The 113,751-nt window shown below is 41.8% G+C and overlaps 4 protein-coding genes and 2 long non-coding RNA genes across 13 annotated transcripts in view; 3 read left to right on the top strand and 3 right to left on the bottom strand.

Moving 5' to 3' along the window:
- Window positions 1-15,766: 15,766 nt before the first annotated feature.
- Window positions 15,767-17,478, bottom strand: LOC133141337 (uncharacterized). Its single transcript, XR_009710078.1, has 3 exons — window positions 17,346-17,478; window positions 16,693-16,819; window positions 15,767-16,493 (listed from the first exon to the last, which is right to left on the bottom strand). It is a non-coding gene; the product is annotated as an uncharacterized LOC133141337 (long non-coding RNA).
- Window positions 17,479-19,711: 2,233 nt separating this feature from the next.
- LOC133141307 (uncharacterized) lies at window positions 19,712-21,162 on the bottom strand. The gene is made up of 3 exons (XR_009710074.1): window positions 21,086-21,162; window positions 20,906-20,983; window positions 19,712-19,771 (listed from the first exon to the last, which is right to left on the bottom strand). It is a non-coding gene; the product is annotated as an uncharacterized LOC133141307 (long non-coding RNA).
- A 7,816-nt stretch (window positions 21,163-28,978) lies between these two features.
- LOC133140216 (protein RUFY3-like) lies at window positions 28,979-51,375 on the top strand. Of its 4 annotated transcripts, none has more exons than XM_061259896.1 (18): window positions 28,979-29,465; window positions 38,219-38,392; window positions 39,850-39,967; window positions 40,126-40,227; window positions 40,840-40,963; window positions 41,483-41,547; window positions 41,656-41,721; window positions 41,842-41,911; window positions 42,463-42,555; window positions 43,050-43,133; window positions 43,592-43,759; window positions 44,200-44,297; window positions 46,413-46,532; window positions 47,378-47,513; window positions 47,918-47,991; window positions 48,096-48,120; window positions 48,699-48,776; window positions 49,679-51,375. In XM_061259896.1, the coding sequence occupies exons 1-18, from the start codon at window positions 29,198-29,200 to the stop codon at window positions 49,820-49,822; spliced, it is 2,007 nt and encodes a 668-aa protein (XP_061115880.1). In that variant the 5' UTR covers window positions 28,979-29,197; the 3' UTR covers window positions 49,823-51,375. The 4 variants fall into 4 exon arrangements, with proteins under 4 accessions (XP_061115880.1, XP_061115882.1, XP_061115883.1 ...); XM_061259897.1 differs by lacking the exon at window positions 28,979-29,465 and adding an exon at window positions 33,349-33,687; XM_061259898.1 differs by lacking the exons at window positions 46,413-46,532; window positions 47,378-47,513; window positions 47,918-47,991; ... (1 more) ...; window positions 48,699-48,776; window positions 49,679-51,375 and adding an exon at window positions 44,923-46,186.
- A 5,374-nt stretch (window positions 51,376-56,749) lies between these two features.
- On the bottom strand, window positions 56,750-71,665 carry LOC133140679 (uncharacterized). 5 transcript variants are annotated; one of them, XM_061260798.1, is made up of 22 exons: window positions 71,200-71,664; window positions 70,942-71,089; window positions 70,532-70,687; window positions 70,190-70,327; window positions 69,285-69,423; window positions 68,306-68,424; window positions 67,938-68,038; window positions 67,243-67,384; window positions 66,806-66,961; window positions 66,263-66,400; window positions 65,268-65,406; window positions 64,569-64,687; window positions 63,933-64,033; window positions 63,232-63,379; window positions 62,794-62,949; window positions 62,251-62,388; window positions 61,250-61,388; window positions 60,560-60,669; window positions 60,019-60,092; window positions 59,507-59,642; window positions 59,158-59,224; window positions 56,750-58,808 (listed from the first exon to the last, which is right to left on the bottom strand). In XM_061260798.1, exons 1-22 carry the CDS (start codon window positions 71,446-71,448, stop codon window positions 58,805-58,807), a joined length of 2,817 nt encoding a protein of 938 aa, XP_061116782.1. In that variant the 5' UTR covers window positions 71,449-71,664; the 3' UTR covers window positions 56,750-58,804. The 5 variants fall into 5 exon arrangements, with proteins under 5 accessions (XP_061116782.1, XP_061116784.1, XP_061116783.1 ...); XM_061260800.1 differs by having other exon boundaries at window positions 60,019-60,089; XM_061260799.1 differs by having other exon boundaries at window positions 67,938-68,035.
- A 514-nt stretch (window positions 71,666-72,179) lies between these two features.
- LOC133140553 (MOB kinase activator 1B) lies at window positions 72,180-88,405 on the top strand. Its single transcript, XM_061260571.1, has 6 exons — window positions 72,180-72,330; window positions 78,091-78,257; window positions 83,789-83,882; window positions 84,372-84,505; window positions 84,883-85,046; window positions 85,391-88,405. The coding sequence occupies exons 1-6, from the start codon at window positions 72,317-72,319 to the stop codon at window positions 85,466-85,468; spliced, it is 651 nt and encodes a 216-aa protein (XP_061116555.1). The 5' UTR covers window positions 72,180-72,316; the 3' UTR covers window positions 85,469-88,405.
- Window positions 88,406-102,254: 13,849 nt separating this feature from the next.
- The window catches only part of slc4a4a (solute carrier family 4 member 4a), an 82,309-nt gene continuing 70,812 nt past the window's right edge, over window positions 102,255-113,751 (top strand). The window contains exons 1-2 of the mRNA XM_061261848.1: window positions 102,255-102,367; window positions 113,194-113,267. Coding sequence (XP_061117832.1) covers window positions 102,348-102,367; window positions 113,194-113,267 — 94 coding nt within the window. The 5' untranslated portion in view covers window positions 102,255-102,347. The remainder of the gene's footprint in view (window positions 102,368-113,193; window positions 113,268-113,751) is intronic.

Genomic DNA, 113,751 nt, shown 5'->3' with positions numbered 1-113,751 from the left:
CATCCACATCACAGGCAATGTTTTCCCCGGCCAAGCAGCGGAAGGTATCTCCTGGCGTGACATATCCAACCTGGGAATGCAGGAAGCAGATAATGTGCTTCAATCTTGCTTAAATTGTATAGGGGCTTGGTACATGAGTGTAGTAGCATGTGAGTAGCATCGCTGACTCCCCTAAACGAGTTCACAAATGAATATCGGAGAACAGAGTGTCACGTCACATTCAAAACAAGGATATATGCAATGTATCACAACGTTACCACAATAACATTGTATATTGGCCTCACTCAGGTTGTACATGTCATGACTCACTATTCCCCCCTATTCTCCTAATGTGGCATTGGCATTAATGATTACTAAATGTGCTGTAATTGTCATAATATAGATATATACTTTTTTTTATGAAAGTGAATTGTCTTCTATCTGCTTTATGACATTTTAATGAAATCAATTTCAAACGTTTTCATTAGTTTGAAATTGGGGTCATATCTCACCCCAGTTGGTCATAATATGCTAAATATGTTGGCCACTTGAGGGCTAACAAAAACTTATATTTCTTTCATTTATTAAAGACACATTTGTAGGAGAGTTCATGGAGCAACAGTTGCTGACGTGGCTTTTTTGTGAGATATTTGAAAATGAACACACAACCGGGTCACTTTTGACCTACATATATGGATCCAAGGGTCAATCACCTTTTTAGGAGATTAAAAAAAAATTCTATTCAGCCTATAGAAATGAAGGAAATGGAGGGGTAATGACACAGGACAAAATGGAAACCACACAAGCCACTGAATAGGGAACCGCAACAATGTATTTTCAAATTCTGTCAACTAAGGTTCCTTTTCTAGTGAAAGGGATCGGAGATTTTCCATTTCCTGACCAAAAACTGCACCTTTCCATGTAAGCCCATGCACCCACGCATGCATGCCCATACGGTTGACGCCTTGCATGACTGCCAATCGCCGTTGGTGTGTGAGTGCGTGTATGAATGGGTGAATGAGAAGGATCACTTGTACAGCGCTTTAGAAAAAAAGTTCATTCCAACTTATGCTGAGTGTAAACCAGATAAGCATATTAATTGTGCTTTTTTATTTTATTTTATATATATATATATATATATATATATAGACAGATAGGGTGGTTTGAGTATCTCAGAAACTGATCTCCTGAGATTTTCATGCAAATAACTACACAATAGTGGTATGCAGAAGAGCATCTCTTAACACACAACACATCATAACACTAAGTGGATAGGCTACAGCAGTAGAAGTCTAAAAAAATAAGTGGAATAAATACATAATAAAGTGCTCGGTGAGTGTATATTCTAAAATATATGGTAGCTATATATGGTTGCTGGCTAAAGGTAGCTATGGAGCAAGCTAGTTACAATTGAGGTAAGTCTTCACGTTTTTGGACATGTTCTTGGGGCATGCTTGCTGAGAGAGCTCTTTCCACAGTGGGGAGACACACTGATCCCACACACCCACATCACATCATATTGCATCTACATTCCTCCCACGTGCTTAGTGTAAACTATCAGATTGAGAAAAACAGACTTTTCCCTTATTACAGTAGAGTCTAAAGGTTTCCATTCATTACAGAATTGGCATTCAGACTTACTTCATTACTGTTCCACTGTGTTCCACTGTGGTTTAACTGTGGTGCTTTTCCACACTAATATATCTATATATATATTTTTTTTTTTAATGTTCCACATTGGATGTTTTGAGCATTTGCTGTGGATGGAGAGGACACTATAACATGTGCATTTGTTAGACTCATTCAAGCTTTTCTGTTATTGAAAGGTGGGTAAAAGACAACAAATGCACAAAATAACTGTGTACCAGTACATTTGTTTTGCATAACTGCTGTCTGATTAGTATGGAGACATTAGTGTCTGTGGACATTAGTTGGCATTGGCAGTTGGCATCCCCACTTCCATATTACAGTTTTATGGTGATGTGGCACGTATTATACCGGTGTAATACAGTATATTATATTATAGCAGTGCATGTGAAGGTCATCAGACAAGCTTTTTAAGCTCAATTATTGTTATGTTCATACATAATATTCCTTTGTAAATCACTGTTCAGACATTTTAAATTATTTGTTCATATGTTATGATTCCATGCCTTCAAATATTGATTTATATTTCCAATATGGCCTTAAGAAATACAGTATGTTTGGTTAGGATGAAAGGGTTAATTTATTGTAACTGTGAAAAGCACAACTTTTATATAGCTTTTTATGCAACCATGATATGTGACTGCTTGCCTCAAACTTCGAGAACCACCTGGTAGTGTCAATTATATTGGCCAAGCATGATTCATTTTTGTTCACACAGATGACTGATAGCCAATTTTATTTGCATCATTGCATGAATTTCTCCCTCAACAATTAGGATTCAAAAGTGTGAACCTGCTAGTCAGCAAAAGAGGAAGACAGAAAAAAACACACATCTGCAGACTCTGGGGGAAAAACACTCATTTTAATAGCTGTTAAATTCCTTCAAATTTGTTTTACTCATCAAAGCACGAGCCATCTGACCATACTCATGCAAATAACATAAAATGCATTTCTGCAAGACACATAAGGGCAACTGAAAATTACATGATATTTCATAAAAAGAGATAATGTGTGTCCCCAAAAACTCAGAGATGAAATGCACAATGTTAATACTGTACCAACCAAGTTTTGGGGAATCGATTTGAAATTAACTAAATTAAAATGTTAGGTAATATTCGGCACAGTCCGTTGATTGGTTAATTCATTACATTACATTACATTACATTATTGGCATTTGGCAGACGCTCTTATCCAGAGTGACGTACAACAAAGTGCATACCCATAACCAGGGATAAGTTCGCTGAAAGACCCTAGAGGTAAGTACAATTTCAACTGCTACCTGTACAACAAAGATAAGGACAAGGGCCATTTTTTTTTTTTTTTTTTTTGAACAAACAAACAAACAAACAGAGCAAAAGTCACCAAAGTTAACTATCCAAACACTGCTTACCTAGCCAACTAAAAATACCGATACACAAAGCAAGTCATAGAGACAACAATTAAGGTTCACAGGGAGGTAGGGAGGGATGGGGAGAGGTGCTGCTTGAATCCTGAGCTTGAATCAGTGGTGACGCTGGGGTTTGATGGGACCCTCTGGGCTGTGACCCATTCTTTATCTGCTAAGGGAAAACACCAACATTTTGGGAAATATACCTTTTTTCCGACTTGCCCAAAATGTTTGTGCATTCACTGGCTCGGTTTCCATGTTAGCATACTGTGTTAGCTTAGCATAAAGACTTGAAGCCTATCGGAGTCAGTAGCCTACCTCCTTCAAAGTGAAGAAATACAGTACAAGATGTATTCCTGATTTAACAAAATCCAGCCCAACAAAACCTGCATCGCTGCTGAAAAAGAACTGGAGCAGTACTCCTCTCATCTTACGTTTTGGCGCCCTCAGCTGTCAGAATGCAGTCAATACAGTTGGCACACTACCTGACTCAGGGTGATTCTGGATCCAGGACACAACAGATGAAATGCTGATACCTTTGGTAATAGCCAAATCCAGAATATGTTTCTGAGTGTGTGTGTTGGCCCTTTCACATGTTGCGACAGATCAAAATCAAATCATCAATCATCAAATCATCAATAAAGGGTTCATTAGCTGAATAGTTCTTGGAACAATCTACGTATGCGTATATTACAGTCACCAGTGATGGCAGAGAGTAGTTCAGTAGAGTCATCAAAGAAAACGGGGATTTCGGAGGCCTGTATATATGTAATTAGTTGTAAAATTTGAGGCGTAACTTTCAGCACAGTACAGATTAACTGCAATCACCTAGTGATCTGCTTGCATTGGAATGCATTGTTACTTTTAACAAATCAAGTTTCAACAAGCCTTAAATGTTGTTGGTATGTAGCAATAAGAACATTAACTAAAACAATTTGTTAGGAAGAGATCTGATATGAAGAAGAACAAGCTGTATAGTGTAAAATAGTACCCCTAGCCAGCAATATATATAATATACATCATACACAAATACACATAAAATTGTATCACTTGCAATTGGATTTTATTTCTAGCCAAAATCACAGCATTTTACCTTTCAAGGTACATCTAGGAAATCATTTCTGAGAATGCCATGTGCCAACCCGTGTGGCTAAGTTGCTCACGTTTTGCCCACGGTGTAATGCTCATTATTTTGTTCATCAACAGGCTGCAACATGAGCAGGTGGTGTTGGGGGGTTGGGTGCCTGCGGACTGTAGTCTGTAGTGCTCCAGTGCAGGTGTCAGGCGGTCCTGCCTTGCACTTAAAAAGCTGGACTGTTGGTATCTTCTGCTGAAATCTTCTGCTGGGTTTTGCCTAATGGGCGGGTTTATATCAGTCATATCCTGGTTATCATTGTTCTGCCCAAGCATGTTGTCACCTGCATACGGTCTCAGAAATAAAGGTATGAAAAGTACCTTAAAAGGTACGCATACTTGTCGCTGGGGCGGTGCACAAATATAGAATTAATTTGTGCCCTTTTTTGCTTGGAAAACATACTCGCTGTATCCAAAGAGAACATGACTGCACTTTCAGGGAACATGCGAGAAATGAGATTGTTGAAGAAGGAAAATGTCCCTCCCCTGTAGGCGTACTGCAGAGAGAAGCTGAGGAGGGGAGAGTGTTTGGGGGTCGATCTGCTGAGGTTCAGCCTCCCAGTGAGCATGTTTAGCCCTTTAGCCGACTCTATAATTACCATGGTGACTGTGCTGATGCCAGGCCAGGATTGAGCTGTGTGTGTAGCCATTGCCAACAAACATTCAGCGCAGCTGTTCCAACGGCAAAACGTGATCAGAACTGACACAGAATCAACCCAGTATGGGATTTTTGGACCGTGTTCTAGACCATTCTCTTCAGTGTCATGTTCCACGTTGCTGTGGTGTGTTCCCTCTGTTTTTCCCTCCTTTTTTACTCTGCAGGTGGGCATTAACCATTCCATTCACTCTCCCTCCTGTCAATCATCATCATTGTCCTGGTCTCGCCACTACCAATCACATCCCTCCTCTGCAAGATGAAATATAAAGCTGCAACTCAGTCTCTCTCATTCAGCTCTCCCTACAACTTGTTTGTGTGCGTGTATAGAACTTATCATTCCCCTACTTGTGTGTATGTGGGGTTGTCTGTGTATAGTCCAGGCCCCGGGGCAGGTAGGATAGAGGCCTCTATACACCATTGCTTCAAGTAGGTGGAATTTGTCTATAGACACATTAGGTAAGTGGTGGTTGCCAACCGTGTAATTGTGTAATTGTGGGGTTTTTTTTGTTAGAGTAGTCAGATTTGTTTGGTTGCATAGTAAATCAGTCAGCCTATCTTTGGTTCTAGCTTGATTTGGTTTTGTTTATTTCATTTATTTGCCAACATCCATGTCCCTTGGCCTTGTGACCTAAATGTGTCCTTGGTGTTGTGTAAATGCCTATAAAAATGTAAATAGCACTTCTTGCACTTTTGGTTTCATATACACCTTGCACTTGCACTTACAATATTGTCTGGTCTGCATTATTTATGCCAAAATGTGCTCAACACCTGGTTACTATATATATATATGTTACGCACTCTCTCCTACCCCTAGAAGCCTGAGCTCCAACCAGACTATATGGCTAATTATGATGAAACACAAATTCAAATTCAAAATGCTTTAATATTATATCTGGGAGACTAAATATATTTGTGTAAAGGGTTCTTTTGTCTTATGTTCTTATGCTGAGTGACATCCAGAGCTGGATGGACAACCACCATCTAAAGCTCAACCCAGGTAAGACTGAAATGATATTCATCCCTGCTAATACCTCTCCCCATCTGGATCTCTCCATTTCCCTCGGGGATACCACACTCACGCCATCACCCAGTGCAAGGAACCTCGGCGTGGTGATGGACAGCAGACAGTCCTTTTCTGAGAACATTGCGGCGGTGACCCGGTCATGCATCCGCCCCTTTCTCACCCCCTACTCGACCCAGCTCCTGGTCCAAGCGATGGTTCTGTCCTGCCTGGACTACTGCAATTCCCTCTTGGCTGGCCTCCCAGCGTCCGCCATCAGACCCCTCCAACTTATCCAGAATGCAGCAGCTCGTCTGGTCTTCAACCTTCCCAAATACTCACACATCACCGCCCTGCTTACTTTCCTCCACTGGCTGCCTGTCATGGCTCACATCAAATTGAAAACATTGGTGCTAGTCTTCCAAGCAGTTAAGGGGTCTTCCCCAGCTTACCTACAAAAAATCATCAGACCCTACACCCCTGCCAGACCTCTTTGTTTGAGACGGGTGCGTGGGGGTTGGACCCAAAATGCACGACTCAGAAACAATAGTAATATAAAGACCCCTCAGGGCTTTATTCGGGACGAATCCCAGGAGAGTAGTCAACACAAGCAAAGTCCATACACGTAGATCCAGCCAAACAAAAAGTAAACAAACAAAAAGCACGGTGCCGAGGGAAGAGGCAAACTCGTAGTCGGTAGACGTGCAGGGAGGTCCGGTAGCAGGAGAGCTGTCAGCGGGGCAGATGAACAGACGGACGACAGGCAGAGGCGTAGTCGTGGGCGAAGCGGGAGTCGAAACCATGAAACAATCAGCGAAGCAAAAGTACAAAAACGGTAGGCGAGGACGTAGTCAAAAACAAGCGGTGGTCAACAAAACAGAAATCAATAAACTATGGTCGGTAAACAGGCTTGGATCGTAACGTGTAATCAAAACAGTAAATGCTCAAGAGTTGCGTGGAAAACAGAGGCAGACAATTTCGCAGTGAACAGTTGCGCGACTGGGCTATAAATGCAGGTGTAGACAGGTGTAGACAATTAGTTAGAGCGTAGCAAGGAAATGGAAAACAGGTGCGATGGATGACAAGTTTAACAAGGAGATTAGTAATCGTTAGTAATAAACCTATCCTGCCCTAGCATTAGTAAATTAGTAAATGACATGCACGAGAAACGTAAGGTAACATGAACACATGATTAGTTTGTTAGTCTCTACCCAATCCTGATCTAGCGTTAGTAGTTTTAGTAAATAGACAAATAGAAACAATTAGGAAGTGAATGACAGAAGGAGAGAGAGAGAAAAGGCGGAACGCAAGGTTTGCGGAAAAACATGTAAAAGTGTATGCATAAACCGTGACCAGTTAACGTAACAATAAACATAAATCAAAACATGACACAACGCGAAACTAAGACGATAACCACTAAACATAACCAGGAATATAATCGTACGAAAACATAACTAGACATGAAAAGAAAATAAATCGTAACGAGACATAACTAAACATGACAAGAAAATAAATCGTAACGAAACATAACTAAACAACATGACGAACCTAGACTAACATAATACATGAAGACACTACGTGACTAAGACAACATGAATAAACAAAAAACATGGCGAGACAGACCTGAAACGTGACATTGTTCAGCCTCCACAGGCCGCTTGGCACCTCCCCCTCTCCGAACCTCCACCTCACGCTCACGACTACTGTCTGTTCTGGCTCCACGGTGGTGGAACAAACTCCCCGTTATGGTCAGAACTGTAGAATCTCTCCCCACCTTCAAGCGCAAACTGAAGACACACCTCTTCAAGCAGCACCTCTCCCTGTCCCTCCCTACCTCCCTGTGAACCTTCATTGTTGTCTTTGTGATTTACTTTGTGTATTGGTATTTTTAGTCGGCTAGGTAAGCAGTGTTTGGATAGTTAAGTTTGGTCACTTTTGCTTTGTTGTTTGTTTGTTTATTAAAAAAAAAAAAAATCTTTGTTGTACAGGTAGCAGTTGAAATTGTACTTCCCTCTAGGGTCTTTCAGCGCACTTATCCCTGATTATGGGTATGCACTTTGTTGTACGTCGCTCTGGATAAGAGCGTCTGCCAAATGCCATTAATGTAATGTAATGTAATGTTGTCTGCCTTCCACTACAAAACAACTATATAGGTCATGCCCTAGGGTGCTGGTTTCCATTCGGTGGGATCTGAAAAAGCCGTATACCAGTTTATCAACATGTCTGTTCCTTTAAGCGTTGGTATGCTGCCTTAGAATACGTATATGCGTTACTCTAGTCAGACAGTCATGGACTATGAACAAGACTGTACTGGAAAAATAAATTCACCTTTAACTTATACTTATAGTTATATTTAACTTTTTTTTTACAATCACTTTGGCACTAAATAAATAAAGTAGACACAAAACTCAAAACAGATCATTAAAATGCATTCAAAACTCATTCAAAATAATTTTTCAAAACTCTAAACACTTTAAACCAAAAATAGTTTGTTTGCTTAACCAAATCACTTGTTCACAATGACTGACAGTTTTTTTTACAATCACTTTGAATGGAATGGCAGACGACAAGTACTCCTTCAGAGAGGTGGCCTTGTTTCTCGTCTTAGATGTGGGGGTTGTCCTGGTAGAGGACAGTGTCTTCCATTTGTACTTATAATTTTGTTGCTATGATTACATTTTTTTTACAATTGCTAAAAATTCACTTTTTCATACAACTCTCTGCACCAACATGCAGCTTGTCAGTTAATTTCATTCACAAAATGGATTAAAACTACCAAACCACTGTGAATATGTCTCAAAGGAAATGCACCAGCACTTTTTTGTATTAATCATAGAACAATGATCTAAAAAACTGTGAAACAAACCATATGTAACAGTGTTTTATTTTTATTTTTTTCAATGATTCCGCTCTCTTCTACTGTTTCCACTATTCCCTTTATTTACAACCACAAAAAGACTATATTGAGCCATGTATCAAGTATTTGTTCATGCTATAGTAAAGTATTGTAAAAACAACTAAACAGTGAATCTATAGGTATCTTTTGTGTGGGCACTCTAAACAACTGTTCCTATAGTATTTCATGAAAAATGAGGAATTTGAACCAATGAGTTTGGAAGTGCAAGATTTCTTCAAAGATATGAATGCACAATGCATGTTTTGAATAGGCGAACAGGCTGTGTTACAAGTGCTTTCCATTTTGAGTGTTGTGTCTAAGGTTTCAAAAATTGAGCACAAGCTTGTGAGATTAGGGTCGAATTGATAGTAAAAAACTGTAACATCAAAGTATTATCATTCTAAAATGAAACACACACATTACATTTATATACAACATATTGTCTTTCCATGTATTACAATGCATCTAAGTGCCAATGTATCCAACTACTCAAAATAATAAGTAACTGTAGCATTACTCCTAAAGCATAGTTTTATGGAAACTGTGACAACATTCCATGTTTAGATCATGAATGTTTTAGGAAAAAGAAAGGTATTGACATCAATTACTTTGGAACATGGACCAATTTTACCACATTATCATTTGATGTAATATTTCATCACCATCCTTTATCACAGGGGTTTTCAACTTTTTTGACAAGTGCCCCCCAGTTTGTCTGTTTGAACTGGCACTCCAGGATGTTCTCATACATCCTCTCTTGCTATGCAGTACACTGGGGAAAGAACCTCTGTGCATATCTGATTCATCCGCTCATATACTGTTGTGAGCTACGGACCCCTTGCCGAGCTCAGACCTCACGTTCCCACGAGCAGTACCCCACGAGGAGGTGTCTCGGGGACGAACTCTCTTTTCCTTTAAGTACTTCGAACGTCCTGGAGAACTGGTAAGTTCTACTGAACTTGCAGCCCAGTCTCGAAGTGAAGGGGTGTGATGCAAATCCGGTATATGATTTCCTGTATTCACTGTATTCCTCTAAAAGACCCTTTCTCAGATATGATTATAGTCAGATATACTTTATTATAATCAAAAGAATAGAGTTATACAGCTGACAGGTTAAATATCATCTTTCAGTTTGCTAATCACATACATTGAAGGTTCATATAACCCCTTTTGCTCTTTCTAATTCACCTTTCCACCAGATGTTAAATTCAAGGTACACCGCTCAAATATCCACCATCCTCTTTGGCCTTTACCTTATCCTATGGCTCCCCCTTCACGGAGATAAAAGCTACTGAACTTCCATTAATACAATGGGTACGGACACCCCTAAAGTCTATGAGACGGGTGCGTGGGGGTTGGACCCAAAATGCACGACTCAGAAACAATAGTAATATAAAGACCACTCAGGGCTTTATTCGGGACGAATCCCAGGAGCGTAGTCAACACAAGCAAAGTCCATACACGTAGATCCAGCCAAACAAAAAGTAAACAAACAAAAAGCACGGTGCCGAGGGAAGAGGCAAACTCGTAGTCGGTAGACGTGCAGGGAGGTCCGGTAGCAGGAGAGCTGTCAGGGGGGCAGATGAACAGACGGACGGCAGGCAGAGGCCTAGTCGTGGGCAAAGCGGGAGTCGAAACCATGAAACAATCCGCGAAGCAAAAGTACAAAAACGGTAGGCGAGGACGTAGTCAAAAAAACAAACGATGGTCACAAAACAGAAATCAATAAACAATGGTCGGTAAACAGGCGTGGATCGTAACGTGTAAGCAATGGTAGTAAATGCTCAAGAGTTGCGTGGTAAACAGAGGCAGACAATTTAGCAGTGAACAGTAGCGCGACTGGGCTATAAATGCGGGTGTAGACAGGTGCAGACAATTAGTTAGAGCGTAGCAAGGAAATGGAAAACAGGTGCGATGGATGACAAGTTTAACAAGGAGATTAGTAATCGTTAGTAATAAACCTATCCTGCCCTAGCATTAGTAAATTAGTAAATGACATGCACGAGAAACGTAAGGTAACATGAACACATGATTAGTTTGTTAGTTTCTACCCTGATCTAGCGTTAGTAGTTTTAGTAAATAGACAAATGGAAACAATTAGGGAGTGAATGACAGAAAGAGAGAGAGAGAGAGAGAAAAGGCGGAACGCAAGGTTTGCGGAAAAACATGTAAAAGTGTATGCATAACAACGACCAGTTAACGTAACAATAAACATGCATCAAAACATAACACAAAGCGAAACTAAGACGATAATCACTCAACATAACCAGGTAATATAATCGTACGAAAACATAACTAGACATGACAAGAAAATAAATCGTAACGAGACATAACTAAACATGAAAAGAAAATAAATCGTAACGAAACATAACTAAACAACATGACAAACCTAGACTAACATAATACATGATAAGACAATACAAGACTAATACAAAATGAATAAACATAAAACATGGCGAGAAAGACCTGAAACGTGACAGTCTACTCCTTATTTATATCGTATATAGTATCTTACTGAAAAATAAAAGACATAAAAATGAAAGGAAACTTATAACTTTTAAATCACCTAATAATGCTACCTTCTATAGTATCTTACTGAAAAAGAAAAGACATAAAAATGAAAGGAAACTTATAACATTGAACTTCTATGTACTACTTTTCCTACTTTTACAAGTAATATAGATTATAATTACCACCCATTCCCTAAATATAGCCATCTCATTTTCTGCGGGATTTGATCCCTCCTCCTTGCTGTTGATGAGCTCTTTGAACAGCTGCATTGGTTTGGGAATCTTGGGCAGGATCAGGACCCAGACTTTCGAAAGACGTGACTTTGCTCCGGTCACTGGCTCCAATGCCGCAGATTTCCTTGGTGACAGCCTTCACCTGCACTTCATACCGCGAGTGCCTGTTGTATGGGATGTACACTGGTATTTCTTCAAACACGTTGGGGGGTTTGCAGTGCAGCCGCAGCATGTGCCTCTCCTCACTGACACTGAGGTTAGGGGGGGAGCCTTCAGGTTCTTGCGTGGATCCAGCAGGAAGATGTTCTGTAGCGTGGAGGGACCCCGCGTCCCGGCTGTTGGCCGCCAGGTGTAGTTCTTGTCTCCAAGCATGTCGCAAAAGCACCCAGACTCCTTCACCAGCTTTTCTGTACGATGAGGGATGCGCATGAACACCTCCTCGCCATCACTCCCGCCGCCACAACTCCTGGGCTGAGTCCGCACCACGTACGTCTCTCCGTTCTCCATATCCAGATCCTGGAGTGGCGCGCAGAGGGAGCGCGCCACTCCAGCTTGATTATAGCTGTTCTGCGTTGCTCTTTCTTCAACAGCCCATAGATATCTTCTTAAGCGAAATCCTGAGAGGCTTCTTTGCTTCTTTGCTTTTTTTTCTTCTTTCTGCTTTTTAACGTCTAAAAGCTCACTCCTTATATAGCTCCTTCCCTGAGGATGGCACCCCACTGATTCTCCTTGGAGACTTCAACATCCACCTTGAAGCCTCTCAGGCTGCTGCCTTCCTACCGCTATTCCACTCCTTCGGCCAACAACCTGCTAGACCCCCATCAGTCTGGCTTCAGATCGGGCCATTCGACAGAGACCGCGCTACTCTCCATCAGTGAATCACTCCATGCCGCACAAGCAGCCTCCCTCTCCTCTGTCCTCATTCTTCTAGATCTCTCTGCCGCCTTCGACACTGTGGATCACTCCAGCAGAGAGGGAAGAATGAGGACAGAGGAGAGGGAAGCTGTTTGCTGTTCCTTGGCAAATTTTTAGATTCTGCACATGCCCTTTTTTGAACAATGGTGCTTTACGGGGGCTTCTTGCTGATAGCTTATCTTTGATCAAACATCTCCTGACTGTAACAGCACTTTCAGGTACTTGTAGATCATCTTTGATCTTTCTGGAGCTGATGAATGGCTGAATCTTTGCCATTCTGATTATTCTTTGATCCGTTTTAACAGTAGTTGTTCATTTCTTCTGCTTGTTTTGGGTTTGTTGTTTTGTTCAAAGAATGTGAGATAATTTTAGCTGAGCATCCTATCATTTGCTGCGCTTCTTTATACATTTTCCCCTCTCCAATCAACTTTTTAATGAAATGACGTTGTCCCTCCAAACAATGTTTTGAATGGCCCATTTTACTTAGCTATTCAGAAGGAAATATATTTTATAACAATGTGCGAAACATTTGCTTCCCTTCTACCTGACAAATAATGACACCTGTTTTTTTAAACTCCACACTGCTATTGTTTTGAACAGTTGTGGCCTTTGGCTGCTGTCTCTCATTATTTGTCATTTAGATACAACACTTTTATAAGGTAAGCTATGGTGCTTATGGTTCAGCCATATTGAATGTGGGCAAGGGGTAAGTCATGCTGAAATGTTGAATCGATGCCTTCAAGTATATTGCAAATTTAAGTCCAGTCAGTTTGCAGTATCTAAGACCACACTGCTAAAAGAGTCACTGGAATGGGATCTATCCATCAGGTTGTGTCAGACAAAATTGAGTTAAGACTGTTCTTACTGTAATGGCATACAAATGCACTAACAAGGGTGAGACGGGTGCGTGGGGGGGTTGGACCCAAAATGCATGACTCAGACAACAGAGGTGTAATAAAGTCCCATCAGGGCTTTATGCAGGGAATGTCCAGTGAGTGTAGTCAAAAAACAAGCAAAGTTCATACATGTGAAATCCAGCCAAAACCAAAGTACAGTACTGAGGGAGAAGGCAGTAATCGGTACACCATGCAAAAAGTCCAGTAGCCAGGAAAGCTGTCATCGGGGCAGAAGTACAGGCGGACGGTAGGCAGGCTCAGGGTCGATGACGGTGCAAGAGTCAAGACCGAAGTCTGCTCGGCAAAAGCATAAAGAAAGCAGGCAAAGTCGTGGTACAGGCAGGCAATGGTAAACAAAACAGAAGTCAATAATCTTTGGTCAATAAACAGGCTTGGATCGTTACGGGTAAACAATGGCTTGCCAAAACCACTAAAGCGTGCACTGACAAACAGGAGGCATCAATTTCGCAAAGGCATGACATGAAACTGAGCTTTATATGCAGGTGTAGACAGGTGTAGACAATTAGCTTGAGAGCAGTATGAGAATGGAAATGCAATCAGAATTGACAAGTTAACAAGATAATTAGTAATCGTTAGTAATAAACCTATCCTGCCTTAGCGTTAGTAAATAAGTAAATGACATGCACAAGAAACGTAAGGTAACATGAACACATGGTTAGAATGTTAGTATTACCCAATCCTGATCTAGCGTGAGTAGATTAGTAAGTAGACAAGGGAAATTGAAACAATTAGGCACGTGTGAGTGACAGAAAGGGAGCGAGAGAAAAAGCATGCAAGAAAAAGAATGCAAGATTTGCAGAAAGACACAAAAAAGTGTATGCTAAACAATGAACGGAACAACATAACATGAAACAACATAAATCGTGACATAACATCCATCCATCCATCCATCCATTATCTTAACCCACTTATCCTGAACAGGGTCGCAGGGGTGCTGGATCCTATCCAAGTATACTTTGGGCGAAAGGCAGGAATACACCCTGGACAGGTCGCCAGTCCATCGCAGGGCACACACACCATTCACTCACACACTCATACCTACGGGCAATTTAGACTCTCCAATCAGCCTAACCTGCATGTCTTTGGACTGTGGGAGGAAACCGGAGTACCCAGAGGAAACCCACACAGACACGGGGAGAACATGCAAACTCCACACAGAGAGGCCCCGGCCGACAGGGATTTGAACCCAGGACCTCCTTGCTGTGAGACGGCAGTGCTACCCACCGCACCATCTGTGCCACCTCGTGACATAACAAGTTTGCGAAATTATGACAATAAACTATATAACATGACATGGCAAGACTAAGTAACAAGAACTAAGCATGAAACATAACATGACAAAAAACATAAAAACGTGGTGAGACTAGACTAACATAATAAGTGACATGACAATAACATAACCAAGACAATAACTAAACATGAAACATGACGTGACAAACATGAAACTTGACAGGACCCCTCCCTTAACGACCGACTCCTGGCGGTCCTTTGAGTTTGCCAGGGTAGTCACGATGGAAATCTGAAATCAATGACTTGTCCGGAATAAGACTGGGAGCGACCCAGGAATGCTCCTCAGGGCCATAACCCTCCCAGTCAACCAGGTATTGCACACCACGGCCCCTCTTGCAAATGCGATCGGCGAAGGCTAGCCATGGCACTGGGGGCCTAGGCAGAAAGCTTTCCACACTTGTGAAATGAATTGTGGGCCACGGTCGGATACAATGTCTGAGGGGATTCCATGGATGCTAAACACTTCCTTGACTAGTACATCCGCGGTCTCTTGGGTCTCTCTCGGTCTCTGCAAAAACAATAACTGACTAGCAAACAGGCTTGTTTCTTATCTTGCAGGAAGAAAAACTGCAGGAAGGAATTGTGCGTTTGATAAAGTAAATACAGTATTGTTCTCGCACATCTGAAAATCAGCTTAGGAAAACCTGTTTTGTTTTGCCTCTTCTGAAGTACAGTATTCTGTACTTTTTCACTGCTGGGAATCTGTGTTGGACAACCCCCTTCGAGGTAAACAACCAGATAGATTTATAAGAAGGCAAGCACTGTCACAAGAATTCACCAGCGCTTTCATATTCCTTTTAAAGTAAGGACTAGGTATTCAGAGTATGTAAACAAAAAAATACCCCTTAATGTTTTACTGATGTTTTACGGAATATCATGTGCTGATAACCAAGTTTGTTTGCCTGGTTCCCATGGAAGCCTTTCAGTTGTGCTGTGCAGTTTTCATGTCAAGACCTGAACCAACTGTTCAAATGTTTTTCAAAATCTGACTGTCAGGGTGGCAAATAATGGTGCTAACTTGGTATTTAGCTGCTAATTATTAAATTTTAGACAAGAAAATTGTGTATCAATGGAATTATATGTGAAATTACAGCTTAATCAATACTTGATTTGTTTGGAATATTTGATCTATGATACCATGTCACAAACACTGATCTCAAATTTGCTGAATTTACAACATCTGTAAGCTTTACACTGAACACAGGAGCTTGTACATTTTTATTATTATTTTATTGTAGCATTTTTTAATATTAGCATTACACTTTATACGTTTGGAAAATGCATATGCAAAAGAAATTATCAAAACACAATTAATTGATTAAAATATTTTTTTTCCCTTTGAATATTAGCGTAAGGGACAAATGCCCTTTTTAACATTTCACAGGTGAGCATTGTCTGATGAAACAGATCCCAGTAAAAACAACGATAGCTATACTTGAGATTATATTTATTATTATTTATATTTATTTGCAAAGAAATAACTTCTGAATACCCCTTGTTGACCTTGACCGGAGTGTGCTAGCTACCCCCTTCCAGGAGAAGCAGAGACATTAAGGTCAAAGGCTGTCTGTCTGCTGGGAGAGAGACAGAGAAAGACTCCTAGTAAGCACTTAATTCAGAAAGTGGTTTAATAGTAATAAGGATAATAAGGAAACACTAAAAGGTTATTTGTAATCATGTGATTGTCTTTATGTTAACACACATTGTCAATTAAGAAGCAATTAAGAAGCAATTACGAAAATGACCCTTACAATTAGCATTACACTTAATTGATTTGCAAAATACATACTATGCAAAAGAAATTAGCGAAACAAAATAAAATGATGGGAATATATTTCTTAATTCAATTTTGCGAATCGGAGCCGCTGTCCAATTGAAGAGTCGGGGTCCAGGCACACGGTACGCCTTGGTTTATGCAGCAGCACGCTGTTTAGGACACACACACACACACACACCCAATTCACAAACACAAACATACACACACATAATACAAACATACACACAGACAGACAGACACACACACACACACACATACACACACAAACAAAAAATATATAATTATTGCTTTTTTCATCGTACCCATTACTTGTAAATATGCATATGAAAATATGCAATAGGAACGTACACAATCTCAACTCTGTCACATGATGGGGTCGCTGGATACACCTGGTAATCGAGGATGTTCCTGGGCCTGATGAAAGGGATCACCCCTTTTATGCAGATGCAGCGCTGACTGTCACTCATGGGATGAGCTGGAACCAAGTACACTGGCGGTCAGGAGCTTCACTTTTTCACGAGTATACAGTGGGTGCATTTGTTTATTATCTCTCAGAGCACCAGAGTGCATGCTGGTGGTTCACAAATTGAGTTCCATCAGAGTATTGTCATTCTGAAAGACAGAGCACTGTGCCCTGGGAGCACTCAGAGTCTGCACTGGATGCTCTGTGAGCTAATAAATGAATGCAGGTTGTAGGTTTTCTGTTTTAAAGTCTCTTCAGAGGTTACACAAAATAACATTTAATTACATTTTGCATTTTATTTAAATACATAATTAATTCAAGTTTTATCAAATTAAATCAAAATGATAATGGAATTGCATTTTAGGCTCCATAACATTTTCATTTCAACTCAACTTTTGCATAATGAGTACATGCTTACAGGCCATTCAGACAGTACCATTTTGTAAATTCACCTTCTACGTATTTCATAGAGACTTTAATACAATATTTGTCTACTGATTTGGGAGCAAAATCTATCTCAGAGCAAAAACTATCTTACCTTCAGTCATTGTTGTGATCACCAACATGGCACAAAACCAGAGTGAAATAATTATTCTCATTTTCCTTGCTATGTTTGATGGAAATAAGTAACTGTTACTAAAAGCAAAGAAGGAGTGGTGTCAGGGTGACATGGCGTAAGGTATTTAAAGACTAGGGGTGGGCAAACATATGGGGATGTTCCTTTCATGAAGAGGGGGGAATACCGATCACCTAGTTTTGAAGCATGTATTGTTTTTATTGTTATGTTTTTATTATACTTTTATTTGATTCATGACTACACATTAATGGCAAGTTACAGTGCATCATATCTTCTGATGGGTTTGTATTGAATTTCAGGATCACAAAAATGAGAAAAACAATTTATACGCACATCAGAAGCCATTTTAAACCAAGGCTCAAATGTGAAATCCCCAAAGACTAATTTATGAAGACGCAGACACTGAAAGTCCCTGTAATTCCCCACTTCAATCATAGCTCATATTGAAACTTACATTGTCATGTGTCTTATTGCACAGCTGGAAAAACCAGATTTACACGTTTCGAATGTTTACATGGGCCTCATCCAAGCACTGCCATGCAAGGCACCTACCAGCTCATCAGGAGCATTTGGGGGTTAGGTGTCTTGCGCAGGGACACTTTGACACAGCCCGGGCGGGGGATCAAACCGGCAACCCACCGACTGCCAGACGACTGCTCTTACTGCCTGAGCCATGTCACCCCCACATGTATGAAACTAGAAGGTTTAGCTAATAATATGGAATCAACTAAAGTAATCCAGGAAGACTTAAATAGAATACAGAAGTGGGCAGAAACCTGGCAAATTCAATTCGAATACAATTAAATGTAAAGTTCTACATATTGGAAATAAAAATATAAGGCAGGATTACTTTATGGGTGGCACAAAATTGGATAGTGCTCAAGTTGAAAAAGACGGGGGTAATTGTTCAACAAAGCCTTACAGGTTCTAGTCAATGTGCAGTAGCAGTAAAAAAAGGCCAAAGGATGTTAGGATACATAGCCATGGGTATTGAGTCCAAGGAAGTTATACTCACCTTATACAATATTCTTGTTAGACCACACTTGGAGTACTGTGTGCAGTTCTGGGGACTGCACTATAAGAAAGATATAGAGGCACTGGAAAAGATTCATAGAAGGGCAACCAGGACCACATTTCCCAATAAATTTAATTGGTGCCAATGGATCCATTTAATTTTCTGCAACTTCACAATACATCGGACAAAAAAACCCTTTATAACAACATTGGCTCAGGAGGTAAGAACAGTCGTCTGGCAGTTGGATTGTTGCTGGTTTCGATCCTGCCTTGGGTGTGTCAAAGTGTCCCTGAGCAAGACACCTCACCCCCAATTGCTCCTGATGAGCTGATTGGTGCCTTGCATGGCAGCCAATCGCCATTGGTGATTCTAATTCACCCTAACTCACCACCATGATTAGCCTTAGACTGTAATGGCACTTATGTATAGATTGTATAGATATTGTTACTTGTATAGATATTGTTTTTTATTGCCTGTTGTATTGTTGTACTCAGGGTATTCTAGCTGCCAACTGTGGTACGCTAGTTTGGAAGTTGATTGTACTCTTCAAGGGTTCTGATTATCTGTATGTTTACACTAGGACTCAGAACTGTACTGTCCTCTCAGGTCCTCTTCGCACTTATACTTGTGTTTGATTTGCACTTCGTTGTACATCGCCCTGGATAAGAGCGTCTGCTAAATGCCATGTAATGTAATGTAATGAATTGGTGAATGAGTTTCCCGACAGTCACCATATTTACAATATTTTGGTTGCCATATGTCTTTCACATGTTAGTCATATTTTGCAGCGGAAAAAACTTTTATGAAAATAAAACTGCTTCAATCTCTGACAAAGGAGGAAGACTGCTATTTTATGTATAGTGTATCATTCCACAACAAGACTGGAATACACAGTACTGAAAATTTTATTCATAAAAAATGTGCCGTTTGATTTCAGGTTTTTTGCTAATTTAGTCAATGCATAGCCAAAAGCAATGTAAATCAATACAACAATTTAAGTAAGCGTATTCATGAATTAAATCGTAACAATGGTATCTTATGGCAAGCCAGTAGTTATATGGTGTAATTAATGTAGAATTAGAATACAGTATGCATTAGGACGACATTTACATAAGCTATAATAAATTGACTATCAGCGAAGACATAAGTCTGCATAATGACCTTATGCCTTTATGACCTTATATTGGATGAGCTTCTTCGTATTCTTTCAAAACATTTTCCAACCACTTTTTAATACGGGTCTATGGCAAATCCAGCAAATTTGCAGCTCAGTTGTAAGATGAAAAACAACAAGATGAAATGCGATCATCCAAAGTTTCTTCGTTTTTTCTGACCTCGCTTTCCTTTCCGGGCCTTCCCTCGTGTCAGAGGTCTGCAAAACAAGTGACATGTTTAAGAATATTTATTTTACCAGTGGGCTGCTATAGTTCAATATGTCCTTGTATTCTCTCTCATTTTATGTGACATGGGATTGGTCATGTAGGCCATATGTTATTAAAATGCTATTGAAATTAAAGGAGCACTGTCACGCTTGTTTCAATTGAGCTTATTTGGATGAAATGCTTAAATTCTGTGTGTAGGCCTTTGGCCTTAAAATCACCGTCAGTGTAGCCATTTCCTAAATATGGGGCAAAACTTTAAAGGAAAAACATGTCCAGTGATGTCACTGGATGTGTTTGGCTTGAATCTCTAGCCAGTGTTTCCCAGAAGGCGATCACCTGACACTCCCACGGAAATATGGCAATGTTGGAATACAAATATCACAGAACCTAACTTGGCTAGCCAGAGTGATATGACGGACAGTTCTGACTTAGCAGAGTTAGAGGACGAGCTTTTAGATTTTGACAAAGAAATAGAAACTTACAGTTTGGAACCTGAATTTACAGAGTAAGAATTGCGTAAGCAAGAGGGACACACAGCGGAGGACGAGGCAGCCGAAGTTAACAGAGAGCAGAGAAGTGGGGACAGAAATGAGTGTCAGTGTGGGAACTGTGAGCCCCAGAGCCTTTGCTGCTGAGAATGGGATCGAGGGCAATGGCTGTTTGCAGAAACTGAACACAGAGTTTGCATCACTGCCCATAATAATTTTGAGTGCTTGCTACATCTTGCAGTAGTATCCACAACCAAGAGGTCCAGGAGGGCAACTAAGCGACAAGTATGTAAATATCTACCTCAGAAGCTGTATCAAAATGTTGGTCGTGGATACTTCTTCCAATTAATCCTCCTATTGTTGGAGCAGAAGTTGGTAAGTACTGCAGGATGTACTAAGGGTTCGTGGACACGTTTGTCCTTAGAAGATTTGCCCCATATTTAGGAAATGGCTACACTGATGGTGATTTGAGGAAAAGGCCTACACACATTTTAAGCAATTAATACAAATAAGCTCAACAGAAACAAGTGTAAATGAGAATGCTCCTTTAATAATGGTATTAATGTGCATATATTACTCATTATCACAAAAAAATCTAATATATGATATAATACGTTATAATGTATAGTACTTTACCGCTTTTTGCTCAAGATCCTCTTCCCTTGCCTGCCATGTGGGTCAAGACAGAGCTTTTTCCCAGTCTTTAAAGTAACACTGTGAAAGGAAATGGTACCAAATATTTAACGTAGGGGAGACTGGGGAACAACCAAACACTTTAAGGATTTTGCCTAATTAAAAGATACATGCACAAATTACAGCAAATATTTTTCATCCAGAAAGAAGATGCATGTCTCCAGCTCTGGTCCTGGAGAGCTACTGGGTCTGCTGGTTTTTGTTTTCACCTTAAAATCAGCACCTGTTGAGACCCAGGTAACCAGGTGAGGTGAGTTAATTAATCAATTAGAGCAGTTGATTACAGTTAATTGCAAGGCAGCAGACCCAGCAGACCCAGTAGCTCTCCAGGACCAGGTTGGAGACCACTGCTCTAGACCATGGATCATCAATTCTAGCCCTTGATTCCAAATCCAGTCCTGGTATTCTTTCCTCCCAGTTAATTAGCTGAACAATTAGTGCTACTGATTGGCCAGACTGTCATCACTCCTGACTCTCCGGGTAATGGATCGGCAGGAAAACCAGCAGTTCCCAGCTCTCGACGTGCACCTGGCGGTCGAGCTGCACGTTCATGCCTGTTTTCCGTTCTGGTTCCTCAGTGGTGGAATGACTTGCCTACCACTGTCAGAACAGCAGAATCCCTCCCCCTATTTCGACGCAGATTCAAAACCCACCTTTTCAAACTCTACCTTAGTCCTCCCTCCTGATTTCCCCTGCCCCTCCTTTCTGATATCCCTATCCTTGTCTAACCCCCCACCCCAAAAAAAAAAAAAAAAAAAAAAAAATGCACTTCTGATGACAACTATGTTTAGAACAGCATTTCCTGTGTATTTTGCTAGTTTCTGGATGTGATGCTCTGACTTATGGTAGAACCTATGCACTTGTAAGTCACTTTGGATTAAAAGCGTCTGCCAAATGACTAAAATGTAAATGTAAAATGTAAATTTGATGATCCCTGCTATAGACCATCAGCACAGTTCTGGGACATTCCTGACAATTAAAGTTAAATTTGTGGCGGTCACATAGCATCAGTTATTAAAAAAATATTTTGTTGAAGAAACATTACTTTCATGGTGCTAAAACACATATTTGTTATTAACTCTTGATTAAGTTTTCAAATCGTCCAGCCACTCACACATGAGAAGTGCATTGCTATAATGTTGCTAAAATAGTTTCATTTGTGGCCCGGTCTCCCATACAATCATCTTTGATGCCTACACACTACATTTTGCTTAAAGTACTGCGAAATTCCCATTACAGTGAAACCTTTCAGCCAGAATTGGCCAGTTAAATCAGTGTGACATTAGCACCAGAGCAACCACATTAGCCTACTTACACTATCTCAATCTTTGTGCAAAAGGCAGAGGCTGGAAATGTTTTAGTGGTCAGCAGTCGATTGGGACGTACGCTCTTCATCGGGTTACCGCTACATATGCATCGTTCGGTCACTTTATCTTGTCCTGGGAACAATAAAAAGGTATACACTCTTCTATAATTTATCATTATTACAAGCGGCCGGCCAATATATGCTTACCGATGTATTTTTAATGGCCATGCCCTGTACCATAGTGCTCAAAATGCGAAAATGACAGGGCAAACCAACCAAGAAAAATTGCGCGCTTGGGGCAAAAGAAACTGCTCGGGCAGCCACAACCACGTGCTGACACAGAATGTTTTTATTCTAGCTTATATGAGCATGCTTAATCAAAACAACCGTCGTATACTAATCCTTAAAAAAATATGGACAGGTGTGACATAAAACATGACCTTTCCTGTATCATGGCAATATTTCTACAATTTATGGCTGGCTTTGCCCATGTCTATGGGTAATAATGTAAACAACAACAGTGTCCTTACTATGGGAATTCGAGGATCAGCTGCGTTGTGTTAAAATGTTAGTCAACATTTCTCTGGATATATTGCTTAATTTAGGCATATCAAAAGCAAACACATTTAATTGAGAAATTTAAATGTTAATCCTGACCGTTCATACTGCATAGAAATCGGACACATGCGTAATATTAATATTGACATTCATTTTGTGTAGGCCTACAGGTCCCCGAAACGGAAACAGCTGATGTACTTGAAATAAACGCAGAGCTTGTATTTTCAGGAACCTTGATTAATGCAGCTAATTAAGTATAATCATAGACTATCATATTTAACAAATTGTACAGTGAAGGTGTATATTCTGTAAATACATGTATTATCTCACCTGAACAATAAGTCAATCCAACTCCAAAGACTATGACACACAGGAAAATCGAATGAGCCATGTTCATTTTCCCTGCTCTGTGAGACGAGTTCTGACCGCAATGCTGTCGACCGCTCACTCTTTAAGGCACTCATTACTAATTTACTTTCTCTTTCCACCGGATGGAAACCAATGAGATTTCACTGCGTGTTTCAGGAATTCTCTGTGGAAAATCACTTGATAACACTCTCCCTCCCCTTGGGAAAAAGAGGAACTTAGGCTACTAGGTGCACAACCTTCGTGACAACTCATTCAGATCAACAGGTTACTCTGCTTTGTGTTATTGCAAGCTCCTGGGTAAAATGATTGTGTTATTACTACAGTCGGTGGTGCTGAACGCACTACTCCAGGAATGTAAATAGAAATCTATCTCAGTTCATACAAAAAGTTAATGTGTTACCTGTCATTTCCCAGCCAGAGGAATTTTAAGGTTGAAGGCGTGCTCCTTCAGAATCCTGCTTCTGATGATTACCCCAGAAACATCCATAGACTAAATTCTATTTTAAATGGAGAGTCTCCAGAAAAAAAAAAGTTAGTCCAGGACTAACCTTAATGTGTGTTTGAAACCAACCCAACTTGTATTATTTAAAGAAGGTATAAAGGCAGTAAAACAGGTGTGTGTGTGTAGTTTTGAGTGATTTGAGGATTAAGCTAGACACGGTGCCATTGATACAGTACATTGGAGGAACCTCAGATGAGCATGAGTAGACCTCATCAGAATTGCAATTTGAACAGACCAGGTTTGTAGTCAGCTGAATGCTATTTAAGTGTCAGGAGCCTCATAAAAATGTTTATGTGAATTTCGATATGAAGATGTTGCCCAATTTTACAGCTTGTTTAGGGTTAATTGGGCTGTGGCCTTTGGATCCAAGAACACACACCTATCTGTGTCTTTTGGGAGACACCATGTTTTTACAGTATGTTTGGTATTTCAGTGGAGGAGAGACGAGTAGGTCAGAGGAGGCTTTTGGTGTGATGGCAGGCTCGCACCTGAGAAAAAAAGTTCTTTTCCGGGAAGTGAGTATCGTGGAGATCGTTAACTTGAAAAGCCATCCTGTAACTCCTGAGTGCTTCTGTTTAAACTGGGAAGACAGGAAAAGGGCTGTGAATGTGTGAATAATTGATAGCTTTACCAAATAGAAGCATTTGTACAATATCCTCTCACAAGTTAACCACAGTCCTAATCTTCTGGAGTTTGTCAGGCCAACCCGTAATTGAGTGGTCTCTTAATCAATACCCATAAACGGGAGATACCGCCAGTGCTTGCTTAATGCTTATCAACCATTTAAGGTGTGAGGTCACAAATACCTGTTCATAAGTGAACTTTCTAATGCTGATGTGACATTCACTATTGATTGATAACTGAAAGCAGTGGAGTACTAGAACACTGATCAAAAATACTACTCTTCAAATAATGAATGACAGCTTGCTCCTGGAAGAGCCGGCAGAAAATGCACAGCAGAATACAGTTGGCAACTTTGTTCCTTAAAACCCTGTCTCAGATGTAACATCTCATTAGGTGTTTCCAGATTCCCATATTGCCCCCTTGTAGTACCAGCACTCATATTGCTACTGATTTTAAGAAAACGTTTGTATGGAAAGTACTGTAATTATCACACTGGAGCCACACAAGTGAAAGGAGATGTTGGGGGGAGCAAAACAGAAACAAAAAGTCATAATGTTTTAAGGCTCTTATGGGAAATTAAAGTGCAAGATCACTTGGAGTGTGTCTCTCTGGTCACTATCTTATCTGTCATGGTTTTCCAGTTGCACCTGTTTTTCCAGGCACTTGGCCAAAATACGTAACCACATTCTCTTTTATTATTAATTTATTATTTGTTTCTTTTGAGAACAAATATTATATGTAGCATGGTTCCTGTTCATTATGTCTTTGCAAGAATAGTTACATCTGCCCGTCTGCACTCACAGAGAATGGATAACGATACCAGTCTCTTCATGATCATGCCATGAAGCTGTTGGCTGTCTCTGTGTAGAATTGAATTATTCCTTGACAAGAATGATATCTCAATGGGACTCATCCTGTAAAATAAAGGAGAAACAAATTACAGCCATTGTTAAACTCCTCCCCATATAGAGAAGTCTGCATTTTGGATAAATGTTTTTTTTATACAGTTTGCTTTGCAATGTGAAATGCTTGGGCAGTAGATATTGCTCAGCCTCTTCAATATCACATGATTGTGGGTTTGTGGTTTGTGATTTGTTTGGTTTGTGTAACATTAATGCTTTCCTGTTGCTGCAGATTTGTGGTAAACATCTTGTGCCCACAGTTTTAAAAGTCAGCATTTTGAAGACGTGTTTTTACAACAGGGAATTCCTGGACTGACCTATGAACAGTACTGTAGATAAACTCAGCAAACAACATGGAGAATTCCAGAATGACTTATAGGAAACATCTGAGAAAGTCAAAGTCCCAAATAAGACCAATCGAGTGGTAACATTACATGCATATACATATTTATTAATCAAGCTGTAATAAAATTGAGCTCCAAAATCAGGGGTAAGTGCTGGGATTAATACAAGAATTAGAACGCAAAACCAAACATCTGCTTTGTAGATGGTATACACGATTCACACTTCATCAATAGTATTCACTGCACTGCGAACTGCAGGGAAACCCTTGACTCTGTAGTCATTATAGATTACCCATGTCACCAATTGCAAGTAGAGTTATTTGTTGTACTGGCCATATATCACGCCTGCTACTGTAGGTTGTATTTGTTCTCATTATTGACTGCCTTTGCCATGCACCTGTGGTTACATTGGATGTGTGTATACATTGCCTGAAAGCCACGATGATACATGCGCGCAATTGCGCACGCAAGCATGCACACACGCACGCACACACGCGCGCACAGAAAGCGAATGTGAAAGCGAAAGTATTAAAATTTCCATTAAAAAAACAACATTATAACACTATATATGTATATGTTGCCAGATTTGGAGTAACGCAATTGATTTTTTTTTACTTTAGGTCCTTTTTAAGAGTATTACTCTCAACAGTGATCAACTTGCATCGTGTCTGAAAGATCTGCTGCCACCCTGTGGTTCGTTGGATGAACTGACACCTCTTCCAGTTTTAAAGTTTCTCTATCGAAATTATGATTTTAAAAAATGTAAATGCTATGGTGCAGTCACTCTGAACTCACATACAATTCAATGTTGTCTTGCCATTTTTAAAATGAAATTATTTATTTATTTGATCAAAATAAATACAGAGGGTGCAGTTCAGCCCTTTAGTTTAGTAGTTTGGCATGTGCTTGAATAATGACTTGTTGAGGTTAGAGAAGGCAGTCAGGGGGCTTCCCTAAATGGGCACTCATGCAAATCCAGACCATGCCTCTACCATCAGCAGCCAGGGGTCTTTCCCACAGGCCGATCAACTTCCTCTCAGTTGACTATAAGATCACAGCGAAGGTGCTGATGAGGAGGTTCCAAGGCCTGTAACATAGGTGATCGGACCGGACCAGACCTGTAGTGTGCAGGGGAGGTCCATAAATGACAACCTGCTCCTTGTGAGGGATTTAATTACCCTCTCCAGGGAGCGGAGATCCTCCGTGTATCTTCTCAGCCTTGACCAGGAGAAGGCATTTGGCCGGGTGAGTCATGTGTGCTTGGAGAGAGTGCTAGTGAAAATTAACATTCCTGGTCCCCTCCTGCGCTGGACAAATATCTGTCTGACAGAGATAACGGGCAGAGTGGTTGTCAATAAGGAGCCCTCTGCCCCGTTTGCAGTCAGGTCTGGCATCAGGCAGGGGTGCCCTCCAGCATCTCTCCTGTACGTCATCTATCTGGAACCGTTCCTCCAGGCCACCAGGGCCAATCCAGGTGTGGTGGGCTACCCACTACCTGGAGCTGGGTGGGAACAGCTAAAGGTGATGGCGTACATGGACGACATTGCCATCGTCACCACAGATAGTAGTTCCATCACTTGTGCCACCAAGGTGTTGGATGACTTCTGTGTGGCCACTGGTGCCCTGGTCAACAGGGACAAGAGTGAACTGCTTCTGTCTCCACATTGGAGTGAGGAGCTGATCGTTTCCTTCCCTGCACGTAGAATTAACATCAAGCTCCTGGGGGTGACCTTCCAGGCTGAGGGAGGAGGGAGAACCAGCTGGGGGGAACCCTTGGCCACGTCCAAAATAAAATCCGGAGCTGGATTGCACGGCCCCTGACCATGGCGGGCAAGATTCTGAAGGCAATTGTCCTACCTATTCTGCTCTATGTGGGGAGGATGTTTCCCCCAGACAGAGCCACCGGTAAGCAAATTACCTGGTTAGCATTCTGCTTTGCCTGGGGGAGCAATATGGAAAAGCTTAAATGGGTCACCCTCCTCAAGGAGGAGGGGGAAGGGGGAGCGGGGGGTCCCAGATATCGTAAACATCATTATGGTGCAGGGTCTGGCCACCCTTGTCCAGAACACAGGGAAGGTGGGTAAGGCCTCAGGTACATTACATTACATTATGTGGCATTTAGCAGACGCTCTTATCCAGAGCAACGTACAACAAAGTGCAAATCAAACACAAGAACAAGTGCAAAAGTGGACCTGAGAGGACAGTACAGTTCCGAGTCCTACTGTAAACATACAGAAATTCAGAACCCTTGAAGAGTACCTTTGCCAGGTACTATGCCACCCCCTTCCTTAGAGCAATGGGCTTGGGTGTGCTGGACTTCACCATCTTTTATAGCTGGGACCCTCCCTATGTCTATCAAGCCCTGAAAGACTTTGCCTACAGGACGGTATTGTCCGGGCTGGCCTGACCTCGTGGAGCTATAAACTCATTATGGCTTATTTAAGATCTGGCCAAACCGTTACCCTCCTGAGGGGTGGGCCAGACCAGGACCCGCAAGTAATCTGGGCAAATGTGACACAGAAGTGTCTAGCAAACAAAAAGAAAGACATTGTCTGGATGACTGCTCATAGGTGTCTCTGCTCATGACTGAACGCTGCCCCCACAGATGCACTCAGAACGGATGCACTGAGAACACATCCACCACTTGTTCTCCATGGCCAGGTGGGTCTGGGGCCTTGGGGCCTGAGCAGGTTCCTGCCAAGGTCCTCCTTGATGGCTGAGGGGTCCTCTAAGGTCCACCAGGGGGATGCAAGTCAGTCGAGCTCCAGCGTCAGTGGGGATCATCAACATTGTCGTTTTCTTTACAATCATGCCCTTTGGGAATTTTAATCCACTTTTACTTTGCATTTCCATTGCTTAAGTTTCTTTCATTTCTTTCGTTAAAATGAATGTAAAGTAATAGTGTTTGTTTTTTCTGCGTTAAAATGTTTTTAAATGATTATTCGGATTAACTGAATGTGTTTTAAAAACAGAAAAGAAAATGTTCTTAAAATGATTACTTGGATTAACTGAATGTGTTTAAAAACAGAAAAGAAAATGTTCTTAAAATGTAAAGAAATATAAAAACCAATAAACACCAATTTCCCACAGGTCACAGCATTCACCACTTCATAGGCTTGCGTCAGTTGTGCAGTAGTGGAAAACTGTTTGACTGCTGTAGGCCTAATTTAGTCTGGTGTCGCATATATGTAAAGCATTGCACAAATACATACATGCTTATTACATTTGTCTACATTTCTTGATTCATTTCTACCACTGCTTTAATTCTACAGTGTTTCATATTTATAATCGCTCATATTGCACAATCATTGTTGTGCACGGTCTGCCTATGCACTGTATCTATTTCGGAACGTGCACTGTGCCTTTAAGAACACTGGCAAGTTCGCGGCGCAGGTAAACAAACGGGGTAGACGTCATACCCGAGACATGAAGCTTGCTTGTACTTCTGAAGTTCTTGGTTTTAGGCTAGGAGGTCAGAACATCTTATAATGCGATTTGACAGATTATTCCCGTTTAATAAAAACAACAGAGACCAGAGCCTTTCACGGGGATTACAATCGAATTGAAGTTTGGCTATGACTTGGCATTCGTAGTGAGACAGGAAAAGAGTCACATGAATTTAAACTGAAGATGGCGGAGCAGTATTCAGCATCACCAGGAGGCGTCCGGGATTTGCAAATTTCAGAAAATCTGGACCATTCCGCTGGTGGAATGTCACATCAGCAAGACAATAACGGGCATTACGCCAACAGCCCCGAAGAATCGTTCTCTCCTACCTCGGTCATATACTTTAAAGAGGCACTAAGTTCTTCTGGGAACATACAATTCACAAAGAGGGATCCCCGGGTTCCCGATTCGCCACAGTATGAGTTCCAAATCCAGAGAATCAGGAACAAAAGTAAGTGTTGAAATTCGGCAAAGTTGTTTAAACGTCATCGTTTTACCTTTGGGATCTTAAGCTTTTGAATATATGGTATTTTTCTGTGAAAATGTGCTGACTGTGCAAATAAAGGTAAGTGTTTTCTCGCTTCGACCGCAACCTATGGAAAGAGGTGCGCCCGGAGTATGGAGCTGAGTGAAAACGCAACATCGAAATACACATTTTCAGGGTAACTGGGATGTGGTGAGTGAGTAGCTAAATCTGGCATTTTGTTCAACACACAGCCAAATACATTCTACCAGCCTAAATGAGTACAACATACACGTGTCCTTCCCAATGTTCCATCCATGCTCTATCTGTGCGGTTGTTCGTCACAGTCACATGATAAATAAGCCATTAATGGCAGATCGGTCTGTTTAATTTATCTTTTTTTAATTGGGGCGCGTGGAACAAATGTATGCATTACATGGAAATTAATACAGACTACGGTTAGGTTAGGCAGTTCAGCAATTTATCTTGATGGGCAAATGGGAAACGTGTAGCCTAAGTAGCCTTTGGCTAACGATTACATTAGGCTACTAGCTAGAGTAGCGGAGTCGTAGCCTAGCAGCTACGTCTGTTGTTGAAAATGCATTACCAAAACTAAATCGAAGTATTTAGCTATGTTCGTTTGGCCCGATCGTTTTTGGACGCCAAGCAAAAGCAGGTTGCGGAGTGTGATTGCGACAAATCGGTGGACTATTGCTACTACTGCTAATACTATGGTGTTTAAATATTTGCATTTACAAGCTCGTGTACCTAATAAAATGAGTGTATATGAACTCTGCTATGAGCACACAGCTAATTTGCATGTCAAATGCGGATTGGCTGAACTGTAGAATATCTAGCGTGAGACTAGAGTGAGAAGAAAGCTGTTCTCAAAGAAATGCTCATAATTCAGAAAGTATAAGTACTACACAGAAGTTGTATAATAACGATGTATAATATATGCATGTAGTGTAGAAATTGAGAGAGTAATGGCAGTTTAAAAAGCGTGTACATTTTGTAAAACCGATGAATTCTTAAACCGATGAATTCAGACAGCTGATTTCACTAATACGTTTGATGTACTGGCTGAAGAATTGTGCTAATTTGCAAATCCAGGTGATTAGATTAGAACAAGTATCCTTTCTATTTGAACTAGGATAGGCCTATAAATAGGCTATGGTTATCTTAATGCTGGAAGCTTAGCATTTCCTAAATATGGCGTAGGAGATGTCAGGGGGAATTCTCAACTTCTGCTTATCAAAAACAGGAGTAGCATACTGCTGTAGCGAGCTGTCTGAGAAGAGGATCTGGAATTGACTACTTCTTAAATTGCGTTTTATATTTTCTCTTATGAATGCAGTGGTTTTTAAATATGTAGAAATCCAGTATATCTAGCCTAACATCCATTTACTTTACATGCTGACCCCTGATGGGTAGGGTAGCATATTAACCACGTCTACTGCCATATTATTTTATTTAGCAAGTTGGTACCTGCTGAGTTGATGCAAGAGGATTAGGCTACTGGCCGTGGACGGACATAAACATGTTTAACTGGAGATTGCTTAAATTGTGGGGCCTAAACGGTTGGTGAAAAGCAGGTATTCATGATGCAAAGTGACGCTCTCTAGACAGAAATAATTGCAGGACGTCTTCATTTACAATAGAAGAATCTTGGCAAATGGAAAATACAGACACGGCTTTGCAGTAATTACTGTTGGGGATGTTCCATTTGTGACCTTATTATATAACAATTGTTTAAGCCTAATTTACTGCCCATATTGTAATCAACACTTTGGCTAAAAGTAATTACTAACACCTTAAAGAGGAGTGCTAGCTGTAGTTGCCATCCTGTCTTGACGCTGCATACCCTTCAAAATGAAGCATAATTTCAAATACATTTCCATAATTGCCTGTCCACTGTGGATTGTTAAAGGGTGATATTGTTATTCAAAACTGAGCAAAATAGACTTGGTCTGTCCATCTGTCAGTTTTATTGATGTTCCTCTGAAGCAGTAATGACTTGCTAGTTTGCATTACAGTGCACTCATTGTTTTAGTACTTCTTTAGGCTAAATTATTTTTACCTCCTCTCCAGACTTAACAAAACTCAATACATCAAACTGGGTCTGAGCAAACATTAATACATGAATAAGTTGTCTGTCTAAACCATGTTTATTGCTTTCATGGAGAGGGCAACTAGGTTGCATAATGTAGGCCTACTTATTAAAATATAAATAAATGGCCATACATTGTTAATATCAAGATAACCTGTGAATGGCCATTGTGTACCATCACATTACTTACATTTAGTGGCCTCCATAATGTATTCTGAAACTTTGGGAAAGTGTTGTTGATGATAGGCTATTAACTTGCAGAAAGAACACTTGAAAATGTATGGTAATATCTGTGGGAAGATAAAGCAATGGCCTATATCTCACAACTGAGGGTCATTAGTTAGGGTCAATGTTAGGCTACATGTATTGTACTGTATTCTGATCCCATGAACGTCACCATGCTTGTATGGGGCGACGTTGGCTCAGGCGGTAAGAGCAGTCGTTTGGCAGTCTGAAGGTTTCTGTGTGTGTCTAAGTGTCCCTGATGAGCTGGTCGGTGCTTTGCATGGCAGCCAATCACCGTCGGTGTGTGAGTGTGTGTATGAATGGGTGAATGAGAAGCATCAGTTGTACAGCGCTTTGGATAAAGGTGCTATATAAATGCCGCCATTTGTGTCAGATGGCATTTTATTTGATTTGTCATTTATTATTGTCATGCAAATGTTTAATTTGTAGGTCTGTCTCGGACTACTGGTTATCTTTACTGGGGAGAAATGTCCAGACAATTCGGGAGTTTTCGGTAGTCGGAGCTTCAGCAATACTATCTAAGATCTCATTTCACCTCCCATTGATCAAATTTTACAGCTCGGAGAACAGATGATCGTTTCCCTTGTGCTAAAGTGAAGTCATTGTAATGACAGTGTTGCTGTCTCATCACTCAGTGGCTGAATGCCAATTCACTGTGACAGCATAATGGCCTTTATTGATTCTCCTGGATGAGATGTTAAAATATTTCAGAATATTTGAGAGTGTATGCACATTGCAGCTTTAGTCTTTGTTGATGGAGTTTATTTGCTCAGGAAGGGAACATTTGATATTTAGCCTAGCTATTGAAGAGGAGATTTGATCTCCAAACATCATCTATCATTCTTATTATTTTCTTAATGCTGAGTCTGGATTGTTATAGCAGTGAGTGAAAATGAGGCACTTTTGCTCTGAGTGAGGAAAGTGAGGCAGTGAGCAAAGGATCAGAACCAAATGAATCTGCATTTGATTAACAGGCCTGCTTCCCAAACAAGCAATACTGTCCACACTAGAGATATAGATGAGGATCCATTGCATGAACAGCAGCATCAGGCATCCTGGGATTTATTTATTTATTTTCTGCTGGTACCACCTGCTCACGTGGTGCATGATTTTCAGCACAGCTCATCAGTCGGCCATTTTAGTCTACGCCCACCCCAGCACGCTGCACACAGCCAATCCAATTAGTCCGAGGCCAGCTCTACAGAGGAGAGGAAGGTTTTCATTCCGGGCGCGCTGACAGGCTTTCGCAGCTCGTTCCTAAATCCCGAGGCCGGGAATCTGAGAGCAGTGGCAGGATTCCACGCTTTGTGTCCGAGACGGTGGCGCTTTCTCCCGCGTACATCCCTGATCCCTGGGGGGGGGGTGTGGGAGGAGGGACGGGGGTGAGGGGTGGATGAGGAGGGAGAGAAAGGAGCAGCATCTCTCCGTCCTGCTGAGGATCGCTAGCAGACACTCCTCCTTTCATTTCTTGCCCCTCTTTTGTTTTGTTTTTTTGTTCCTTCTCTTTTCCTCTGCTGTCGCTTGCGGAAGCTACCAGAAGAGCAGAAGCAGAGGGTTGCAGTGCTTTTATTTTATTTTTATTTATATTTTCAGTTTGTTTTGAGAGTAGTAGTTTTTTGACTTGGCATTGCGGACAGAGTTTTTTCCGCCACTGTTCCCGTATGAGCTGAGTCATCATGTCGGACCTGACGCCCCAGAGCGAAGCGCCGACCCCCACCACCGACAAGATCACGCAGGCCGCTCGCGAGACCATTTACCTCTGCAACTTCCGGGTCTCCGTGGACGGGGAGTGGCTCTGTCTGCGAGAACTCAACGACATTTCCCTCACCCCTGACCCGGAGCCTGCCCAGGAAGGTGCGTAAGCGTGGGGGTGGGATGGCATGCTGGGTGGACGGGCTCGCCAGGCTGGGCGTAACCTGGGGTCCGTGGGGGTCTGCGGACCGTCTGTCTGACGTCATTCACCAAACGCACTCTTACATACGCATACATATAGGCTACCATTCATTTTGCTGCATGTATGTGTTATAGTTGCATGCAGTGAGGTTGTTTTCGTAAAAATTTGTAACAGATGGCAACTGCTGTTTTAGCTTCTTCAGAGTGTGCATGTTCTGGCTCCTTCACTGTGTTCTTCGCAAAATATTATCTTTTGGGATTAGAACATTCTTTCCCAGAAACGGTGGTACTGACTGTGGCGCGCATTGTTGCTATTTGTATTTGTTACATCTTTGCATCCTTGGTCCTACATTAGGTTCAAATAATGTTTCAGTTTTATTCTGAGAAGATAAAAGTTGTCTATGCTTTTCTATGAATGCTGTACGGGCTATACATTTTAAAGTACTTGAATGTAATGTTAGAGAGATTTCCATTTGACTAATAATTGACTTTAAACCTAACTTCCTTCATGATGATTAACAGTGCAAACAGTCTAGGCTACTATCTTTAGGCTAAATCTGCCTTGCATTAATACCTCAATGTTTATGCTAGGCTATTCAGGTGGTTGGCTTATAGTTGTGAAGGTAGTTTTCAAAATGTTACATTGATGTTAGAATATGCTATGGTAGCCTACAAATCATCAATGGCCTGCTGTATCTCTTCCAGCATACGCTTAGCCAGGATAGGAATAGGGAGACTCACGCATTAACTCCAGCGAACATCACACATTTTCTATCCTATTTTCACCTGTCTTTTTTTACATTGTTTTGGTTTGGAAGCATTGTCAAGTGTACGAGGTGATTAATTTCACTTTTATTTTTCACCATGCCTCATTTTTTATTATTGTCATCCCTTGGACATTTCATTGCAGTGCATATTCGAGACACAAAACTACAGCCGTAAGGCTAATTATTTTGTAATCTTGGGCTGTGATGTCGAAGACGTAGCCTAGCTTTGTCTAGTTTGTCTTTGTTTCCCAGAATAACAAAACTTGTTCCATATATAACAGCCTGTCTGTTTGGAAAAGAGTACATTGAAAATTGATGGTTTATTCTTTTGAGAATTAAAGTGAAATGAGAGGATGGTGACTGTATGTCAGTAATGTTCCTTGGTCTTTGAACAGTGGAGGTAAATGGACATTCTCGAATGTGCCTCATGTAGGGATAAGTCCTCATATGGAAAGAAATCACTTGCCTTGATTTTACTCAGAACTTTTATTCTGTACAAAATACCTTGGTGTGATTATTATTGAGTATGACTATGATGTTCATTCAACTAAAATTTAGATTTCCCTCAGCTGAATAGGCTAATGAAAAGGCCCAGTTGTAATTCTAACTGTTCACTTTTGCGTTTGGGAAACTGCCAAACAGAAGTGTGAAGTGCTGAGTGTGAGGAGGGAGGAAAGCGGTTTCTCAGAATGTTCGGCTTATCAAGAGAAAACACTCGACCCGTTACCTCAGCAGTGTAAATGTGCTGACTCGCTAGGTCCATCATCGGCCCTGATAGGCCGGCTCTTACTGGTTTATTGGGGGAGAGGGGGGGGGGGGGTTACGCATGAATGCTTAAATTAATGATGGGATTCAGTGGCAGTTTAATGGTGTGGGGGAGTTATAATGTGTGATTTTCAGAATTAAAGCAATGTATGGACAGACTGAGCAGCCTTTGACTACATCTGCTCAGGTAATATATGGCAGTATGACTTGGTTTCCAGCAGAATGGACCTGGCATTGGATTGTTTTATGTTCAGCGTGAGTTACAGACATTTTGTACTCCTGGCTGCCCGTGCACCTATAAAACCAGCCAGGGGAGACAGCCAGTGGGACATTGTGTAGAAACACTTTATACATCGTTTGCATTTAATAACCTTGGCGACTGTGGAGGGTGGATAAATCAGGCCTGCACATTGATGCCTATCCTCTGGTGCATTGGGGACTGTGGCTCTGGCAGCCTCTACTGATAAGCACTTTAAAATGGAGGTAGCCATACTTGGCCAACTGCCTGATACTGCTTTACTTGGGTGATGAAATGTCATTGTTGACTCATAATTAATTGATTTGGATGTGCAGCACCTTGTACAATTTTGGATGTAGTTGGGTCCATATATTTACAGTATATTGATCAGCCTATGCTATAACTTTACAAATGCATTTCTCATTGATTGCTCAGGCAGGTTAAACATCAGTGGTTTCAAATAGGTCACACTGAATTTGATTTGTGCCCAGTGTGTTATTATCGAGATACAGTCACTTGGCCCTACTGGTATTTTAGATCTGGGACATAAGTACGGTTTAAATATGATTGAGGTATTCTCAAAAACCACGGCTTTAGTAGTGAAATAGATTTTGCAGTCTGTGTCTTATTGTGAAAGTTGACGTAAGGCATTCAGAACTGTTTGGAACTTTGAATTTACTAACCATACCAGCATATGGTTTTTGTACAAATATGCACGTAACTCTAACAATAAATGCATGTGTTACTATAAAAACCTTAATCTGCAGCCCTATTCAGTGTACTGTATAAAGTGTATGTGCTGGCCTAGCTCTGACAGACAGTCTGCCCTTATAAAGTGCAGTACACTGGGGAATATTGTTGTACAAAGCCTGCACTGTGAAATGCTTGCTGAGTACAGATGTCCCTCCCTTCACCACTATAGGACAGGACCCACACACACACACACACACACACACACGAGCGCATGCATGCCCCACGTACACACACAAATGCACACACGTACATAGGCACATGCACACAGGCACATGCACACACACCCCACAGACACATTCTGCAGCATTGTAAAAGCCATCCCTCTAGTACTGAAGGACACTCATTTTACAGCCTCCTATTTCTCTCTGCTCCTGCTCTGAACCGCTGCTCTACGGAGATTCTACTTTGCTTTCCAACCACATTTCCTGGCTTCAGGCACTTAATTTCCCGGCTGTGGGTTTTTATGTTTTTTAAAAAATTTTATTTCCTCTGCTAAATGCACTCTCTTCTGAACCCTGTCTTGTGTGTTGGGACAACACACCTACAAATGAGCATTAAAACAGTATCAACACTCCTTAAATGGATCATGTTGGTTATAAAATAGAAATGCAATCATTTAAATTTTTTACAAGGTAAAGTACTCCACATTTGCCTTTACTCTAGTGAAAGCTTGGTTGTATTAATGGTTTGGGGGGTAGTCAGTCTAAAGGCCCGGACACACCAAACCGACGGTTGGCCGCGGAGCGCCGACAAAGATCGCCTCGCTTCGATATGCGTCGTTAATGTTGGCTGTGCCGAACACACCGCAACGACGGTCCGCCGACGGCCGAGTTGCACGTACGTTCTGCGCCTGCGTGAGAGGTAATAACTCTCCACACCAGCAGGTGGCGGTAGTCTGTATTTGTCTTTCAAAAAATGGAAACCGGAAGACCGGGGAATGCGTTTGCATTGCATTGGACCTAGAAGCAGCCATTGTCTCGCACACAACAAACAGTTTGCAGCAATTTCCTTCTCTCGCTATTTAGTAATACTAATCGAAAATTATGTCTGGTAGTGATAGTAACTTTGGAATGGCTTGCTTTCGTCGCTTCCGTTTCTCTTCTCGTGCACTGATTCGCTAGCTGGACAGCCAATCAGAGAGCTCTCTCTCATCGACGGCTCCGGGGGCTCCCTCCAAAACACGCCGACGGAGTGTCGGCGTGCGGGACACACTGGAAAGACTCGGCCGACAGGGTGCCACCGACGTCCGACGGCCGACCGTCGGTTTGGTGTGTCCGGGCCTTAATGAAGTAGCCTACATGTCGGAAAGCTGCTGTATTGTATATGAGGCTTGCTCTTTGAATGGGAGATGTCAGAAGTGTCCAGTGTCAGTGTTTCCCCTCTCCATACTCAGGTGCTTTTATTAGAACAAACAGAAAGACATTCCTGCTAGTACGGAGTGTACCTCATCCTTCCGTCTCATCACGTCTCCTGCCATATTCTCGTCCTTGACCCGTATTCATAATGTGTGCGAATTGGAGTGCTGATGTAGGGTCTGGTCCTCCCTGTGCATATTTTAAACTGTGAACTAAGAAGTCCAAGATCAGCGCTTTATACCCTTTTCATGTTTTATGAACAGGGGCTACACCATATATAGTGTATTATAAATACAGGTCACAGATAAAATAATTCAAATAAATATTTCACTGGAAATATCCAAGGATAAATGTTTTCTGTTTTCAGCTTATCTTACTTATTCGTCAGCTGTTCTCTTCACCTTTAGGTGCACGTGTTCGTGATTTTGAATGTGTTTCTAGAGTGAAATTTGGGTTAAATCTGACCAAAACAGATACAAGTGAATACCCCTTCCTCTTCCAGAGATGGGCCTAATCATCGCTGAATGCCGTTCAGGTTGTTTGAGTGCCATCACCATGGCGACCAGCACATGCGTGCCCTTTTAATCCTCCCCGTTCTCGTCCCTTCTCTGTAGACCCCAAGGACCCGATCGGCATCGAGCGGCTGAACCTGATGAACATGGCCAAGCTGAGCATAAAGGGTCTGATCGAGTCCGCCCTGAACCTGGGCCGCACCCTGGACTCGGACTACGCCCCCCTGCAGCAGTTCTTCGTGGTGATGGAGCACTGCCTGAAGCACGGCCTGAAAAGTGCGCCCCCTGGTGGCCCCGTCGATGACCCGCCCTGCAGGCTTTCTGTGGGCTCATTCCAACCGCTTATTTTTCACCCCTTTCTTCCTTTCCTAGCGTCCTTTCCCCTCAGTCCTAGCTCCATCAAGGGAGGCAAGCACAGGGAGCGAGAGAAGGAGGTGCAGGCGGGGGGGCGGGATGAAGAAAAAGTGAATTAAGCAAATAGAATGTTATTGCTCCTTCAAATTTAGGTTCGAAGCCATGTCAGTTACAGTTGCAGATGCGTGGCAGATGGGTAAAGGTGGAACAACAAGTCAATCGTCTATACGCCACATTTTCCAAATAAATACTTTTGCAAAAGAATGTACTCATGTTTCCTTGCTCAACCCTCTTAGCTCCTGGCTCCTAGCACCTTGAAGCATTTAACAGATAAGAATTTCCTTAAGATGGCAGAACTCTGTCTATTTCCAGGTCAGGCAAGGTACAAGGAGACAGGGAAGGATAATAAGCGATTGGAGTGAGCCCTAAGTTTGACCAGGCATATTGGCAGCTGGTGACGGCTGTGTGTTTAACTGCAGTATGTACTGTATACACACACAGCCCCTCCTTACAGAGAAAAGTGCTGCCTGCCACCCAGTTGTTCACTACGTATTGACAAGTGTGCTACCATTTGCTGATAGGTTGGCTCTATTCCCTGTTGATTAGAACAGTTGAATTGTGGGTATAGACCACAGTTGTAACCAGCTGTGTTGTCAGGGGTGAGGTATGGATGCTTTGTCTGCTTTTGTTTTGGCTGCCTGTACACTGTGGTCCGAGTAGTATAATAAAACTGCAGTCGTAACAAAATCACACTGTCATAAAGTCAACACTGCGGTTTGCTGCAAGCTGTGTGAAATCGGGGCTAATCCGAGGAAGAATGATATCGTCATGTTCTGCTTCAGTCACACAGTGCACTGCACAATAATCACTACTTGCTGATATTTTTTTGTTGTTTTTTTACACATCAATTTCGAAATGGCACATGTCCTTGTGTAATAATTGATTATATAACTCCTTTCTGTGTTCTATGCCTAGCCATCTGGAAAGCTATGCGTTATGATAGCCTTTCAGCTTGCCAACTGGGCTGCAAGACCTCAAAACCTAGTCTAAACAAACTCCAAAGTCCAAAATTCTGTCTCAACCATTACAAAACCATCTGTTCTGCAGGGCTATGGTTCAAATGCAATTGCTGTTATTTACGACTAAACATGCACCACTGTGCAAGAGTTTTAGGCACCCTAGATTAAATTGAAATTAAATTGAGTAACATTAAGTAATAGACCACTTTTCAGATAAAAAATTTATCAAGTCTGTCGTCCAATATGTTTGGAACAACAAATACTGCAGGACAGTGTACCTAAGAGAATTGATGCAGCTTTAAAGGCGATCACAAATATTAATTTGATATAGTTCTACAGAAGACTGTGTCCGTATTGCAGGCAAGAAGACATTCCTTGGGCAGAACAAGTCTTTCTGGGGGCCACTGGAGTTGGTGGAGAAGTTGACCCCAGAAGCAGGAGAGATCACTGCCAGTGTCAAGGACCTTCCTGGACTCAAGTAAGCAATACTTTAGATCTGGTCCATAATGCCATATGAAACAAGCTATGTTTGGCCAAGGTGTGGTTTTCACAGGAGTGATATTCTAAATGGGATACAGACCTGGGAATATCGTAATTTACAACACAGAAAGATATGCTTCCTCTTCTCCTTCCCAGAACCCCCTTGGGCCGGGGGAGGGCGTGGCTTCGTCTGGCTCTGATGCAGAAGAAGCTGTCTGATTACATGAAGACCATAATCAACCGCAAGGACTTGCTCAGGTACATTCGGTTTCACAGTTTATCATTCTGGCACTTCTATGTCATACAAATTTAGTGTATAAATGTGAAGTGTAAAGGAGAGAATTCCAGTCTTTTACAAAAAAGGGAATGTATTTCAACATTAGTATTAAAACATCCTAAACGTAAGGAATAAGATTTTAATGTAGATTGTGTGTATATCACAACATGCATATGTGGATGGTGGTGTCATGTATGCAGTCCTGTACACTATTTTGTGGACTTGTCCTGTTATATTGTATGTTTACAATATCACACTACAATGCACATGCATTGCAGAGTTATATATATTGTAGGATTTTGATATAATGTATGCATAATTAAGAGTTTGAAATATAAACAGGACGGATTTGCCAGGTATTGAATAATAACATCGTAAGGAAGAATGCAGTGTGTCAGGGATCATTAAATCACGGTCTTCAAGGGCAGAGTGCTGGTTTTCCACCCCCCCCTTTACCTGGGAGTCAGGTGTGAAAACAGTCTGGCCAATCTGCAGCACTAATTACCCAGGAGAAAAGAACCAGGGCTGGATTTGGATTGGAGGGCCAGAGTTGGTGATCCCTGGAGTGTGTGGTTGTTCCTTGTTCCCTTCAGTGAGTTCTATGAAGCGAACGCTTTAATGATGGAGGAAGAGGGAGCGGTAATCGCGGGACTGCTGGTGGGGCTCAACGTTATTGACGCAAACCTCTGCATGAAGGGGGAAGATCTGGACTCTCAGGTGACTTCACCTGTTACTACAGGATGCACACTGGCTCCATCAGTCTTCAGATGGGCTAGCATTTTTTCTATTTGTGCACTGGTCTGATTTCAAGTTGCATGGATTAGTTGGAATTGAGCATTTGCTTTAGTATGGTTTAGTGCTGTCCTAACCTGTTCCAGGAGATCTACCGTCTTGTAGGTTTTGACCATAACAAAACACACCTCATTCAACAGCTAGAGCAGGGCTGCCCAACCCTGTTCCTTGATATCCACCATCCTGTTGGTTTTCACTCCAACCCTAACAAAGCACACCTCATTCAACAGCTAGAGATCTCGTCGAGCTGCTAAATCGTAGAATCGGTTGTGCCAAATTAGGATTGAAATGAAAACCAACATGACTGTAGATTTCCAGGAGCAGTATAGAGCAGCGCTTGTTTAGTGGGTGAGCCAATAAGCAGCATGTGGAAATGAGTGCGTCTCTGTTGATAACTCCATAATGGTGACTGGCGTTTCTCTTTCATCGTGTGTGCACTTGCAGGTTGGCGTTATAGATTTCTCCATGTACTTAAAGGACGGTGGGCACAGCAGTAAAAGTGCTGAAGGGTGAGTCTGTGTCAGGGAATAAAATGCTTTTGTGCAGATTCCTCTGCCCACAGCTGTGAATGCGTCTGCTTAAACACTGCATCCTTGTGTCTCCTTTCCGTATTTCAGTGACGGACAGATAACCGCCATTCTTGACCAGAAGAATTACGTTGAAGAACTTAATAGACATTTGAGGTACGGTCATGTTATTTAAACAGACCTGTCATTGAATACATGCATGTTTTATGGCTAAATGTTTCTTGTTTTATTAACTGCTCTTCTGCTGAAATCACTGTTGTTCCTCTCCTTAAACAGTGCCTCAGTGAACAATCTCCAAGCAAAAGTGGATGCACTGGAGAAGTCCAATTCAAAGTTAACAGAAGAGGTGGGAATTTTCTCATTTTTGTGCTTTTGTGCAGATGTTTATTGTTGAGAATGTGAGGGATTGTGGACCTCTTTTAGGGCAGAGCTCCTCTGCAACATTGACTCCCAAGACCCAATCAAATTACTATGCTCTCCAGGGGAAAACACCTATTAGTTTAGATCATTCAGTTATTTAAAGTACATGATTTATCCATAGTTTACATTTACAAGTTGGATAGCCTGAGGCTCAGACTAAAGTGGTAGAGCATTCATTTTAAGTCAGGTTTGAAATAAAATAAAATACATATAATATTAAACATTGCTTAGATGATTATTATATAATTTGCATGGAGTGTTAAGTAGACAGGGAGACAAGGGTTGTACAGTATCTTGTTCTGTCCTTTCAAATCTGGTTTGAAAAGGTTGTGCTTCCAATTTTGGTTATTCAGTGGTATATTATCCCCGCTCCTTTGATTTGAACTTGCAACCCTCATTTAATTCCTCCCTTTTCATCTACATTTTACTCAGCAAATTTTCTGAAACTGTTGTTCTATTGTCTTTCCCCTCTTTTAGCTTGCAGTTGCAAACAACCGGATCATAACCCTTCAGGAAGATCTGGAACGGGTAAAGGAGGAGAGTTCTCACATGCTGGATTGTGATCGCAAGGTATTTACACCTCCATACGTCCAGTTTTTATCTACGTAACGCCAAACAACGCATTTGAATCCTAGGTCAGCTTACTTTGCTCATATCTTTTTTGAGTTTCTCTTGAGTATACATGCATTTTGGAGAAACCTTGGAGGGTATTTTATTCCAATCACCTGGATTTGCTAATTTGCAGCGCAATTCTTCAGCCAGGAGGTAGAACTAATGAGTGAAATCAGCTGGGTGAGTTCATGGGTGGAAGAAACACAGGGCATAACTTTTAGTTTCAGACCCCTGGACTTTCCACCTCTGCAGGGCACACAAAGGAAAATCTGTATTTGATCCAATTCAGTAGTAAAAGAGGTCTGGTCTGTCCTCTCTGTACCCAGTTCATTACTGCTATGGCCAACTGTTTCATATCCACTGTGGAGTGGCCAGGTGTAATATAGAACACTGTTATATCACTAAATATCTAAGATGGCTGACTGGAGTGGGTGTGTGTCATGTCCACACAGGTGTCGAAACCTGAAGATGCAACGGACGGACAGGTCCTGGGAGAGGCCCGCAAACAGCTCAAGGAGGAAACCCAGCTGCGATTGGTCAGTATCTCTTCTATGGTCTGCTCATGTCTGTCTTATTTTTTGGCAGTTACAAGTAAACAGAGGTCATTACATCTTGCTGTTGCAAAGCTTGTTTTCCAACATTTGGTGACACGGAAAAGGAGTGTGTCGGGATAGTTGAATATGTGTGTCAGGACAGTTGAGTATACAGTCTGAATGCCTGGTTAGTTGAATATGAGCATCGCAGTAGTTGAATATGCGTGTCAGGATTGTTGAATATGAATGTTGCGATAGTTGAATATGCTAATATTAGCTGGATCCAACACTGTTATCTTTTTCTGTAGAACTCCTCTCATAATCCTATTGAGGGCATCTGATGGTGCTTTAAGCATGAGCAGCTGCTAAGTGAATGCAATGCAGTGTAAAGTGCTGAGAGTAAGCTCGGACCCCAGTGTGAGGGAGGTAGAGAGACCCTAACACCCTCCCCGTTCCCTCAGGACGTGGAGCGCGAGCTGGAGCTCCAGATTGGGATGAAGCAGGAGATGGAGCTGTCCATGAAGATGCTGGAGAAGGACATCTGCGAGAAACAGGACGCCCTGGTGGAGCTCCGGCAGCAGCTGGATGACCTGCGAACCCTCAACCACCAGCTGTCCCACAAGTCCCAGGTACCGCCTAACCCCCTGGGGCCCAGGGCTGGGAGGAGACAACCACAGAGATAGGTGGATAGAAATTTAGATGGATGTATAGCCTTGATAGACAAATTGACAGGCAGGTGGATAGATAGGTCAATAGATAAGATACAGTAGATAGAGATCAAGGGATGGATAGATGGGTTGATATAGATATAGATGGGTAGATAGATAGATATAGATAGATGGGTAGATTTTCTTGTCTGTTGTCGGAATGGGCTTGTGGCATAATGCAAATTTACATGAGAAGGGAAGGTTCCCTTTAACAATATGCTGGACATTGCCTTTGCAAAGCACTGTGTTATTGAAAAGAGAGCACTGGCTCTGCAACAGTTAAAAAAAGGTACTGTAGACTGTTGGGAATGGCAGCTCTGTCATATGGCACGGCGGTATGACACGGTGTGGTCTGTTCACAGGGGTCAGAGGTCACTGTGAAACAGAAGAGTGACATAATCAGCCGATTGGAGGACAAAGCCAATCAGATGGCAGCAACCATCAGACAGCTGGAGCAGAGGTAGGAAGTAGTCTGCACTGCCCGAAACTGAACTAAATATTACAATATTAATATTAAATAAATATTACATTACATGGCATTTAGCAGACCTGAGAGGACAGTACAGTTCTGAGTCCTAGTGTAAACATACAGAAAATCAGAACCCTTGAAGAGTACAATCAACTTTCAAACTTGCATACCACAGTTGGCAGCTAGAATACAACAATACAACAGCCAATAAAAACAATACCTATACAAGTAACAATATCTATATCAATATCTATACATCTATACACATCAAATACTGATGTGAGCCCTTGCCAAAAACTTGGATGGCCCCTGGTTGCACAAATTATGACGTAAATCAGTTCTGCGGTTCAATTGCAAAGAGAAACGAGAAAGTTCTTGTGTAAAGAGTGTTTTGAATGTTGTTGTATCCGGGATGTGCTCCTTGCCCCATTCTTTCCTGTTGATGTTAATTCCTCTCGACCTTGAGGAAGTGCTTTTTGCAGAGCAGCTGGTGAATCCTGTCCTGTAATAACGCATTTTTCCCCTCTCCTCTTCCTCATTATTTTGTTCTGTCGCACCATTTTCACTCCCCACCCGCCCACCCTCCATTGCTGATTGTCATCCGTTTCCTGGACAGGGAAAAAGACTTGGTGAAACAGGCCCGGAGCCTGAACTCTGCAGCAGGGAAGCTGCTTCAGTCACAGGACTGAACAATGAGGATCACAAACATTTTCAGAATTCTGGAAATGGCAAAAAAAAACGAACAAAAAAAACGATTTCATGTTTAACGCAATTGTTGGTTTTCCGAAAATTCCAAGGTGCTTTTCCTAAGTCTTCAGACAATTCCCCTGCATTTCCATTTACTAAAGTAGCTTCCTGTGTGGATTTGAGAACAAAAAGGCCTACATAGGGGGGAAGAGAACGCAACTTTGCAGGGGCGTATTCTTCTTGAGGACAATTTTAGTCTTGATATTTGCATTTCCTGCCTGTTGGTACTCCCCAGGTCCACCTTAGTGTACTGTTGAAATGGCAGATGACATCTGTTACGACGCATCCCATTCTGCAGTGGGCAAAGTAATGCTTCTTGTGAGGGTATCGCAGATAGAGGGGGAATCTGAGGTACTGCTCTGTGTGAACAGATGGCCTATTCCAAAGAATGTTTGGACATAAAATGAAGTGTATCACAGCGCTATGACAAGGTGTCTACTTGTAATGAAAGATAATGGCGTCTATCCAGGACAAAAAAGCAGTAGTGTCCCTTTCAGTGTTGACAGATTCCCCCCCCTCCCCAATAACAATTAGATAAAAACATTAGACAAAATCCACCAGCCTGACAAACTCCACATTATGCACTGGTGTAGTAATAGCCTATTTAATATTTGGTATTGACTTTTTTTTTTTTTGTTGTGTAGCAGCATATAAGCTTAGATCGATTGATTTAAGCAGAGCTGGGTTTTTGATTGAATGCCAATCATTCCCTATGCAAATGAGTTGAAAAGGCTTATTTTGTCTTTAAATAAAGTATAAATGAGTGTAAGAGGTGTGTATGATTCGGAACCTAAACATTTACAAAATTAAAATGAGCCTTTGGGGACGTTTTGGTTTTGCTTCCGTGTGTTGCTCAATGACATGCCTGAAATACGTGAAGTAAGACATTGACATAACACTAGCAGGAGTCACCAAAAGAATGAATGAATTTATCATGAACCTGATATTTCATAGGGATGTTAAGCTTGAGCTGCCCAACGCATGTGTAAGGTTGGTGTTTTTATGGAAGTTGTGACTGAGATATTGATTTGGCAGCCTATTGGTGGGAGGGAATAGGACAATGTGTGTTGATATAACATTGATGTAAAATGTAGTCAAAAAGGCTTAATAAAACAACAACAGTTTGAAAACGAGTTGGCCTGGTTCACCGTCTTTGGACAGAACCCTTCCATTCTTTCTGTGGAAAGAATGACAATGTCACCTCCCATTCCCGTTCACCCCCAAGCCGCTATTTTTAGTTATTTATTTTCTTTCTTATTTTTATCCACCTCTCTCCTCCCTTTGATGTGGGGTGGATTTGGGTGTTTTTCCCCACCACGACTTTGGTTTTACCACCCCGTTCATGTGGCTCGAACCCAGATCCAGGCAGGCTGAGCGGGACCGGGACCTGGCCGATGAAGCCAATCGCCTCTTCAAGCAGGAGTTTGGCGACAAGATCGAGAGCCTGCTGCTGGAGGTGGAGCAGCTGCAGAAGCAGAGGTACAATATTAATAGCGTTAATAATGACGCAAATAATTAATAATACTGATCTAGTATTATTGATCATGTTTTTGTTAATGATGCATGGTATTTATAATGTATATTGCTTTTCATCAGTGATCACAAAGTATGTCACAGGCAAATTTGCCAGTTTCTAAAATGGCTACAAATTGTTTTTCAATGAGCCTACTTCAGACACCAGAGGATTTTGGGTAGTGAAGCATAGCTGAATCTCACCTTCCCTGTTCGAGAACAAACCCACTGGTGCGCCACACATTTAAATAATAATAAATAAATAAAAATAATAAATAAATAAAAATCCATCTGTGATCAGTTTTGACTGGTTATTGACATTCACAGCTGAAGATTGTAGCTTTGACTTTAACAGTGGATATGAATTTGGGCTGTGCAAGTTCACCAGATTCTGGGAGGCAGTGACGTTGTTCCCTCACTGATTACCGTTTATTAGATCAGCCCACATGACAGGGCCCCATAAAATACTTTACTGTACTGACGGAGGAGTGGACATGAGCAGAGGCATGCTCTCATTCAAGGTCAGGTGTGTGTTGAGAGGTCTGGACCAGTCAGTTAGCCGTTAGCCTGTTAATGTTTTTTATTTTCCCCAATGAAAATCCTGTTTGTCTTGATCGACGCTAGGGCTAATGGCTGGTGTAAAGAAGAGTGATCTGTGTTTTCTGCATGCTTGTATTGGGGATGGAGCTGCTAAGGCTAACCATACACAGCAGGTGTTCAGTGTGTTTTGCAGGCTTGTATAGGGAGTTGTTAAGGCTAATGATATATACGACGGATGTAAAAACTCAGCTAGGGTTGGGTGCGTCTCACAGGCTTGCATTGGGGATGGAGTTGAAGAAGGAGAGGGAAAGGAAGGGTGGAGCTGCCCATGTTGACCCCCCCTCAGTGGAGAAGCCACCCCCTTCCCCACAGAAAGACGTCAAGAAGCAGGTGGAAGACATAAGAAAGGTGTGAATGGATACTGTGCCCTCCATAATATTTGGACATTAGACTTAGATTTTACTCCACAATTTTAGATTTTTAATCAAACTATTCACATGTGGTTAAAGAGTCTCAGCTTTTACTAAATTATATTTTTAGAAATTTTTCGTTTAGAACGGACAGTGCTTTTTATACATAACTCGCATTTCAGAGCACCATGATGTTTGGTTTGAAACTACATAGCGATATTACACCTTTTTAATTTTTCGATGTGAAAATTGCTGGTTGGGCAGTTAAGCCTTGTGGAATAAAGATATTGACCTCTAGGAGTGTTAATTTCAGCTATACAATCCGTCTGCTTTGCTTCATAAAATTAGGCCAATTTCACTGACACATTAGTAAATATACAGACCATTTCTTCCCCCAATTAGGAGTTGGAGGCAGTCAGGAAAGAGAACGATCAACTGCGGACAGTGTTGGAGAAGGAAAGTCTTGGTTCAAACACGTGAGTGTGCGGAAGAGTCTGTCCACCCCTTGTTGTAAGTGATCAGATTGTAAATATTGTTTCACTGAATACTTGTGCAGATACAAAATTTTCTCTTCTTTCAGGTCGTCACAAACTGAAGATGAACAGGTTTGTTTTGTGTCCTTCCTGTAATGTTCACACTGCAAAATAACATGTCTTCCCTGGTGAAAAATGATCAGCTATGATCAGCTTGAAATTGCCAACTACCAAAATATCAAAACATAGCTTGAGCTGGTCGAATCATGTCTGGTATGGAGCTGGTCCAAACTGGTCAACCAGCAATCAGCTTTCAAAACCTAGATTGAGCTGTTTTTTGCAGCTGGGTTAACGAGTGTTTCAGCCTTGTAATTAAACATGTTTTATTTTGGGATGAGGAACTATTAGTTTTTATTTTATTTTAGTGGAATTCTTACCCCATTGGCAAATCTTGAAATGATAAAACCTCCTTGCCAATCTGCTTTATTTTGTAGAAAGTGATTTTAAGTCTAAATATAAGCATACAATACTTGTAAAGATAAGGTATTGAGACCTCTTGAGACAGAACAGTGTTCTGGTCATGATAATGTTATTATACCGACACACTAGTTCCCTATTATGGGAAATTATACAGACAGGGGCCTGCTCTGTTTTTCAGTCAAGGCTAGGATACAGTGCTTCCATAGTGGACATTTTGTTCTCTTTTCAAGGTTCAGTCAGTGACTGAAGACATTCAGCCATCAATCTGCAACATGTGTGAGGACGCGGACTCTTTGACAAGGACCAAGGTACTCTTGTTAATTCATGACAGAAAGACTTCTTGCCAAGAATAGTAGTCTAAACCGCAAACGGTACTTCGCTCAGTTTTCATCTATCTTTGTACCCTATTATAAGTGGAAAGCAAGCATCTTGGAATTGAAGTTTAAATATTAAGTCATATGGAATATATGATTTGCTCTCTTACTGGTGGTACCAGATGGGAAATCAGCATTGGAAGAGAACGTTGCTTCAGAAGTGGTATGATCTCCTTCGTAAGCCCTGTATAGGCATTCAAAAATGCTTATGTCACAGTCAAAAGTAGGCAGAGGGTGTATGTCATGGTAAAAGTCGCTTGTTGCTTTGGTGGTGACAATATGCACCATAACCCTATTCATGCTTCCTGACAGGCATGTTTGTGCGTACTTATTATTCGGGTATATCTTTGACGAAGGAGCATTGTATGGAGCATACAGTGCAGTCCATAAGTATTTGTACAGTGGCACAATGTCTGTTCTTTTGGCTCTGTACTCCAGTACATTGGATTTGAAATTAAACCACACTATGAAGTTAAAGTGCAGACTGTCACCTTTAATTTGATTCGTCAGGTGTATTCAATCACTTCCCTGGTGGAGGTAGAGTATAAGAGAGCTTTCAGTGTCTAGTCTTGATTCTAGGCTTTTGATTGCCTTTGGAGTCTGTCATTGGCGTTTATCAACATGAGGACAGAGTTGTGTCAATGACCGTTAAGGAAGGCTCAGATATAAGAACAGAAAAGCTGTCAGAGACATGGGACGGACAATCAATATGCTTACTGAAATAAATTGTTTGCTGGAGTACAGAGCCAAAAGAACAGAAATTGTACTAGTGTCCAAATACGTACGGACTGCAGCGTATATGAGTTGTATGGATCGTTTCTGGCTTTTTGTTGCAGAGACAGTGTGAGAACTGCAGAGAGGTCTTCTGTGAGAGCTGTCTGGCCAATGAGCTGCCTTTGCCCTCCTCAATCAATCCTGTTCAAGTCTGCAACACCTGCCACTCAAAACTACTGCAGCAGTACGCTTCGAGTCCTTCCTGACCCTGCAGGGAACACAAGAACAAATAAACATATGATTTACTCCAGATAGGGAATGTGTGTAACATTTAGGCCTGAAGCATACCCTACGCAAGTACGTGAACGCAAATGACAACGCCAGGCTAACGCACTGCAAATGCACTGCCCAGTTGTACATCCTCAACGTGTGTTCTGTCCCTGTGGAGGTAATAAACCCCAGTCCTCAAGGACATCACCATCCAGGACAGTTGTGAAAGACTGAGCAGAAGAAGGCACAAATGGAAGAAGACTGCTTCATCCTGTTGTTGCCTGCTATAGCGTGCCCTCACTGCAAGATTTAACCCTGCATCACACACCTGTGTTGCATTTAGAAGTTCAGGTGACATATTTTAGAATGCAACGATGCATGAAATGCACTTTGCGCGGCTCGAAGCATCTGCGTTCATGTATTTACGTAGGGTATCTGCTCATGTAGAATTATTGGTAGAAGGGAATCCTTTGGCAGTGTGCAAGATCTTATCAGTGTTGCATATGTTCATGGCTACATTGATCACGGTAACATGGAACGAATGGAAAATGGTAAGTGTCCACTGAGTGGATTGAAACTGCACAAGTGCATGCCAATATAAGCTCTTGCAGCACAAGCTTAAGGGAATACGCTATTGATAAAACAGTGTCTGGGATGAATTGCAGTTGAATTGTACTCAGAGAAATTTCCCCTTTACGCCAGGGGTCGGCAACCCTGGTCCAGGAGAGCCGCAGGGTGTGCTGGCTTTTGTTGTTACTCAGCACTTAATTGATCAATGAAAGCAGTCGATTGCACAGTTAACTTGCCTCACCTTGTTTCTTTGGTCTGAATCAGTTGCTGATTTTGAGGTGAAAACAAAATCCAGCACACTGCGGCTCTCCAGGATCAGGGCTGCGACCCCTGTTTTAGGGTAAGGCAAGACCTGCCATTCATGTTATCATCATGCAGTTTGCCTGCCAGCCTGATCTTGGCCTTTTCTCCATTATGGAACACACATTTTATCTAGTCATTTCAAGACGCTACCAAAACACAATGGTGTTTTCGAAAGGGCAACAGTGCATTGCAAACAAAGGTTCCAGTCTATATTTTAGCAATCACTGTTCTTCAGAGAAGTAGTTGCTTTTGTTGAATTGAATTGCTGGATCTCTCAATGCAAAAAATGTTTTTTAGATGCTCCCATTGGTTTTCTAACTGAATTGAGAGGAGTACCTAACTGAAGTGACAGTGTTTTACTTCATGAACACCATTTTTAATCGCATTTGTGGGCTTTTTTTTTTTTTTTTTTTTTGCCTTTTGGCTACTTTTCTCCAGTAACCACTTTTTTTCCCCACAGTGTCTGACTGGGTAAAAATGGAATGTGCATCATATCAAAGAGAGTTCATTAAAGCTTTGTACAATCAAGCTTTATCTGCATTGCTTTATTGAAGTCCTGTGAGCTTTTCTCATGGCATTGTAAGCTACTAGCTGTTGTAACTGGAAATTATGGTGTAATATTTTTCTGGGGTTCATTTCAAATGATTGCTGAACAATAAACTTTTATTAAAACGCAGCAGCGCTGATTACTTTGTTTTGATCTTGATACATGAAAGCAGAGCATGAAGGCTGCAAACACAATCATGTTGAGACCATGAACTGCAAGATTCATGGGTTTGGCCTCATCTATATTTGGAGATTTCTTTAAAGCCATATGCTGTAGATGGATGGGTAGATTTATATTGACCTTTTCTGACAGTCAAAGCACTTCACATTGATGAGGGAACTCACTCCAAAAACCACAAATGTGCAGCACCCACCTGGGTGATGTGGCAGCCATTTTGCACCAGAAAGCTCACCACAGTTACCGAAGTGGAGAGAGAGAAACAGGTTTTTTACAATCACTTTGACACTAATTTCAGAACCTTGAGGTCATTTTTCTACATGTACATTTTAGTAATTTGGCAGGCGCTTTTAATCCAAAGCGACTTACAAGTGCATAGGTTCTTCCACAAGTCAAAGCATCACATCCATAACTAGGAAAATACACATGAAATGCTTTTTTTGGGGGGTTAGACAAGGAGGATAGGGATATCAGAAGGGAGGAAGAAGGTAGAGTTTGAAAAGGTGGGTTTTGAGTCTGCATCGAAATAGGGGGAGGGATTCTGCTGTCCTGACAGTGGTAGGCAAGTCATTCCACCACTGAGGAACCAGAATGGAAAACAGGCGTGAAAGTGCAGCTCGACCGCCAGGTGCACGTAGAGAGGGAACCATAAGGCGACCAGAGCTGGCAGACCGGAGTGGTCTAGCTGGGGAGTAGGGAGTGATCAAGGATTGTATGTAGGGTGGGGCAGTCCCCTTATCAGCCTGAAATGCCAACACTAGGGCCTTGAATCGGATGCGTGCAGCAATATGAAGCCAGTGGAGGCCAATGAGAAGCGGGGTGACATGAGCCGACCTGGGCTGACTGGTGATCAGGCGGGCTGCAGCATTCTGGACCAGCTGGAGGGGCTTGATGGCACAAGCTGGGAGACCGGCTAGGAGGGAGTTGCAGTAATCCAGGCGGGAAAATAGTCAATAGTCAGTGAGAGGTCGACTGACGGAGAGGACTTAGCAGGGATGTAGAGAAGCTCAGTTTTGGCAAGGTTGAGCTTCAGGTGATGGGAAGTCATCCAAGCAGAGATATCAGCCAAGCAGGCAGAGATGTGTGTGAGAGTGATAAGAAAAGCCATGGGAAGAGATAACAGAACCAAGAGACATGGTGTATAGCGAGAAGAGGAGAGGCCCAAGAACTGAGCCCTGCGGGACTCCAGTTTGTAGGGGGTGAGGGTCAGAGACTGAGCCCCTCCAAGTCACTTGGTAGGAGCGACCAGAGAGGTAGGAGGAAAACCAAGCGAGTGCAGACCCTGTGACACCCATCCCAGACAGCGATGAGAGCAGAATCTCATGGTTGACTGTGTCGAAGGCGGCCGACGGGTCGAGGAAGATGAGAACAGAGGAGAAGGATTTGGCTTTAGCAGAGTGGAGTGCCTCAGTGACCACGAGCAGGGTGGTCTCAGTGGAGTGGCCACTCTTGAAGAGCAGAGGGGTCAAGAGTAGGTTTTTTGAGCAGGGGAGTGACTCTGGCCCCCTTCAGGGAAGAGGGCATGGTGCCGGAAGAGAGGGAGGTGTTGATTAGAGAGGAGAGAAAAGGGAGAATGTCATTGGATATAGATTGTAGAAGGGGAGAGGGGATGGGGTCAAGAGGACAGGTGGTCGGGCGGTGGGATGTAAGGAGTTTCAATGTGTCGGAGTCAGAGAGGGGAGAAAAGGAGGCTAGGGAGTTGGGGAAGGTAGGAGGGTCAGCGGGGGGAGAGGGTTGGGAGAAGGAATTGCGAATGGCGTCGACCTTCTTTTCAAAGAAGGAGACAAAGTCATCAGGTGTGAGTGATGAGGGGGGTGGGGGGGAGGGGGGGCCAGAAGAGAGGAGAAGGTTGAAAACAGTTTGCGGGGATTAGAGGCGGCCGCGTTAATTTTCTAAACTGTAGACAACTGAAAACATAATGAAAATGCATTGCATCAAAACAAAAACTTTTTTCAATTGCTTGGATACAATATACATAAACCCAAAATAATTTGTTCGCTGAACCAAATCGCTTGTTCACAATGACACAAATTAACTTTCAAAGTATTAGTATTTTAAAATGAAATACACATTACATTTGAAAATACTGTCTTCATTCATTACAATGCATCAAACTACCAATGTATCCAACTACTCAAAATGATAAATAACTAACATTACTCCAAAAGCATAGTTTTATGGAAACGGATTACTTGTAACAACATTCCATGTTTAGATCATGAATGTTTTAGGACAAATTAACTGATTGACACCAATTAATTTTGAACCGGATCACTTTTAACACATTATCATTGAATGTAAGATTTAATCACCATCCTTTGTCACCTTCTCGACCTGATCTTTCTGAGGAACTGCTCCTCTTCTAACCCCACTGTTACCCCTTTACACATGTCCGATCACCACTTCATTTCATTCTCCATCCCCCTAGCTCCTCTGCCTCCCTCCCCTTCTCTCACTCCAACTGTTTCTGTCCGATGTAACCTCCGCTCTCTATCACCCTCCTCCCTTGCCCCCAGAGTCACCGCTTCTCTCCCTCCTCTTGAAACCTTCTCCGAACTACCCACTGACTCTGCATCTTCCGCCCTGCTTTCCTCTCTCTCCTAAGCCCTTGACTCTCTCTGTCTTCTTGTCTCCCGGCCTGCTCGATCCTCCCCTCCCAGCCCATGGGTTTCTGACCTTCTACATTCCTCCAGGCCCAGCCTAAGTGCAGCTGAGAAGGAAGTGGAGGAAATCAAAAGACCCATCGGACCTGTCTTCCTACCAGTCTCCATCCATCCATCCATCCATTATCTGAACCCGCTTATCCTGATCAGGGTCGCAGGGGGGCTGGAGCCTATCCCAGCATACATTGGGCGAAAGGCAGGAATACACCCTGGACAGGTCGCCAGTCCATCGCAAGGCACACGCACCATTCACTCACACACTCATTGCTACGGGCAATTTAGACTCTCCAATCGGCCTAACCTGCATGTCTTTGGACTGTGGGAGGAAACCGGAGTACCCGGAGGAAACCCACGCAGACACGGGGAGAACATGCAAACTCCGCACAGAGAGGCCCCGGCCGACGGGGATTCGAACCCAGGACCTCCTTGCTGTGAGGCGGCAGTGCTACCCACTGCACCATCCGTGCCGCCCCTACCAGTCTCTCCTGGCGGAATTCTCCTCAACTATCACCACTGCCAAAAGAAATTACTTCCAAACAAAAATCCAGAATTCCACTTCTAACCCCCGTCAACTGTTCTCCATTTTCTCCTCTCTCCTCAGCACACTTCCCCCACCATCTCAGTCCTCCCTCACTGCTGATGACTTTGCGGTATTTTTTGACGAGAAGGTTGCAGATATCCGCAGCACCTTCGCGACCACCACCACCTCTGTGTCTGCCTCCCTTTCTGTGCCTGCCCCGTTTCTCCTCTTTCTGTACCCTTACAGATGCTGATGTGTCTCACCTCCTGCTCTCCCACCGCCCTACTACTTGTGCCCTGGACCCCATCCCCTCAAACCTCCTTCAGGCAATCACACCTGACATCCTTCCGTTTGTCACCTCCCTTGTTAACTCCTCTCTGTCCTCTGGCTGCTTTCCCTCATCATTCAAGAGAGCCTACATCATCCCACTCCTAAAGAAACCCACTCTAGACCCCTCCTGCATTCAAAACTACCGTCCGGATCTCTCCTTCCTTTTCTATCCAAATCCATTGAACGAACTGCCTCCAACCAACTCTCTTCCTTCCTCTCACAGAATAACCTGCTGGACCCCCACCAGTCCGGCTTCAGACCTGGCCACTCGACGGAGACCACACTCCTCTCCGTCAATGAGTCCCTTCAGGCTGCACGAGCAACCTCCCTCTCTCTGTCCTGATCCTTCTTGACCTCTCTGCGGCGTTCGACACAGTCAACCACTCCATCCTCTTAGCCTCCCTGGCATCTACAGGGATCTGTGGCACAGCCTTAGAGTGGATTAAATCTTATCTCTCTGGCCAGTCCTCCCAGGTGTCCTGGGCTGGAAGAGTGTCAACCCCTCGCCCCCTTGTTACAGGAGTCCCCCAGGGCTCAGTCCTCGGACCCCTCCTCTTCTCCATCTACACGAGATCCCTTGGCCCCGTTATCTCTGCTCATGGCATCTCATATCATTGTTATGCCGATGACACCCAACTCTTTCTCCTTCCCCCCATCAGACACACAGGTCTCTACCCGTATCTCCGCCTGCCTGAGAGACATCCAGAGCTGGATGGGCAACCACCATCTAAAGCTCAACCCAGGTAAGACGGAGGTAATCTTCATCCCTGCTCTAACCTCTCCCTTCTCCGATTTTTCCATCTCACTAGGGGATACCACAGTGACCTCATCCCCTAGTGCAAGAAACCTTGGAGTGGTGATGGACAACAGGCTGTCCTTCTCCGAGAACATCGCTACGGTGACCCGGGCGTGCAGGTTCTTCCTGTACAACATCCGGAAAATCCGACCCTTTCTCACCACCTACTCCACTCAGCTCCTTGTTCAAGCAATGGTCCTGTCCCGCCTGGACTATTGCAATTCTCTGCTGGCTGGCCTTCCAGCATCTGCCATCAGACCCCTACAACTGATCCAGAATGCTGCAGCCCGTCTGGTATTCAATGTTCCCAGACATTCACGTCACCCCCCTCAGCAACCTCTACTGGCTGCCTGTTGGTGCTCGCATACCAGGCAGTTAAGGACCTATACACCAACAAGACCCCTCCGTTCTGCCACTTCGTGCCGTCTGGCACCTCCCACTTGCCACACCAGCACTTCACACTCATGACTGCTGTCTGTCCTGGTCCCACGGTGGTGGAATGACCTCCCGGTGGATTTCAGAACAGCAGAGTCTCTGACCTTCAAGCGCAGACTGAAGACTCATTTCTTCAGGCTACACCTTTCCCTCCCCAACCATGATTGGCCTAAGGCTGTAATGGCACTTATGTATAGATTGTATAGATATTGTTACTTGTATAGATATTGTTGTTTTTTTATTGCCTGTTGTATTGTTGTACTCAGGGTATTCTAGCTGCCAACTGTGGAATGCTAGTTTGGAAGTTGATTGTACTCTTCAAGGGTTCTGATTATCTGTATGTTTACACTAGGACTCAGAACTGTACTGTCCTCTCAGGTTCTCTTCGCACTTGTGTTTGATTTGCACTTCGTTGTACGTCGCTCTGGATAAGAGCGTCTGCTAAATGCCATGTAATGTAATGTAATGCAATGTCACAGAGTTTAACCTTTTTGACACGCTCTGTATCAAAAATACTTGTTTGCAATTATGAAAAAACTGAAACCCACTGTATGTTGTAATTATATATTTGATTCCACTCTCTTCTACGGTTTCCACTATTCCCTTTATTTAGAACCACAACAATAACCATATTGAAACATGCATCAAGTATTTCTAACTGCAATATTCAAGTATTGTAAAAACAAATAAACAGTGAAGCTATAGGTATCTTGTGTGCAGGTGATCTAAACAGATGTTCCTGTAGTATTTCAGAATAAATGAGTTACTTGAAGCAATGAGTTGGAAGATTTCTTCAAAGATACGAGTGCACAATGAGTGATGTTCTGAAAATTGAGCACAAACTTGTGAGATTAGCGCCAACGTGATTGTAATTTGGGATGAGTAGGTGGCAGGTTGAAAGAGCCATTGTATGGAACTTCGCCCCCTACTCTTTGCGGTGAGTATCATGGGGTCTTTAATGACCACAGTGAGTCAGGACCTCGGTTTAACTTCTCTTACAAAAGACTGGATTTATCCAATATTTAAACAACTCTGCTTGCAAGTCTGCTTTTGAGTTCTCAATGGTACACCAGAGGATGTCTGTGTACAGTGCCATCAAAAAGTATTGGAACAGCAAGATCAATTCCTCTTTTTGCTATACACTGAAGACAATTGAGTTTGAGGTCAAGAGATGTACATGAGATGACTGGACCGAATTTCAGCTTTTATTTCCTGGTATTTTTATCTAGATTTGTTAAACAACTTCAAACATATCACCTTTTGTATCAGACCACCCAATTTTCCTGTGAGCCAACATATTGGAACATGTGACCACCAGGTGTTTCTTGTTGCCCAGATGTGTCCTGTTAGAGTGATTGGTTAAAAATAAATAGTCATGAATGTCTAACCTTGGGTTTTGCCTGTGAAGACTGCATTTGTGTTAGAAAAGATGAACCAACATGAAGACCAGAGAATTGTCTTTGGGAGAAAAGCAAGCCATTTTGAAGCTTAGTAAAGAGGGGAAATCAGAGCCATTGCACAAGCATTGGTGATAGTTTGTACAACAACTGCCAAAACATACAAGCTCATCTGTGAGGCACAGTGGAGGAAGTGGCATGGCTTGGGCTTGCATGGTTGCTTCTGGAGTGGGCTCACTAATCTTTATTGATGATGTAACTCATGATGGTAGCAGCAGGGTTTACAAAAACATTCTATCTGCCGACTTATGGAGAAATACGTCCAAACTAATTGGGAGGTACTTCATCATGCAGCAAGACAATGACCAACAATAAAGGACTTCATTTGGGAGAAAAAGTGGAAGGTTTTAGACTGGCCAAGTCAATCACCAGACCATAACCCAATTGAACATGCATTTCACCTTCTGAAAAGGGAAAAGCCCCCTGAAAAAAAACAACAACTGAAAGAAGCTTCAGTAAAAGCATCATAAAAGAAGAATGCAACAGTTTCGTGATGTCAATGGGATGCAGGCTTGATGCAGTTACTGCAAGGGATATGTTACCAAATATTGAGTGTCATTTACTTTCATTGACTTCAGTACTCTCTGTTCCACTACTTTGGCTCACTTAAAAATAAGGTGGTCTGACACCAAAGGTGCTATATTCTCAGTAATTGAACACATCTACGTGCAAATACCAGGAAATAAAAGCGGAAATTCTGAACTATTGTCTCGTATTCATCTTGTTACCTCAACTCAAAAGAGCTTTGAAACCAAACTTAGTTTCAAGAATTTCAGACAAAGACAAAATTTAGCCCATTCAGCCTATAGCTATACTTAGGTGTGAAGCAGCAGGCTTTGTAACAAGCTTACTTCCACCAAAGGCAAATTGATTTTTAGTGCTGTTTTCATTATAATTGGAATTTCTTCAACAGCTCAACAAAGTGCAGAAAAATAAAGACAGCCTTAATTTACAGTATAAAGTATCCTCATATTTTAAAAACAATGGTTTCATTGCTACTGTGTAAGCACTCTCTCGTACATGGTATTCGTAACAACATTACTTCACAGGAATGGGTTTAATTAGAGGCCATTCTAGGATTTAGCTGTAGACTTAATACCAAGATCAATCAATAATTCAGGAGCAGACGGACTTTCTGAAATATCTGGAAATCGGAGATGTTCACCTCTCGTTCATGGTTTCACCTGCAAAACAAATTATTTTCAGTTATGAAAATTGACCACAGAGTATTATTTTTTTTTCCCAGGGGATACATTTGTCACCTTGGGTCAAACTGGCAAAAAAACAAATTTAAGATGACTGGGATACCAACCCACCAAATTAGTGGGATATACACCATATCTACATGAAGTGCTATGTGCTTTTCAGGATTTACAACATTAATAGCACAATGAACACAGACACTAGATCCCAACAAATATTTACTTATTCACCCGGATCTAGGTGAAATGCTTTCATGTTACAATACAAATCTCGCACAGCTGTTTACCAAATCAAAGAAAGCACCAGGCAAACGTAAATCTTTGAGCATACCGTTTCTCGGTTTCATCGTATCCTATCATTGTTGGAGAATTCAGGATCAAGCCAACGTCTTGTCCTTCTACATAGGGAGAGAAAACCCATAAATACAAAATATTGACATGTGCAACGTACTGAAAACAGTGCCCCTCAATGCAGGGCGACTGTTACACAGATTGAGACGCCTATAAATTATTAGGCTACTAATAATATACAACAGAACTAAATTATAGGCATGTTTACATGTACTACACAACCTGATATCGCATACGGGCCAGGATGGGCTTGAAGGCCTGTTGAGGTTGTTATGCATTTTTTCTGTATATTATTGCCTTCTTACTGTATATCCTACAGGTTAACTTACGCAGGTGCGCTTTGTCTTTGGACATGGCAGCCATTGCATCTTCATGGCTACAGAAGCGCACAACGGCCTGTCCATTGGCTCTCCCGTTTGCGTCGTGCTCAATGAGGATCTTTTCCAGTCTCACTGGTGAGAAGAACTGGAAGAGACGCGCACGCACACGGACTAATATTATAATCAACAACTGACCAACTCATCAGCCAATGTTTAACAAACTGTGTCATTGAAACCCAATGCTACCATGATTGAACTCATTATCAAATTAATCACTCCTAATGACAGCGTGTTGCATGCTCAATTATCACAATTTCAGACAATCAATCCTGGTTGCCAAAACACTCAGGCAGGGGTGTAGCAAGGAATTCTGGGCCCTGTGAAAGAATATTGCTCGGGGCCCCCCATCCTACTGGAATTTTTGCTGGGCCCTCTCCAGCTGTGGGCCCCTGCCTACGACTTAAACTGATATTGTGTACATTCTGAATTGATGGTAGAGCTTTTCTCTTTGAAATTCTCACATTTACAATATCTTGTCCAGTTACATCAAATGGCAGGCCTCTCATGTGTATGAAATGTCCGAGATTTGGATCTTCTGTGGAAAAAAAATTCCATATTAAACCAGAGCTGTTCCACTGCATTTACACTTATCTAAGGCATCGTAGCTGTTGTAACAATGATCATTGATGTTAATGACTAACTTTAGGCCATTTCACGTGAAAATAAAACCATAAGTCAGTGTTGGACACAGAAAGCGTTCATAAACCAGCATAGTGAGGATTATTTACAAAGTGTGTATTTAGGGGACAAGATAGAAGTAGCCCTAGAGTTTATTTCATTACAGTTTGAGTTTTTCCAACACAACTATTGTAGTACTTTTGAACTGATACTGTATGGTACAATACTGATATTATTCCAGACTATTCTCCATTCGCCTTCAAAGAGTTCCTAAAAATTATATTCATTTTTTAAAAGTGGCTTTGTTTTCCATGTGCAAATTCACTCGTGGAAAGTGTATATAAATGTTTACAAAGTTCTAATGAATAAAATAAGTGATCGCACTGCTTTCAGGATGAGTGTCTGTCTCAGTAGCAGCAGGTAAAGATGGAGACACTTCCTCCTTCAGGGATTGGACTTCACTTTTGATGGGAACAGGCAACACGTCGATGTACCTGAACAAACACAAGGCCATCAGCACAAACTGTCAACCACTCCCATTAAACCTCCGTTTTTGCTTTCACACCAGTCCCAAGTAAATATTGCAACCATTATATTCTTGATAATATCACATATGCATGTACAGAAAGGCTTCATTATTCATCCATTATAATTCACAATCAAAGTATTGTATGAAAAATTTAAAAAGTACTTTTGAAGTCTATTGGCTCCATAACATGGGAAGAGGTAGGTAAGTCTGAAATCTTTTTACTTCTGGAAAAAAAGCATCAGTTGAAAAATAACACTTTTATTAAATCCCTAGGCAATGACAAACAAGAGAGAGCAATCCACTGAGCAGCCCATGATCAAACACATAATTATTTTAGATTCAAATACTTTTCCATGCTCAATTGATCTTGCCTGGTGCAATCGAGCCAACCAAGAGGACCAAAAGGTGGGGTTTACACATTTTGAGAGTATTTCATAGGTGCCACCAATAGGCAGGCTCAGTAAAGCATTTGAATTCAAAACAATTACATATTTGACCCAGGTCTGCCACCTAGTAAAGTCACAAAGGTCAGGGGAAGTGCTTACCTGGTGCCCATTGTATTTCCATCCTTCGCCACGGCCCGTTCCGCCATTTCCTGCGAGGTGAACTCCACGTAGGCCAGCCCTATGTTTCTCCTCTTGTGATCGGTAACCAGTGCCACTCCATCCGGAACTATCTCCAGACCTGAGGACCATGACACCCCATTACCTCATTACCTCATTACCCAAATCACACACAGCGTTCCCTTAAAGCGAGGATCGTCAAACCATAGTCCTCCAGGGCCGAGAATGCTGGTTTTCAGTGAAGTCAGGAGTGAAGGCAGTCTGGAAAATCAGTATCACTAATTACGAAGGAAAAAAGAAAGCCCAGGCTGGATTTGGATTTGATAATCCTTTCCCTAAAGGGTAACACACACACCTACTCACCTACATCTTCCTCATTCATCCATTTGCAGCACTTAACTTAATGTTGTACGTTTATGCTTGAATCTCTTCTGTTGGTTGTTATACTAAAGACTTGGCATAAATTGTGCTCATTGAGCCACTCTGGATAAAAGTGTCTGACAAACGGCATAATGTTATGTAAAGCAGAAGGACAATGGAATCAGACTTAGGTCAATTACGTAATTGCTTTGGATTCAAATACTTTTCTGCTTTGTACTTGTTCCTCAAGGACAGCCTGTAGCATAGTGTCTAAGGCACATGACTGGGACCTGGAAGGTTGGTGGTTCAAACCCAGGTATAGCCACGATAAGATCCGCACAGCTGTTGGGCCCTTGAGCAAGGCTCTTAACCCCACATTGTTCACCTGCTTAGTCCAATCAACTGTAAGTAGCTTCAGATAAAACCATCTGTTAAGTAACTGTCATTTCATTTAAATCTTGACTGCTGCAATTGAGCCAACCAAGAGGACCAGAAGGTTGAGCTGAATGTTTCATAGGTTCCAGTTCACCAGTCAAGCTCAGTAAAGCATAAGAAAAGTATTTGAGTCCAAACATATTTGACTGAGTTCTGGATGGGACAAATAGGTTTCCAGGAGGCCTGACCTGAAAAGAACTCAGCGACGTCCTTCTCTGTGCAGCTGTAAGGAAGGCCCTGGAGCTTGACCATTCGACGCCGCTGGGCCAAGAACTGGTCAGACTGCCTCAGGATGTCTTCAGCTTCACTGCTGCTCACTTCATAGACTGGATAATACAAAGGGCATGAATCTATCCACCTTTACCTGTATAGGTGTAGCCATCCCTTAACGCTACAGTTGACCTATTGCATAAAGTGCTGATTTTGGTCAGTCATACAGTACAAAGGACATAAGTTAGCATAACTTGTGTTCTCAGCAGGCTGCTGAAAATCTCTAACAGATATTTAGCACTGGGGTCAGCTTGTTTGCCACAAAATCAGGAGATCACATGGCTCCTAAATACATTAAGTAGTTTTCCTCCACAGTGGGCAAACTACCCAAATTCCAGATCCACAGTTTATATGCCTGAAGACAAATATTAATTAGCCAGATCATCATGTCCCCTCCATAACACTGTAACTTTGAAAACGGCAATCTCATTCAATGATAACACTGCACGACGTTAACAAACCGTGCACATATCTGGATCCAATGTACTCTCTGTGTTTTTCCAAAGCTTTGAAGACGTCCTCTTCCTGTTCCAACTCAATAACGGCTTCTCCGTTCGGCCTCCCATCTCTGCTTACTGTCAGGTGAATTCCGTTCACCCCATCATGAATTTGGCACTCTTCAAGTTGAAAAAAACAAAACAAAAACCGATTATATACGTTTATATAAAACATAATTACCATATAATTCTGTAAACGATGCTTAAAGGAGAGATTACATTTAGAACACTTTTATATTACGCACTCATGTCGTGCCTTTTCGGGACATGAATTTTTTACAGATCACAATTAAATCAAATATGGCTTGAAACACTAGTACAGCAGTGAGTTGTTACTCATTTTTGTAAACGGTGTTAATCGTATGACCCACATCCACAGAGCTATGACTATTAAGAACTTACCCGAGAAGAATTCCAAGAGATCTTCAGGAGTACACAACCATGGGAGTCCTTTGACACAGACCATGAAAATATCCTTACTCTCATGTCCTGGGTCTGTTTTAACATCCGGTAAAGTGGGGTAGTCGTCTTTATTAAAAGCAGCACCTGCCTAAAACCAAAAGACGCGCATTTAGCACACAACGGCCTGTCCACTGGCTCTCCCGTTTGCGTCGTGCTCAATGAGGATCTCTTCCAGTCTCACTGGTGAGAAGAACTGGAAGAGACGCGCACGCACACGGACTAATATTATAATCAACAACTGACCAACTCATCAGCCGATGTTTAACAAACTCTGTCATTGAAACACAATGCTACCATGATTTAACTCATTATCAAATTAATCACTCCTAATGACAGCATGTTGCATGCTCAATTATCAGAATTTCAGACAACCAATCCTGGTTGCCAAAACACTCAGGCAGGGGTGTAACTAGGAATTCTGGGCCCCATGAAAGAATATTGCTGTGGGCCCCCCATCCTATTGGAATTTTTGTTGGGCCCTCTCCAGCTTGGGGCCCCTAGAATCGTCACCACCTTTCACAACACTCGCAACAGCCCTGCATTCGGGCTCTTAACACTAAGTACTGCCCCCTGCCATAACTTAAACTGATATTGTGTACATTCTGAATTACTGGTAGAACTTTTCTCTTTGGTCTTCTCACATTTAAAATGTCTTGTCCAGTCACTTCAAATGGCAGGCCTCTCGTGTGTACGGAATGTTCGGGATTTCTAGAATACTGGACTGATCTGGGCACTGGATCATCTGTGGGGAAGAGAAGGAAAACCCCCCCCCCAAAAAAACCCCCCCAAAAAAAACCCATATTAAATCAGATCCGTTGCCTAGGATTGGCACTTAATATCTGAGACATCATAGTTGTGGTAACAATGATCATTGATGTTAATGACTAACTTTAGGCTGTTTCATGTGAAAATAAAAGCATAAGTCAGTGTTGGACACAGAAAGCGTTCATAAACCAGCATAGTGAGGAGTATTTACAAAGTGTGTATTTAGGAGACAAGATAGAAATAGCCCTGGAGTTTATTTCATTACAGATTGAGTTTTTCCAACAAAACAGAATGGACTGCATTTAGAGCCCCAACTATTGTAGTACTTTTGAACTGATACTGTATGGTACAATACTGATATTATTCCAGACTATTCTCCATTCGCCTTCAAAGAGTTCCTAAAAATTATATTCATTTTTTAAAAGTGGCTTTGTTTTCCATGTGCAAATTCACTCGTGGAAAGTGTATATAAATGTTTTCAAAGTTCTAATGAATAAAATAAGTGATCGCACTGCTTTCAGGATGAGTGTCTGTCTCAGTAGCAGCAGGTAAAGATGGAGACACTTCCTCCTTCAGGCCTCTCTGGGATTGGACTTCACTTTTGATGGGAACAGGCAACACCTTGATGTACCTGAACAAACACAAGGCCATCAGCACAAACTGTCAACCACTCCCATTAAACCTCCGTTTTTGCTTTCACACCAGTCCCAAGTAAATATTGCAACCATTATATTCTTGATAATATCACATATGCATGTACAGAAAGGCTTCATTATTCATCCATTATAATTCACAATCAAAGTATTGTATGAAAAATTTAAAAAGTACTTTTGAAGTCTATTGGCTCCATAACATGGGAAGAGGTAGGTAAGTCTGAAATCTTTTTACTTCTGGAAAAAAAGCATCAGTTGAAAAATAACACTTTTATTAAATCCCTAGGCAATGACAAACAAGAGAGAGCAATCCACTGAGCAGCCCATGATCAAACACATAATTATTTTAGATTCAAATACTTTTCCATGCTCAATTGATCTTGCCTGGTGCAATCGAGCCAACCAAGAGGACCAAAAGGTGGGGTTTACACATTTTGAGAGTATTTCATAGGTGCCACCAATAGGCAGGCTCAGTAAAGCATTTGAATTCAAAACAATTACATATTTGACCCAGGTCTGCCACCTAGTAAAGTCACAAAGGTCAGGGGAAGTGCTTACCTGGTGCCCATTGTATTTCCATCCTTCGCCACGGCCCGTTCCGCCATTTCCTGCGAGGTGAACTCCACGTAGGCCAGCCCTGTGTTTCTCCTCTTGTGATTGGTAACCAGTGCCACCCCATGCGGAACTATCTCCAGACCTGAGGACCATGACACCCCATTACCTCATTACCCAAATCACACACAGCGTTCCCTTAAAGCGAGGATAGTCAAACCATAGTCCTCCAGGGCCGAGAATGCTGGTTTTCAGGAGTGAAGTCAGGAGTGAAGGCAGTCTCGAAAATCAGTATCACTAATTACGAAGGAAAAAAGAAAGCCCAGGCTGGATTTGGATTTGATAATCCTTTCCCTAAAGGGTAACACACACACCTACTCACCTACATCTTCCTCATGCATCCACTTGCAGCACTTAACTTAATGTTGTACGTTTATGCTTCAATCTCTTCTGTTGGTTGTTATACTAAAGACTTGGCATAAATTGTGCTCATTGAGCCACTCTGGATAAAAGTGTCTGACAAACGGCATAATGTTATGTAAAGCAGAAGGACAATGGAATCAGACTTAGGTCAATTACGTAATTGCTTTGGATTCAAATACTTTTCTGAGCTCAATTGATCCTCAAGGACAGCCTGTAGCATAGTGTCTAAGGTACACGAGCAGGACCTGGAAGGTTGGTGGTTCAAACCCAGGTGTAGCCACGATAAGATCCGCACAGCTGTTGGGCCCTTGAGCAAGGCTCTTAACCCCACATAGTTCCCCTGCTTAGTCCAATCAACTGTAAGTAGCTTCAGATAAAACCATCTGTTAAGTAACTGTCATTTCATTTAAATCTTGACTGCTGCAATTGAGCCAACCAAGAGGACCAGAAGGTTGAGCTGAATGTTTCATAGGTTCCAATACACCAGTCAAGGTCAGTAAAGCCTAAGAAAAGTATTTCAGTGCAAACATATTTGACTGAGTTCTGGATGGGACAAATAGGTTTCCAGGAGGCCTGACCTGAAAAGAACTCAGCGACGTCCTTCTCTGTGCAGCTGTAAGGAAGGCCCTGGAGCTTGACCATTCGATGCCGCTGGGCCAAGAGCTGGTCAGACTGCCTCAGGATGTCTTCAGCTTCACTGCTGCTCACTTCATAGACTGGATAATACAAAGGGCATGAATCTATCCACCTTTACCTGTATAGGTGTAGCCATCCCTTAACGCTACAGTTGACCTATTGCATAAAGTGCTGATTTTGGTCAGTCATACAGTACAAAGGACATAAGTTAGCATAACTTGTGTTCTCAGCAGGCTGCTGAAAATCTCTAACAGATACTTAGCATTGGGGTCAGCTTGTTTGCCACACAATCAGGAGATTACATGGCTCCTAAATACATTAAGTAGTTTTCCTCCACAGTGGGCAAACTACCCAAATTCCAGATCCACAGTTTATATGCCTGAAGACAAATATTAATTAGCCAGATCATCATGTCCCCTCCACAACACTGTAACTTTGAAAACGGCAATCTCATTCAATGATAACACTGCACGACGTTAACAAACCGTGCACATATCGGGATCCAATGTACTCTCTGTGTTTTTCCAAAGCTTTGAAGACGTCCTCTTCCTGTTCCAACTCAATAACGGCTTCTCCGTTCGGCCTCCCATCTCTGTTTACCGTCAGGTGAATTCCGTTCACACCATCATGAATTTGGCACTCTTCAAGTTGAAAAAAAAAGAAAAAAAGATTATATACGTTTATATTTAGCATAATTGCCATTTCATTCTGTAAACAACGCTTAAAGGAGAGATTACATTTAGAACACTTTTATATGACTCATGCGGCGCCTTTTCAGGACATGGATTTTTACAGATTTCAGTTCACAATTAAATCAATTACGGCTTGAAATAGTAGTACAGCAGTGAGTTGTTACTGATTTTTGTAAACGGTGTTAATCGTATGACCCACATCCACAGAGATATGACTATTAAGAACTTACCCGAGAAGAATTCCAAGAGATCTTCAGGAGTACACGACCATGGGAGTCCTTTGACACGGACCCTGAAAATATCCTTACTCTCATGTCCTGGGTCTGTTTTAACATCCGGTAAAGGGGGGTAGTCGTCTTTATTAAAAGCAGCCTAAAACCAAAAGACACGCATTTAGCACACAACGGCCTGTCCACTGGCTCTCCCGTTTGCGTCATGCTCAATGAGGATCTCTTCCAGTCTCACTGGTGAGAAGAACTGGAAGAGACGCGCACGCACACGGACTAATATTATAATCAACAACTGACCAACTCATCAGCCGATGTTTAACAAACTCTGTCATTGAAACACAATGCTACCATGATTTAACTCATTATCAAATTAATCACTCCTAATGACAGCATGTTGCATGCTCAATTATCAGAATTTCAGACAACCAATCCTGGTTGCCAAAACACTCAGGCAGGGGTGTAGCTAGGAATTCTGGGCCCCATGAAAGAATATTGCTGTGGGCCCCCCATCCTACTGGAATTTTTGTTGGGCCCTCTCCAGCTTTGGGCCCCTAGAATCGTCACCACCTTTCACGCCACTCGCAACAGCCCTGCATTCAGGCTCTTAACAGTAAGTATTGCCCCCTGCCATAACTTAAACTGATATTGTGCACATTCTGAATTACTGGTAGAGCTTTTCTCTTTGGTCTTCTCACATTTAAAATGTCTTGTCCAGTCACTTCAAATGGCAGGCCTCCCGTGTGTACGGAATGTCCGAGATTTCTGGAATACTCGACTGATCTGGGCACTGGATCTTCTGTGGAAAAAAAGTAATTACAAAGGGTGTGTTTCGGGGACAAGATAGACAAGACATTTCAAGCTCCAACTACTGTAGTACTTGTGAGCTGATACTGTATGGTACAATACTGATATTATTCCAGACTATTCTCCATTTGCCTTGAAAGATTTCCTTAAAAAGGTATTCATTTTTTTAAAGTGGCTTTGTTTTCCATGTGCAAATTCACTCATGGAAAGTGTATATAAATGTTTTCAAAGTTCTAATGAATAAAATAAGTGATCGCACTGCTTTCAGGATGAGTGTCTGTCTCAGTAGCAGCAGGTAAAGATGGAGACACTTCCTCCTTCAGGCCTCTCTGGGATTGGACTTCACTTTTGATGGGAACGGGCAACACCTTGATGTACCTGAACAAACACAAGGCCATCAGCACAAACCGTCAACCACTCCCATTAAACCTCCGTTTTTGCTTTCACACCAGTCCCAAGTAAATATTGCAACCATTATATTCTTCATAATATTACATATCCAGAAAGAAAGAATGTACAAAAATGTAATTCAAAACATATGAATTGCGTCAGGTTGCGGCAGTGACTATACACAGCCATTATAATTCACAATCAAAGTAAATGGTAAATGGTTGGCATTTATATAGCGCCTTTATCCAAAGTGCTGTACAATTGATACTTCTCATTCACCCATTCATACACACAATCACACACCAACGGCGATTGTCTGCCATGCAAGGCACCAACCAGCTCGTCAGGAGCATTTGGGGGTTAGGTGTCTTGCTCAGGGACACTTCGACACAGCTCGGGCGGGGGATCGAACCGGCAACCCTCCGACTGCCAGACGACTGCTCTTACTGCCTGAGCCATGTCGCCCCCGAGTACTGTAAGAAAATTTTAAAAAGTACTTTTGAAGCTCCATAACATGGGGAGAGGTAGGTAGTCTGAAATCTTTTTACTTCTGAAAAAAGCAAAAAATCCCTAGGCAATGACAAAAGAGAGAGAGAGCAATCCACTGAGCAGCCCATGGTCAAACACATAATTATTTTGGATTCAAATACTTTTCCATGCTCAATTGATTTTGCCTGGTGCAATCGAGCCAACCAAGAGGACCAAAAGGAGGGGTTTACACATTTTGACAGGATTTCATAGGTGCCACTAATAGGCAGGCTCAGTAAAGCATTTGAATTCAAAACAATTACGTATTTCACCCAGGTCTGCCACCTAGTAAAGTCACAAAGGTCAGAGGAAGTGCTTACCTGGTGCCCATTGTACTTCCATGCCTCGCCACGGCCCGATCCGCCATTTCCTGCGAGGTGAACTCGACATAGGCCAGCCCTGTGTATCTCCCCTTCTGATCCGTAACCAGTGCCACCCCATCCGGAACTATCTCCAGACCTGAGGACCATGACACCCCATTACCTCATTACCCAAATCACACACAGCGTTCCCTTAAAGCGAGGATCGTCAAACCATAGTCCTCCAGGGCCGAGAATGCTGGTTTTCCACCCTCCCTTTGCTTGGGAGTCAGGAGTAAAGGCAGTCTGGAAAATCAGTAGCACTATTTACCAAGGAGAGAAGAAAACCCAGGCTGGATTTGGATTTGATAATCCTTTCCCTAAAGGGTAACACACACACCTACTCACCTACATCTCCCTCATGCATCCATTTGCAGCACTTAACTTAGTGTTGTATGTTTATGCTTGAATCTCTTCTGTTGGTTGTTATACTAAAGACTTGGTATCAATTGTGCTCATTGACCCACTCTGGATAAGAGTGTCTGACAAACAGCATAATGTTATATAAAGCAGAAGGACAATGGAACTAGACTTGGGTCAATTACGTGATTGATTTAGATTCAAATACTTTTCTGTGCTCACTTGATCCTCAAGGACAGCCTGTAGCATAGTGTCTAAGGCACAAGACTGGGACCTGGAAGGTTGGTGGTTCAAACCCGGGTGTAGCCATGATAAGATCCGCACAGCTGTTGGGCCCTTGAGCAAGGCTCTTAACCCCACATAGTTTGCCTGCTTAGTCTAATCAATTGTAACTGTAGCTTTGGATAAACGCATCTGTCAAATAACTGTCATTTAATTTAATTATAATTGCCAAACATATTTGAATCAGGTCTGGATGGGACAAATAGGTTTCCAGGACGCCTAACCTGAAAAGAACTCAGCGACGTCCTTCTCTGTACAGCTGTAAGGAAGGCCCTGAAGCTTGACCATTCGACGCCGCTGGGCAAAGGGCTGGATAGACTGCATCAGGATGGCTTCAGCTTCAATGCTGCTCACTTCATAGACTGGATAATAGAAAGGGCATGAATTTATCCACCTTTACCTGTATTGGTGAAGCCATCACTTAACGCTATACATAGTTAACTTAACATAGTTTATATTCCTGAAGATGAATATTAATAAGCCAGATCATCATGTCCCCTCCATAACACTGTAACTTTGAAAACGGCAATCTCATTCAACGATAACACTGCACGACGTTAACAAACCGTGCACATATCGGGATCCAATGTACTCTCTGTGTTTTTGCAAAGCTTTGAAGATGTCCTCTTCCTGTTCCAACTCAATAACGGCTCCTCCGTTCGGCCTCCCTTCTCTGTTTACTGTCAGGTGAATTCCGTTCACACCATCATGAATTTGGCACTCTTCAAGTCGAAAAAAACAAACAAAAAACAATTATAGAAAACATAATTGCCATTTCATTCTGTAAACAACTCTTAAAAGAGAACACTTTTATATTACTCACTCATGTCCTGCCTTTTCGGGACATGCATTTCAGTTCACAATTAAATCAAATACGGCTTGAAATAGTAGTACAGCAGTGAGCTGTTATTGATTTTTGTAAACGGTGTTAATCGTATGACCCATATCCACAGAGATATGACTATTCAGAACTTACCCGAGAAGAATTCCAAGAGATCTTCAGGAGTACACGACCATGGGAGTCCTTTGACACAGACCATGAAAATATCCTTACTCTCATGTCCTGGGTCTGTTTTATATTCAGGTAAAGGTGGGTAGTCGCCTTCATTGAAAGGAGCACCTGCCTAATACCAAAGGACACGCATTTAGTTGGCCGACAAGATATGTTGCCATCTTGCAGTAACATCAGTCTTATGTATCTGTTCACAAAGAGGGTGACAGTATCTTCACTTACCTCGGTAAACAGTTTTTGCGCAGACAAAACATTTCTAAGAGAAAAAACCCGAAGGAGGCGAATATGTGCAGCTGTCCAGTGGTGAGAGAACTGTGTACACCCACTTACGTCTCTGACCATCGCCAGAGTTGTGGCTACTCGGTTACATTCCCAAATCTTCCTCGAATTAATATATCTAGTGGCAAAACTCCTAAATATTGAAGAGGTAAGCAAAGACCTGCAATATCCACTCGCCATTTTTGATAACATTTGGCCTGATTGTTCCTGGGTCTGAGCGAGCTACCTAACTAGCTACAAAATTGCTCAGAGAATACGGACTGCGGGTAGCATGACGATAGGCGGAAGTCTTTAACAAAAAATAAAAATCTTAAGTGTAATGTAAACTATTTTGGTAAATGTCACCGTCCATCCTACAGCATGATGCCACTAAAAGGTCAAAACATGTGTTCGAAAAAAGAGAACAGCAGTTTAAGGTACATATTTTTTAACACCGCCATCTAGAGGTGTGATTGACCGTTCGTCGTTTTCTAAAGTACCGTCTGGCAAGACAGATAATAATGGTTACAAACAAAATGAATTCACCAAGGAGTTACCCAGACAGCAAGCTACTCCGGGTCGGTTCTGGCCCGAAGTCAGCTGGTACCGACAGAGAATCGGTCCGGAGTCACTTGCTATCTGGGATTGGCTATTTGTAATTCACATATATCATTCACAAAATATAGGCAAATCAAAAATCCCTCTACCATCCGTCTATCAGTGGGGGGAGGTAAGGTGCCATCACAATTTCATACATATTCACAGTCCGTTATTATTTTAATTTGTGATTAAAGGTGTTATAGTAGTGTGAGTCGCTAGCTGAACAGCCCTGTCAAAAATGCAGAGATGTATATGGTCAGAGCGCCGACACTGTGTTCTCGCGAGAGTCTCTTGCGCTGGGACTTTGGAAAGGAAGAAGAAGTTTGGCATTCGATTCTGGAAACGGTGAGGTGGTGGCTGTTTGTGGCTCCTTTATTGTTTTGTGGACTGTCAGAAAATAACAGTCTTTTACATCTTAAGCGGACGGAGTTAAGCCTTCCTCGTGTGGTCGTGTTTTTGAGAGCTTCTTTCACAAAGGGAAATGAGCTTTTTGTTGTGAGTATACATTGCAAACTCTGCCTTTGTGTCTGTGTTATCAACTTGCTTTTGGAAGCTACTGCATCATGTGCAGCACGTCCTGCATCGACTGCGAGTCTGCACCGCAAGGCACATGTCGGCAGCTAAATTCGTTACTGAGCTAGATTGTAACTGTCTTTTTTTCTCATGGTAAAATATCGAATGGATTAGCGCTATCTTTGCGCTTCTGGATCTTAGTGACGTTAATGGTAGCAAGCTAATGTAAGCTTGCTAGCTAAGGTGAGGGTAGCCTGGGTTGCATGGTCCTTTTATCAAATCTACTGTCACTTTAAATGAATTAATTTGAATTGATGCTAGCTAGCTAGGTGAGCAAAAACATTTTTAGCCACTTTCTCTGATTTACTTAACTACTAACAAACGAGATGCAATCTAGCATCATGCGAATTATGTTTCCCGAAAGGTTTGCAACCTGGCTGGTAAAAACTGAATGCCTGGCATGAATCATCGTAATTCATTTGCTCACGTAGTTTGATATAATGCTAATTGATGATGGTCTTTAGCTATCAGACAAAATCTTTTAGCCTTTCACTTACAGTATATTTCATGGTTTAGTAGCCAAGTTAACTGGTTTGGCAGATCTAACATTAACTGTGCTTGCTAGCTTTGTCTAACGTGATCAGTTGTTTATTTGTGGTGTGCTAGTTATTAATTAATTTAAAAAATCAACCAGCGATTGAGTATCTGCACTGCTTCTACCGCAGGGCACTGATGGTCGAAGAAATTGAACTAGCTAGTTGCTGCTAGTTACATCCGCAGCCTACGCAAAAATGGACAGCTTGTTTTCTGCTTTTCATTGGTATGGCTATTTTGGCCCAGTTATAATTTGCATTATGATAAAGTATTGATGCTAGCTAACCTTACCGTCAACTATTCGGTGTAGAAGTGGAGATGCCCAATATAACATAATCTATTCTGAACAGTCTCAATTCTACCCCTTTAATCTGTTAAGGAACACATGCATAGCTTTCCATCTTGACCACGAGAAAGACGCTTTATTTATGTATCCACTGTTTTCCAAGAGCAGCTGAACCCCTCGACTTCACAACCAACTCAAGACAAAATGTCGCTCACAAAGCTTGTGTGTGGACTGTCGCACACAACAAGGCACCAATTTGGGATATGCGTTCACTCGTTCACTTTGGAAAGTTACTATGGTGTCCTGTGCCATTTCTGCTGCACATTTTTATGTAATAACTTTGTGTGTGTCCGCATACCGCATTAGTGTTTCAGTATGTACTTATATAGGTCTATTGGGTTTACTGGTGCATATGAAAGCTTGCACCATCTCACACTTGGTGTCTCGCTCATTGAGGTGTTTACATTATATTCCAGACTGTGTTACCTCACTGAGATTTTTATTTGTGTAAAATCAGTGAAGTGCTGATGCAAATTCAGGAATGACAATGATCTGATACTCCCAGCAGAGGCCTGTTTACACAAGAGAAATGGATTGGCTGATATAAAATGTGTAATACTTGTATGCTTGAAAGCTGAAATGGTTCGTTTTCTCTCAGTTGCAGTAGTGAAACAGGAAGCAGGTATTAACTTGTCCTGACATTCTGTTCATTTGTCTTTTGCTTCTCCATTTCAGAAAAGAAGGAAACGTGCTTAGACAGCAGCTCTGACTCACACCCTGACATGTTTTTCTTCTTCAGATGTAGCTCATGTCACAAGATATGTTCATTTGTCTTTCAGTGTTCCTTGAGAATAACAACGTGTTCAGTGTAGGAACAGAATGACATACAAAAAAAACACAAATACACTAAAACAAAATAGACTATATTGGGTAATGGTAAATGGTAAATGGCAGGCATTTATATAGCGCCTTTATCCAAAGCGCTGTACAATTGATGCTTCTCCATTCACCCATTCATACACACACTCACACACCGACGGCGATTGGCTGCCATGCAAGGCCCCGACCAGCTCGTCAGGAGCATTTTGGGGTTAGGTGTCTTGCTCAGGGACACTTCGACACAGCCCAGGCGGGGGATCGAACCGGCAACCCTCCGACTGCCAGACGACTGCTCTTACTGCCTGAGCCATGTCGCCCCCTGTAATGGGGTAATGGAACTCAAAGTATGATTGGTAGGGTTGATATAATTATGCAGCTATTCTGGTCTGACTGACCTTTTAAGTTGCATATTTGACTAAAAGTGAAAGGGCATATATAGTACAGTAAATGGTCTCCCTGATTTTTAGACCATGTTTAAAGCTGTGCTGTCCTTAACCACGAGTAGACCTAGCCTTAAGCCTTGAATATTTATTCATTCTTACCCATCGTTTTGTTTCCAACCAACACACCTAATGTTGTGAAAGACATGCTAAAAGAAGCACTGAAGAAAGAAGCATTTTCTCTCAAAGCAAAGAATGGTGTGATTGGTAATGTTTAGCAGTAGAGAAAGAATTGTGGTATTTGAGCATTATAGACCTCATGCATTTAGCTCTGGGCCACACAATCTGTATCTTGATTTACAGGCAGATTGTGAGTAGAGATTGTGGGAAATGTGTACAGCGTTTACATGGGCAAGTGTATACAGAGTAATAGAACTATGCTGCTAACAGCCTCAAATTTGGGTTGTTTATTTCAGGTAAAATAGTATTATTTTAAGTAATTTCACTTACAGCTTCATATCAAAGAGCTAGGCAATTTGCATGAAAGGACTCGGACCATAAAATAAACCCAGACAAAAGAAAGCCAGTACGTATATATCAGTAAGGACTTGTACAAAACCTTGTACGCCACAATCAAAATGTTACCAGCATTTGGCTGATGGCAGGTGTTCATTTCATACCCTGTCTACAGTATCAGTACAGAGTACACATTTAACCCTGTTTCACCCTGTTGCATGGGTTAGCCTACATGTTGGGGCTGAAGACTGTCATTAATAAATATTAATAAGTAGATATTATGCAAATTAGGCTGTGGATCTCTGCTCCTAACCAGTAGGTTTCAAGTTTGAATCACAGGAAGGGTGTTGCAGTGCCCTTAGACAAGGCCATAACATTGAGTCACCTTTGTAAATAAGTTGGATAAAGTTCCTTTGGACTATCTGCCTAGCACATAGAGTATTATGCAATGATCTCCAATCAGTCACATGACTCATCTTTCGTAATGTGTCTTTTTATGAAATGTGTAAAAATAACTTCCTGTAAACTTGAATCTTATCATAATGAAGTAACATCACATAAGTGTGTTGAAATTTATATCCTACATTTTTCCTTTTTCAGTCTCTCTGAAAAAAATAAAATAAAAATAATAATAGTTTACTGCGTCAGTTGAGAGATGAAAGCGGGCGATCCCCTGTGTGTTTTTAATAGCGCTGGCCTCTGAAATGAGCTGTGAGAGGAGGAACACACTGCCTCCAGGCTGTCCCCCCCCCATCCCAGATCAGGCCCCTGTTTAATGGCTTTTGATACGGAGCTGCTGTCGGCCCCCCGCCCCAGAGAAGGCTGCAGTTGGCGGAGTGGAAATGGGGTCTGTTTTCCGGTGCGGTCTCTCGGGCGTGTTCACGGCTGGGCTGGAGGGCGGCTGTAGTATGCCGTGCTGCAGAGCGGTTCACTCACTGTTGATATGTAGCTAATGGGAGGCGTTTCGGTAATTACCGGGTCTGGAGAAAATAGAATGCAGCCGTGAGATTTAATTACAGCCCTAACTCTGAAAGATAAAGATCTATGCTGTGCAGCCTCTGCCTGGGTCTATTACGTTTTTAAATGGCAGATCTATTCCTGTCCTTCTGTGGCACCGGGAGATTTGGTTGCGATGGTTCAGAGAAGACGAATGCGGCTTGCTTTCTTTTCTTTCTCTCCCCCCCCCCACCATGCCCAACCCCCTCCCCCCCTTGTTATGTGGCGTGTGAGCAGAAGTGGTGGGTGCCCCGGGTATGAATGTCCTGAGGTCCAACTGCGGCAGGTGTAGAGAGGGCCCAAAAAGAAAAAGCGACTCTTCAAATGTTTATTTATGTGTGGGCTTGTAGGACCCTCTGGCTCATGCCAGCAAAGCATCTGCAGATAGTGTGCACTCATCGCTTTAGCCATAACTTTTCTATAAACTGATTGTTTTGTTGATCTTTGTTTTATTTTATTTTTTATGTGTGTGCTGCTGATTTTCCTTTCATGCCTACCCTGTCTTAACATTATTCACACATTATTTATTTATATCAGAGATGTTCTAACATCTTTCACAGCTGTGGAAGCATCTCTACACAGATAAACAACGTGTGAATAATGTTGCATAGGTTTTGTTTTGTAGTCTGGAGAAAGGTTAATTATATTTCAGAATAGAGTATAAAGTAGCAGAAGGATGCTTAGAGTCCTGATGTTTTTGGTGAAACCCCAAGTCAAAGCACACGAGAGGTTTTACGCCAGCCTTTGCGAACGCAATCAAATTGTGAGAAGAAATCAATATCCGCTCGTAAGCGGTTTCTGTGCAGGATGGAAACATTCCAGCTTGTTTCTATTTCTTAATGATCTAGCACAAAAGAGCCAGACCTCTCCTGTCCTTCCTCACACCCAGAGAATGTGCCTCATCTCTCTGCTCGACACACACACAGAGTCCTGCTCTCTGGAGAGTGTGCAGTCAGCACCAGCGTCCCCCCCCCCCCCCCCCCCCATCCCGCATGGCTCTCCTTTGTTTCCCCCTGAATGGGACCTCCACCGTGTTTACCACGACACCTTCTGACCGGAGCGTCGTCTGGAGCTTCCTCCAGCCAGACGGGCAGGAAGTGGAACAGGGCTTCTGAATGAACTCCCAGCAGATGGCCTTTAATGAATAGACATGTAACAATTGCCTCCTGCCTTCCTGGAATAATTAATTGGCTGCAAAATCTATAAATAAATACCTCTGCCATTTTGTGTGAGAACTTAATGAGATGGAACTGGGAAAGAGCATCTTGCGGGGAGTCGTGTGACTTGTTAAAATAGAAGCTGGTGAAGAGTTCATGACCTAAGGGAGCTCCATTGTCAGCGAAGGAACTTGGCTCAGCTAGTAGTGGTATTGACTGGTATTGACTGTTGTCTTGTTTGCTACTTTTATGTTTTAATGATTATAATTATCCACATTGAAATCTAGAGCTGGGTGGAAAAACTCGATCGAGCATTGTCCGTTATTTTATGTGACAAAATTGATACTTGGCACCTGTGTATCGATCTGTAATCACTGAATTATTAATATGCACACTGAACCTTTTGTCATTGATTAGCTGTCATTAATAATGAAGTGATTACAGATTGATAGGAAAAGAGGAGAGATTCGAGCTCCTCACGGAGCATGCAGGCGGGCGCTCAGCGGAATCCGCCCCCAGGGCTGCGTTGGCATCCAGGAGTGGAGAACTCATTGTTGTTTCAACTCGTGATAATGAGCAAAATGACATGAAAAAAATCATCATTTAACATGGCCTGAAGCTGCACTGCCACACCTGCTTGACACCTACAAGCTGCCGTTTCACAGACAGACAGACACGTGGCTTTGCCTTAAACCCGGCACGCCATCGTTTAGCTATTAATGGTCCAGCATCTGTTGGTGTGTGTTAGCACTTTTTCCAATTTCACTTCTGTCTAAGAGAGGCTGAAATTTAGTGGTACACTTTAGTGGTAGATAAAGGCGAGCATTGCTGGGCTGAATTGACCGTTCTCCTCGTTTTACGGTTGTGTTGCATCCTTAACTATGAGTGTAAAAGGGGTGGTGTGTTCATTGGCCGTCTCTGCTCCATCCCGCAGTTTAAGTCGCTCGTCAAAGACGTTCAAGCCCAAGAAGAACATTCCGGAAGGGTCGCACCAGTACGAGCTGCTGAAACATGCGGAGGCCACGCTGGGGAGCGGGAACCTGCGCATGGCCGTCATGCTGCCCGACGGCGAGGACCTCAACGAGTGGGTGGCCGTCAACAGTGAGTGTCCACAACCTGGCAACCCCACCTTAGATAAAGGGTCATATATTGCAGTGATAAATTTCTCATTGCATTTCTGTTACATCCATTCTACCATTACACCTCTACAGCCGAGTTCCCCTGTGATTTCTTCCCATTGGGATTTTTTTTTTTTTCTCATGTTGCGGGTTCAGGCCTGGCGTTTCCCCTTTTTTCCCCCCTTCTGTTTCTCTGACAACATCTTTGTGACGGTTGTCTGTAAACAACGGTATGCAAATAAAATGTTATGAATTTACCTTTTAGCATTTCGCATTGAGTGCTTGTCTCTACTTGTAGCTGTGTACATTTTACATTTTTGGTCAGAAGGACATGTATGAAGAAGGCTCTGGAAAAGTGATCAGTCTTCTTTCGGAAGAATCACTAAGTACATGTCCTGGCACGGTTGGTGGATTTCGGAGTATGTGCCTGTCACACCTGGGTCAAACATGTAATTATTTTAGATTCAAATAATTTTCCATGTTTACTGAGCTTGTCTTGGGTATTGGAACCAATGAAATACTCACAAAAAGTGCAGATCCCGCCTTCTTGTCCTCTTGGTTGGCTCAATTGCACCAGGCAAAATAAATCGAACACAGAAAAAAAAAAAAAAAGTTTTTGAAACCAAAACCATTACATAATTGACCCAGGTCTGGTGCCTGTTCTACATGGAAACATCACTGTTCTGAACAGTGTGTTGTAGCCTTGTTCTGCAACCAACCTGCATTGAATAAGACTCCAGACACGTCTCAACTGAGCCGAATGTGTCCCTTGAGAGTCTGAAAGTGATTATAGCTGAAGAGTACTCTGTGTTCGGATTTATCGTAGCTAGGAAAGTAATCGTCTGAGGGGAGGGGGAGGGGGGTCCATAAGGACCGGAGTGCTGAGCGGGGGGGTTTCTGGAATAATCTTATTTATAATCACAGCACAGGATGCTGTAGCTAGTGGCAGTTACCACCATGGAAAAATGAAGCTCACTTATTGAGGTCAGGAGACCTTACTGTCCTGGATGTTGCTGGAATGGCTGCATAAACACAAATAACTAATGCAAAAAATATATTTAAAGATCTTTAAAGCTTGAATGCATATGTCGGTCCCCGTTTTCTCTTGGATCTTGTGAAGCATGAAAACATATCGGCCCCTCTTCTCTCTCATTTTACATTACATTACAGTCATTTGGCCGACACACTCATCCAGAGCGAGGTACAACATGGAGCATAACCAAAACCAGGGACTAGTGCGCTGAAAGACCCTAGAGGGACGTACAGTTTCAAGTGCTTGGAATGACTACAACGATAAGGACCTGTGCCTTGTAGATTAATCTGATGACAAAGGATTATATCTATAAAGCCGTTTTAGAAAACACAATGCCAAGAATAATAAGCTATACACATATGCAGGAACAACAATAAACAGCTTGCATATCCAAAACAAAAGTAGCTGTAAAGAAATAAGCGGAGTAATAATTAAAAAGCGTTGTATACATAATTTTGAGAACTACAACAGTTAACCTAATCGATTAGAAATTCCAGGGCGGTCGGGAGGGGTACACATCGCACATCTTGTAAACATGAACACATGAACACATACTCCATGTCGGGCCCATACTCCATACTCCCTCTCTCCTGATGGCTCTGTAGTTCATTGAACCATTGTAAACCCATATTGATTCTCCACAGTGTTCTGGCTCAGCCTCCCTGATAGATTTCCCCGGGCAGTCAGGGTCAATGGGGCTCTCTCTATGGCCAACTGACCCGAATTTGAAATGAATAAATAAACAATCCTTACCAGCAATGACTTCTGACTGTGGCTGTGGCTGGGGCTATGGATTGTATACATGTGCAAGAGAAGGAAAGTGGAACGGAATGATGTTTGGCCTCAGAGGTTAATGCAGCTCCTGGCATGAGGCACTGAGCTGGAACTGGTCCTGGAGTGAGAGTGACAGTGGATCTGAGAACACTGGCAGGCCCTGTAGATGTATCCATTCAAAATGGTGCCTTTGTGTTGGTGTTTGGGTTTTTTTGTTGTGGGCTTTTTTTGGTCTAGAATATGGTACACTGATTTTCACATTATTATTATTATTATTGAGTCCTCCACATCTTTGGAGGACTTTTGATACATGGTCACTTTTTATTGGTGTAGCCTAGCAGTCATGGATCAAAATAATACATAATATGTCCTTTATTGGGGCTCATCATAACTTGTTTAAGTTGAACTTGACACAAGGATTTTGCGGGCTGTATGCTTGACACCTGGTCTTAACCAATTAGGCACTGGAAAGGGGTCTGGAGAGAGCGGGTTTTCTTGATGATACTTCACGTTCTTCAGCTACTAAGTAGTTTATTAGCGCTTATTAATAATAATAATAATAATAATAATAATAATACTATGCTGAGCCAATGACCACATGGTATCCCACTATACCGTGGTTTCACTGTAGTGTTGAGGCCCATCCACACCAGGAACTATAACTATAATTGAAAACTAAAATGATAAGTTAATGTGAGCATCCACACTGATGAATAATAATTCTGTAAATATAGACTCTGCTATGTCATCTGCCATTTTGAATGTGACGCTCTGTACATTTGGAGGGACTTCGATTGGCTGTCAGTGTTTCTTTCGTTTCAACTCTGAAACCGCTCTTAAAGATATGCCGTTCGTCAGTGTTGATATAGTTGTATTGTGGACGATGTATTTATGGTTTTTGTTGAAGTTGTAGTTCTTGTTGTCTGCTGTTGATATAGTTGTGTTGTGGATGATTTATTTATAGTTATTGTTAAAGTTGTATTTCTTGGTGTCAATGTTGTTGATATAGTTGTGTTGTGGATGATTTATTTATAGTTATTGTTCAAGTTCTAGTTCTTGGTGTCAGTGTTGTTGATATAGTTGTATTTTGGACGATGTAGTTATAGTTATTGTTAAAGTTGTAGTTCTTGGTGTGGATGGGGCATTAAGCAGCTGGTGGCCCTGTGTCCCTGGAACACCGCAGGTCACCTGAGGAAACGGAGTGGAATGTCTCTGCAGGGCAGAGCTCCAAATGGGGTATTAAATAATGGTCAGGGACGGGTACTGTGGGTTCAGAATGAGCTGCAAACCTGATTGATTAGGCCTGCCTAGCTGCTCTTGGGCAAAGTTTGTTTAAGAAAAAAAAAAAGGCTCTGGGTGTACGCTGCAGATATGGAAAAGGATCCATCAGCTTTGAACAGCAACAGCAGCTAGCTCCGTTTCAGATTTCACCCAGGTTTCTCGGTGTCCTAAAGGAATGACGGACACACGTGGGGATTGTGTTGAGTGATCTTGGCCTTGTCATGAGTGATCTCACCAGCACTGGTTACGAGAGTTTCCTGTCTGAAGGTGCTAGTGTTTAATTACTTTACACTGCCTTATTAAATTAACTGAAGTTCGGACTTTGTTTAATGCCACAATTCTGTTAGTCAGGGTAACTCAAGTCAGCCAAGAATCACACAGCCTGATTCTTCGTCCTCCTCATTTGTTCCAGTCAGTTGATGGACCACTGGTCTACCTAAGCTGAAATTCACATTTAATAAGATGAGCAGAGGGAAGTTGGCATGCAAAGCATCATTCAAACATGTATTTGACATCCTCCCTGTTCCACTGTGTCTGTGATTTTTGCGTGTAGACAAATGAGCTGGAGAATGTGTCTCGGCATGTCGACTTTCCCCAGAGACACACCCAGCTCAGGCGGAGCTACAGCCAAGGGCCAACGCAGCCAGAGCCAGATAATCAGATGGAAAATACCCAGGATTCCTGTCGGTCGAGCTCTTTATTTTCCCCGATTTAGATATGTTCTGTGTACATTTCCTTTCTATGTCCCGGACTGAATGAACTGCAGGACCACACTGACATTGGTGTGACTGCACTGAAATCTGTGGACACAGTTACCAGCTGCTTAATACTCTCCACTATTTCCTTTAAGGGTGGTGGGATGTGATTTGAAGGCTGGCACAAACTCAAGGTCATGCATTGTACCAACGCTTGCACCCCTCGCTGTCCGCAGGGACAAAAACTTGGGTGTCATTGAGGCCTAGATTTTCAATGATCAGCTCCTTTGTGCTGCACTGAACAGATGGCTACCTTTACTTAGCCTCACACGATGTGCCATATCCATCCCACAGGCATCAGGGCAGCTCCCAAACCGTACATTTGTTGCTTTGAATTTCCGGGCCTTGACAGCATTATCCATCTTCAGAAGTTATTTGGCAGAAGGTGCTTTACTTTAATTAATTGTTAATTTTAATGGCTGCGACAGTGAGTTGGTGATTAAAAGTATCCCCTGATAGATGAGCAAAATCATAAAAAAAGTATTGAAGTGCCCTCATAAGCCACAGATGCAGGAAACTTCAGAACAGTCTTTCATTTTGCAGAAAAAGTTAAGCGGCAAAGCGGCAGTGTCCACCGTGTTCGGTCCTATATATCAAAGCTGTGCCCCACTCATTCTACATTGCTGTCTGGGCAAGGTCTCTGCGCCGTAAGCACTTTGTGAATGACTGATAAAATGAGTTTGGTCTGGCTCTGAACAGTTCTTTCCTTGATAATTGGGCTAAGATCTACAAGGAGATGTCCTTCATCCTCATTAAATAAATAACTCCAGGATTTCTGGCAGGACATGGAGTAATAATTTACCAGAACTACGGAATTACTTCTCTACTGCTAATTTTAGCACACATGCTACAACTTGCTACTGTTAGCCGGATTCTCTACATAATGCGACCAGCTGGCCCCAACCCTGAACTCTGAGCTCCGATTCTGGGTTGAATAATCCTGCTTGTTCTATATTTTTACACTGTACCCCCCAAATTACTGTTACTTTAAAACACTAGATCCTCTGAGTGCATTTTATGGTATTTTTGTCGGTTGATGGGGCAGCTATCGGTTGTGGCTCTGGTCATTTGGTTCGGTCTCCGCTTGTAACCCATGCTGCTCAGAAACTGATACTAAATATTGTGTACTTAAGCAGTTATGCATGGAATATTAAACATGAATGGCATGAAATGGTTGTTACACGGGCAGTAACATCTGTAGGTACCTGCAACACTGAGTTTGAGTGCCTTCTGTTTAGACTTTCTGTGTAGCTGTCAATACTCTATTAAACACAGGCAAATGTTAATTGCCCTCAGCTTTTGGTACCCAATAGACTGGACACAAAATAAATAAACCATAACCAGAATTGAACACAAATATGTACACAAACCAGTCATAAGACCATAGGATTTCTTAAGTTACGGTGTGACACTTGACAAATTGATTTCATTTGTATGTTCCCAATCTTATTACTTTGGGTTGTAGGCTAAGTGGCTAGCTTGTTAGAGTGTTAGTATAGGGGAATTTCAGTGTGGCTCATCTTACCCCAGCTAGCAAAGGTCATTTGTCATGCCATCTCGCTGCATAGAAGAGCCATTTTAAAGTGATAGTGCTAAACGGATTTCACTGTAGTGGGTAGGTGTGTTAGCCGTCCACTCACCCATAGACCCTGTGTATCTTGGCCTCCTCAGCTGTAGACTTCTTCAACCAGATCAACATGCTGTACGGGACCATCACTGACTTCTGCACGGAGGAGAGCTGTCCCCTCATGTCTGCCGGACCCAAGTAAGCACCCCACCTCCTCTGTCTTCCAGACTTTCCCCTTTACTCAATCTAGATAGTGTATTGTCTTTGTAAAGCATTTTCTCCTTGGCAAGTTTACCAGATTTTTTTCTGTTAAATATGTGTGGTTTTCAGTTGCATGTGTTTATATCTTTAATGTTTTCACACCTAATTACTTCTATAGCAGTTGTCCTCACTCCTGGTCCTGGAGAGCCTGCAGGGCTTTTGTTGTTACTCAGCACTTAATTGATAAATTAAAGTGGTTAATTACACGGTAAACACGGCAACTTGGTTGCCTGGGTCTGAATTTGTTGCTGAATTTGTTGCTGCGGCTCTCCAGGACCAGGAGTGAGGACTACTGTGCTAGAGTTATTAGAGATTGTGCTTGTATATTAACCAAATCAACTGTCATTAGTATTATGATTTTCTCTCCAGATTAATTGCATGCTGAAATAATGACAATGTCCTGATTGATTTAATTTCATTTTGTAGGTATGAGTACCATTGGGCTGATGGAACCAATATAAAAAAGCCAATCAAATGTTCCGCACCCAAGTATATTGATTACTTAATGACCTGGGTGCAGGACCAGCTCGATGATGAAACACTGTTCCCTTCAAAAATAGGTAGATCCTGCTATTCTGTTTCATACTCTTAATGCCCTTATCACAGGTATGAAAATGTGCAACCGGTGTTTCAATTTTGTCACAAATCTGTAAAATGAGAGATTTCTCTGTATGTTGTCAAGGGACGGGGAAAATTTATGCAAATATGCAACATGAAATGAGGTTCATTTGATGAAAGGGGTCCATCTTTTTGATGTATTTCCTGTTAAGTGCTCATCACATTTTTCCACCCAAAGCCTAATTGTGCAGGCAAACCTCCATCAAAGGAGGCGTTTAGATCATAGGCATTGAATCAGGGTATGAACCACCTAAAATGTTTCTACCCTGGATTTAGGGTCACCATGGAGTCCTCTCACCATCGTCTCCCCTGATTTTAGGCGTCCCCTTTCCGAAGAACTTCATGTCGGTGGCGAAGACCATCCTGAAGCGTCTTTTCCGGGTGTACGCCCACATATACCACCAGCACTTTGACGCAGTCATCCAGCTTCAGGAAGAGGCCCATCTGAACACATCTTTCAAGCACTTTATCTTTTTTGTTCAGGTAACTGTTTTTATTCGCTGGGTGTTTACAGCAAGAGTTCTGCTTCTGTCATCATATCCATTCTTGGACCATGTTAGGCCATGGCCTGATTGTGCATTTGATTTGCTGCAGTGTACTTTGGGGTTCACATAGATTAACAGAGCTACCTCCTTGGTATTCAACAGAGCTAGCTCTTTTTTGATAACCCTAGTTCAACAGAGCAAGCTTCTTAATTAGCCTAGTTCAACAGATCTACATTCTTGGTAAGCCTAGTTCAACAGAGCTACAGTCTTGGTTAGTCTAGTTCAACAGAGCTAAGGTGCTTCATGAAAATGCAGAATACTTAACTTTTCTTTTCCTTTCAGGAATTTAACCTGATAGACAGGAAAGAACTAGCTCCACTGCAGGAGCTGATCGAAAAGCTGACGTCCAAGGACAGATAAACAAATGGAGAGAAGGAGAACTCTCACCCAACGCCACTCCACCGATCTCCTCCAGTCTCCCCACCACCCCGGCTTTGTTCTATGTGCTACACTACGTGCTAACGTTTTAGGGGAATGTTTCTGAGAATCATGGGGGTATGCAGGAAGGCACTCTTCGGTGCTTAGCTGGGTGTTGGCAGGTCTTGCTTTAGGCATGCGACTTTAAACTCGGTTCCACAGTGGCGAGTGAATGCTTGATTTTATTTATTTTCTTATCCCACTGGTGCCCTAACCCCTCTCTGAGCTCCTGCCCTTTGACCTTTTCAAGTGCCTAAGAGAATTCACCATGTAATTGTAACAGTCCCCCAGATTATAACACAACCAGCCACAGATTCAGTGTGGAGACAGGAGGGGAGGGGCGGTGAAGTAGTACAGCCTCTTTTTAAAAGGTATGATCTTGTTTGCAGCATTCCGTTTTTTTAATCCTTGGCATAATCATCAAAAGTTTGAAAACCTGATTTTACTTTCTTTGCTTTTCTTAATTAAAGCAAAAAACACAAGGCGGCTTCAGTAAGCTGATTCCCAAATTGTTTTAATAGCAAGTTTCTTTTCTCCAAGCTGTAGAAATGATGTGAATGTAATGGAGAGTTTGACACTGGAAGGAGTTGAGATTTTGCTGAAAACGACAGTTCAGTGTAGTTGACATGGCACTGTCTCATCGTCCCCTTTTCTGCAGACCATAGCAGGTGTTTTTATGTGCATTGACTATTGATTTTAATTTCTAATGTGCCATTGGCCATATGTACCTCATGTCGTTTTTCACTTGATAAATAACTCTAAGCACATGTTCACCAGATGAACCCTTTTGTTCAATCTGTTCCTACTGACTCCTAAACAAGTACGTTTGATGATTGCATTGTGCATAAAATGCTCATTTTATAATCTGCACCTGCTCTTAAGTGGCATGTTGCTGTTGGAAGCCATAGCAGAATTGCATCAAAAAGCCACAGGTGTGACCATATTATTATGGTCGGTTCCCAATACGACAGAAGTCCCAGGACTTTCGTACCAATGGGCTGTTTCCACGGGTTTTTCTAACTGCACACACACAATCGCCAAACCTTATTTGATTTCAGTTTTATCTTTTGCAAATCTCTTATTTTTTCATATGTAGACACTTGTACACATAGAGGAAATACAAATATATATATAAACAAGTACATGCAAAACTATGCCAAACTTAATGTACAGTATAACCTGCAAGTTTTGCAGACCAATATACCTAATTCAATTTCATCTAAATGCATACACTTCTTTTGCTGATTTCCTCAATATTTTGGTATAAGTCCAAATGTTTTGGCTTGGATCCAGAATGCAGCTTTCGTCCTGTAATGTGCATTTGACCTTCTGTTTAGAAATGGTTTCTAACTTCCTATACTTCGAGGAATGGCTTACACAACTCTTGCTAATGAATTGGCACAGGCTTGTACAAATACATTTTGTACAGCACACACCCACAGTATATCGGGTTTAGGAAAGGTGTGTGTTTGCCATTTGTGATAAAACAAATAGCTGTGAGGCTATTTTGGTATTCTGATGAAATACGAATTTTGTCCAACTCTCCCCATTGAACCCCTGTGTGTTCTACATCCCCTCCCTCTGCCTGAGCTTCAAATGAATTCGCTTTGAAAGAGCAAATTAATACTGGCATGTATTTGGCATCATTTTTCTTTAAAGCCCTTGAGAGTACTTTCTTTTAAATGATGTTCTCACTGTAAAATGATAAAATGAAAGGTTTTTTTGTTCATGTTGCTTTGAGCTAGTACTTTGAAGTGGTGTTGAGCATAAGCACAATTATGGAATAGTTTCTATAATGGAACAACAAGAACACTTTTATTCTGTATTAATGTAACAGAATTACCATCTCTTAATTTTTGTGTCGGTGGTTGCCAGCAAAGCCTTAAAAAGTGACACTTATTTTCTGTTATTTATTTAGCAATTCTGTTCTACACTGCATTTGTGTTACCAGAGTGGTGCAGGTGTTCAGTTCTAATTTAACTTTTATTTTGATTGTACTTTTCTTTTTGCTTCTTTGTTCTGGCAGGGTGGAAAAAAAAAATTACCAGCCATGCAGATTTATTAAAGATATCTGCCCCCCAGGTGAATATAGGTAGATATCACTTACAGGTCAGTTTTTAATTTGCAGCTCATCAAACCTAATCAAATGGTGGTCAAAAACAGCCTTATTGTCAGCTTTGTTGCTTTGCCTGTATTTAGTGAATTCTTGGGCTCAACCCCTACCTTTTTATCCTTACAGCACCAGCAACAAATGTACTTATTTTTGAGAAGTCTTTGGTGGAAGGTGGTTGGTCATTGTGTATTCATAGCATTCTTCTGTCTTTTACGTGCGTTCAACTGTATTTTTTTTAACCTACTGATTGTAGTGCCCACCGTTGGCACAATGGCTTTTGATTGATGCTGTACTATAGAATGAAGGCATCCACATGATGCAGCATTCACGTGATTAAAACCCTGATAGCCAGCAATCGCATAAGTATTCCCAGACCCGGGATGTGGGAGAGCGGATGGGAATTGGCAACTCTGCAAGCAAGTCCACCTACAATAATGTTTGGGCACCATCATCATTGTCTTATAGTGTCTGCACAATGCAGTCCCAGCTGTGAAAGAAACCGAATTAAGGGAAAAGGTGGTTTGCAATGGATTTTTGAAATAACGATAGACCCACCCACATAGACCAAACACTTGGCTTACTATGCTATGTGTATGCGTTCTTCTCAGTGGTTTTGCAGTACAACGGGATCAGAATATGATTTATGCCCCTGACACCAAACCGCTTATTTGTCTGTTCTCAGTGCAGCCACTGACTTCTGAAATATTGCCTGAGTGAATCTGGTGATTCAAATGTTTTAATGAACAATAAACTACATTCAGAAATCATGTACTGTGTGTAAGAAGATGATTATCTTGTGTTTTAATTACATTTTTTTCTGTTGTGGCAGAACTAATATGTATTTAAATTATATCTACTGAGTTTCAATTGTTTTATATTTGAATAAATCGGGCATTTTGATATGCATAGCATATCGCATAGATGATCTGTTTCTCACAATCCTTTGTCTATATACAGTCCCCTCCAAAAGTATTGGATCAGCAAGGTGAATTCCTTTGTTTTTTCTATATACTGAAGACCATTAAGTTTGAGGTCAAAAGATGTAAATGAGATGACAGATCTGAATTAGATCTCAGCTTTAATTTAACACTACTATTTGAGAGAAAATACTGTACTGCAGCTACAGTATAAATTAGCTCTTTAAAGCCCATTTTAACTAATAAATCATTGTTTTTCTATCTATGACTTGCACACACTGCAAAATATGACTTACCAGGTACTGTCAAATGTTGTAGGCCTAACAGTTTTGCATTAAACTGCATTGTGTTTGGTTCCTACATGCCTTTGGATAGTGTAAGTAACTTTTTTTTTGTATATATATATTTTTTACTTATGGGTTATTTACTGTAGCATTTCCCAGTTAATGCAAAAATAATGTGGTGTCCTAACCTGAAGAAACAGCTCATTTTGGATAAAAAAAATGACAGTGCAAATTCTGTTGATCTGTGCAATGATAGCGGCACACTTTGGCAAATTATGTAAACAGACCTTTCCATTTTCTTAGTTGTAGTATACAAGGTTTTTCTTTTCTTTTTTTTTGACTACATTGTAAATACAAATGGTATGCAGTGAAATGAAACATACTTTAATCAATTGCAGGATTTTTGTGCAGTACGACAAGGAATGCTGTTTATAAGGAAATAAATGTTATACCAGATTATGTTGTGGTGGTCAATTTTTAACCAGAAATCCCTGTTTATCCCTAATTAGTTTGACACCAGCCAATAGCCAAATGGCAGCCAACAGCCAGCTTCTGAAACGACGGGGAATACAAATAATTAAAAACGCATAAATATGAAGGAACAAGGATATGTTTAGCGTCTACTTAAAATAACTAGCATATTAGCTAATGACTAATTTGCTAGTTTTATTAAAAGTAAAGATGAATGGGTGTTTTTTAAATATTTAATGGTTGGCATTTATATAGCACCTTTATCCAAAGCGCTGCACCACTGATGCATCTCATTCACCCATTCATACACATCAACAACAATGATGTCTCTTCAGGAGACAGCTTGTTCACTAGTAGGCTACATTTATGAAGTTCAGTGGCAGGACATTAACTAGCCTACTGAACTACCTTCTATTTGCATCTTGAAGTATTTCCAATTCCAGGTATTTACCCAGGATAATTATGTGAATTGAATTAGCCTTTGGCTAAATATGTGAGTTTTGCAAGTGCTGTGTCTATACACTGTAGATTTTTTCCTCAGTCCAGGCCAGTCCTACGCCTGAATTTACTGGGCCCAACTCAGGAAGAGAAGGCGCCACATAAAGAAATGCACAAACATTTAGGGAAATACACCTTTTTTCCAACTTACCCAGACTTAGATGAGATGTTCAATTTAATTTTCATTTTTGTGCATTCACTGGCATTCACTGGTGTGGCTAGAGCTGGATCTGGCACGAAGTGCAATCACATGTAAACAAAACTCTGTGACTAGTTAGCTAGCTAACACTTTACTTCCAATCATAGCTGACTTTGTAAGAGAGGATGAAGATGATTTATTCTGGACAGACAATGATCCAGAACCTTATCTGTTTGAGCCTGCGTTTACAGCTGAGGAATTACTGCTTTTGGATGCTGAGGGGGCAAGAAGGCCGATTCCTCCAAGCTGGTGGAACAGCAGAGGGCCAAGGGGAGAGAAAGATGTGCCAGATCTAGCTCTACCTTGAAAAGGTACACGGATCACTGTGCTCAACCAAGATTTTTGTCTTAAAACATTGTTACAAGACATTGTAAATCCCTTCCTACCATTGAAAAAGGTTCACTGACATGTTGACATACCTGTCTGTATTAATAGTGCTTAAATTCAGGTTTCTAAATATACAGTTGACGGACCAACACTCTATACGAAAACATTGTATAGCTGTAAAATAATTCAAACTCATTTGTTGAAAATTGCTTCAAATTGCCACAGCCAATGGCATGGAACATGAGCATAAACCTTGCCCATCGGTAATGGTAGAGTTTACCAGCAAGCGATCCTTAGATCCTACATCTCCTGTAGTTAAACCAAAGAAAATGAGACCTATGTGTCAAGTGCATATTGACAAATCTCGGGCGTGTTTAGCTAAACCTTTATTTGTTTGCGGAAGACTGTCATATCTTAGGTATATAGACAGCTAGTTACATAGCCAAATAACTAGCTTGCTCATACTATAGTTGGTTAACTAAAGTTAAAACTTCAAAAAGACAAATATATAAATAGTGTTGTGTAGGACAATAAAGTGAACATTTCATAAAGTCAGCATAAGTCACCTGTTCGGCGAACATTTTCTTACTAGAACACTTTCCAAAACATGCATGAGAATCATGAGCGAGCGGGGGTTTCAAAGACTGGTTCTAAATGCCACAGCCAATGGTGTTTCAACGTCAACATGGTCACAGAGAAGGGGGAGGGATAAACAGTGTCGTAGTCTGAGGGTGTTTGTTGCTGCAATACCTCTCAAGCCTGTTAGGAGACTGAAATTGCCTATTGTACCTTTAAGGACAGAGATGAGGTGGCTAACTGTTGTTATATGTGTGAGTAATTCATACTGCCATCTGTTGGAGAAACTATCAAGATTAGATGCAGCAGGCAGACAGAAGACACAGGCTGAAACATTTATGAAAGAATGGCATGACATTCAATCATTTTGTAGACAGTGGAAGTGCATGTAGTCCAGAAACAATTCCAACATTCAGTTTCAGAAGCCAGGCCTTGAAAAAACCTTGATGGAAAAAGCTAAAAGAGGTTAATGTGACCCAGAGCAGTTCTATCGCCCTATCTACACAGAACTCTGACCTGCCCTGCTAGTTATTTGTGCCTATGCCACATGAAAAGAGCACTAATATGAAGCCACATTCCATTTCTCAGAACATAATGTAAGTTGCTTGATACTAGGAATCACATTAATTACAGACGCCCGGGAAGAAATGTAATGTATTGACCACAAGAGGGCACTACTTACCTGTGTTATTTTTTCATATGAAGGAACGCGATATTTACTCGCTTACTGTACGTGAAACAGGGATCGCGGGAAGCTGCGGGTAAAATACAATGGAATCATTGAATCGCATTGATATTAAAATCGTTTTCTTTTCACGACAGTCCCTTTGCCGTAGGACTTTTGTCATTTTAGTCCAGAAGGAATATAGAGAAAAATAAGCCTCAGGCACTGCACAGTTCAATTGCTTTGGAGTCATTTTTTAGATCTTGCCAGATCTACTGCTTTCAGTACCTGCAGCGCTGGTATTGGAGCGGCCTTTCAAAGACATACAAAGAACAAAATAACAATAAGCTTTTGTCAGCTACGATACTGTACAAACATTAACAAAACCTCACATAATACATGGGAAAGAACCACATAGGGTAACACAATAGATTAAAGTTTAGCAGCAATTCAAATGAGGAGCATTTGGAATAATCAATGAACGACTGTTGCTAGAGAACCCAGGAATTAGAGTTCTGTGCGTGAATATCAGCTCCTCGATCATATCTAGGTGGTGGCAAAGTAATCGCCAAATGAATCTGAAGCCAAAGGTTATTTTCATGATTCTGTGAGCCCTTGCAGTAAAGCCAGGAGATCAATCTCAGTTTTATTTCCATTTTTATTATTCTAGATATACAATGGAAAAACCTTTGATCCTTCCACGATCTGATATGCAATCTCTGTGGCAACATAAACACAAAGGTCTCTTTCGTGATTTGTATTTGATAGTCTGTCATCTTGGCCACACTTTATTCCAGAGACATCCATTTCATAGGTAATTTTGATCGACTTTAAGTATCACTGAAATCTGAAATTATTTTTGAACAGGTGAGAGTGTTTTACACAACTGGGATAGTTTGTTTGGGTGGGCTGGGTGTTGTTGTTCCAGGATAACTGAAACATTTCATACTTGTCCCTGGTGATGGGACATACTTCCAAAACATTTCTGAGGCATGTGTGGATATTCCTGCATATGCATTACATTACTGGCATTTGGCAGACTAAGCAGGAGACAATCCTCCCCTGGAGCAATGCAGGGTTAAGGGCCTTGCTCAAGGGCCCAACGACTGTCCGGATCTTATTGTGGCTACACCAGGATTAGAACCACCGACCTTGCGTGTCCCAGTCATTTACCTTAACCACTATGCTACAGGCCGCCCCACTCATGCCTTGGCACTCAACTGTCAGACTTTGCCATTTGCCCAATAGGTGGCACCCATGCACCTCAAACCTTTACACATGCTACATAAGGCAAGAGGATCTTTGCTGTATAGATTGAGCTTGGAGCAGAGCCAAGCTGCTTTGACCTTTGACCCTTCCCCAAAGAAGGCTGCAAAGGTCCCACGATTCCAAGTGCTCATAGTGTACGGCTACAGACACATGGACCCTCCTTGTCTACACCTGATATAACCCTTACTGCGATTTTCCTTCATGGAGCAGTCGGCCCACACACCTTCTCATTGTTACACAGTATCACTGTACCAACTTCACATTTACATGCTGGTGAGAATGATCTGTCTTAACCGTGTCGAAATAAGTCACAGTTTAACGGTTCATGTTGTAGCATTACCTGGGAGCATATGCTGTGTTGGCTCTTTGCTAACTACAGCTCAAATGTGTAATGATGCAAAAGACTGATACACGTTTGCTTTCTGCTGGGGTGCATTCTTCTTTTGTAGTAGAATAACTTCCTGTCCAGAATGACTTTAGAGTTTAGCCCAGTTGCTGGACCACTTCAGTGAAGAACTGTTTTGTATAGAACAGGGGTGCCCAACTCTGGTCCTGGAGGGTCCGTCTGCTTTTTGTTCCAACCAATTGCTGTAGTTTTGGCTTTCTAACAGCTCTATAAACTAAACTGGTTCTCTCCTGTTCTTGAGCACAGTAAAATCTTTAGGATACATTTGCAGTCCGTGGTTGTAGCTGGTGTTTATAAGAGTGTCAGATCAAGATATGATTGAACTAATTAAGAGCAGAGGTTGGTACAAAATCCTGAAACCCTGATTTTCCCTTGTTGTGCACCGCTGCTCTAGAATATATTACAAGGCATTTAGCAGATGCTCTTATCCAGAGTGACATACAATGAAGTGCAGATTAAACACAGGAACAACTAGTTTCTTAAATGCCAGATAGTCCCTGTCACTTGATGTCATAAATTAATGGTACCATCAATGTCCGTTGGTCAATTTTATTGTTGTAGAAAAGAGCTAATCTAAACGGTCCTGCAGGAAGCCACTTGTCCGCTGCTTATGAGAGCAAAATTCTGAACTATCCCTTACCTCAGCCATCTTTGCAATTGTATGGAGCATGTAATCATGCAATGGTATTGTATAGTTACACAAAGAAACAGGCATCCCCTGCATCGTATAGTTACACAAAGAAACAGAGGCATCCCTGCATCGTATAGTTGCACAAAGAAACAGAGTCATTGCCTGTACAGAACTCTTTTGAAAAGAATCAGGGTCAGTTCCGATTAGCCTCAAAGCTACAATGCGCAACCATGTACAAGTGCTGCATTACTTCAGACCCACAGCCTTCAATGGCAGAATGACACTGCTCAACGATGCCTTTTATAGCTATAACTTGTTGCAACCACTCAGGGCAGTTACATTTGCATTGCCTCAGTGAATTCGCAATGCTAAGCTGCAGAACTTAACTGAGGAGAGGGAGGGAGTTATTTTCTTGATGGCTTAATTTGGTTACGCATTAACTTTGTATGCCAAACTTGGGTTAAATATTCCAATGGCTGTTACACCGAATGATCTTGCCTCCCTCTCCCACTCACAGGCAGGATGTTCAATGTGGACAACCGACACAGTAAAAACCATCAGCGTTGTCTGAGCTCAATTTATCTTTCCCTCTCAAAAGGCAAACATTTACTCCATCAGAGCATAAGCTATTCTGTTAATATCAACGATTTTGCTGTGTTTGCTTATTGAATGAATAAAATAAGTCTATGGCAGGGCAGCCCAACCCTGTTTGTTCCTGGAGATCTATAGTCCAGTAGGTTTTCACTCCAAACCTAACAAATCACACCTCATTCAACAGCTAGAGCAGGACTGGCCAACCATATTCCTGGAGATCTACCATCCTGTAGGTTTTCACTCCAACCCTAACAAAGCACACCTCATTAAACAGCTAGAGACTGTTAGTGTTCAAGTGGTACTGTCCCAAAAGAGGCCTGGATCAATCTGGCCCTGGGGCCTGAAGCACAAAGCAGGGTTACAGAGTAAGCTGGATAACTGTGCTGAGTAAAACACGGAACAGCTCTTTTAAGTCCATGCTCCAGATTTGGGAGGGTTCAGTGTTTTATACCACTTCAAGCCAGCGAGCTGGCTCCAGCATGAAACCTTGTGGTAAGACCCCAGGTATTAGATGCGCCCCCTCATATCTACTGTACCATTACAGGTTAGTGATCTCAATATTCATCCATCCATTATCCTAACCCGCTTATCCTGAACAGGGTCACAGGGGGGCTGGAGCCTATCCCAGCATACATTGGGCGAAAGGCAGGAATACACCCTGGACAGGTTGCCAGTCCATCGCATGGCCCACACACCATTCACTCACACACTCATACCTATGGGCAATTTAGACTCTCCAATCAGCCTAACCTGCATGTCTTTGGACTATGGGAGGAAACCGGAGTACCCGGAGGAAACCCATGCAAACACGGGGAGAACATGCAAACTCCACACAGAGAGGCCCTGGCCGAAGGGGATTCGAACCCAGGACCTCCTTGCTGTGAGGCGGCAGTGCTACCCACTGCACCATCCGTGCCGCCTGATCTCAATATGAACTTCAAAAAACGGCAAAAATTCACCTAAAGCAGACCTCGTTGGCTGAGACACAGGTAAAATCCAGACAGAGGCTGGTACGGTGGTTAGTGTGAGCCTTTGCAGTAAACTGTAGGGTTATGGACTATTCCCGGTAGCTGTGGGGCTATAGCAGTTATCACACTCTTTCTTTACTCCCAGTAAAAATGACACGCTGCACCGAACACCTGTAAACACCGACTCAGAGACCCCTGTCAGACACACAGACTGCTGGTAGTCGACGTTGTTCCTGGCCTAATTATGCTTCTTTTCTGTTCATTTCTGTTTATTCAACAGTTGTTTTGACTGTACAAGTTCTGTACCGTCTCTAGACTAGTCTCGCCTGGCAAAGTAGAAGCTACTATGCAATTATAATTTGGACACAGGTGCAAAAATTACAGGAGTAAAATGACATACACGATAAAGTTGCCCATGGAAACTACTCACACAAATAATAAAAACCAATGGGCAAGCTAACATGATACTGTAGTTTAGATGTTTTGTCTGAACATACTCTTTCATGTAAATTATAATTTGACAGCTTGGCTGGTTTTGGTCACTGTCAAATGCAAACAAAATAGCACAGAACAATACTTTCACTTCAGTTAATTTTCTAAAATCGATTCCGGAAAATAAATAACAGGAAGAACCGAAAAAGAGGCTATTCTTGGTTATTTCCCACGTTCAGTAAGCTTTATAAATTCTTCCTGCAGGAAACACTGTTGATGATAAGGTTCCAAGGGCCTACAAGTGCCTGGCCGAGGATATCGCACCAGCCATTTCTTATAGAAAACAGATCAGGAACAATCGAGAAAAGGGTACTTTTCAATCAACATTCCATTGTGTTTTCAAGGGTGGTGAGATTTGCCCGCATGTCACTTTCATAGAATTTGAGTAGCTCAACTTTTGATTGAGTGATGTTGTACGAATACAAAATGCAACATCTATACATCAGCAACATCAAAATGGCAAAATGGCAATCAAGTTAACGGTTTGTATTATACTTTTGCACAGTTCGTGTTCAATGATAAAGTAATTAACTCACATACTATTTATTTTTGTACCAGTACGGAACGTTTTAACGTGTTTCTGAAGTGGAACATCGGAATTTTTGAACGTTTATGTGTTTTTAATAACTGTCTTGTTGTTAGAACAAATTATAAGTGGAGGAGTTATGTAAATCCAGATTTCCAATACGAGAGCAAGCCTACTGTCATCTTTTCTTCTTTATAAATATCCAGTCTTTGCACGGCAAGCTTGGAGGAATCCGGCGAAATACTTGGATTTTAACATGGACGACATTTTAATGTTTACCAGACACACGAACACACGTTTTTGCTTAAAAGAGACTGTCGCGGTATTTGGAGCCACTTTGGAAAATGAGGCCTGATGCTGAACAAATGTAGCGTTCATCTGTTGAGCATAAACTGAAAGGGCACGCAATATAATTAAACCTTACTGTAAAAAAATAAACCCATAAATAAAGTTATCGTAGCGTTTAATGCGGATGCTGTCTCCTCCTACAAGTAGTGTAAGCACAATTAACTTTTTTATTGTATTTATGATAAACAAAATTATTGTGTGTCATATCTATTTATTTTGGTAACAGTAGACATGTATAGGCAAATTGCTAGCCTCTGTATTTTATGTTTTTGTCCAGCTGAGAAAAAAGCAGTTACTGCAAATTTTAAAAGACAGACTAGCACAAAAACTTAGTCCACTATGAGGGTGCCTGCTAAATAGGGACTGAACTCTTCATCCTTCCTGTTTTAGCACATGGCAGGCATCGCGTTGTGTGCTTACATGTATCTAGAAAGTTGTCACCGTGTTGAGGAATTACAACACACACATAGTATTTCCTCAGCGGATACTTACCGCTGATAAGTACCTGGCTCAATGTTATAACCGTAGTTCCCCACCCAGGAACGAGCCCTACAATCCCGTGGTTTGTCTGGCTTCCAAACCACCGGCCACACCGTTGCGGTAATTTGACACTGGTGGTATTTAAACTGGGCCTTTCTTGGATCTCAAGTTGCTGCCAGAATGACCTTACAGTGTACAAAATACTTAACTGTCTGTTTGCAGTTTGCCAGGAGAATGATGTTGGATGCTGTGTTAAAGATTCAATTAAGTCAAGGGTAATTTACAAGGCCCTTACTGGTGTCTCCTTTGATTCCAGGTCAAAAAGGGCATGCCATGTCAACAAGTCACAAAAACCTTTCCGCAAAGGAAATTCAATTTTCTCAGATGTGCCAACATAGGAAACCATTGTTTTGCAATGTTTACTTTTGTGCATCATATAACATTTTTAGACAATTTTTGACATTGACTGTGGAAAGCAATTATTATCACAAAAAACATTAAAATGGAATTAAGATGGAATTAAGTGCACTGTGAAGACAGCGTAAGCATGGTATGGCAGTATGCCAGTCTGCCAGATGTGCCCAGTGTAAGTACTATAATTATCTCTCAAGCTAACTGTTAGCACTTACATATGATGCTGTTCATCCACCTTGTCTGCGAGCCGTAGCTGGGCTCACCATTCCTGCCCCAGAGACTATAAGAGGACAGACCTCCCAGAGTGCACTGCAAAAAACAGTAAGTCAATCTCAGAATGCATTTTAGTCTTATTTAGACTTAAAATCATATTTTTAATACATTTTTTCTAACTATCTCATCCAGTTTAATTCAATTAAAGATTAGCCAACATAAGAACATTTCACTTGTCAAGCAAATAGTAACTTAAAATAAGCTAATGCTTTCTACTTATATATATTTTTTAAACTTAATTTCAAGTCCCATTACAAGACTAAAAGAACTATTAAACAGAAATATTTTGCAGTGTAGCATGTGAATGGCTTCCACCAGCACTCATGAAGTGACAAAAGAGCATCATATCATCTATGAAGCAGTGCAACCTAACCAAGCCTTTGAAGAGTAGTTTTTTTGGAATATTTTCTTTTTTCTTTTTTTCTAAACTTTTCTAAATTTCTAAACATTGCATTCAATTCCTAGTAGTTATTGTAACATCAGTTTGCTTATGAACATTCTAATTGCATTTTTTGTCGGACCTTTAAGGATTGAACATTGACCCCTGAGAGAAATTCTGTGAAATTTAAAAAGTACTCTTGACTCTCATTTATGACCCTATTGTGCAATACTAAAAAGGTGTGTATTGACTCTGGTTTTGCAGTTTGGAATGTGTGGCGTCAAGTCTTGTACCCCTGTAGACCTACTTTTGCCGTGCCTGGTCGAGACTCACAGTCCATACGGTCAGTGCCACAGGGGAGATAACAGAATGGATGGCTGATCTTTGGAAGGTCAACAGAAAAGCCAGGGTTAATGGCCCCATGGAAACAGGCAAACTCCAAGCATCAGATGACACACCAGACAAGCAGGAACAGGCTATGTAACAGAAAATCATCACATGGAATTCTTACCTAAGAGTATTAAAAATGAGAGCTTAATGTAAAACGTACATTAACCTCTGGACCCCAGGTTTCAGAAAACAAACACAAATCACATTGCTATATAACTGACTTCATAATAACATTTTTTATTCACCTTAAATTTAGCAATCCAAACAAACAGGGTACACATACTTGGAAAGAACTTAGTAAATGTATTCACTTGTTTATGCGGGAGGTTTTTGTAAAAAATAATAATAACAATATATATATATATATATATATATATATATATAATTCTTTTATTGTATTCTTTTTACAAAAACCTCCCACATAAACAAGTGAATACATTGATTAGGTATAATATATATATATATATATATATATATATATATATATATTTTTTTTTAATTATTATTATTTTTTAATTATATAAAGTCCCTGTGGTCTCGTGCCTAAACCTGGCTAGTTTCGCTCCATTTGCCCTGAACTGAACCGTGACTGAACACGTTGGCCTGAATGCTATCCTCTCTGCTGCTTTGTGTTACAAAAACCTCAGCGTTTTTCTACTGGGCACTGAGCTTGTACAAGTTTATTAACATTCCCTCTCATGCAAACAACGTGTTGCTGTTAAAACCAAGGTCAGAGAGGTTGAGATGCAACTGGCCTGCACTGCTAATCTAACACGCATGTTCTGAGTAAACTGTCCGCATTAATAAAGCACCCACACACTGGCCTCTGCAGAGCAGAACCAGGGCCCTGTACCAAGCAGGACTCCCCAATTAACTGGAAAACTCCACAGAGTAAAACCCCCAACTGCTCTTTTTTTACTTCAGTCCATGTTCCAGATTTCGGAGTGTTCCAGGTTGTACTCAGTGCGGTTATCCAGCTAACTCATTAATTTTGCTTTGTTAAACAGGTCCTAGGAGAAATATCTCTGTAGGATTTTAAAGCGGGTTACTCAAAAGAGTCAGTACTCAACTGTCCTTTTACAGAAATGTGTCCTCTTCTATTTACAGTTATCAGAAGCTGTCATCACAGATTATGGCACGGTTTTGTGTTGGTCAGTCCAAATCCTCCTTTTGACCTTTTCATCCATCGTGTGGCAGAGCCTACAGCTGAGATGAGAGGTTCTGCTGGGTTCGGCTTTGCACACTGTTATCTAAACAAACATTTTAGTACTTATATTGACACTTATGATCTTAGTTATTTAACTCTTTTGATGAATAAGACAAAAATATTGCCAATGATGTAAGTCAGTTTGACTTATTTCAAGATTCGCCAATGAGATCAAAAAATAGATTAAAAAAATAGATAGCAAAGATTTTCTACTTGAGAGAAAAAAAGATATTAAGTCAAGATTAAACACTTGTTACATTTATTTTTTTTGCAGTAAACATTTCCTTCACTTGGCGTGAGAGGCCCTATTTCACTGGGGTCCAGGGCTGAAGTCACTGCTGTATTTCTTGTATTGTTGAGGAAGGGAGGGTTTCCTCTGATACCTGCAACAACTTTAATAGAATTTAAGGACCTCCTCCTTAAGCTCACTCTGTGAAAACCAGCTGTACGCAGGGACACCATTGGAGACTTTGGGCCCCGTGAAAGATCTCACATTGGGCCCCACCACCTCAAAAAATCCTATTCTGTTCAGATATGTTTGGAGGGCCCCTGTCAGTCATGGCATCCTTGTCTGTATGTGTATAAAAAATAAATAAAAGGCTTCTCACTAAGATGACCACTAATATGAGTGTCAATGTTTTTATTTTTAAAAAGCAATGTGAAAGTGTAGAATTAAACTGACTCTCCATGCAGAGTCTGCCCTGCCCACCTGTCATATCTGGAATGAGCATGTCTGACAGAGCATGAGATTACCATGTCAGATTAGTTTTAGTTTTACAATATATTAGTATTGACCTGCTCGTCCCTGGACTCATTTTTCAGCTCCAATTTTTAATAAATGTTGGAAAACAGACACGCACACACATGTGCGCACATACACACGCACACACACACACATGCACATGATCTTGGCCGCTAGCACAATATGTTGCTTATTGGGCTCATCCAGTCATATTCCTTTACTGGTTTTATGATGCAAGCCATAATCCAACAGCATGATTTTATAAAGGATTTAATTTGACAACAGCCAGTAGTAGCAACAGCCAGATTGGAAGAAATGTTTAAATTACTGCTACATTGGAATGCATTTTTTATTGTTTCAATAAATAGGTCATATCTTCCTAAATCCCAGCAATTAATTTGTGTCCCTGTAGGGGACATGAGTCTCTGGTCTTAATCTCAAGAACCATATGTTCTACTATTATGAAATCTACACTACAAGGGTCATTTAATAAAATTTTAATTAAATTCTTACATTTACTTGTATTATGTATTAATATGGTAAATGTTGCCTTTATCCAAAGTGATGCACAATTGATGCTTCTCATTCACCCATTCACACACATAGTATTTTTATTGTTGGTTCTCAGGAGAATATAGGATGTAGACTACCCTTTATTGATGCCATTATCTTAATATTTCATTATCATCGTAGCTAACAAATATTTAAGGTATTATAGGCGTGCCATATAATAGCAGTGATCAAAACTTTAATTTCTACATAAAATATATGACCATTTGTTCCTGCAGATGTCGCTCTACTACCAAATCTTGTGATCACGCAATAATAAAAAAGTAGCGATTACAGAAGAATTCGTACAATCAAAGTAGGCTAATCATTTGTAATTATATTGATATTTGAAATTTACTTTATATTTTCAGGTCAACATTTCGTTTTATTCTTTATATAAATATCCAACCAATGTTTCAGTCATGTGTGAGAGCACATTGCTCAATAGACAACGAAGCCTAGCTACCAAATTATTGTACCCTTCAAATATTAAACCAACCACTCTTGACGGTACGACTGCTGAGTTTCCACTGCGAAGATATAGTTTGGAATTTAACACTTTTTCAATTTCTCAATTTCTTGTTCCAACCTCCCACTTGTGGCGTGACGTTGAAAGAGGGATGGTTCTTTAAATATGGAAAATAGACACACGTTGTACGACACTGAGTAGCCTATCTGAAGTTACCATTGCCATAGCAGATAGCACATTAGATTATGCACATGTCGACACCAAGAAAGGACGCACAGAACGCTTTAGGTATTCCAATATAATCAGCCCATCTGATGGGCTGCACGTATTTGTGAATTTAGTTTTATTTATTTAATTTTTTCTTAGTCTAGTTGGCGGACCTACAAACAAAGCGCTGGCTGGCTATGGTTAAACGTTTAACTTCGAATTTATTGTTGCACCTTGTTGGGCTACGGTGCATTATAATTTTATAACGTAGAAATCCCGCCTATAGCAATAAATGAAAGTTCGCATGCTCTGAAGAACAGATAAGACAGAACTTCGTCACCAGCAAGACGATACGCGCGCTGGGCTGCGACTCCAGTTTATCTTGAAGTTTTGGAGGAGGAAGTCGTCGGGGGTTGAAGACCTTTCAAAATGAGCAGCTACAAGAACAAGTTAGTGATGAAATGTATTTTCATAAATGTTATATCTTTGGGATTCACATTTACATTTTGTTGTTGTCTAAATTGTAAATGGTTTGAATCCGAAAGTAATTTTGTCTTTGCCTTTTAAAATAATTATCATCATCTTGTAAGACTTAAACCTGAGTGCATTAGGAAAAAATCTATTTGGGAATAAATTGTTTCATAGCTTGTCACGCGACATACATTTGTGGCAGTGCAGTGCATTGTCATCTAGTTTTGATAACACTTAGCTTGACACTTTTTATTGATAACTTTGTTGATATGGTTTGCTACACTGGTCTTTTCCTCTATAATGAACTGTAAGTGTGAATAAAGCATTTACAAAACAGAATGTTAACACAATAACTTCTGTAAGTAGGCTATTTAGTGGCCCACAGACACAATTATTTGTGGCCAGGTGATAACAAGAATGCAGACTGCAAGTGCAATATGCAAGCTGGAATTATGATAACGCGTTAGTGCCCTGCATTGACACGAACAAGAATGGCATATCAAACAATGCGCTGAGAATGAGAAGGTTCTGCGTAGTAGTTCTGAGATATTGAGCTTCAAACATTCAAAAGTGAATGGGCTCCAAGCAGATACGATTTTCAAATGTATTTCTTTTTTTTTCATACTTTTAAACAGCATTTTTGTATAAAATGTCTCACATGTATTTAGTGCTCTATAAACATCATATTTCTTACACTAACTAATTTTTTGTCAAAAATGTTAGCAGTTAGAACCTTCTAATTCTCAGCTCACGCTACGAATCCTCGCTTCATGGAAAAAGAGAACCAAATCCTGTGAGATTGTCTGTGGCGGTCTTTTGAATATGTAATATTTCTGTGTCGTAAACATTGTAATTAAGTGTATTGGTCACCGCTTTTTGCTGTATAGAAGCGCGTAAACTGAATGACAGATCACGGGTGAAGGATCCGTCACCAATGCATGCAAGCGCGCTCCCGGATAGTGCAGGTGCACATCGCAGTCGGCTACTCAGTTGCGTTCGTGTCTTTTAAACGAAGGTGGGTGTTACGTCTGGTGACGTTTCAGGAAAAATTCTAATCAACTCTTGGAGTCCCCTGATGAGATTTATACACAATGTACATTTTCTCCGTCTAAATCCCCTTGCAAATAGCGAGTAGACTCAAGATTGTCAGGCAAATATACAGTATTTGCTTAATTTGTAAATTTCAATTCAAAGAAATTTGAAATTCACAAAACTGTAACCTGGGCTATGTTAAATTATATATCTGTTATAGGTAAGCCGATAACCTGAGAGCAACAGACAACAATGCAAGATAAGATATCTGTGCAGCTGTTGAATATTATTAGCGGGTCATCTAGGCGTATATGTATTTCACTTTTACTTTGTTGTAAAAGAAGACAGTTATTACTTCCAAAATTCTTAGGATGTATATACCCTCATGACAAATGAGGGACCAGGGCATGTTCTGTTCAGCCAAAAGAGAAAAAAAGGAGCCTTAACTTGAGAAACAACTCTGTCATAATTAACTTGTTTGGCATGATACCATAACTATGGCTTTCAGGAAGTGTGGGGACCCCTAACTCAGGTTGGTGGGATGTGTGTTGCTGGATGAGAGCTTTAAGTTCAGACTCATCAGCATGTGTGAAATGGACAGGTCTTCCGAGTGTTTTGCCATTCAGTGCAACCCCACTGCTCACACCCGCCCCTCCAACCTAAAACTGTAACATGCCAGGACACTTCACACTGTTTTTGTGGAGTTAAATTTGCATGTGTTGTCTGTACTGGAGGAGGGTTAAGTGTCATGTAGGGCTGACCAGACCTCCCAAAAGACTCTGGCAGAAGAGAAGTGGCAGAGCAGGTTCATCAGAGAGTAGGCAGGAGGTAGTATAGTATCACAGTTTGGGGACTTGCAGCTTTTGGCAGTGGTGCAGTGGTTAGCAGTGTTGCCTCACAAGAAGGAGGTTGCGAGTTCATGTCACGGCTGGCTGGATCGTCTCTGAGTGCAGTGTGCATGTTCTCCCCGTATCTGTGTGGGTTTCCTCTGGATGCTTCGTGTTCCTCCCATGGTCCAAAGACATGTAGGCTTTGGGGCTCACTTTCAGAAACAGATGTCCAGTAGGGTACTGTCGTTGTACAGTATGGTACTGAATTTCTTGTCCTGAATTATTTTAATAAGATATCCAGCCATATGGATGTATAATATGTAAATGTCAAAGTGTGTTTAATAGCATCTGCTAAATATTGAATATAGTATGTGGTGTATTACGAGAGGGGATGTGACCACATTAGCGACATTAGTTCAGGAGGTAAGAGCGGTTGTCTAGCAGTCGGAAGGTAGCCGTTTTGATCCCCTGCCCTGGGTGTGTCGAAGTGTCCCTGAGCAAGTCACCCAATCCCCAATAGCTCGCATGGCAACCTGTTGCCATTGGTGTGTGAGTGTATTTGAATGGGTGAATGAGAGGCATCAATTGTGAAGCGCTTTGGATAAAAGCGCTGTCTAAATGCAGTCTGTTTACCTTTTACCACATCTGACATGACCTCTGTGCTCAGGGATGTCTTTCATCCAGTCCAGGTGCTGGAGATCCAGGAGATCCTGAGGTGACTGGCTGTGGGATTTGTACACATGGCAGTGAATGACCCTGATAGTAACTGTAAAAGGCTGGGTCAACATTGTGGTGGTAATGCGGGGTGCTCCCGGGTTTTACGCCATTTCGCCTTTTGGTTCATATTCTGCACGGCAGGAGAATTCTTGGATCTAAAGAAAGTGTACTGTGTACACAGCAGCATTGTTGACTGAATTATTTTTGTCATCACTTGTGCACCTTCGAAACAAAGTTTTCTTCATAGTGCTCATTCTGATAATTTGTATTCCCTATTTATGATATATACTTCCCCTTCCACCAACACACACACACACACACACACACACACACACACAATGTAATGTAATGCTTAAATAGTGTAATGTAAAATATCAAAATGCTAAATGATCTATTGTACTGTTACGTGTATCACACCTGTATGTGATAAAGCTGAATGAAAAGTGGAATTTTAGCTGGGCTGGGCTACGTTTTGGACTTTTAGCCTGTTATAGCAGCCACTGTTCCATAGGTGGCAATGAAGTTTGGTAGAAGGCAGGTTGTTTTAAAATAGCAGCATATGTTATGCATTGCACTGGCTGTAGGTAACTGTAAAATTAGATCCATACAATGACAACATATGCAATTCAGAACATGACATGAAAATCCCCACAAATATGTACAGAACTTATATTTTTAAATAACCAATATCTTTTTATTAACTGGCTAAACACATTTCTGTGATATACCTAAAAGAGCAATAGGCATAGGTTCACAAACTTTACTCCAGCAAATTATAAATGCAGCAATTGTGTCTCTATTTTCTGGGAGACATTACATTACATGTTATTTGGTTGACGCTTTTATCCAAAGCGACTTACAGTTGATTAGACTAAGCAGGAGACAATCCCCCCTGGAGCAGTGTGGGGTTGCTCAAGGGCCCAACAGCTGTGCGGATCTTATCTTGGCTACACCAGGGATCAAAGTTAAGCCATTTTGACATTGTGTCCCCTCTACAGAAACTGATATTTAAATAAAATATCAAATTATTTCATCACTTCACAGTGTGTATTGGGAATAGACACATTATTACTGTTTTCTGGCATTGCGATATGTTAAACTGAAATATAATTTCATTTGCCTTTTCAGAAAAGTACATCACAGTGTGTTCCATTTCTGTTCTGGCAACTTAAGTTGAACATCTGTAGCCACTTTAAGTCCATTTAGTCTCCTCGCACCTCAGCTTGCCGCATGCTGTAAGAGGACAGCAGGTTCGAAGCAAGGGTTCACAGGGTTTTGTTTTGCCAATTGTCTGCCTTTGAACTGCACCGGACCTGCAGTACCATCATTAGCTGAAATGCCAAAGCAGTTAACGTTTTTAACGGCTTTAATCTACCATGGGATGAAGGTCACTGTTATTTTTACACCGAATGCTAGATTTGACCTGTCCTTTTCCTGCGGCGATCCACAGACTGCTACCACATGAGCGCATATGCAGGGTTACGAGAAAATCCTGTATTAATTGTGAGAAGGGATGTTAAGCCGTTAAAAAGCCCTGCCCGGACAGTTTTTTTTTCTGAATTGAGAGCGATGATGTAGATTTACACATTTTTTCCCCACTGATTCATCGTGACGCGGTGTTCTTGTGGTGGGGCACACCACAATGGAAGGAAGGCTTCTCGGTTCAGCCCATGCCAGTCAAGTGCTGTGCGGCTAATCTGAAATGAGCAAATCTTCTTCTTAGCAAATTGGCAAATCGTGAACTCTGACCTCATTGGGAATATTGTTGTCTTATTGAGGACAAAAGTAATAGATATAAGATTTGAAGTCTGAATATAAGACTACAATATGGTTACAATAACGGTTACATTTTCCAGTGTGTGGCTACCCTTGGAACCATTTTATAATTTAATCACACTCATAAAAGGCTTTTCCTCAGATCCCAAAGCCCTTTCCTGAGAGAGGGGGAAGCCCCCTGTGGCCCCCCTTCTGCCACAGCCCGCAATAACAGAGGGAATTACGGAATTAACCTTTGGAAATCAGCCTTCAGATGCATGCAGGTATTACAAACAGGAGAAGTCATGTAGCGTACACTGCCTTGTATTTGAAGGGCAGTTTGTACAGTTTGTGGACAGTCTGTGTATATGTGTGTACTTGTGCGTATGTGTGTGCTGTGTGTTCGTGTGTGTGCATATGTCCATGTGTGCGCCTGTGCATGCATGTGTGTGTGCTTTTATGTATGTGTGTCTGTGTGGGTGTTTGTGTGTATATGTGTGTGTGCATTTGCATGTACGTGCTTGTGCATGTTTGTGTGCATGTGTGCGTTTGTGTGTGTGTATGTGTGTATGCATGTACAGTATGCGTTTGTGTGTGTGTGAGTGTGCGTGAGTGTGTGTGCTTGTGTGTGTGTGTATTAATGCGTTTGTGTGTGTGCTTGTGTGTGTGTGTTAATGTATTTGTGTGTGTGCTTGTGTGTGTGTATTAATGTGTGTGTGTGTGCTCATGTGTGCGTATGAATGTGTCTGTGCACGTGTGTCTGTGAGGGGGGTTCAGGGGGCAATGGGGGCTAGGGGAGGGCAGAGCGTAAGTGTGTGCTGGACCCTTCCATGGGGAGACTGTTCTCCCTCTGCTGGTGCTTATTCAGGCTCAGATCGCCTGGGGTTCAGGGTGATGCAGCAAAACTCAAACAACCATGAAAAGGACCATGTTGCCTATCCTTCCCTGTATGTTATTTTGCATGGGCACTTTTGTTTCCTTTCCTTTCCAAACTTTGCCAAGTTTTAGCTACACCGGGAGCTCCATATTAAACTTATCTCTGCGTAACTATAGTTTATGTTTCATCATTGTTACTTCACTGTACATCTCTTCACATTCATGCCCTTGGCCTGACGTGCTGCTCGAGTGCTGTGTGTCACTGTTGTGACTTTATTATCAGCTCATATCAGAAGCCTCTGCCTAGAAAAGCTACCGTGTCTCCGGTGTTTCTGAAGAGCTCAGGCACTGGTGTGCAGCATGCAGTGACAAGTAAGAGGAAACGCTTGCGAATTACGCTTCCGATGAACCGAAAAATCTGAATCGCCCTCAGATCGTTCTTGTGCTTTTTTTTTTTAAAGCTCTCTCGGTCGTGAAAAGAAAGCCATAACATAATGATTTCTTTAAGAGGAAATTCAATACTGCTGGCTTAACTGGATTCCGGGCTAAAAGCTTTCCTTTTCAGTCCAATATCGCTTACCTTTTAGTTGCGTAGTTTTCTGTCATCCTTCTGCTCAGGCTACATGTCCTTCACATTCTAGTCTTACGGCTGTGCAGAGTTTCTGCTGTGCGTTTCTTCCACCCATGAACTTAGCCAGCTAATTTCACTAATTAGTTTTACCTACAAATAATTGTGCTAATTAGCAGAGCCAGGTGATTGGAACAAAACACGAAGGAGGACTTTCACCTCTGGGAATGTTGTGTGGGTAAATGTATGAAAATAGTAATATATTACAGGTGTATACAAGTGTTTTACATCGTCCAGGTATGCCCTTTAACCAAAGGTGACCACCATCTCCTGCAGCTGTTACTGCAGCCCTGATATTGTGTTAACTACCGGAGCTGACGGCCTTGTTAGTCAGCTCTACAGGGCGAGGGACAGACCCGGCGTCCTGGCATTTTCCGTGATCTGATATCCGTCTTTAATGTGGATTTTCTGCAGTCTGTGCCGCAGTAGGGCACTCTTCTCAGCAGAGAATGGGGTGAGAGTCTTTGCGTCTCATACCACGGTGTAACCGTGTTCGGCGTGCGAAACAGACAAAGCGCCACTGTGCCCTGTACTGCACACACCCACGCCTTTGAGCCCTGCCTTGAAATGGGTGTGCATTTTATTTTTGAATGAAGTGAACATGATACAGACTCATTGTCCTCTTGTGTACTGAACTGACCCCTCTGTCTGCGAGTATTACATTCGGGGTGGATGCCTGAGTGGGCATGGTATCAACGTGGGCACATAGTCATATTCTCACCAGACTTTACGTTATAGCAGCGCTGTCTGAAGAACAGCTTTCATCCCTCCTATTGATCTTTATTTTTCATTATTATTACATTGAATTGTGGGTGACATTGGCTCAGGCAGTAAGAGCAGTCGTCTGGCTGTCGGAGGGTTCCACCCTGGGTGTGTCGAAGTGTCCCTGAGCAAGACACCGATCCCCCTAATGCTCCTGGCGAGCTGGTTGGTTCCTTGCATGGCAGCCAGTTACTGTTGGTGTGTGTGTGTATGTGTGTGTGAATGGGTAAATGAGAGGCATTCATTTTAAAGCAATTTGGATGAATGTGCTATGTAAATGCAGTCCACTTAGCATAATTGTGTTCAGTATCATGGTTTGTTGAAGGGAAGCCATTTTATTCACCCAAGCACAGGAGTCAAGGTAAAAGTAAGGGGCAGGGTCATGTATAACAAGCACTGTGTGTTTCATTTTCTTCTATGTCCATATCATTTACACTAACCAAGCACTTTATTGGGAACATTTTTACTGTATTACACCTACATATTAATGCGATTATCTAATCAGACAATTGTGTGGCAGCAGTGCAATGCATACAGTCATGTAGATACGGGTCAGGAGCTTCAGTTAATGTTCACATCATCCATCAGAATGGAGAAGAAATGTGATCTAAGTGACTTTACCCTGGAATGATTGTTGGTGGCAGACAGGGTGGTTTGAGTATCTCAGAAACTGCTGATCTCCTGGGATTTTCACACACACTAGTCTCTAGAGTTTGCAAACAATGGTGCAAAAAAACAAAAAACAAATCCAGAGAGCAGCAGTTCTGCAGACAGAAACACCTTGTTAATGAGAGACCTCAGAGGGGAATGGCCAGACTGGTCAAAGCTGACAGGAATGTGACATAGATTACAACAGTGGTATGCAGAACAGCATCGCTGAACACACAATGCATCATAAATCGAAGTGGATAGGCTACAGCAGTAGAAGTCTAATAAATACCAAATAAAGTGCTCACTGAGCATATAGTAAGTCGGTAGAATTAAACGAGAGCTTAAAACAAGAATTAGTGAACATAAATCATCCGTATGTAACAAGGATGACAAATCCCCTGCGGCTAGACATTTTGACAGACATAATTTAAGTGAATTTAAATACATGAGAATTGAAGCTATATGGTTGCCATATCGAGCGAATATGAATGAAATGTTCCTCACGGCAGTGCGGGCCTTTGCTGCACTCTCCCAGGGAGCCTCTGTGCTTCGCCTGTGCTGTTCTTTCCCATCACACCTCTGGGCTCTGTGGTCAGTGCCGTGGTTTTCCCAGGGTGAAGACGTGTGGCTGGAGGACAGGCTGGGACACGCAGGTTGTTTTTCCGTTTTTTTGGGATTACCGGCTCCTGCTGCATGATATTAGCGGGGGATTTTCCTCCTGTTGTGCGGAACTGTAACTTGTCCCGTAGTTTGGGAGATTGTGAGGGATTGTTACTTTAATTGCGTGCTACTGATGAAAAGATGTGTTGGACTGCCTGAGGATTACAGATTGGAGCGCAACATAGCATACAAGAGTTTAGATGAACCTGGTCTAGCCCTTTTTCATCATAGTCTAAGACAGGATCAGAAGCTTGTAATGAACAACTTCAGTGTAAATGGATTAATGATGTTCTCAAAGATTCTGGTTTCCTGAATCCTGATGTGACTGTTTTTAGTGGCTAATTGACTCATCGCTAAAGAAGAAGACATTAGGGCATTAAATAATAAAATGGATTGTGCTTGAAGACATGTCTATTGCCTAGAGCATGTAGCGTGCTTGAAATCATGCTAGAGATACATTTATTTTAAAGATCTAATGATATATTTTGGCTTTTAATTTACTATGTATTGTGAATGTGAATATTTATGGTCAGTGCCGGCAACATTTTTGCATGATTTGATCGTTGTGTACAAGAACTTGCATGTTTGAGTCTGTGGAAATAGATTTCTTGTGCTTAGCCTTGTAGAACATCCTACCAGCTGAATAAATTTGCTTCATTTAGTAATACCATTGGGGGCGGCCATTTTCCCTGGGAGTTAAACATTTATTACGCCGCTGAAACACTCTGCTGGGTCTCTGACTGAGCCGCTCAGGCGGAAAAAGCGGGAAAGTTCATATCCGTTACCAGGGCGAATTAACAAGCCGTTTGAGGCCTGTTCCTGGGACCCACCTGTTCCCGCGGCGATGACTCCGGTGTTTGCCCTGCCTGTGACTGCGCATGCAAGGTGGAAATGGCTGACAGAGACGACACGAGGCCACACGCAGAGGTGTTGACAGCCTTCAGGGATATTGCCATTCTATTTTTGGCTCTGATACGTCTCTGTTCACGCTGAGAACCCCCCCCTCCCCCCCCTCCCCAACAATGACACACATCTGGTTATACGTCATATGCCCCATACTCTCAAGAATAAAGGTACCGAAATTACAAATGCTTGTCGCTGGGGCAGTACCCTTTAGATACATACAATTGTAGCCCTAATCAGCAATATACAATTAATTTATTTGTGCTTGGAACTCATACTCAATTGTACCCAAAGAGGGCATTACCATACTTTTAGGGTAAATTTAGGACATTTGATCCTTGAAGAACAACAAACGCTGTCACTTTATTTTTGAGAGTGCACTTAAGGTGATGCCTTTGTACAGGCTCTCCATGCAAGTGCTTGCTATATGCATCTGGGAGCATAAAAACAGAAAAAGTACAAAATGAAAAAGAAAAAAGACAAAACCCTGAATCGACTCATAGGTTGCCCAATTGCATTCGTTGATGTGTGTGTTTCTATATTTCAGAACCAAAGATGTCCCAACTATTCAGTAGTAAAGCATACAGTTTGCAGATAAGCAGACTGCAGGCTAGCTGTTGTAGCTTACCCTGCTTTTAAAACGTGATTGCAGCAATGATACGCCACTCGCTGGGAAAATAAGTGTGCCTCAATAGGCTGTAATAGGCTGCTGCCCACCTAGTGTATACTTTCTTTTTTTTAATACGTTTCTGGGATGACTCCCCTGCCCATTTTGGATGGAGGAAGTGCCAGTGTACTGCAAAAAACAAAAAAAATTGTAAATCTTAACATGTATGTATTTTATTACTTATATTGACTATTACCATTTGGCTAAATAAGACAAAAATATTGCCAATGAGATGGTTTTGACTCATTTGACTCATTTGCCAATGGCAAAAGAAGATCTCACCTGTCTAGCAAACAGTACCTTTGAACAAGCTACTTGAAAGGAAGAAATAAGATCTTATTACAGGACTAAAATGCTTGTTAAGACAGACTTTTTTTACATTGTGTCTTCAGAACAAAAGGCTGTCATGCGCCCGTACGTTACACACTTCAGAAAAGCTCCTCTAATCCTCAGAGGGCGGATCTCTATAAGACAGCCACGTGACGGTGGTGTGGGGGGTGGGGGGTAACTCTCGCATTATAGGCCAGCTGGAGGAGGAATGTTCCACGTGTGTGTGTATGTGTGTGTGTGCATATGTGTGTGCATATGTGTGTGCGTGTGTGTATGCGTGTGAATGCATGTGTATGTGTGTGTGTATTTTTTGTATATATGCATGTGTATGTGTGTGAGACAGTAGAGTTCCTTGAAAGGTGTGGATTTGCGTGTGGCCAATGGCCTTCACCCTTCCGTAATGTCACTCTCAATTAGACTTTAACCGCCTGACCTAAGACCTAACCCTCCCTCCCTGCCACCCCCGCCGGCTGAAATCCACTCCCCTCACACCTCACGCCGGCAGCTTTATCGTCCGAGGGGCAGGATCCTCCTTCCGTGCGAGGCTTCCCCCCCAGAGAATGGCCCTTTAGTGTTTATTTTTTATTTATTAGTTTTTTTTGTGGTGCTCGGGGCTGACCTCCGCGGGTCAAGCCGACTCGCAGACATGAGCGGCCCAGGGAACACGCAACGCCTGGCCGAGCCGCGTAGCTGCTACCGCTCTACGATATCGCCGGACGAGAGCAACCAGAGCAGCTCGCTACGCGCTAGCGAGCCTCGTAGCCGCTACAGCTCCATAGCATCTCTGCGTCTAGGGGAGCCGCGTAGCTGCTACCGCTCTACGACATCGCCGGGCGAGAGCAACCCGAGCAGCTCGCTAAGCGCTAGCGAGCCGCTTAGCCGCCACAGTTCCGCAGCGTCTCTGCGTGTAGCGGAGCCGCCTAGCTGCTACGGCTCGACGGCGTCGCTCGAGGAGAGGAGTGAGCAGTCTTTCTTTCTCTTCTACTACTACAGGATGGAGGACGAGGCGGTGCTGGACCGGGGAGCGTCCTCCCTCAAACACGTCTGTGATGAAGAGGAGGTGGAAGGTGAGGCTACCGTTTTATATTGACTTATAAAAACAAAACAAACGACTACACTGCAAAAGCCACAGAATAAGTCAATCTCAACAAGCAGTTGAGTCTTTACATTGCATTACGTTATAGGCATTTGGCAGACACTATCTGTTGTTGTACGTTATCTAGGATTACGTACAACAAAGTGCATATCAATAACCAAGGGAAAATATCAAACAAGTGCTGACTACACACAGAAAGGCCCCCCTTGTCAGGATTCGGACCCTGTAAATTGTTGTTGTGAGGCAGCAATGTTATCCACTGTACCGCCATACTGTAACATATTTAGGCTTCTTCATCTTATTTCTATTACTTTTTTGCTAAATAAGAGAAAAATGTTGGTAACGGTTTGACTAATTTCAAGATTTGCCAATGTGATTTGCCAATAACGTAAAGTAATGTAAAACAGTATGTATCTTGTACTTGGGAGAGAAAAAAATGTAAAAATTTAAGACTA

This window comes from Conger conger, chromosome 11, assembly GCF_963514075.1.
Source record: "Conger conger chromosome 11, fConCon1.1, whole genome shotgun sequence".
Taxonomy (NCBI): Eukaryota; Metazoa; Chordata; class Actinopteri; order Anguilliformes; family Congridae; genus Conger; species Conger conger.
Note: the sequence above shows the minus strand (reverse complement) of the source record. Positions and strands in the feature narration are given on the sequence as shown.

Bases quoted from the DNA above. Each gene is read 5' to 3' on its own strand.
- LOC133140553 (XM_061260571.1), top strand. The intron at 84,506-84,882 runs GTAGATCCTGCT...CCCTGATTTTAG, and splicing joins ACTGTTCCCTTCAAAAATAG to GCGTCCCCTTTCCGAAGAAC. The intron at 85,047-85,390 runs GTAACTGTTTTT...TTTTCCTTTCAG, and splicing joins ACTTTATCTTTTTTGTTCAG to GAATTTAACCTGATAGACAG.
- LOC133140216 (XM_061259896.1), top strand. From the start codon at position 29,198: ATGGCGGAGCAGTATTCAGCATCACCAGGAGGCGTCCGGGATTTGCAA. The intron at 29,466-38,218 runs GTAAGTGTTGAA...CCTTCTCTGTAG, and splicing joins CCAGAGAATCAGGAACAAAA to ACCCCAAGGACCCGATCGGC. The intron at 42,556-43,049 runs GTATTTACACCT...ATGTCCACACAG, and splicing joins TGCTGGATTGTGATCGCAAG to GTGTCGAAACCTGAAGATGC.
- LOC133140679 (XM_061260798.1), bottom strand. From the start codon at position 71,448: ATGTTATCAAAAATGGCGAGTGGATATTGCAGGTCTTTGCTTACCTCT. The intron at 70,328-70,531 runs GTTTGTTAACGT...TCTATTATCCAG, and splicing joins TGGATCCCGATATGTGCACG to TCTATGAAGTGAGCAGCATT. The intron at 69,424-70,189 runs GTTAGGCGTCCT...CATGGTCCTCAG, and splicing joins CGTCGCTGAGTTCTTTTCAG to GTCTGGAGATAGTTCCGGAT.